This window comes from Apodemus sylvaticus, chromosome 5 (genome assembly GCF_947179515.1).
Source record: "Apodemus sylvaticus chromosome 5, mApoSyl1.1, whole genome shotgun sequence".
Taxonomy (NCBI): domain Eukaryota; kingdom Metazoa; phylum Chordata; class Mammalia; order Rodentia; family Muridae; genus Apodemus; species Apodemus sylvaticus.
In genome coordinates this window covers 25,893,430-26,037,608 of record NC_067476.1, presented here as the reverse complement: position 1 = coordinate 26,037,608, position 144,179 = coordinate 25,893,430, and positions in this window count along the sequence as shown.

The window sequence follows — 144,179 nt, the reverse complement described above, 5'->3', positions numbered from 1 at the left end:
GAACCTGAAACTAAGGTCTTTTCTTCTAAAACACAGAGAGCTCCTCCTTTACCCCAATTTTCGTTGGTTTTAAGCTGTTTTTTAAAATTGTGTATGTTGTACATAAGTAAAAAAATAAACAAGAAAGTTTAAAAATATTGATGTTTTTCCATAAACATTTTGACTTTTATGAGTGGTGCTTAATGCCAGTGTGGTACTGTGTTCACTCTTCAATTCCTTAGGTTGGGCAGATAAGTCATCAGTGTGTTGTTTAAGCCCAGATCAGATGTTTATTTCAGTTACTTTTTAAGTGTCTGTGGTTTGTCTTGTCAACTGGTTGCTGAATATGAGAGTCACACTGATGCCTAGCATATAACAATATTTGGCAAATGAAGATCTTTGAGAACATGTGCCATGTATGAATCCAGCTTAGGCAGGTTTTCAACTTGTCCATAATGTAGTCATTGGTTTGGAACTCTGCAGAGGTACCTGCCCCAGCATTAACATATAAATATAGAAAGAGATCAGATGTTCCAGGTTAGCTACATACCCCAAGCGGTCAGGACATCCTACAGACAACTGTTCTACCCCATTGGGTTTCTATACTGCCCATTGGTATCTTTCCTTATATTTCCAATAGGTAATCTTTAAATTACTTTTCAAAATTCCACAATTGATTTTAATTCTTTGAATAGAGGGCTAAGGAGTTGAGATATAATGAATGTTTTCAGCTTCAATTTCTGATTGGGTGTTTAATCCAGAGAGAACCCTTGCTGCAAAATCACACATTTGGTAGGTACTTTCTTGGCCTATGTTAAATTAAGTGTAAGGTTTATTTTCTTGAGCTATATATGTGGTGAAGTTTAAGAGAAAAGCTATTCCCAATGCAGGCAAAAATGTGTGTGGAGGAACAGCTAAGTAATGCAAAGAAACACCAAAGATGAAAATTTTTTATCACAGTATTAGCTTTCAAATCATTGGCAAAACTTCCTAATGGATTGCAGTCATTTTGAAGATCATTTCCATAATATAAATTATTAAAAATATAAATAAAGTATGACTAAAGTGGGAAAGACGTAATAAAATGTACTTAGGACATAGTAATATTGTTCATGAAATTTTATTTCAATTTGTTGTCTTGTGTTCATGTATGTCATAGGTTATGATATGAAGTTTATATTTCATTGTATTGTAGAAAAGAATTACAGAATTCCACACCAGAGTTATGGTAAACGCTTGCTTTTTAAGTGTCTGTGGTTTGTCTTGTCAACTGGTTGCTGAATGAGAGTCACACTGATGCCTAGCATATAACAATATTTGGCAAATGAAGATCTTTGAGAACATGTGCCATGTATGAATCCAGCTTAGGCAGGTTTTCAACTTGTCCATAATGTAGTCATTGGCTTGGAACTCTGCAGAGGTACCTGTCACTTGGTTCGGATGGATTTGTCTGACTTCTTGTCAAATAGATGTTTATTGACTAAATTCTATTTTGTTGTTTTGTCGCAGAAAGCTACATTGGCACGAGTCTCTGTGGATATTTGGCTAGTCAGTGGCAACCAGAGATGCCAGCTAGAGTTTTTACTGTTTTTATGGTGCCAGCTGCTTTCTTGGCTTGGGTTTCTTTTGTTCTGATTGTAAATGAGGGCAAGACACCCAAATCCACCCCAGTGTGCTCAGTGGGGAATGACAGGAGCCCAATAGCTTAAGGCTAAGCAGCAGGAGCTTTCATGAATGAGGGGTCAGATATAGTAGTGACTGTAATGGTGGAACTGTGCTAATGGCTGCTATGCCTAAAAGGTGTGTGTGTGTGTGTGTGTGTGTGTGTGTGTGTGTGTACGTGCGCATGCTTTTCTGCCTGCATGTGTGTGTGTGTTCCTGTGAGTGTGTGTCTCTGTGTGTGTCTGTGTGTAAAAGAGGCTAGTAGAAAAAATAATTATATTTTGAAGAAATCTTCTTATTGGCTTCTCTATGTCTTTAACTAAATAAAAAGACTGATTTTTCTTTAACCCACAAGAAAGTCCACTAAGCAAAAAAAGAAGAGGCTCAAAGTCGTGAAGGTGTGGTAGATGATTGAAAGCATTAGCACATTAGTTTTTGGATGATTTAACTTGTGATGACAGAGGAATGTTTCTAACTAGAGAAAGATATTTCTTTCTTGTGTGGAGTAAAGGGAAATATGTAAAGCCTGCTTGGTTTGGAATAAGGAGCAACTACCTGAAGAGGCCAAGGGTCACCTTCCCCTAGTGGGAGGCACTGGTAAGGGACCAGCTTAGAAGCATGTTTAAGACAAAAATATTACTTTTCAGTATAGCCCAATTGTGCTACCTTGGAGCCAGAGGTTATACAATGACAGCAAGTGAAAATGTTAAGTTCCTTCTTTTGGATTAATAGAATTGTGATTGAGAAATAAAATTCTTTTCCTTAGCAAAAAAAAAAAGTTTTCAATTTTACTATTTTAATAGTTAAAAAAATTCCTTCCAGTAATTCGAAAGAATTTACATACCCCTAAACAAATTGTTCTGCAATGATAAAATGTGAAAATCTAGTAATGAATGCTTTATGTCTTTAATATACCCTTCCAGTGGAGAACAAGAAAAAATATTCAGTCCTCTCCTAATTCCTAAGACCTGTTTGCTTTGTTGAAGTATAAGAAGAGTCTGGATATAAAAATAGGCATTTCCACATTGATTTTTTGTTCAAGATCCCACTTTGAGTTTTATTTATGCTGGCAACTTAGGTTATCTTTGTATCAGTTGCACTAAAGGCCAGTAAGGTATAGTGGTAGCCCCGAGAATTCACTGTGGTAAGTCATGTCTCAATGGATGAGTTGCTTCTTTCTTCCATTTTACTATCAACTTCCTCTATAACTCCATTTTCTAACACCTTCACCTCTAATTGTTCAGAAAAATCTCAAATATCCAGTTTGTCTTCTGATTCCATGATGGATTAAAAATGAAATGATGAATTCTATGAGTACTATGAAAATACAAGGGGGATAATTTGTGGGGTTCAGGGAAAAAAGAGGGGGACAAAGGTGGTAGGGGAAATGAAGATTAAAGTAAAATAGTATACATCTGTGAAAACATCATTATGCATCTCGTTATTCTGTATAATCAAATTAATTTTTCAATACTGATGACAGTAATGAGGATTACTGATAATCTTATCAATAAATGTTTTTTGTCTGTATTTAAAAATGAGATTCCTCTGAGAACATGAACTCCTCCAAAAACCAGAAGAAAAAGCAGAGACACACCAAGGGTTCCACCCATCCCTGAAATAAAATGAGAACTTCATATTTTTTTAAAAAAGAAATTCCATAATAATTGGCCTTCTGCTGTCTTGCGTGAAATCATGAGACATGAAACACTTGCCAAATACTTCTAAGCCTCTTAGTGTGATCAACCTCTTGTGAGTAATGAAAAGGGATTCAGACAGATTCCTTCACTGCTGAGATCACAAATATACAGATAACTATGAAATCAGCCTGATACCTTAAAGACAAGACAGGACGTGTAAAAATTTGGTAAAGTGACAGCATGCACCCTTCTCACTTAAATATTTAGGAAAATAAGATATTTGTATACCCACAGGAACTTATGTGAAATCCTGAATGAGATATTTAGACACTAATTAAGACAGGGAAACAAGTGACTTTCTTTTTTTTTTTCTACCAAATGTCCTATTTACCTTACATATGAATCAATGAAAACATTCATAAAAATACCTTAAGTAGATGTTTATGTGCTTGAAAGTTTCAGAAAAGAGAAAAGAAACCCATTAATCATATTATTAAATGTAGATCAAGACTATAGTTTTTAAAGGGTAATTTAGACATGACTGACATTCCAATTTATTTAAAGGCAAACATACAGTTTCTGTTTATATAAACACATGCTTTAAGACACTACAGTAATGGAAGAAGAAGCCCAAAGTATTATTGCCCTGGGATGCTCCCTATAACAACCTGACCAGTTTCCAATGAGAAGGCCGGGGATTCATGCCATCATGAAATCCAAACCTTTCAATCTGTGTCCTCAAGAATCCTGGTTATAGGCCATTTAACCTTGAGGTCCCATCATATTATCAGCTAGAGGGCAATCCTCTGAACTCAGTGAATATTTTGACAAGCAGGACAGCATGGTTGAGCTTTTAGCTGTCCCCAGGGACCATCTTAGGTTCATGTAAGACAAGAAATCTGCATAACCTTTCTGGGTCATTCAAATAAGGCAGACAACCTTGAGGGTCTCTGCTCTTAGGAATGTTCAACTTTCCAGCTCATTTATTTGAAAAAATGTTCTTTCAGCTAGATAAGGATCTCTGATACAACCTTTTCTTGGGAAACAGAGAGAAAAAAATCATGGTGATACGGAAAGAAACGATTGTTCCCACAAACATTCAAGCAAATAGTGGATTTTCCATGAAACTTGAAAACTCTGGTAAGATCGCAAATCAAAGCTTTAGCTATAACGATGCCAAGGGAAAAACCTGAGAGACTCATGGGCAGTTTGCCTTTTGTAAATGTGAAATTAATATTAATGGAGACTATGGAATTCAGTTCAAGAAATAGTGCCACTGAGTTTGTCTAAGAAGAAACAGAGCCACCAGGGTTACATAAATATACACACTTCCCAGTGATACAGCGTTTGTAAGAGGGAATTTCCTCCAGCAAAAGGACATGACTAATATGATAGAAAAAGATGACTAGACAAGCAATTCAGAATGTGTGAAAATACTTCCCTGAAAACTATGTTTAAGGCACTGACAACTTTATAGAGGAAGAAAATGTAAATTCAGCGGTAGGGCTGGTGTGTTTAATTTTTTTCTCTAATCATAAAACATTCGGGTCAGGTGTTGCTTTTGCTTCATGATGAAAAGGACTAAAATGCCACTCTCCCAGATTTCTGGCAGAATTCATATAAAGGCATGCCTAGATTGTAGGAATAAGGGATGTCTCTAACTTAAAATAATAAAGTTCTATTGTTATACAATTTCATTTAAACATTGTTTCTTCATCATAAAATATAAGCATTTTCTAGTTTTCTGAATCTAAAAATCTATTATTTTGCCACATGAAAGAGCTAGAACATGTTTTCTATTCCCCAGTCCTCTTTGAGCAGAGACTGAGTACATAATTGAACCTGGCCTGGAATCAACTATATGAGAGTTGAATAAATACCAAGTCCAACTGGGGAGGATTTTACCATATGAATGTTCTTTTCCTAAGACTAAAACACAGGTTAGATTTCCAAGTTTCAGAATGTTGCTCAATGAAAGAAATATATTGCCCATGAGGAAAGAGTAAATCAATCTGTGGTGTAATCTGTAATCAAAGGCTCTGAGTATGCAGAACAAAGGTTTACTCAGCTAGACAAGACAAAGGGCAAAGTATAATTCATACATAAACCATTTCAAGTAACTGGTCTTCTATGACTAAAACAAGAAAGAGTATTGTAATTTAGAATATTTTCTCTTAGTATTTTATTTATTGTAGTTGTTATTGCTGTGGTTTTTAAACCAGCTCTGAGATTGGCACAAATAGATTAACTCTTTCTATAAAGAAAGATTATAAAAAAAAAGAAACAAATGTTTTCCAAGACACTATTATTTTAACTTAACTCTAATTCCACAACATAAAATCCTTCTTCAAATTACTTCCTTTTACATTTATTTTTATTTAAGTCCATTGCAAATCTTTAAAGGAAAAGCAAAGGTTGGTCCCAATTTGGAATTTTTTGCTCAGAAATCATTTGAGAGTTATCATTACTTGTGAAGTAATACAACAATGATATTCTCCCAACCTAGACTCTTTTTTTCATGGCACAAAAAACGTAGGCATGGAAAAGGGCTGTGATGTTTATATTTTTATTTACAGGTATAGAAGATAAATAGCCTTGATCAGAGAGCAGATGGGTTTATTTCATCCAAGGCTAAAATCCTTTCTTGTCATTTAGCTTCAATACATTAGAAAAGAAGAAAGAGAAAAGTGAGGGATGATGAAATGAGGAGTAGAAAAGAAAAGGAGCTGGATGGTGGTGGTGCACGCCTGTAATCCCAGCACTCTGGGAGGCAGAGGCAGGCAGATTTCTGAGTTCAAGGCCAGCCTGGTCTACAGAGTGAGTTCCAGGACAGGCAGGGCTATACAGAGAAACCCTGTCTCAGAAAAAACAAATCCAAAAACCAAAAAAAGAAAGAAAGAAAGAAAGAGAGAGAGAGAGAGAGAGAGAGAGAGAGAGAGAGAGAGAGAGAGAGAGAAAGAAAGAAAGAAAGAAAGAAAGAAAGAAAGAAAGAAAGAAAGAAAGAAAGAAAGAAAGAAAGAAAGAAAGAAAGAAAGGAAAGAGACAAGAGAAGAGAGAAGAGAGAAGAGAGAAGAGTGGCAGAAAACACAGCACACTTGTTTTGGATCTAGTGGTGAAGAGGGAGGTGGGCAGAAGTGTGTGCTTTTAGCAACAAGGTAAAATGGGTCACATTGTATATCTAAGGTGGATCCTGAGAAGGTACAGATCAATGATTGAAATTTATATCACAATGACAAAATGCATATCATGTCACTCTCCAAACTAGGGAATTAATTTTCATAAAGAAAATAACACATCAATATTATAAGCAATTTAATTCTAAAATTAGCTGTATTATGCGTCAACTATAGCAACACATTTTTGTTTGGTGTATAACTTTTATTTACATATCCTACTTTGACAAATAAAATCTAAATTTCTAGAATAAAGGGGCTACTTTGTTATTTTACTTGATGTGTATTCTAAAATTAGCAAATAGAAATTCTCAGCAAATAGATCAGCATGGTACACTGGAATTTCCATATTTTTTAAAAGAATATTATATACTACCTCTTTAGATATGAGTCCATGTTGTCTACGTCTGTTACTAGCTATGATTGTAAGATTGTGTGTTCAGTGAAAACTTGACATCTTGAAATGTAGCAATAAAGTCAGATTTTGAAACAAGCCATGTGTATTCTACATCATGGAATCATGATCTTATAAATTTTCAACTTGATTAATATGTTTTTGTTCTTTTATTGTCAATATCATTTCCTTTAGGGTTCATATGGTGGGGTACAGATGTGATGGCACAGATACAACAGTAGGAGGAAGGAAGGTTGAACCTTGTGATTAAGAAAATTAACTCAGATTTGTAATAACTGAGAGGATATTTTGCTGTTTATAAACACAATTACCACAAAAAGTACTAATAGAAAATATGAGAAAAACTAAAATTTTAGAAAATATAGAATAAGGCATAAAATGTGTTTTTCTATTAATGTGGTCAAAATATGATTAAAAGAGAGAGGACTTATATAAATGTTTAATTTTGGTAAATTTAGTAGGTTTTTAAAATTTTAATATAAGTACAAATTCCAAGTGTGTACCCAGAGATCACTTTTCAGAGTATTGGACAGGCTTTTCTGAAGCCTGCTGAGCTTGGGCTAACTGAAATCAAAACAATATTCCATGCTATAAAATATTTCCTTAATTAATATTATAAGAAATAAGCAAAGTAGGTGGTATAATAGCAAAATCATGGTCTCTAGACAGAAAAAAACAAATATCAAATGTTGTAGAGTTAAAAATGACTTCATAGTTTTGGAAATTTTAATTTTGTAGTTTCAGTGTCTTTGAGTATGAAGAAAACTTTATGCTATTTAAGATCATATTTTCAAACCTGTTCTTTTCACATACTTCAGACTCTCTCATTAATAATTTTTTGCATTCTCATAATGACTTATAAATCCCTAAGAACATTAACTTGGCCATTGTTTCTCCTACAAGATTATGGGAAGATATGTGGTTGATAGGGATACAGGGACTGGTTCACACGTTTTGGCCCAGTGATTTCTAGGTATTAGAGAATTAATGTTCTGTGTTATAATTTTCTACAAATGATTCTTGGTCATTTTATGAGGGCTAAGATGGTACACACAGGCAGACAGCTAAGAAAAAAGAAATTCTCCCTATGGTTTATACAACAGTAGAAATACAAACCAATGAAACAGGTATCAGAATGTAGAGATAAGTGAAAGTCTTCATGTCCAAGACTGGTGGATTAAAGAGACATGATAAAGCAAAAAATCCAGCAGTTATCTCAAATAACAACAAAATGCCCAGCCAGATAAATAATGGATCCTTAGGAATTGAACATTGGCTGATTTGAACTGGCGTGAGCACATGTAGTCTTCTATGATTCCTTTAACATGTAAGTATTGATATAAATGTGAAAGTATTTTATACCAGTAATCTAAGGCAATAAGTGATTCTGGTAAATTGTATTTTACTACATGTTTCTCAGCTATTTTTTGCACCAGAATAAAGTCAAGTGAGAGATTACAAACATATTAAATAGATATGAATACACTAGAACATATACCTAATAGTACAATATGTTTTCTTTGGGATAGTCTCCATTTAAACAAATTTTATATCTTTATAATCATGATGACAAATATTACTGTGTGCATGTGTATATGTATTTCTACGTGTGCCATGTATATAGAAGAGGGCATGAGAGTAAATGCCAGGGCATATATGGGCAGGTTAGAGGAAAATGTTCTAAGATAGGTTTTCCTCTTCCAACTTTCTTTCAGGTATCAAACTCACATCATCAGGTGTCACACTACTGAGCCATACATCACTCTGGTGCTGCAATGATATCTTAGATCCTTGGGCCTATCATTTTTAAATGTCAATGTGCATACTCAAGAGATGGAAAAGTAATAAAGCCAAAGCTATCCTGATTTCCTGAGAATATGTGAACTTGATATTTTGGGAGAAGCCTAACCTTTAGGAAGAAAATATGTTATGTTATTGTTTCCTATTTGTAATTTTCATTCTCCAAATCAGAAGACTTTAGTCATAAAGTTCACAAATATTCCCTGTTATATCTTAATTTAGAGACATGAGATATAAAGTTGAAATAAAGAGATATTAATAACAAGAGAGAGGACAATGCTGTAGAGTTAACTGAATATCTTTACAGAGAAAGATTAAATGTGATATTTAAATATAAAGAAAAGCAAAAGTAATGTAAGAAGTCCTTAAAACAGAAATATTCCATAGACAAATACAGCGAAATAAGCCTACTCTTGACCTCTTTGACCTCAGGAAGAAACTCGTATGAAAATGGCTCAAGAGTCTTGAAGATCTGATTGCCGTGGATTATCCAATAACCCAAGTATGCTTTTCTGAATTTTCAGTTTTAAGTTCCGTCCTTTTGCTTTATTTATATCCTAAAATATATCCCTTAGATAAAAAGGAAGTTTATCTCTATTCAGAAACAACAGAAAGAATGCTTCAAGAATCCAGTTCAAGAGTGCTTATTTAAATTATCATCAGCCTCCTCTCAAATACCAGAAATGACTTCCCTGCTGTGTTCTTACAGATGAGTGACCCTCAAACACATGTCCTTCAGACCAGCAGAAACACAGTTAACTGGGCTACATGCAGATGCTGAGTGTTCAGATGTAAACTACTAGGAGAGATCTTGTGGTATTTACCCTGAGAACATATGATTTCATCAGTCATATAGACAATTCAATACAGATCTAAGTTTGGGATGTGTTATTGCCAGTGAATATCTCCAAATTTCGTGGATGGCCATCCCTTTGTAATAACATATTCCTTGCACTGAAGCAACTCCATGAAGCATCCACTGGTGAATAGAAGGCTGGGAAGAAATGACACTGGAAAACTCAACCATAAGGACAAAGCTTGTCAATAGGAAGATAACACAAGGAAGTGTAAAAGGTAAGAATTTTTCATATATTGACTGTAGAATGCCATGATTCACAATTGCTGGACCATTATTTTCTGTGGACTAGAGATTAGTTGAATATTTTACGGTAACAATGTGTAATGTGACAATGACTGAGCAATGGATTTTACGAAAGTAGCTAAAACAATAAAGAAGGGTCATATCTGAATTCTAATTAAAATACATTTTTGATACTGGAATTTGATTTTCATTTCAGAAATTATTATTAGTTAAACATTCTAAAATCACTTAAAATGTAAAAATCACATGTAATTCCAATGATTGTACCAAGGTAAATCGTGGGCAGGATTTAACACTGTAGTTTCCCAATCTCTATCCTAAATTTCCTCCTTCAAAAATTTAAATTTGCCTACAGAATACCATCAAAAGGCACATTCTGAAGCTCCCTAGATGTGCTTCTGGTACTGAAATGCAGGGAGAGATTCTTATGAGTCATCATTCCTCATGAATTCTAGATGGAGTTAGTGTGCACCAATACCAGATATTAATAAGCTTGTCCATTTCTGACACTGTTCATCTCTCGTCCTGTGTTGGAGAGAAAAAGGACAAAGGATATAAGAAAATTACATTTCCAAGGATATTGTGCAGAGCCTGGCTTAGACTTGTTTATCAGCAGCACATGGAGGATCCTTGACTCCAGAGACCTGGGAGGGGAAGAGAATAGCAAAGAAACAGGGTGGAGCCCCTTGTTATTACACTGCTCACAGGTCTCCCTGCTTCATGCTGACTTTAAAGCCATCACATTGAGGACCTGAACTTGTTCCATGTGAACCATCTTTTCAGAATTCCAAGTCACTATTGTTACGTTTATTTTTGAAGAATATGATGATTCTATGGTAAAGTAGCTATTTTGCGGTTCAAGCCAATGGAAAATCTTGATAAATGCCAGGACGTTACTTTTAAGACCTTTTCTTTGTGCTAGTGTGAAGGCAAGTTTCCTTCTGGGAGCTTGAGCCTATTCAGGAGATCATGGCTCGAAAGTCACATAGTAGAAATGTCTCCCATGCCCGCCCATGCCTCCATCTTTTACATCTTTGGGACCTATCTAAGTCCGGTATCTTATCTTCCATCCTCCCTCTCTGGTATCTCCAGTCTGCCACATTCATTCACTCCTGCATTTGTTTTCAAATATAGACAGTTGCAAAAATTATTTTCCCACACTTATTTTCCTCTTAGGTGTATACTTTTATACATTTCTGGAAAAGCCAGGTAAAGACTTACCAAATGTGTCATTATCAAATTGGCTAGATTTGAAAATATTTTTGAGACATTCCTATGGATAGGTCTGGACTATCTGTGATAATATTTGCCTAGAAATTTGACTGAAATAGAATATATCTCCTGAATTTCGAGTATTAATTTTATAGTTTTACTTTAAAAGTATTACATAATTTAGTTTCAATTAGATGTAGATGATATACATTAAGCAATGTTTCATGAGGGAAACTGACAGTCAAAAGCTACAACCAACACTGAGCTGTCAAATGCAAAAGACCAAAGATTGCTTCCCAGCCTCTATCTCCTTCAGTCCGTGCTACATACAGTGACTTTGCCAAATCATCACTGTCTTTCCTTATGTATCTCTTACACACAATTCCTGTTTTGAGTGTTCATTAGTGCAAAAGCTCTCAGACTGTTGCTTATTTTCTGTTAAAAGTCTTCCTTGTTTTACATAGCTTCAAATTTCTATCATCTCCTGTGATATTTTTACATTAATTGCTAAGAAACATCTCCATTGGTCACATTTCCTTCCATTCTCCAATAAAAGAAATGGAGGTGAAAGTCAAGAGGAAGAGTAATCTATCTTTGCTGGTGGTAGAGGTTTTCAAAAGGTCAGAACTATACAGATATGCAAAGAATTTTCTCTTTACTAGTGTGATATAATGCTCTTTTCTGCCCAATTTCAATCTCAGATGCCCATCAGTTCTACTTTCATCCTCATGGTTGATAGGGTTAATATCTGCTTCTGGCTCTATTTACTGTAGGACAATGCGGGGAGACTGTTGTTGTCGTTGTTGTTATCAGGATTGAAAGCTCTTAGAGAGTATAAAGATTAATCTAATGAATTAATTAGATTTTCAGAATCTGTTAATTATCTGGAGCTAATGGATGTTTGCATTTGATGACTAGAGAGAAATCAGAACCACAAAAGGACTAGTGACTAGATGATGTGAGGTGAGGATGATACAAACATAACATAAGCTAAGTCATCTACATTGGCTTCTATGCTTCACATATTTACCTTAACACATATTTCTGTCAGTGGTAGTATTTTACCTGGTTAAATGAATCTAAGTTGTTCTCATAACTTCTTTCTTTGATACTAAGTCCCATTCCTCTCATATTTTGACTAACCACCTTTATTCCATTGGAAAGCAAAGCCACTAATTATTGTTCAAAACAATTGACAATTGTTTTTCTGTCCTCTATATAAAGGGTCTTCAGACTAGTCCAGTCGTGCACATCATTATCAGAAAAGCCTTACCAGTGACTTCCATGCTCCAGTCAAGATATGTAAAGATAATAGCCTCATCTTCACACCATAATTCTTATCTCTTTGGCATAAATAAAACATCCTATATTTTTCTCATGGATCCAGAACATATCCAGAACTTTCAGTATAATATTCCTTTGAATAAATTAGGATTGATAATTTTATCTAAAGAGTTGGAAAAGTTATGATGCCCTAGGAGTAAAGGTTATAGAAACTGAAAGAAGGACTACTGAATCTTAGCAAAAAAAAAAAAAAAAAAAAAAAAATTACAGGAGACCTAGAGAGACAGCATCGTCTTCATTATAAAGGATTGCTTGTATTCTGGTATCATAGATGTGTAAAGTGAAGCTTGGAACACAGTCCTTGAAAATTAAAACAAAAGAAAGCATGGTTGGTGGTTGTGCTGCTTCAAAACATGAATTTCCAGAATATAGTAAGTTCTCCAAATTATTTTCTGAATAATCAGAGGTAGGCAGGTTAGTTGCTATTGATCTGTATACAGTCATCGTTTTCTTCAAGGTTCAAGTGTTCAAGGCCAACAGACTGTGTTACAACTTCCATTGGTTCTAGAGCTACATTATTTCCAATCTTCTTAAACTTTTATAATATCTGTCAGTAGCACACTGTCATGTAATGTTGTTTTCAGTTTTCACATGCATATATTTCATTCCTTTATATCTGAAGTTCATGATACAGTACATCTTGGAAATGTAAAAAATCTTTTATTAAAAAAATATACTTTTTTTTAACTGTCCAGTCATAGTCCCCTTCCTAGTCCTCCCTCCCACAGTTCCTCATCCCATTCATCCTTCTCTTCAAGAGGAAGCTACCCCGCCCCACCCTAGCAGGCCTCATCACTCCCTGGGGCCTCAAATCTCTCCAGGCTTAGGCACATCTTCTCACACTGAGGACAAACCAGGCAGTCCTCTACTATGTATGTTCGGGGGCCTCAGGCCAGCTCATGTATATTGCCTGGTTGGTAGATTAGTGTCTCAGAGATCTTATGGGTCTGGGTTAATTGATATGGCTCGTCTCCCTATGTGGTCGCCCTGCTCCTCAGGTTCTTCTACTCTTTCCCTAACTCAATTACATGGGTCTCTGACTTCAGTCCAGTAGTAGGGTAAAGCATCTGCATCTGTCTCAGCCAGCTGCTTGTTGGGCCTCTCAGAGGTCAGCCATACTAGACCCCTGTCTCTAAGCATACCATAGCATCAGATACAGTATCAGGCCTTGGAGCCTCCCCTTGAGATGGATCCCAAGTTGGACCAGTCACTGAACAGCCTTTCCCTCAGAGTCTTTTCCATTTTTATTCCTGAAGTTATTTTAAACAGGAACAATTCTGGATCAGAATTTTTGATTGTGGGATGGCAACTCCATCACACTGCTTGAAGTCCTGTCCTTTTGATAAAGGTAGATTTTACAAGTTGCCTCTCCACACTGTTGGACATTTCCTCTAGGTTTTCTCCCTTTGAGTCCTGAAAGTCTCTCACCTTCCAGGTATCTAGTACATTTTGGCGGGTACCCCTCTCTCCCACTCTTCGAGTTTGCATATTTCCATTCATTCTGCTTCTGTCCTGTCTCTATCCCCCACCATACCTGCTCATTTTCCTCTTTTAATTTTCTGTGCCTGTCTCCCACCCATAATCCTCACTTCTTCTGCCTCCAGTGATTATATTCTTTTCCCCACCAAGTGGTATCCTCACTTGGGCCCTTCAGCTTGTTAACTTTCTTGAATTCTGTGGAAAGTATCCTGGTGTACTGTACTTTTTTGGTTAATATCCAATTATTAGTGAGTACATGACAAATAAAGACAAAATATTTACTATAATTGGTGATAAAAAATATAGGTTAATCAAGGGAAATGTCCTAATTGAAGGTGAGAAACGTCTTAACATGATTAGGAAAAAGTAAAAGGAAGCCTGTGCTACTAAAATACAACCCATAACAGGTATAATGGGAAAGATAATCAGACACCCTGGAAACAGATTTCCATTCCTGATGCCTGGCTAGGAATGTCAGATCAAAATTCATGTGAAAACAGGTCATTACATGCCTAATGCCTGACTCAGAAAAATCAGTTGTACATGTGAAAACAGATCATTTGTACAGTAAAATATTTGAATCGAATCATTTTTTCTTCTTTATTTTACACTCTTCCCCATATGTTTTCTGTCCTGAAAGCTGTATTACTTAAGAATTTTAATTTTTAGTTTATATTTTGAGATTTGTTTTAGATATCTCATGTTTTCAAGAGAGGAAACAAGGGTAAGAAATGTATGAAAGAAGGGCAATCATAAGGGGGACAATGACATTCTGTAGAGTTCAAGCTGGATTACTTTACAAGTTAGTAGAGATATATATGTTTTGATATCAAATAGTGCTCCCTAATGTTTTAAGTTAGTCTAATTATAGCATTCAAGACAGGATAACAAAGTTCATTTCTCCTGAAGCCCCATGGGAAGAACAATGACTTCAGAGACCCAGACACCTCAAGACTCCCAGGGATTGAACCATCAACCAAGGGGTACACATGGTTCCAGCCAAAAATGTGGCAGAGGAAGGCCTTGTTGGGCATCAGTGGGAGGAGTGGTCTTTGGTCAGGTAAAGGCTCAATAGAGGCCCCAACAAAGGGAAACAGACAGGGGTGGAGTGGGAGGGAGGTGGGAGTGTGCCGGGTAGAGGGGCATATACATGGAGGTAGGGGGTGGGAGGAGAGGTAGGGAATCTTTGGGGAGGGGGGCTTTTGGTAGAGGGGAAATTGAGAAAGGTTTTACCATTGGCAACATAAATGAAGAAGGTACTCAATAAAAAAATTAAATTAAATTAAATTAAAAAAAGATAAATTAACTTTCAGAATCTTTTTTTCTTCCTTTTATTTCTTGATATATAGTCTAACATACTACCTATTTTCTTTAGATCTGTACTTCAGCAAATGCAAGTATGAATTTCATTTCTATTCAAATTAATTTTAGCTGGTAAAGATCTTTAAATGTACATATTTCTGAGATGTTTCCTGAGATATTTATTTAAGCTGCATTTCACAAAGTATTAATTAGGTTATATATAATGATTGTACTAGCTTTTTCTTTTCTTTTATATTTTCTTTACTTGCATTTCGAATGTTATCCCCTTTGCAGGTTCCCCTCTAGAAACACACTGTCCCACCACCCTCACCCTGTTTCTATGAAGGTGCTCCCATACCTTCCCACCTACTCCCACCTTGCCACCCTGGCATTCCCCTATACTAGGGCACCAAGCCTTCACAGGACCAAAGGCCTCTCCTCCCACTGATGCCCAACAAGACCATCCTCTGCTACATATATGGCTGGAGCCATGAGTTCTATACTCTTTGGTTGGTGGTCTAGTCCCTGGGAACTATGGTGTGTCTGGCATCATATAATAGGCAAAAACTAATTACTAAAAATAAAATCATATTTGAGAATTTCATATGTCTGTATAGTCAAATATGGTAAACATTCAGGGTTAGGGTTTGGTCTAGTGGTTAGGATTAGGGTTACAATTTGGGTTAGTACTAGGGTTAGGATTTGGGTTACAGTTAGGGTTAGGATTAGGGTTAAGAATAGTGTGAGGCTTTTTTTTTTTTTTTTTTTTCCTGCAGGACAACAGAGAGCTCTGGCAGGCAGAGCCGTAACAGGCATAGCCTGAGGCTAACAAAGCGGGGGTCTAGGCCCCAAAAGGCACAGGACTGACCCCAAGAACTGGGCGGCTTGGTGGGCCATCTGTGAGTCAACCCGCCCAGAGGTTGCTAGCACAGCAGACTCTCCCAGTGCTTTCAGGGAGCGCGGGCACGCACGCCCACCATCCTGGTCACCTGGCGGACCCAATTAACAGTCATAGCCCTAGGGGAACTTTGCTCGGACCTTGGCCTCCCAGGCTTTTGCCTGGACTCAGGGCCTGGGCGGCCAGGCTAACCTTGTGTGCGCCAGCCTGGTTGGGGGATCGGCTGCCCAGCGGAGTGAGCGGAACACAGGGGAGGTCCCAGCAGCATACACCATCGGCACTCCCTGGGAGTGCACACAGGCTCCATCTGGTCCACAGACACAATCTGGAGCAAGGCCTCAGGCGGGAGCAATCAGCTCAACTCTCTCCGCTTCCGGATCCAGATCAGCCTGGGCAGCCACACTACATCTCCAGGTCCTGCAAGAGGCTAGCAGGGCTTCCGGGCGGCCAGCTGGGAGAAGTCAGTGTGCTCCAGTGAATCCAGCAGGCCCCAGCGGGAGCCTTTAGGGGCCTGCTTCGGGATCTGAACAGCCTGGGCAGCAGCACCCTGTCAACAGGCAGTGCAGGGGGTAAGCTGTGCACCAGAGGCCACCTGGGAAGGGGCAGCTTGCACTGGTGAGTCCAGCACTGACAAGACCAAGTAACACCAGTGAGAACTAGATGGCAAAAGGCAAACGCAGGAACATCACTAACAGAAATCAAGGCAATATGGCAACATCTGAACCCAATTCTCCTCTAGCAGCATGTCCTGGATACCCCATCACACCAGTAAAACAAGATTTGGATTTAAAATCACTGGTCATACAGAAACTTTGTAATTTTATGAGGTCCCATTTGTCAATTCTTGCTCTTAGAGCATACGCTATTGGTGTTCTGTTCAGAAACTTTCTCCCTGTACCGATGTCCTCAAGGGTCTTCTCCAGTTTCTTTTCTATTAGCTTCAGAGTGTCTGGCTTTATGTGGAGGTCCTTGATCCATTTGGATTTGAGCTTAGTACAAGGAGACAAGGATGGATCAATTCGCATTCTTCTGCATGCTGACCTCCAGTTGAACCAGCACCATTTGTTGAAAAGGCTATCTTTTTTCCATTGGATGTTTTCAGCCTCTTTGTCAAGGATCAAGTGGCCATAGGTGTGTGGGTTCATTTCTGGATCTTCAATCCTGTTCCATTGATCCTCCTGCCTGTCACTGTACCAATACCATGCAGTTTTTAACACTATTGCTCTGTAGTATTGCTTGAGGTCAGGGATACTGATTCCCCCAGATTTTCTTTTGTTGCTGAGAATAGTTTTAGCTATCCTGGGTTTTTTGTTGTTCCAGATGAATTTGATAATTGCTCTTTCTAACTCTGTGAAGAATTGAGTTGGGATTTTGATGGGTATTGCATTGAATCTGTATAGTGCTTTAGGCAAAATGGCCATTTTAACTATATTGATTCTACCGATCCATGAGCATGGGAGGTTTTCCCATTTTTTGAGGTCTTCTTCCATTTCCTTCTTCAGAGTCTTGAAGTTCTTGTCATACAGATCTTTCACATGTTTGGTAAGAGTCACCCCAAGATACTTTATACTGTTTGTGGCTATTGTGAAGGGGGTCATTTCCCTAATTTCTTTCTCAGCCTGCTTATCCTTTGAGTATAGGAAGGCCACTGATTTGCTTGAGTTGATTTTATAACCTGCCACTTTGCTGAAGGTGTTTATCAGCTGTAGGAGCTCTCTAGAGGAGTTCTTTGGGTCACTTAGGTAGACGATCATGTCGTCTGCAAATAATGATAGTTTGACTTCTTCCTTTCCAATTTGTATCCCTTTGACCTCCTTATGTTGTCGAATTGCCCGAGATAGTACCTCAAGTACAATATTGAAAAGATAAGGAGAAAGGGGGCAGCCTTGTCTGGTCCCTGATTTCAGTGGGATTGCTTCAAGTTTCTCTCCATTTAGTTTGATGCTGGCTACCGGTTTGCTGTATATTGCTTTTACTATGTTTAGGTATGGGCCTTGAATTTCTGTTCTCTCCAAGACTTTAAGCATGAAGGGATGCTGAATTTTGTCAAATGCTTTTTCAGCATCCAATGAAAGGACACCATCAAGAGGACAAATCGGCAACCAACAAATTGGGAAAAGATCTTCACCAATCCTACATCAGATAGAGGGCTAATATCCAATACATATAAAGAACACAAGAAGTTAGACTCCAGAAAACCAAACAACCCTATTAAAAAATGGGGTACAGAGTTAAACAAAGAATTCTCACCTGAAGAACTTTGGATGGCGGAGAAGCATCTTAAAAAATGCTCAACTTCATTAGTCATTAGGGAAATGCAAATCAAAACAACCCTAAGATTTCATCTTACACCAGTCAGAATGGCTAAGATTAAAAATTCAGGAGACAGCAGGTGTTGGAGAGGGTGTGGAGAAAGAGGAACACTCCTCCACTGCTGGTGGGGTTGCAAATTGGTACAACCACTCTGGAAATCAGTCTGGCGGTTCCTCCGAAAACTGGGCACCTCACTTCCAGAAGATCCTGCTATACCACTCCTGGGCATATACCCAGAAGACTCCCCACCATGTAATAAGGATACATGTTCTACTATGTTCATAGCAGCCCTATTTATAATTGCCAGATGCTGGAAAGAACCCAGGTATCCCTCAACAGAAGAGTGGATGCAAAAAATGTGTTATATCTACACAATGGAGTACTATTCAGCCATTAGAAACAATGAAATCATGAAATTCTTAGGCAAATGGATGGAACTAGAGAATATCATACTAAGTGAGGTAACCCAGACTCAAAAGGTGAATCATGGTATGCACTCACTAATAAGTGGATATTAACCTAGAAAACTGGAATACCCAAAATATAATCCACACATCAAATGAGGTACAAGAAGAAAGGAGGAGTGGCCCCTGGTTCTGGAAAGACTCAGTGAAACAGTATTCAGCAAAACCAGAACGGGGAAGTGGGAAGGGGTGGGTGGGAGGACAGGGGAAGAGAAGGGGGCTTACGGGACTTTCGGGGAGTGGGGGGGCTAGAAAAGGGGAAATCATTTGAAATGTAAATAAATTATATCGAATAAAAAAAAATAAGTAAGTAGCCGGGTGGTGGTGGTGCACACCTGTAATCCCAGCACTTTAGGAGGCAGAGGCAGGTGGATTTCTGAGTTCGAGGCCAACCTGGTCTACAGAGTGAGTTCCAGGACAGCCAGGGCTATACAGAGAAACCCTGTCTCAAAAAAATTCAAATCCAAAAACCAAAAAAAAAAATAAAAAAATAAAAATTAAGTGCTAGTGGCAGTTCACTGGAAAAAAAAAATAAAATAAAATCACTGGTCATGATGCTGGTACAGGAACACATGAAGGACATACTTAAAGAAATTCAGGAGAAAATGGATCAAAAGTTCGATGCCCTTGCAAGGGAAACACAAAAATCATTGAAAGAAATCCAGGAGAATGCAAAAGCCAACAATGAGGTAACGCAAAAAGCACTTAAAGAAATACAGGAGAACTTTGGTCAACAGGCTGAGGTCATGAAAGAGGAAACACTAAAATCTCTTAAAGAATTACAGGAAAGCACAAACAAGCAAGTGAAGGAGCTAAGCAAAACCACCCAGGATCTAAAATCAGAAGTAGAAACAACTAAGAAAACTCAAAGGGAGACAACTTTGGAGATAGAAAGCCTTGGGAAGAAATCAGGGGACAGAGATGCAAATTTCAGCAACAGAATACAAGAGATAGAAGAAAGAATCTCAGATGCTGAAGATTCCATAGAAACCATGGACTCAACAGTTAAAGAAAATGCAAAATGCAAAAAGCTTGTAACCCAAAATATCCAGGAAATCCAGGACACAATGAGAAGACCAAACCTAAGGATTATAGGCATAGATGAGAGTGAAGATTTACAACTTAAAGGGCCAGCAAATATCTTCAATAAAATTATGGAAGAAAACTTCCCTAACCTAAAGAGAGAGATGCCCATGAATATACAAGAAGCCTACAGAACTCCAAACAGACTGGACCAGAACAGAAATACTTCCTGTCACATAATAATCAAAACACCAAATGTTCTAAACAAAGAAAGATTATTAAAGGCAGTAAGAGAAAAAGGCCAAGTAACATATAAAGGAAAACCTATCAGAATCACTGCAGACTTTTCACCTGAGACTATGAAGGCTAGAAGGTCCTGGGCAGATCTCATGCAGACTCTAAGAGAACACAAATGCCAACCAAAACTACTATATCCAGCAAAACTCTCAATCACCATAGATGGAGAAACTAAGATATTCCATGACAAAACCAAGTTTACCCAATATCTATCCACAAACCCGGCCCTAAAAAGGATAATAGGAGGACAACACCAATACAAGGAGGGAAACTTCACCCTGGAAAAAGCAAGATAGTAACCTTTCATCAAATCCAAAAGAAGTTAAGCAATCAAATTTAAAAAATAACGTCAAAAGTGATAGGAAGTAACAATCACTATTCCTTAATATCTCTTAACATCAATGGACTTAATGCCCCAATAAAAAGACACAGACTAACTGACTGGATATGTAAACAGGACCCTACATTTTGCTGCTTACAGGAACACACCTCAGGGTCAAAGACAAACACTACCTTAGAGTAAAAGGCTGGAAGACAATTTTACAAGCAAATGGTCTCAGGAAACAAGCTGGAGTAGCCATTTTAATATCAGATAAAATTGACTTTCAACCCAAAGTCATCAAAAGAGACTCTGAGGGACACTTCTTGCTGGTCAAAGGAAAAATACAACAAGAAGAACTCTCAATCCTGAACATCTATGCTCCAAATGCAAGGGCACCCTCTTTTGTAAATGAAACTTTATTAAAACTCAAAGCACACATTGCACCTAACACAATAATTGTGGGTGACTTCAACACTGCACTTTCCTCAATGGACCGATCAGGAAAACAGAAACTAAACAGGGACACAATGAAACTAATTGAAGCTTTGGACCAATTAGATTTAACAGATATATATAGAACATTCTATCCTAAAACAAAAGAATATACCTTTTTCTCAGCACCTCATGGTACTTTCTCCAAAATCGACCATATAATTGGTCACAAGACAGACCTCAACAAATATAAGAAGATCGAACTAATCCCATGCCTCCTATCTGATCACTATGGAGTAAAAGTAGTCTTCAATAGCAACAGAAACAACAGAAAACCCACATACACGTGGAAACTGAACAATACTCTACTCAATGATACCTTGGTCAAGGAAGAAATAAAGAAAGAAATTAAAGACTTTTTAGAACACAATGAAAATGAAAACACAACATACCCAAATCTATGGGACACAATGAAAGCAGTGCTAAGAGGAAAGCTCATAGCCCTGAGTGCCTCCAAAAAGAAAATGGAGAGAGCATACAAGAAGAAAGGAGGAGTGGCCCCTTGTTCTGGAAAGACTCAGTGAAACAGTATTGGGCAAAACCAGAACGGGGAAGTGGGAAGGGGTGGGTGGGAGGACAGGGGAAGAGAAGGGGGCTTAGGGGACTTTCGTGGAGTGGGGGGGCTAGAAAAGGGGAAATCATTTGAAATGTAAATAAATTATACCGAATTAAAAAAAAAACTTTAAGAAACTGAAAAAAAAAAATAGTGTGAGGGTTAGGGCCCAACCAGGCAATCTTCTGCTATTTATTGGGTCAGGGGCCTCGGGCCAGCTTGTGTATGCTGCCTGGTTGGTGGCTCAGCGTCTGAGAGAACTCAGCGGTCCAGGTTAGTTGAGACTTCTGGTCTGCCTGTGGCATTGCTCGTCTCCTGAGCTTCTTTGAACCTTTCCCAGATGTAACTACAGGTTTTCTGACTTTATTCCAATGGTTGGGTATAAGTTTCTTCCTTTGTCACAGTCATCTGCTTTTTGGGCTTCTCAGAGAACAGCCATGCTAGGCTCCTCTCTGTAAGCACCCTACCCATCCGTAGCATCAGTAATAGTGTCAAGCTTTGGAGCCACCCCTTAAGATGGGTCCCACATTAGTTGGGTCATTGGACTACCTTTTCCTCAGACTCTTCTCCATTTATATCCTTGTAGTTCATTTAGACAGGAACAAATCTGAGTCAGCATTTTTTGACTATGGGGTGATAACCTCATCTCTCCACTTTATGTGCTGTCTTTCTACTGGAGGTAGACTCTATGAGTTCTTTCTCCCTACTGTTGTGCAATTCATCTAAGGTCCCTACCATTCAGTCCTGAGAGTTTCTTACCTCCCGCATCTCAGGTACTTTCTAATGGGCCCCCCATCTCTCACTCCTTAAGGTTGCATATTTCCATTCATTCTGCTGGGCCCTCGGGACTTCTCTCCTGTCTCTCCCCCATACCCGAGTGTGTTCCACTTTCTCGGCTCCAACTCACGTCTTTCAACCAGGACCTTCCCTCCTTCTGCTTTCCATGATTATTTCCTTCTCCCTCCCAAGTGGGATGGAGGCATCCTAACTTGAGCTTTTCTGATTCGTAACCTTCTTGAGTTTTGTGAATTTCATCCTAGGTATTCTTTTTTTCTATATTCTTTGTTTACATTCTGAATGCTTTCCCCTTTCCTGGTTCCCCCCTCCTCATCGGTCTCATAAGCCCTCTTACCTCCACCCATTTCCCAATCATCCCCCTCCCATTTCCCTGTCCTGGTACTCCCCTACAATGCTGGATCAACTCTTTTCAGAACCAGGGTCCTCTCTTTCCCTCTTCGTGGGTATCATTTGTTATGCTAACTGTATCTTGAGAATTCAGAGCTTCTGGGCTAATTAATATCCACTTATCAGTGATTGCATTCCATGTGTATTCTTTTGTGATTGGGTTACCTCACTTAGGATGATATTTTCCAGTTCCACCCATTTGCCTAAGAATTTCATGAATTCATTTTTTTTTGTTTTTTTTTTTAACTTTTTTTTATTGTTATTTTTTTATTCGATATAATTTATTTACATTTCAAATGATTTCCCCTTTTCTAGCCCCCCCACTCCCCGAAAGTCCCGTAAGCCCCCTTCTCTTCCCCTGTCCTCCCTCCCACCCCTTCCCAGTTCCCCGTTCTGGTTTTGCCAAATACTGTTTCACTGAGTCTTTCCAGAACCAGGGACCACTCCTGCTTTCTTCTTGTATCTCATTTGATGTGTGGATTATGTTTTGGGTATTCCAGTTTTCTAGGTAAATAACCACTTATTAGTGAGTACATACCATGATTCACCGTTTGAGTCTGGGTTACCTCACTTAGTATGATGTTCTCTAGCTCCATCCATTTGCCTAAGAATTTCATGAATTCATTGTTTCTAATGGCTGAATAGTACTCCATTGTGTAGATATACCACATTTTTTGCATCCACTCTTCTGTTGAGGGATACCTGGGTTCTTTCCAGCATCTGGCAATTATAAATAGGGCTGCTATGAACATAGTAGAGCATGTATCCTTATTACATGGTGGGGAATCCTCTGGGTATATGCCCAGGAGTGGTATAGCAGGATCTTCTGGAAGTGAGGTGCCCAGTTTTCGGAGGAACCGCCAGACTGATTTCCAGAGTGGTTGTACCAATTTGCAACCCCACCAGCAGTGGAGGAGTGTTCCTCTTTCTCCACACCCTCTCCAACACCTGCTGTCTCCTGAATTTTTAATCTTAGCCATTCTGACTGGTGTAAGATGAAATCTTAGGGTTGTTTTGATTTGCATTTCCCTAATGACTAATGAAGTTGAGCATTTTTTAAGATGCTTCTTCGCCATCCGAAGTTCTTCAGGTGAGAATTCTTTGTTTAACTCTGTACCCCATTTTTTAATAGGGTTGTTCGGTTTTCTGGAGTCTAACTTCTTGAGTTCTTTATATATATTGGATATTAGCTCTCTATCTGATGTAGGATTGGTGAAGATCTTTTCCCAATTTGTTGGTTGCCGATCTGTCCTCTTGATGGTGTCCTTTGCCTTACAGAAACTCTGTAACCTTATGAGGTCCCATTTGTCAATTCTTGCTCTTAGAGCATACGCTATTGGTGTTCTGCTCAGAAACTTTCTCCCTGTACCGATGTCCTCAAGGGTCTTCCCCAGTTTCTTTTCTATTAGCTTCAGAGGGTCTGGCTTTATGTGGAGGTCCTTGATCCATTTGGATTTGAGCTTAGTACAAGGAGACAAGGATGGATCAATTCACATTCTTCTGCATGCTGACCTCCAGTTGAACCAGCACCATTTGTTGAAAAGAATTCATTGTTTTTAATTGCTGAGTAGTATTCCATTGTGTAAACATACCATATTTTTTCAGTTTTTATTTGAAATAGATTTTTTTTCTAAAACATATTTCGATGATGGTTTTCTACTTCATATCTCCTCTTGATCTTCCTAGCCACACATTCAACTCCAGGCTTTCTTTCATTCTCTTTTAGAAAACAAACACCCCCAAAAGACAATTTTAAAAAAGCACAAGAAATGCACACACACACACAGAATTCAAAAAAACACAAAATTTCAAACCATAATACAAGCCAAAATTACTAAGACAATGCATGCCAAAACAAATAAATTTAAGACAAAATACCATTGAGTTTGTTTTGTACTGATCATGCTACTGCTGGGCATAGAACCTACCCTCAAGTGTGGTTTATATACACAGTGAGATTCTATGGAAGAAAACTATTTCCTTCATATTTAGTTTTAAATTGAAGATAGTTCCTTGGTTAGGGATGAGAGATCATGTTTACAGCCTCCTCTTGGCAATGAGACCTTGTCTGGCTTGAAACTGGGTAGGATTTCTGCATGCTCCCATAGTTTCAGTGAGTTTATATGAGCATTATTCCTGCTCTCTTTGGAAGACAGTGTTTCCTTGGTAGTAGTTTTCCTTCCAACCTGGCTCTTACAGCCATTCTGACTCCTCTTCTGAGCCCTGAAGGGAAGAATGTGATGAGAACTCCCCATCTAAGATGGTATGTTTCATAGTTACTCACTCCTTGTACATTCTCCAGTAAGGTTCTCTGTGTTGGTTCTCATATATTCCAAATGAAAGCTGTTCTGAGGATAACTAAAGGAGGTATTGATCTATGGGTATAAGGGAAAGTCATTTGGAGTCATTTTATTGCTATCTTCCTTTAGCTGAACAAAAATCTTTTGTTTTTCCCTAGTCCTATAGCCAATCAGCCTTAGGTTCTTGGCCACTCAATGTTTCCAGTATAGATTGCATCTAGTGGACACTATTGCACCACTGTGTCATGTAGGCAGGTCTCCCTTGATTTAGGGTTCTCTGCTGAATTGGTGGTTACCTTCCTTTTCTGGTACCCAGCATTCCCTTCTTTCGTATCACATGTACTTTACTATCACCTCTGATTATTTACGACGTTGGAAAATTAGGGTAGTAGGTCTAGGTGAATTCTTCTCCCGGACTCCAGTTTTTCCCATCCTCCCTTACTCCTCACTGGCTAAGCCAGCCCACTCTGTATTCTACATTCTAGACTTGGTTTACCTACAATCCCCTAGCATCCTTCCTTCATCTGGTCTTGCTTACAACAACCCACTGATAGTTTTCTGACATTCTCTTATGCACCACATAAAATACATAAAACAAAAGATCTGTATATCACATAAAAAATAAAAAGGAATATACAAAACTTGTCTCTCTGGACATGGCTCACTCAGTGTAATTTTCTTTTCCAGATTCATCTACACACCTTCAAATTCCATTGATTTTTTGTTTTGTTTTGCTTTGTTTTGTCTTGTTTTTTGAGACAAGGTTTCTCTGTAAAGCACTGGCTATCCTGGAACTCACTCTGGTCAGACCACGCTGACCTCCAAGTCAGAAATCTTCCTGTTTCTGCCTCCCAAGTGCTGGGATTAAAGACGTACACCACCACTGTCCAGCTTCAAATTTCATTATTTTATTTTTCTTTCAAGCTCTCTCTGAGTAGTTTTTCTACAATATCATGCTAAAATTTTATAATTACAGCTTACAGTTAAAGCTTTAAGTGAAATGTTCCCATTAATCCTTAAGTCTGAACTGTCTCCTGAACCTATTCTTTAAAGCAATGTAACCAAGTTTAATAAAAGGAAAAAGACAAGAAAGCATGAACTATCGATTAAGCTCTCAGAATATAATTGTGTATGGGCAAATAATTGCAATAGTCTATAGTTAAGAAAATAAAATAATTTAACATAATTCCCAAGAAAAATAAAATCAAGAAAAATTCTGGGATTCTTGAACCTCCTTTCTTACCCATGATAGTTTAAAGTCTTATTTTTTAAATATTTTATGTTAAATATTAAGCGCTTATAAAAAGTTTTCTGAGCACATCTGTGAATAGGCCTCAGCTATAATGGCTTCAAAATAGTTAACTATCTATGGGAGCTCATGATTTCCTAATATCAATTTGGACGTTAATAAAAGATAATACTTTCATTTAAACTTAGTAAGTTGAGACTAGCTAATTGCACTGTAAAATTTTCATAATATACAGGACAAGAGAACTTTTACATATTGTAATTTCTTTTTTTTTTTTTGTCTTTTTTTTATTTGATATAATTTATTTACATTTCAAATGATTTCCCCTTTTCTAGCCCCCCCCACTCCCCGAAAGTCCCGTAAGCCCCCTTCTCTTCCCCTGTCCTCCCTCCCACCCCTTCCCAGTTCCCCGTTCTGGTTTTGCCAAATACTGTTTCACTGAGTCTTTCCAGAACCAGGGACCACTCCTGCTTTCTTCTTGTATCTCATTTGATGTGTGGATTATGTTTTGGGTATTCCAGTTTTCTAGGTTAATAACCACTTATTAGTGAGTGCATACCATGATTCACCTTTTGAGTCTGGGTTACCTCACTTAGTATGATGTTCTCTAGCTCCATCCATTTGCCTAAGAATTTCATGAATTCATTGTTTCTAATGGCTGAATAGTACTCCATTGTGTAGATATACCACATTTTTTGTATCCACTCTTCTGTTGAGGGATACCTGGGTTCTTTCCAGCATCTGGCAATTATAAATAGGGCTGCTATGAACATAGTAGAGCATGTATCCTTATTACATGGTGGGGAATCCTCTGGGTATATGCCCAGGAGTGGTATAGCAGGATCTTCTGGAAGTGAGGTGCCCAGTTTTCGGAGGAACCGCCAGACTGCTTTCCAGAGTGGTTGTACCAATTTGCAACCCCACCAGCAGTGGAGGAGTGTTCCTCTTTCTCCGCACCCTCTCCAACACCTGCTGTCTCCTGAATTTTTAATCTTAGCCATTCTGACTGGTGTAAGATGAAATCTTAGGGTTGTTTTGATTTGCATTTCCCTAATGACTAATGAAGTGGAGCATTTTTTAAGATGCTTCTCCGCCATCCGAAGTTCTTCAGGTGAGAATTCTCAGCAACAAAAGAAAATCTGGGGGAATCAGTATCCCTGACCTCAAGCAATACTACAGAGCAATAGTGTTAAAAACTGCATGGTATTGGTACAGTGACAGGCAGGAGGATCAATGGAACAGGATTGAAGATCCAGAAATGAACCCACACACCTATGGCCACTTGATCCTCGACAAAGAGGCTGAAAACATCCAATGGAAAAAAGATAGCCTTTTCAACAAATGGTGCTGGTTCAACTGGAGGTCAGCATGCAGAAGAATGCGAATTGATCCATCCTTGTCTCCTTGTACTAAGCTCAAATCCAAATGGATCAAGGACCTCCACATAAAGCCAGACACTCTGAAGCTAATAGAAAAGAAACTGGGGAAGACCCTTGAGGACATCGGTACAGGGAGAAAGTTTCTGAACAGAACACCAATAGCGTATGCTCTAAGAGCAAGAATTGACAAATGGGACCTCATAAGGTTACAGAGTTTCTGTAAGGCAAAGGACACCATCAAGAGGACAGATCGGCAACCAACAAATTGGGAAAAGATCTTCACCAATCCTACATCAGATAGAGGGCTAATATCCAATATATATAAAGAACTCAAGAAGTTAGACTCCAGAAAACCGAACAACCCTATTAAAAAATGGGGTACAGAGTCAAACAAAGAATTCTCATATTGTAATTTCTAAGCCACTAGGAACCTACCTCTATATGTTGTGATTTTCACACATTGTCTATGGGATTTGGTTCCTCAGAAAACTGGGCATGATACTAGTGGAGGACCGCATTATACCACTTCTGGGCATATATCCAGAGGTTTCCCCAGCATGTAATAAAGACACACACTCCACTATGTTCATAGCAGCCTTATTTATAGTAGCCAGAAGCTGGAAAGAATCCAGATGTCCCTCAACAGAGGAATGAATACAAAAATTGTGGTATATTTACACTATGGAATACTATTCAGCTATTAAAAACAATGAATTCATGAAATTCTTAGGCAAATGGGTGGAACTGGGAAATATCATCCTAAGTGAGGTAACCCAATCACAAAAGAACACACATGGTATGTACTCACTGATAAGTGGTTATTAGTCCAGAAGCTTGGAATGCCCAAGACACAATTCACATATCAAATGATGCCCAAGAAGAAGGAAGTAGAGGTCCCTGGTCCTGGAAAGGCTCAATGTTGCAGTATAGGGGAATACCTGGACAGAGAAGCAGGAGGGGGTTGATTGGGGAACACAGGTTGTGGAGAGGACTTATGAGACTTTTGGTGAGGGGAGAACCAGTAAAGGGGAAATCATTTGAAATGTAAATAAAGAATATATCTAATTTAAAAAAGAAATGGGATTTACATAAAAATGTTCCTTAGATGTTAAAGATCAATCTTGCAAAAATATTGAGATTTTCAGAGAGAATTCAGGGATTTCAAATTCTAAACTCAAAGAAGCCAGCAGTTCATATGACAAAAAAAAACATATGTAAAACAAATGTGTTTATGTTATGACTTCTTATATCCAACTTGTAGTGAACAGACCAAGAAAACAATATCACTTTGTTGAAAACAATTTGAGAATGCCTTAATGACTTCAGAATATTTTTGGTCCGTGTGGGAGATGTTCACCACACACACACACACACACACACACACACACACACACACTGTCAGCTTTAGAGTTTCTTTTGCTGAAACAAAAACCATGACCAAAAGTGAAGTAGTGTAGAAAAGAGGTTATTTTCATACACTTCCATAACATTGTTCATCATGGAAGGGAATCAGGACAGGAACTAAAGCAGGGCAGGAACCTCAGTGCAAGACCTGATGCAAAAGCCATGGAGGGATGTTGCCTGCAGGCTTGCTCCTCCTATTTGCTCAGCATGTTTTCTTATAGAATCAAACACTACCAGCCCAACGATGGAACCCCTCCATGGGGTGGACCCGTCTCCATCAATCATTAATTTAAATAACGCTGAACCAACCTACCTAAATCCTGTTCATGTGGATCTTTTGAAGACATTTTAAGAGAGGTTCTCTCCTCTCAGATGATTTTAGTTTGTGTCAGTTTGACATAAAATTATGCAGCACATACATTTTCAGTCTTCTTTTACTTAGGAAAAAGTCAGAAGAGAATTTTTGAAGTCTAAGGGACTTGGAAAGAAATCTATAATTTCAGTGTATTTGGTTATAGTAAAATTGATGGCTAAAGGAGTACAATTATAAAATGCAACTTTCATCAGTGGAAGCAATTGCTTTAATGTTTTATAGGTGTAGGAGAAGCAGAAGAAAAAAATAACACACTAGGGATTCAAAATGTTCCAATAGATCATGCCTATGAAAAGAACAGCTTTTTTTATGAAGCTTATGAGCCTTGCATGCATCTAGAACATCACACTGCATCCCACCTTTAGCACCCATGCATTCATAAGTAGGCTCTAGTTGGATAAACAGGGTCATTAGTCCTTATCATACACCCAGAACATGTGGGTATTGTCCTTTAAACACCAGGTTACACAGACAGACAATTTCTTAGCCCTGTGAAAGGCTCTTTAGTTACCAAATTGAGATTCTTTGCGTTAATGAACTAGTGTATTTGGGTGTCATAGGCAGGTTCTTTAGAAGTGAGTTCACAAGTTTATGAAATTGCTAATGTCATTTTCCACAATGTCCTGTTTTAGTTCTTGTTCTTAGGCTACTGGATTGAGAAAACGGTCATATTTGAATAAATCCAAGTTTCCACAGACTATGTTAGATAAGGATTAAGACCTCAAATCACCCATGGATCTTTCAATGTTAGCCAGACTAATGCAAAAAATAATTTGACTTGTTTTGCTTGTGATGGACAGCAGAGTGAACATTTAAATTTCTGTCCTTTTTCAAAGAAGACACCATGCTTTGGGATGAAACAGCATATGTTGGCAGAGACAATGGTTGATTTAAGTAAAATATGTAGGAACACATTTTTTTTTCCCTTAGGAAGGAGAGAATACTGGCAGAGATAGCTGGAACTAGGCGACATTTGGGAGGAAATGTGGAAACAATACAAGGGAAGTTACAAGAATGTTTAAGAATGACCATAGCTAAGACTCCTAGCAATGAAGGGTATAGAACCTAAACCAGCTGTCCCTAAATAGGCAGTGTTTCCAGCAGAGATACTAGTAGACCAACCCAGCCACAAACACCTTAGACCTATTGTTGTCTGCCTCTACTATAGGCTTGATTAATGGTAGTGCAGAACTTGTAGGAGTGGCCATATGACTAGTATAATTTGAGACCTAGGCCTGCCTGAATTACAAGGAACCAGAAGCTAGACAGCCCAAAATCCAAAAATAGAAAAACAAGTCTGGAGAAAAAAATCAATGATTACTAATGATATTTGGTGCTTCTCAATGATCAGTGCCTCACCCAATTGCCATCAGAGTGGTATCATCCTATAATTAATTGAAGTAGATGAACAGACCCACAGCAAAACCTTAGATATAGTCAGAAGAACCTTGCAGAATAATTAGGGAAGCACTGAAGGCTCAAGACAGTTTCAGGATAACATGTGAACACATGAATCCACAGTTGAGTCCACAGAATCAACTAAGCAGGGCTTATATGGGACCACAGAGACAGAAGTGAAAATCAAGGACCCTGTATGGGTTGAGCTAGATCTCCTGAATATATGTCATTGTCATGTAGCTTGGTGTTCTTGTGGGATCCCAAACAGTGAGAGTGAGGATGCCTTTAACTCTTTGGCCTATTCTTGAGATTCTTTTCCCCCTATCGGGTTACCTTGTCTAGCCATAATATGAGGGCGTGTGCTCAGACTTACTCTAATTTGTTTTTGTTTTCCATTATTGAAAAGTAATTATTATTAATCTTACATATCAATCGATGACCCCTGCTCTGCCCCTCCCACAGTTTCTTCCACATTTCCCCCTCCATTTCTCCTCTGAGAGGGTAGAGGTCTCTCCTGGGTATCCTCCTGACCCTGGAAATCAAGTCTTTGAAAGGCTGGGCCCATCCTCTCCCACTGAGGTCATACAAGGCAGCCTAAATAGAAGAACATATTCCACAGATAGGCAACAGCTTTAGGAATCGCCCTTGCTCCAGTTGTTGGGAACTCATATGAAGACCAACCTGCACATCAATGACATATGTAGGGAGGCGAGGCAAGGTCTATCCTATGCATGCTATTTAGTTGGTTGTAAGTGTCTGAGAGCCACAGGGATCTAGGTGAGTCAAAGCTATTGCTCTTCCTTTGGAGTTCCTATCCCATTTTGAGGACCGCAATCCTTACCACAAGCAACTCTTCCATAAAGATCCTCATGTTCCATCCACTGTTTAACTGTGGGGATCTGCATCCACATGAGTCAGCTGTTGAGTGGAGACAGTCAGATGATAGCCATGATACATTCCTGTCTGCAAGCATAACAATGTATCATTAATAATGTCAGGGAATAGTGTTTACCCATGGGATGCTTCTCTAATTAGACTTGTTATTTCTTGGCTATACCCACAGTCTCTGCTTCAGGATAGACAGGATAATTTTGGGTTGAAATTTTGTGGGTAGATTGGTGTTTCTCTTTCTTTTTTTTTTTTTTGTCTTTTTTTTATTCAATATATTTTTTATTTACATTTCAAATGATTTCCCCTTTTCTAGCCCCCCACTCCCCGAAAGTCCCATAAGCCCCCTTTTCTCCCCCTGTCCTCAAACCCACCCCTTCCCACTTCCCCGTTCTGGTTTTGCCCTATACTTCTCCGCTGAGTCTTTCTAGAACAAGGGGCCACTCCTCCTTTCTTCTTGTACCTCATTTGATGTATGGATTATGTTTGGGGTATTCCAGTTTTCTAGGTTAATATCCACTTATTAGTGAGTGCATACCATGAGTCACCTTTGAGTCTGGGTTACCTCACTTAGTATGATGTTTTCTAGCTCCATCCATTTGCCTAAGAATTTCATGAATTCATTGTTTCTAATGGCTGAATAGTACTCCATTGTGTAGATATACCACATTTTTTGCATCCACTCTTCTGTTGAGGGATACCTGGGTTCTTTCCAGCATCTGGCAATTATAAATATGGCTGCTATGAACATAGTAGAGCATGTATCCTTATTACATGGTGGGGAATCCTCTGGGTATATGCCCAGGAGTGGTATAGCAGGATCTTCTGGAAGTGAGGTGCCCAGTTTTCGGAGGAACTGCCAGACTGATTTCCAGAGTGGTTGTACCAATTTGCAACCCCACCAGCAGTGGAGGAGTGTTCCTCTTTCTCCACATCCTCTCCAACACCTGCTGTCTCCTGAATTTTTAATCTTAGCCATTCTGACTGGTGTAAGAGGAAATCTCAGGGTTGTTTTGATTTGCATTTCCCTAATGACTAATGAAGTTGAGCATTTTTTAAGATGCTTCTCCGCCATCTGAAGTTCTTCAGGTGAGAATTCCCTGTTTAACTCTGTACCCCATTTTTTAATAGGGTTGTTTGGTTTTCTGGAGTCTAACTTCTTGAGTTCTTTATATATATTGGATATTAGCCCTCTATCTGATGTAGGATTGGTGAAGATCTTTTCCCAATTTGTTGGTTGCCAATTTGTCCTTTTGATGGTGTCCTTTGCCGTACAGAAACTTTGTAATTTTATGAGGTCCCACTTGTCAATTCTTGATCTTAGAGCATACGCTATTGGTGTTCTGTTCAGAAATTTTCTCCCTGTACCAATGTCCTCAAGGGTCTTCCCCAGTTTCTTTTCTATTAGCTTCAGAGTGTCTGGCTTTATGTGGAGGTCCTTGATCCATTTGGATTTGAGCTTAGTACAAGGCGATAAAGAAGGATCAATTCGCATTCTTCTGCATGTTGACCTCCAGTTGAACCAGCACCATTTGTTGAAAAGGCTATCTTTTTTCCATTGGATGTTTTCAGCCCCTTTGTCAAGGATCAAGTGGCCATAGGTGTGTGGGTTCATTTCTGGATCTTCAATCCTGTTCCATTGATCTGCCTGCCTGTCACTGTACCAATACCATGCAGTTTTTAGCACTATTGCTCTGTAGTATTGCTTGAGGTCAGGGATACTGATTCCCCCAGAATTTCTTTTGTTGCTGAGAATCGCTTTAGCTATCCTGGATTTTTTGTTATTCCAGATGAATTTGTTAATTGCTTTTTCTAACTCTGTGAAGAATTGAGTTGGGATTTTGATGGGTATTGCATTGAATCTGTATATTGCTTTTGGCAAAATGGCCATTTTAACTATATTGATTCTGGCGATCCATGAGCATGGGAGGTTTTCCCATTTTTTGAGGTCTTCTTCCATTTCCTTCTTCAGAGTCTTGAAGTTCTTGTCATAAAGATCTTTCACATGTTTGATAAGAGTCACCCCAAGATACTTTATACTGTTTGTGGCTATTGTGAAGGGGGTCATTTCCCTAATTTCTTTCTCAGCCTGCTTATCCTTTGAGTATAGGAAGGCCACTGATTTGCTTGAGTTGATTTTATAACCTGCCACTTTGCTGAAGTTGTTTAGCAGCTGTAGGAGTTCTCTAGTGGAGTTTATTGGGTCACTTAGGTAGACGATCATGTCATCTGCAAATAATGATAGTTTGACTTCTTCCTTTCCAATTTGTATCCCTTTGACCTCCTTATGTTGTCGAATTGCCCGAGCTAGTACCTCAAGTACAATATTGAAAAGATAAGGAGAGAGGGGGCAGCCCTGTCTAGTCCCTGATTTTAGTGGGATTGCTTCAAGTTTCTCTCCATTTAGTTTGATGCTGGCTACCGGTTTGCTGTATATTGCTTTTACTATGTTTAGGTATGGGCCTTGAATTCCCATTCTTTCCAAGACTTTAAGCATGAAAGGATGCTGAATTTTGTCAAATGCTTTTTCAGCATCCCAGGAAATGACCATGTGGCTTTTTTCTTTGAGTTTGTTTATGTAGTGGATTGCATTGATGGATTTCCGTATATTAAACCAACCCTGCATTCCCGGGATAAAGCCTACTTGATCATGGTGGAGGATCGTTTTGATGTGTTCTTGGATTCGGTTGGCAAGAATTTTATTGAGTATTTTTGCATAGATGTTCATAAGGGAAATTGGTCTGAAGTTCTCTTTCTTTGTTGGATCTTTTTGTGGCTTTGGTATCAGCGTAATTGTGGCTTCGTAGAAGGAATTGGGTAGTGTTCCTTCTGTTTCTCTTTTGTGGAATAGTTTGAAGAGTATTGGTGTTAACTCTTCTTTGAAGGTCTGATAGAATTCTGCATTGAAACCATCTGGTCCTGTGCTTTTTTTGGTTGGAAGACTTTCTATGACTCCTTCTATTTCTTTAGGCGTTATGGGACTGTTTAGATGATCTATTTGGTCCTGATTTAATTTTGGTATTTGGTATCTGTCAAGGAAATTGTCCATTTCCTCCAGATTCTCCAGTTGTGTTGAGTACAGGCTCTTGTAATAAGATCTGATGATTTTTTGGATTTCCTCAGTTTCCGTTGTTATATCTCCCTTTTCATTTCTAAGTTTCTTAATTTGTATACTTTCTCTGTGCCCTTTGGTCAGTCTGGCTAAGGGTTTATCTATCTTGTTGATTTTCTCAAAGAACCAGCTCCTGGATTCCTTAATTCTTTGTACGGTTCGCTTTGTTTCCAATTGATTGATTTCAGCCCTGAGTTTGATGATTTCCTGCCTTCTACTCCTCCTGAGTGAATTGGCTTCTTTTTGTTCCAGGACTTTCAGGTGTGTCATTAAGCTGCTAGTGTATGCTCTCTCCCTTTTCTTTTTGGAGGCACTCAGGGCTATGAGTTTACCTCTTAGCACTGCTTTCATTGTGTCCCAAAGATTTGGGTATGTTGTGCCTTGATTTTCATTAAATTCTAAAAAGTCTCTGATTTCTTTCTTTATTTCTTCTTTGGTCAAGGTGTCATTGAGTAGAGTATTATTCAGCCTCCATGTGTATGTGGACTTTCTGTTGTTTTTGTTGCTATTGAAAATCACTCTTACACCATAGTGATCTGATAGGAGGCATGGGATTAGTTCCATCATCTTATATTTGTTGAGGTCTGCCTTGTGTCCAATTATATGGTTGATTTTGGAGAAGGTACCATGAGGTGCTGAGAAAAAGGTATATTCTTTTGCTTTAGGGTGAATTGTTCTGTGAATATCAGTCAAATCCAATTGGTCCAAAGCTTCAATTAGTTTTACTGTGTCTCTGTTTAGTTTCTGTTTTCCCGATCGGTCCATTGAGGAAAGTGGAGTGTTGAAGTCCCCCACAATTATTGAGTTAGGCGCAATGTGTGCTTTGAGCTTTAGTAAAGTTTCTTTTATGAATGAGGGTGCCTTTGCATTTGGCGCATAGATGTTCAGAATTGAAAGTTCTTCTTGGTGGATTTTTCCTTTGACCAGCAAGAAGTGTCCTTCTGTGTCTCTTTTGATGACTTTAGGTTGAAAGTCAATTTTATCTGATATTAGAATGGCTACTCCTGCTCGTTTCCTGTGACCATTGGTTTGTAAGATTGTCTTCCAGCCTTTTACTCTAAGGTAGCTTTTATCTTTGACACTGAGGTATGTCTCCTGTATACAGCAAATTGTAGGGTCCTGTTTCCTTATCCAGTCTGTTAGTCTATATCTTTTTATTGGGGAATTCAGACCATTGATGTTAAGAGATATTAGGGAATAGTGATTATTACTTCCTGTCATTTTTGATATTCTTTTTATATTTGAGTGGTTATCTTCTTTTGGGTTTGATGAAGGAAGGTATCTATCTTGCTTTTTCCAGGGTGTAGTTTCCCTCCTTGTATTGGAGTTTTCCTCCTATTATTCTTTGTAGAGCTGGGTTTGTGGAAAGATATTGTGTAAATTTGGTTTTCTCATGGAATATCTTGGTTTCTCCATCTATGGTGAATGAGAGTTTTGCTGGGTATAGTAGTCTTGGCTGACATTTGTGTTCTCTTAGAGTCTGCATGAGATCTGCCCAGGATCTTCTAGCTTTCATGGTCTCTGGTGAGAAGTCTGGTGTGATTCTGATAGGTCTTCCTTTATATGTTACTTGGCCTTTCTCTCTTACTGCCTTTAATATTCTTTCTTTTTTTAGTGCATTTGGGGTTTTGATTATTATGTGACGGGAGGTATTTCTGCTCAGGTCCAGTCTGTTTGGAGTTCTGTAGGCTTCTTGTATATTCATAGGCATCTCTCTCTTTAAGTTAGGAAAGTTTTCTTCCATAATTTTGTTGAAGATATTTGCTGGCCCTTTCTGTTGTAAATCTTCACTCTCATCTATACCTATAATCCTTAGGTTTGGTCTTCTCATTGTATCCTGGATTTCCTGGATGTTCTGGGATACAAGCTTTTTGCATTTTGTATTTTCTTTGACAGTTGAGTCAATGGTTTCTATGGTATCTTCGGCATCTGAGATTCTTTCTTCCATCTCTTGAATTCTGTTGTTTATATTTGCATCTATGGCCCCTGATTTCTTCTCAAGGTTTTCTATCTCCAAAGTTGTCTCCCTTTGTGATTTCTTAGTTGTTTTTACTTCTGTTTTTAGATCCAGAATGGTTTCGCTCAGTTCCATCATTTTTTTGTCTCTGTTTTCCTGTAATTCTTTAAGAGATTTTTGTGTTTCCTCTTTCATGACTTCTGCCTGTTGACTCAAGTTCTGCATTTCTTTCAGTTTTTTTTTTTTTTTTTTTTTTTTTTTTTTTTTTTTTTTTTTTTTTTTTGCCTTTCTTCTTTATTGGCTTTTATCTCTTGGGCCTTATTCTCCTGCATTTCTTTAAGTGTTTTTTGTGTTTCCATTATACGGGTTTCTAGCTTATTCATGTTCCTCTGCATTTCTTTAAGAGATTCATTCATGTCCTTTTTGTGTTCTTCTAGCAGCATCATGAACAGTGATTTTAAATCCAAATCTTGTTTCTCTGGTGTGTTGGCATAACCAGGACTTGCTGATGTTGGAGAGTTTGGTTCAGATGCTGCCATATTGCCTAGATTTCTGTTAGTAGCGTTTGCCCTTTGCCATCTTGTTCTCTGGAGCTAATTGGTTTTGTCTCTGGCTGGTGTTTCAGCCTCCTGAGAGGCTCTAGGGCTATTTCTGCACCACTGGAGGGCAGGGTTTCCCCTGTTGCAGATTGTTAATGTGCTTTCCTCCTCTTGGGTGCCCTTGCAGCCCTAGTGTTCTTTGCCCCAGATTGTGTCTGTGAGCCAAAAGGTGCCTGTTTGCTCCTTCAGGGAGTGCTGAGGCTGTATGCTGTAGGGACCTTTTCTGCGTGCTGATCTCTCTGCTGGGCAGTGGAACTCCCAACCGGGTTGGTGCACACAAGGCTAGCCTAGCTGCTCAGGCCCTGAGTCTAGGCAAAAGCCTGGCAGGCCAATGTCTGAGCAAAGTTCCCCTCAGCTGTGAGTGTTAATTGGGTCTGTCAGGTGGCTAGGATGGTGGCGTGTGCACGCTCCCTGAGAGTGCTGGGAGAGTCTGCTGGGCTAACAACCTCCTGGCCGGGTCAGCACACAGATGGCCCACCGAGCAGCCCAGGGCCTGGGGGCAGTCCAGGGCCTGACTGTCTGAGACCCCTGCTATGTCCGCCTCGGGCTATGCCTGTTAGCTGGTTTGGTTTTGCCTGCTAGGTCTCTCTGGCTTCCCGTAGGCAAAATGGCGGTGGTGCGCAAACCGTCCGGATAAACAACCTCCTGGCCGGGTCTGCACACAGGTGGCCCACCGAGTAGCCCAGTGCCTGGGGGCAGTCCAGGGCCTGACCGTCTGAGACCCCTGCTATGTCTGCCTCAGGCTATGCCTGTTAGCTGGTTTGGTTTTGTCTGCTGGGTCCCTCTGGCTTCCCATAGGCAAAATGGCTGCGGTGCATGCCGGCCCGGGCAAACAAGCTCCTGCATGGGTCGGCACACAGATGGCCCACCGAGCAACCCAGGACCTGGGGGCAGTCCAGGGCCTGACCGTCTGAGACCCCTGCTATGTCTGCCTCGGGCTATGCCTGTTAGCCGGTTTGGTTTTGCCTGCTAGGTCTCTCTGGCTTCCCTTAGGCAAAATGGCGGTGGTGCGCGTGTGCCGGCGGGGGGAGGGGGGAACCTCCTGGCTGGGTTTGCACCCTGGTGGCCCCCCCGATCAGCCCAGGGCCTGGGTGCAGGCCAACGCCCGTCGGGCTTAGACCCCTACGATGTTGGTCTCGGGTTATATTTGCGTACCTCAGTCTGATTTCTCTGGCTACCAAGAACCAATATGGAGGCCTCGTATCTGACTGGCAGGAGGCAGAGTTCTGGTGTGGCTTCTGTGTGGTGAAAGGCGCCGTAAATCCTCCGCTGCTCGCAGCCTGCCTGGCCAGCGATGGCCAGTGGTCGTGGGCGCAGAGTCTGCCTGGACCCTGTCCGCTTGGTTCTACTGATGATGGCCCTTCCTCTGGACCAGTCGCTGCTGCTGCTGCTGCTGCTGCCGCTGCCGCCGCTCTGTCTCCGGTGTTTCTCTTTCACTGAGGATCTTGCCTGGTTATAGGAGGTAGCTGTTTTAGGTTCCTTATCCCTACTGCTGTTGGTCTCAGCTAGGCTCACCCACATTGATTCTTGGGACCCTCCTATTCAATTCCTCTAGCATGTCTACAAGATGCCCTCTCTGTCCCATACCTGCCATTTTCAGATTTCCATTTATTCCTGTGGTCATCTGTCCATTTCTCTTGTCTCTCCCCATGCCTCATCTCAAATCCCCCCAGTTCCTTCCTTTCACATGCATTTTTAATTCCACCTTCTAGTCATATTTAAGCATCCTTTCTTGGGCCTTCCCTCTTAGTTAGCTTCTTTGGGTCTGGGGAGTATAGCATTGGTATCCTATATTTTATCTCTAATATTCACTTATGAGTATATACCATATATGTGCTTTTGGGTCTGAGTTATCTCACTCAGGATGATATTCTCAAGTTCATTCCATTTGTATGCAAAATTCATAATAACTTACTTTTTAAAAGCTGAATAGTATTCCTTTGTATATTTGCCACATTTTCTTTATCCATTCTTCAGCTGAGGAATATCTAGGTTGTTTCCAGTTTCTAGTTACTATGAATAAAAGCTGCTATGAGCATAGTTGAGTTGAGCAAGTATCCTTGTGGTATAGTGAGACATCATTTGGGTATACGTACAGAAATGGTAATCCTGGATCTTGGGGTAGAACTATTTCAAATATTTTGAGAAGCAACTGAAGTAGTTGCATAAGTTTTCACTCCCACTAGAAATGGAGGTTTGTGCCCTATTTCTCACATTTTTGATTGCATATGCTATCATTTGAGCTCTTGATCTTAGCCATTTTGACTGGAGTAAGTCATTTTAATTTGCATTTCTCTGATGAAAAGGGGTATTGAAGTTTTTTTTTATTTATTTTTTACTGGATATGTTCTTTATTTATATTTCAAATGTTATCCCCTTTTCCTGTCCCCCCACCCCAGAAAAACCTTATCATTTCCCCTCTGTCCCCTGCACACCTTAAGGGAACACAAATGCCAACCCAAACTGCTATACCCAGCAAATCTCTTGATTACCATAAATGGAAAAACCAAGGCTTTTCATGACAAAAATAAATTTACACAATATCTTTCCACAAATACAGCCCTTCAAAGGATAATGAATTGAAAACACCAACAAAGGGAGGGAAACTATACACAATAAAAAGCAAGAAAGTAATATCCTTTCAATATACCCAAAGGAAGATAGCCACACAAACACAAAAATTACATCAAAACAGCAGGAAGCAACAATCACTATTCCTTAATATCTCTTAACATCAATGGACTCAATTCCCCAATAAAAAGACATAGACTAACAAATTGGATTCGTAAACAAGACCCAATATTTTGCTGCATACAGGAAACGCATCTTAGTGTCAAAGACAAACACTACCTAAGAGTAAAAGGCTGGAAAACAGTCCTCCAAGTAAATGGTCCCAGAAAACAAGCCGGAGTAGCCATTTTAATATCAGATAAAATAGACTTTCAAACAAAAGTCTTCCAAAAAGATACAGAAGGCCACTTTATACTCATCAAAGGAAAAATCTACCAGGAAGAATTCTCAATTTTGAACATCTATGCCCCAAATACAAGGGCACCTGCATTCATAAAGTAAACCCAACTGAAGCTTAAAGCACACATTGCACCCCACACAATAATTGTGGGGGACTTAGACACCCCACTCTCTTTAATGGACAGATCAGGGAAACACAAACTAAACAGAGTCACAGTGAAACTAACAGAAGTTTTGAACCAAATGTATTTAATAGATATCTATAGAACTTTTCATTCTAAATCAAAAGATCATACCTTCTTCTCAGCACTTCATGGTACCTTCTCCAAAATTGACCATATAATTGGTCACAAAACACACCTCAACAGATATAAGACAATAGAACTAATTCCATGCCTATCAGATCACTATGGAATAAGGGTGGTCTTCAATAGCAACAAAACCAACAAAAAGCCGACATATACATGGGAGCTGAACAATTCTCTACTCACTGATATCTTGGTTAAGGAAGAAATAAGGAAAGAAACCAAAGACTTTTTAGAATTTAAGGAAAATGAAGGCACAACATAACCAAATTTATGGGACACAATAGAAACAGTGCTAAGAAGAAAACTCATAGCTCTGAGTGTCTCCAAAAAGAAGCTGGAGAGAGCATACACTGGCAGTTTAACAGAACACCTGAAAGCTTTAGAATATAAAGAAGCTAATACACCCAAGAGGAGTAGAAGGCAGGAAATTATGAAACTCAGGGCTGAAATCAACCAAGTTGAGACAAAAAGAACTATACAAAGAATCAACAAAAGCAGGAGTTGGTTCTTTGAGAAAATCAACAAGATAGATAAACCTTTGGCCAGACTAACCAGAGGGCACAGAGACAGTACCCAAATTAACAAAATCAGAAATGAAAAGGGTCATATAGCAACAGAAACTGAGGAAATCTAAAAAATTATCATATCCTGCTACAAAAGCCTATACTCAACAAAACTGGAAAATCTGGAGGAAATGGACAGATACCAATTACCAAAATTTAATCAGAATCAGATAGACCATCTAAAAGGACCTATAACCCCTAAAGAATTAGAAGTGGTCATTGACAGTCTCCCAACCAAAAAAAAGCACAGGGCAAGATGGTTCTATCAGACATTTATGACCTTCTTAAAGTCATCTTTCCTCATCATAGCAAGTTATTTAAAATCTGAACCTCACTTTTCTGGTGTAATTGGGTATCTAGGACTTGCTATGTTGGGAGAACTAGGATATGATGATACCAAGTAGTTTTGATTTTTGTTGCTTGTGTTCTTGTCCTTGCCCCTTGCCAGCTGGGTATCTCTACTGCTATCTGCCTTCCACATCTCTGACTGGGACCTATCCTGCCTGTGATTCTGGTTGTGTCAGAACTTCTCAGACTGCAGCTTTCTCTGTGGTCCTGTGATTCTGGGATCCTCTGATCCTGAGATCCTGAGATCCTGAGATCCTGAGATCCTGAGAGAGATCCTGAAATCCTAGGTGTGCCAGAGCTACTGGGAGTCAGGCCTTCTCTGGGACCCTGAAATCCTGGTGTGAACAAGCTCCTGAGATCCTATGATCCTGTTATAGCACCTGAGAGTCAAGCTTCTTCTGGGTGTTATGGGACTGGGTGTGGAGCTAGTGCCCAAGGTTTGCTCAGGGCACTGGCTCAGACTGGAAGACACTGAACATTTTGTTAAGTGTGTCTCAACCATTCTAGATTCATCTGGTAAGAATCCCATGTTTAGTTCTGTACCCTATTTTTAAATTAGGTTATTTTGGTTGTTGGTGTCTAATGTCTAAGTTTTTTTTTTTTTTATAAATTTTTGATATTAGCCCTCTGATAGATCTAGAATTGGTAAAGATCCTTTCCAAATCTCTGCAGATGTGACAGTGCTTTTTGTCTTATAGAAACTTTTTAGTTTCATGAGATCCCATTTATCTCTTGTTGGTCTTAGATCCTGAGCCATTGGTGATCTGTTCAGGATATTGTCTCCTGTACCAATGAGTTCAAGTCTATTCCAGACTTCCTCTTGAGATTTAGTGTATCTGGTATTAGGTTGAAGTCTTTGATCCACATGGGCTTCGGTTTTGTACAGGATGATAGATATGAATTGACTTGCATTCTTCTGCATGCATATATCCAATTAGACTAGCATCATTCATTGATGATGTTTTCCTTATACTTGATTTTTGACAAAGTATGCAATAGCACACAATGCCAAAAAGAAAGCTTCTTATTGTAAATTGTTATGCTGTGTTGTATTGATATCCCTGGGGGTCTATTTTTTTTTAAAAGAAACTCAAAATAGAACAGAACTTCGAGAGAAAGGAGATCTCTCTCTCTCTCTCTCTCTCTCTCTCTCTCTCTCTGTGTGTGTGTGTGTGTGTGTGTGTGAGAGAGAGAGAGAGAGAGAGAGAGAGAGAGAGAGAGAGAGAGAGGAAAGCTTTGGAGGGGGAACTGTGGTTCAGATGCAATATATAAGAAAGGAATTTAAAATACACATACTGTGTGTGTTTGCTTGGAAAACTCCATGCAGGGAAATATGTGGTCTTCACAAAGTAAGAAGAAAAGAAAAGCTCAGAGACAAAGAGAAGTGGTACAAACTAAATGGATAGTTCAATTTGATTTCGAGTTTGTGAATTAGAGAATAAACTAATTAAATCTTAATTAACTAGATCAAGGTTGTGTGTATATAAGTATATGACTATATTATATATTCCATTCTTTTGACAGTATAACACAGTTTACAAAGTTTTTTTTTCCATAAGAAGAGTCACCCATCTCTTTTATAAAGTTGCAGGTTACAGGTTTTTTTCCATAGTGTTAATGACAAATATCCAAAATAATTCCATTGGGTATTTTCTTATGAGAGAGGTACCTAAAATCAATTTAAATTTAAAGCTCCTCAGTTCTGCAAATGTAAATGTGGATATGTATAACAGGCCTTTCTTAAAGATTCAAAAGCTTCATTTTATAAGGACCATATGGAAAAGCAAAAGAATAAATGCCTAAAAAATAAAAACGTGTACATAATGAAAAACAGAGTTGCTTTCTTTTAACTATACTGTTATTAGCACATTCAAATGCAAAGGCTGACATTAAAATTCCCACATATACTCACAAGCTTAATGTTTTCATTCCACTGCTTTCTGTTCTATTCCTTTAATAGCAATGCTACAAAGAAAAACTTCAGATAACTCAGACCAGCAAGCCAGCATAACCCAGTGTTAAAACATAGTTAATTATCCTCAAACTCCTGTTTTGGGGTTACCTAGTAGAGTTAACTTTGCCAGATGTACTTTTGCTATTGGATAATCTGATTTGCTGACAACATACACAGTCTAAAAAAATAGGAAGTGCTTAGGTGACTAGTATCCAAATCACACATATTCTTTTCATTAAAATGAAATCTGAGTCTAAATTTAACTTTTAATACATTTCCTGTCGTATCTCCAACAAACAAATTTCTATAACATCTCCAGGAAAAGGAACAGAAAAAGTTCATATATTTTAGGTAACTGCTGTGGAAGAAGCAGAAACTAAACATCCTTTAGAACTTTTTTCTATTATTTGTATTAATCAATGCAGTCTCTCCATTTTCAGTGACTATCAGATGGGTAACACCTGTTTTACAAATTACACTGACCTCAGGATTCCAGATCTATATTGAACTATTTGTAGGAAAATTGAAATTATTATTGTTTGGATCAAGAAACTATTGCATCCATGGTGTTTGTACAACACATCAAGAACTTGGGATGGCTCAAAAGCATCTTAATTTCAGAGATGACAATATGTCTCAATCATGTAAAAAATTAAACTCATGTGCGATAAGGAAATCATTTTCTGTCAAAAAGAAAAGAAATATTTTGCTATAAAATACATTCAAACTAAGCATTGTTCCCCTCTGAAGACAAGTCTGTCATTTTCTTTCTTCACTTTGGCATTAGCTCTATAGAGACTACATTATTCAATCAGTATTGTTCTTTCAAATGAAAAACGTGTCCGCATTCTACCATGTGCTTAAACAAGCAAAACTAAGTATTAAATCTGAATGTGCTATATTTTAAAATATATTTTACAAGTAGACAGTTATTTAGCTTATATTGTTCATCCATTTTCTGGAGCTCATAAACTTGCATAATATATTGAATGTCAAATAGCTATAAAATATCTTTAACTATTGATATCTATTTGTAGATAGTAATATAAATCCTGTCATAAATTCAGGATAAGCAAATGACTCTAAACAGAGATTTGGAGCGTTTTTTCTATTGTTCTGGGAACATGTTTTTATAGTTACATTGTACAGAAGTAGGCAAGATTTATTATAATTATTAGAATAGGGTTATAAATGATGGCCACAGAAAGTCAGTCTTGTATATTTAAAAGAAAAATTTCTGTTGACCATAGAATGAACACATCCTTTGTATACTATGTGCACTTGTACTCTAGGCTTAGTTTATAATACGAGAAGAAGAAGAGGAGCAAGAGGAAGAAGAGGAAGAGGAGGAAGAAGAGGAAGAAGAAGAAGAAGAAGAAGAAGAAGAAGAAGAAGAAGAAGAAGAAGAAGAAGAAGAAGAAGAAGAAGAAGAAGAGGAGGAGGAGGAGGAGGAGGAGGAGGAGGAAGAGGAGGAGGAGGAGGAGGAGAGGAGGAGGAGGAGGAGGAGGAGGAGGAGGAAGAAGGAAGAAGGAGGAGGAGAGGAAGAAGAAGGAAGAAGAAGAAGAAGAAGAAGAAGAAGAAGAAGAAGAAGAAGAAGAAGAAGAAGAAGAAGAAGAAGAAGAAGAAGAAGAAGAAAGATGAAGAAACATGGAAACATGTCAAGTCATAGAGATTGGCTGAGACATAGTAATCTGCTCCTGTTAGCTGAGATACTGTTACTTGCCAAGCCATCCAAGAAAATAAACCTAAGTTAATTTTCTATTTATATAAAAAGTTCAGGTTCGGGAGGTGGATAACTCAGTAGTATTTGCTATTTAAGAATGCAGAAAATTATTTCAGTTCACCAGTATCATCATCATCAACAATAACAACAACAACAACAACAATAGGAAGACCCAGACACTGAAATTATAGAGAAAGGAAAATTCTGAAGATCACTCACTGTCCACTCTTTCTTTTTTCTTTTTTATTAGATATTTGCTTTATTTACATTTCAAATGCTATTCCCTTTCCTCCTTAATCCCCTCTGAAAATCCCCTCTCCCATCCCCACTCCTACTGCTCACCAACTCTACCCTCCACACTTTCGTGACAGACTTTCCCCTACTTCTAGAGCACTGGGCCTTCACAAGACCACTGGCCTTTACTCTCATTGAGGTGAAATGGCCATCTTCTGCTACACATGTAGCTGGAGCCATGGGTCCCTCCATGTACACCCTTTTTTTTCCCCAGTCACTTGCATATATATATATATATATATATATATATATATTATATATATATATATATATATTCGATATATTTTTTTAATTATATTTCAAATGATTTCCCCTTTTCTGTCTCCCCACTCCCCTGAAAGTCCCATAAGCTTTCTTCCCACTCCCTATTTTCCCCCATCTACCCCTTCCAACTTCCCTGTTTCTGGTTCCCCTAAACTGCTGCACTGAATCTTTCCAGAACCAGTGGCCACTCCTCCCATTCCTCTTGGACATCATTTAATATGTGGATTATGTCTTGGGTATTACATGTTTTCTAGGGTAATATCCACTTATCAATGAGTACATAATATGATTGATCTTTTGAGACTGTGTTGCCTGACTAAGTATGATGTTCTCCAGCCCAATCCATTTGTCTAAGAATTTCATGAATTCATTGTTTCTAAGGCTGAATAGTGCTCCATTGTGTAAATATATTCACATTTTTTGTATCCATTCCTCCATTGAGGGACAGTTCTTTCAAGCTTCTGGCTATTACAAACAGGGCTGCTATGAACATAGTGGAGCATGTGTCCTTATTGCATGCCAGGGAATCCTCTGGGTATATGCCCAGGAGTGGTATAGCAGGGTCCTCCAGAAGTGTCATGCCCAGATTTCTGAGGAACCACCAGACTGATTTCCTAAGTGGTTGTACCATCTTGCAATCCTACCAGCAGTGGAGGAGTGTTCCTCTTTCTCCACATCCTTGCCAACACCGGCTGTCTCCTGAGTTTTTAACCTTAACCATTCTGACTGGTGTGAGGTGAAATCTCAGGGTTGTTTTGATTTGCATTTCCCTAATGACTAATGATGTTTGCAGATGATATGATAGTATACTTAAGTGACCCAAAAACTCTACCAGAGAACTCCTACTGCTGATAAACAACTTCAGCAAACTGGCTGGTTACAAAATCAATTCAAGCAAATCAGTAGCTTTTCTATTCTCAAAGGATAAGCAGACTGAGAAAGAAATTAGGAAAATGACACCCTTCACAATAGCCACAAACAGCACAAAGTATCTTGGAGTGACTCTAACAAAACAAGTGAAAGACCTATATGATAAGAACTTCAGATCTTTGAAGAAGGAAATTGAAGAAGACCTCAGAAAATGGAAAAATCTTCCATGGTCGTGGATGGCAGGATTAATATACTTAAAATGGTCATCTTGCCAAAAGCAATCTACAGATTCAACGCAACCCAAACCAAAATCCCAACTTAGTTCTTTATAGAGTTAGAAAGATCAATTCTCAAATTCATCTGGAATAACAAAAAACCCAGGATAGCTAGAACTATTCTCAACAGTAAAAGAAATTCTGGGGGAATCAGTATCCCAGACCTCAAACATTACTGCAGAGCAATAATGATAAAAACTGCATGGTTTTGGTACAATGTCAGGCAAGCAGATCAATGGAATAGGACTGAAGACCCAGAAATGAACCCACACACCTATGGTCACTTGATCTTCAACAAAGGAGCTGAAAACATCCAGTGGAAAAAAGATAGCATTTTCAACAAATGGTGCTGGTTCAATTGGAGGTCAGCATGCAGGAGAATGCGAATTGATCCATTCTTATGTCCTTGTTCTAAGCTCAACTCCAAGTGGATCAAGGACCTCCACATAAAACCTGACATACTGAAACTAATAGAAAAGAAACTGGGGAAGACCCTTGAGGACATGGGCACAGGGGAAAAGTTCCTGACCAGAACACCAATAGCTTATGCTCTCAAGAATTGACAAATGGGACTTCATAAAATTACAAAGTTTCTGTAAGGCAAAGCACACTGTCAAAAGGACAAAATATCAACCAACAGATTGGGAAAGGATCTTCACCAACCCTAAATCCAACAGAGGGCTAATATCTAATATATACAAAGAACTCAAGAAGGTAGGCCCCAGAGAACCAAATAACCCTATTAAAAAGTGGGGTACAGAGCTAAACAAAGAATTTTCACATGAAGAACTTTGGATGGCTAAGAAGCACCTTAAGAAATGTCCATGTATACTCTTTGGTTGGTTGTCACTCTTTCTAACTAGAACAAGGAGCTCCAAGTTCAGTGAGACCCTACATCAAAAAATAATGTACAGCAAAAGAAGACATTTCACATCAAACTCTAGTGTCAACACATTAGGAGATGGAGAGACATATGTGTTTGCACAAGTGTATTTACATATGAACATGTATACACAGAGATATATACACATACCCATCTCACTAATGAGTGTTCCAATATGGGTGATTCTTTTTCTGCTTATCACAGTATGAAGTTCTGGCAGTCTTTTCTTAGTATTTGCTCATTTTGCAGTCATAACAATCATATATCAACTTAATTTGTTCTAATCTCCCTTTTCCACAAGGCAAAACTTTGGGCTCTTACCTTGCTATTTGATTCACAGCACACCATGAATCTTTTATGCTTTCCACACTCATTTTCTACCAATCTCTACATATGACTTTAATTATAATAAACTACAAATGCTGCTCTAATCACATGCTACATTTGGGTATCTACATGTTTGTGTTTACACATTTATTCTACATATTATCTGACTTAAGATTTCTATTGCTATATAACATGGTGAGGAAACCATTTATTTCAGCTCATATTTGTAGTCTAGGATGCAGGAACAAAAGTGAAGGAACTCAAGATAGGGTTTTGGATACAGGAAGTGCCTTCCTCTTCTAAAAAAAAGAAAGTGTGAAGGAACACTGCTTACTGACTTGTTCCTCAGGGATGGCTCAGGCTATTTTCTTATATAACTCCTGATGAACTGTGGAGGCATAGTACTGCCCACAGTGCACTAGACCCTCTCATATAAACGATCAATCAAGAAAATTCAACCCCAACCTTGACAATACACCAATCTTATAAAACCATTTTCTCAATTGCGATTCTTTCTTCTCAGATATGTTAAGTTGACAAGCAGCAATCATAGCAATGCTTTTCCTTTTTAGTTTCACAGAGAGAATTCTATTTATTCATAATGCTCGTTTCTTATGTAGTATGTGCTTATGCAAGTATATTACATGCAAACATGAATGTATATGTTATTGTATGTATGTGAGCATTCATGTGTGAGCAAGTAGAGATTAATGGTCAAGATCTGTGTCTTTCTTGATCATTATGTATGTTTTATTTTTTGAGAAAGAATCTCTTACTGATCCCGGAGCTTCCAAATTTGACTAAATTAGTTGTCTAACAACTCTCAGATATCTTCTTGTCTCTGTCTTCACAATGCTCTCTGATTGAAAGATCACCAAATGCCTGAGCTATATGTGGATGCTGGGGAACCAGAAATTACACAGCAGGTACTGAACCCACTGAACCATCTCTTGACCACCTAAAACTGAATTTTACAGAAATGAATTTGTCTTTTCCAGAAAGACTGGCATCATCATCATCTTTGTATGTGAATTAAAATTTTTTGACCTCTGGCACTTATCCATACCTGTAGCTAAACTCTGTTATTGAGAGATTCTAAGTTGATGTACGTTTTTTATCTAAACTATCTAGCATAAAATGAGGCATATTAGATTTATAAAATAAATAGATGCCAGACTTTACTTTGCATATGCTAAATTGTGTTTAATAAATGCATCCCCTTCGAAAATAAAAATTGAGTTTTTAAATTTTGTTTTCCATTTAAGTGGAAAACATACTATGAAATCCACATATAAATTCCATAGTTTGCTTGGACAATTTGGTTCAAATCACAGAAATTCTATCAGCCATTTCCTTATATTATGAAGAATTTCTCATATTTTTTTATCACACACTATTACTAAGACTTCTGCCATGTGCCTACTTCCTGTCAGAAACTTCCAAGTATACTTTCTCTATATAAAGTCTTTAATCATCATTCCCATTAGGGCTGTTCGTTTGAGTATGATCTACATTGTCCCCAGCTCTCAATAAGTTACTTAAATTTCATAAGCATCAGAAGGGGTTAAATTCCCCCTATCCTCTTACATATCATATTTTTTTCTCATAAGCTACTACAAATAATATTGAACTGAAATTCATATCAGTAAACAAAAATGAACCTGCTATCATAAGCACCTCATAGCAGATACCTTGAACAAAATCAGCATACAAATCAATTCCTATAGAGAAACTGAAGGTTATTATGTTCTGTTCAAAGCTGTCATGTGCCACATGACAAACCTTGCTATACTCCTATGTTAATAGTATTTACTACTTACAATAGAAATTTGTTAGATTATATTCTGTATCAGAATACTATTCATTATCATGATTTTCCTTTTTAAAGAGAACACAAACAGGTAAATTTCAGGCATTCAAAAAGAACCTGAACAAAAAAAATGTGCTGTAAATTAATTTGTTGGAATTAAGTGCAAAATGAAAAATATTTATTAAACAGTACTTCATATTTTAACCACAAATGCAACCATTGATACAAATGTTCAGTTTTCAATACTAAAAAATGACGGGGCTCCAAAGGAGTATAATTCAGAGACACTTGTAAATATTAAAACATACCTATTAGGTAATGATACACAAACAAGAAATTATCTTTTATCCATTGAAAATATAATCTATAAACTAGAGAAACAGCACAGTTGATAAAATACTACCACACAAAAATAAAAGAACCAGAGAATCAGCACTTTATTAAAAAAGGCCATTAATGGGGAGCCTGAGGTAGCCAGACCTTAGAGTCTTGCTGGCCAGCCTGTCTAGTTTAATTAGTGTAGTTCAGACTAATAAAAGACCTTATCTTACAACTGACATGGGAATTTCCCAAAATTTTAAAACTGAAGTTAACATCTGGTATCTTACAGCTGTTTACACCTGTACATGTATCTTCATGTATATGTACCTCATGACCCCAAACTACCTGACACACAAATCAATTGTGCTAAAGTTGAGAGGACTTGCCCTTAACTGTAGACTAACATGTAATTCAAAAGCATCAACTTTCTTAATTATTATTTTTAAGCCTATATTTAAATAACTTGCCTACATTCATATAAGTAATAAACTGCAAAACATAAGCTCTTTAAGTCCTTAGAGAACACACACCTCTTTTGTGGAATATTGGAAATAGAGATAGCAGGATAGCAATTTCAGGTCAGGCTAAGCTCAACAGTGAAACTCTGTCTTAAAAACCCAAAATAAGTCTATTGAAATTAAATTTAAAATCTAAAAATCTTAACATTTTAATAAACTCAGAAAGTGACCAATGTACTACTCAATTATATTTAACATGTGTCATACATACTGTTTCTGGAAATACCTTAAATTTAGTTTATCAAGTGGAAATAATATCAGCTAAGTCATCAGGGAGAATTTGAATGCTCTGTGCCATGTAAAATATATTACATGTTATACTCTAATCATTGTTTTTATTGTGTTTTACCTATAACCATAGCCAAGTTGTGAATTTTGTTTTTAAATATTTTATTTTTCCTCCTAAAATTTTCACTTTATAGACTAAATAAAATATGATATAATAGACTTTATAACTTGAAGGAAGTTACTGATTGATCTAACTATTCTCAATAAATTATCAACCTATCTACTTAATACTTTTAACATTTTTATAGCTATGAAGGAAACATGTTTAAGTGAATACCATTTTTGTTTTTCATGTCTATATTTCCTAGAAAAAATAAAACACAATGTGTCTGTTAAGTGAGCCTGAACATTGGTTGAGAACTTGAGGGGTATCCAGCATTTACATTTTGTCACATGGCCTCCTTTCCACTGCTGCTGACTAGTGCACATAATTTAACTTGTTACTGACTTTACAACAATATTCTTATAGACTGAAGCAAAAAAGGCTTCCATCTTTATTGGTTTATACGGTATTCTATTATTCTGCCTACCTGTATTTATATTATTTATTGTTTCTTTATTAATTATCACCTGAATCTCTAACTAGAGTTAAACTATTTCTCTACAGGACTTTCTCTTTTGTCTAAGATTGTGGCTCCTTAAACACATACTGTTTTTAGCATTTCTCAGTTTTATACCAGTATGTTTGTTGTAGGAACAGTAAGTAGAAATGGTTAAACGGATTTGGCAGGATAAAGAACCTGTATTTTTAAAAGTTAGTTGTGGTGGTATAAGTCATCTGACATAGGTTTTTGCTGTTTTGGTTAAACAGTAGAGGTTAGGACATGGCCTCATCTTTGCCTCCGGGAAGATAGAGTAAGATAATTGTGTGTATAATGAGACCATAGTAAAAGTATCAGTACTCACAAACCTTATTTAAACTATTAAAAGGCTTTACTTTAAATAGTTGAAACTGGTTACTTAGGAACTATCTTTGCCCTGAGTCAAGTCTGGAGTAGTACTTGGAGTAGATTTTTGTGGCTATATGGGCAGCTAAATTCCTCACAGATTCAGTAAATTAATAACTGCTTTTTCAGTGCCTCTGATGTACCAGATATTACAGTAAGGGTAAGGATTCAGCACAAAAATTAAAGTTTCCTATTTAAATGTGTTGTTGACATAATGATCTAATTTTAGATTCAAAATAAAACCATAAAGGCATGGTGGCACATACCTAAAATCTCAGTATTTTAGATGTGGCGATAGATCCAGAGGTGGAGGCTATACAGTAAATTCAAGGCAACCTTTGCTATATAGCCAGACCTTATGTATTAAAAAAAAAAAAAAGAAAAAGAAAAATCCGTAGGTGAATAATTTCTTTTTCTAAGATTTAGTATTCTACTTAGATATTGCATTCTTTTAAAAAACTTTGAAAATATCTGGGAATTGTCTGTGCTATCACAGTGCTGGGAAATGCTGTTGCAGTAATATTATACTGGAAGTATTAATACTTACAGCTCTGAGATGCTGAGCATTCAGATATTCATTTCCAAGAATGTTTGACAAGAACAGTGGGCAGGTAGCTTTTTTTTCTTTTTTGAGAGACAGTGGAAGAATTTTTGCTATTTGTCAAGTCATACTTAAGTCCGCATTAAGTACGGTATATATTTGATAGTAGAAATCAACTCTAGATAGTGCCTGCCTGGATTAAGAAGTTGCAACCACTCCCTCTAGCTTATGTTTAGATGTCCAGTTTATGGGCCATTCTCTGACTTGTGTTATAGGATCCAGTCTGTAGCTTGAATTCAACAGCACTTGCTACAAAACATCACATCTATGACTGCATTTAGAGGCATTACAACATTAAACAAAACAAAACAAACAAAATGTATCTAGAAGTTTGTGTGTCCATAATTTAGGCTTCATTGTGTAGATTTTTTTCTTCTTTATTGGCTCTCTTCCATACATTTGACTACTGACTCTGTTTCTAAGATGTGACAATTGTTTGGGCACTAGTTTTCTTCAATTTGCTTTTCATTAGTGAGGAGCTAGCCCTGGCTTGAGTCTTTCACCCTGATAGAAGCCCTGAAGACAGCTTGAAAGAGCACATTCTACTAACTCAACCAAGTTGAAAGTTAATCCACATTCAAAGGTGGGAACAACTTGATGATGGGGTATTCATTTAAAATTGATGTTCCACTGTTGAATATAGATGCTCATAATGCCATAACTACACAGAAGTCTGATTTATCTGTACTCATCACAATTACACATGAAACATAATCACGTTTCAGTATCACAGCTGCTTGGTGACCTCATCTCAACAGCTCTACTCATTCCTCATTCAGCATTGCACATAAATATTGACCAATCTTGACATGCCATTGCTTTGGGGATAGTAAACTCTGTTACTCACACTGCATCTGAGTGAAGCAAACCATCATAGAGCTCATGGATTATATCTTCGGGTTCCTCTTCTTGATTTTCTTCTTTAGACTTTTTCATGGAAACATTTATAGCCGAACTCGTTCAAGTTCTTGTCATCAATCCTGATGCCACGAAAAATGCAGAAAACCTTTTTTTAATGGATATATATTTTTTATTTTCTATATTCTTTGTTTATATTCCAAATGATTTCCCCTTTCCCAGTTCCCCCCTCCCCATATGTCCCATAAGCCTTCTTCTCTACACCCATTCTCCAATCACCTCCATCCTTTTTCTCTGTCCTGGTACTACCCTACAATGCTAGATCAAGCTTTTGCAGGATCAGGACCCTCTCCTTACTTCTTCATGGGAGTCATTCCTTATGCTAATTGTGCCTTGGGTATTCAGAGCTTCTGGGCTAATTAATATCCACTTATCAGAGATTGCATCCCATGTGTATTCTTTTGTGATTGGGTAAACTCACTTAGGATGATATTTTGCAGGTCCAACAATTTGCCTAAAAATTTAGTGAATTCATTGTTTTTAATTGCTGAGTAGTATTCCATTGTGTACCGCATTTTCTGTATCCATTCCTCCATTGAGGGACATCTGGATTCTTTCCAGCGTCTGGCTATTATAAATAAATTTGCTATGAACATAATGGAACTTGTGTCCTTATTGTATGCCAGGGAATCCTTTGGGTATATGCTCAGGAGAGGTATAGCAGGGTCCTCCGGAAGTGTCATATCCAGCTTTCTGAGGAACCACCAAACTGATGTCCATAGTGGTTGTACCATCTTGCAATACCACCAGCAGTGGAGGAGTGTTCCTCTTTCTCCATATCCTTGCCAACACCTGCTCTTTCCTGAGTTTTTAACCTTAGCCATTCTGACTGGTATGAGGTGTTATCTCAGTGTTGTTTTCATTTGTATTTCCCTAATGACTAATGATGATGAGTATTTCTTAAGGTTCTTCTCGGCCACCCTAATTTCTTCAGGTGAAAATTCTTTCTTTAGATCTGCACCCCATTTTTAATAGGGTTATTTGGTTCCCTGAGGTCCAACTTTTTGAGTTCTTTGTATATATTGGATACCTCTATCGGATGTATGGTTCGTGAAGATCTTTTCCCAATTTGTTGGTTGACATTCTGTCCTTTTGACAGTGTCCTTTGCCTTACAGAAATTTTGTAATTTTATGAGGTCCCATTTGTCAATTCTTGATCTTAGAGCATAAACTATTGGTGTTTTGTTCAGGAACTTTTCCCCTGTGCCCATGTACTCAAGGGTTTTCCCCAGTTTCTCTTCTATTAGTTTCAGTGTGTCTGGTTTTACATGGAGGCCCTTGATCCACTTGGAGTTGAGCTTAGTACAAGGGGATAAGAATGGATCAATTTGCATTCTTCTGCATGCTGACCTCCAGTTGAATCAGCACCATTTGTTGAAAAGGCTATCTTTTTTCCACTGTATGTTTTCTGCTCCTTTATTGAAGATCAAGTGACCATAGGTGTGTGGATTCATTTCTGGGTCTTCAATTCTATTCCATTGGTCCACTTGTCTGTCACTGTGACAATACCATGCAGTTTTTAACACTATTGCTCTGTAGTATTGCTTGACATCTGGGATACTGGTTCCCCCAGAAATTCTGTTACTGTTGACAATAGTTTTAGCTATTCTGGGTTTTTTGGAGAGAGAGGGCAGCCTTGTCTAGTCCCTGAATTTAGTGGGATTGCTTCAAGTTACTCTCCATTAAGTTTGATGTTGACTACCAGTTTGCTGTATATTGCTTTAACTATGTTTAGGTATGGGCCTTGAATTCTTGTTCTTTCCAAGACTTTTAGAATGAAAGGACGCTGAATTTTGTCAAACGCTTTTTCAGCATCTAATGAAATGATCATATGTTTTTTTCTTTGATTTTGTTTATATAGTGGATTGCATTCATGGATTTCTTTATATTGAACCATCCCTGCATCCCTGGGATGAAGCTTACTTGATCATGGTGGATGATCGTTTTGGTGTGTTCTTGGATTCGGTTGGCAAGAATTTTATTTAGTATTTTTGCATCAATATTCATAAGGGAAATTAGCCTGAAGTTCTCTTTCTTTGTTGGATCTTTGTGTGGTTTTGGTATCAGCATAATTGTGGCTTCTTATAATGAGTTGGGTAGTGTTCCTTCTTTTTCTATTTTGTGGAATAGTTTGAAGAGAATTGGTGTTAGGTCTTCTTTGAAAGTCTGATAGAATTCTGCACTGAAGCCATCTTGTCCTTACGTTTTTTGGTTGGGAGACTTTCTATGACCTGTTTTGTTTCTTTAGGTGTTATGTGACTGTTTAGATTATCTATTTGATCCTGATTTAATTTTGGTGTTTGATGTCTGTCTAGGAAACTGTCCATTTCCTCCAGATTCTCCAGTTGTATTGAGTATAGGCTTTTGTAGTAGGATCTGCTGATTTTTTGAATTTCCTCAGTTTCTGTTTTTATATTCCCCTTTTCATTTCTAATGATTTTTGTGTTTCCCTTGTAAGGGCTTCTAACATTTGAACCATTTTCTCCTGAATTTCTTTCTTTTTCTGAAATTATTATAATGTCTATTACTGAAAAAAGGTTTTCTATGAAAGCTATCTAAGGGAAAAGCAGAAAGATCTTAAGCAGGGAAAAGGAAAAATTCTTCTCATCTCTTTGTCCTCAGTAGTTATACATCTTTCAGAATACATGATCACATGTTCATCACAAGTTCACACATAAAATCAAATCATAAATTGAAATAGAAGTTTACAACAGAGAAGGCTTATATGCATATCCATTAGGAATAATTATCTGTAATTTATGAGGTCCCATTTGTCAATTATTGCCCGTAGAGCATAAGCTCTCGGTATTCTATTCAGTAAAATTTTCCCTGTGCCCATGTGCTCAAGGCTTTTCCTCAGTTTCTTTTCTTTTCTTATTTTTTATTTACATTTCAAATGATTTCCCCTTTTCTGGTGCCCTACTTCCCGAAAGTCACATAAGGCCCCTTCCCTCTGCCTGTTCTCCCAACCACCCCTTCCCAATTCCCTGTTCTTGTTTTGCCTTATACTGCTACAATGAGTCTTTCCAGAACCAGGGGCCACTCCTCCGTTCTTCTTGTACCTCATATGATATGTGGATTATGTTTTGGGTATTTCAGTTTTCTAGGTTAATATCCACTTATTAGTGAGTGTATACCATGATTCATCTTTTGAGACTGGGTTACCTCACTTAGTATGATGTTCTCCAGCTCCATCCATTTGCCTGAGAATTTCATGAATTCATTGTTTCTAATGGCTGAATAGTACTCCATTGTGTATATATACCACAATTTTTTGCATCCATTCTTTTGTTGAGGGATACCTGGGTTCTTTCCAGCTTCTGGTTATTATAAATAGGGCTGCTGTGACCATAGTGGAGCATATATCCTTATTACATGCTGGGGAGTCCTCTGGGTATATGCCCAGGAGTGGTATAGCAGGATCTTTTGTAAGTGAGGTGTACAGTTTTCTGAGGAACCACCAGACTGATTTCCAGAGTGGTTGTACCAATTTGCAACCCCACCAGCAGTGGAGGAGTGTTCCTCTTTCTCCACATCCTAGCCAACACCTGCTGTCTCCTGAGTTTTTAATCTTAACCATTCTGACTGGTGTAAGGTGAAATCTCAGGGTTGTTTTGATTTGCATTTCCCTGATGACTAATGAAGTTGAGCATTTTTTAAGATGTTTCTCCGCCATCCAAAGTTCTTCAGGTGAGAATTCTTTGTTTAACTCTGTACCCCATTTTTTACTAGGGTTATTTGGTTTTCTGGGGTCTATCTTCTTGAGTTCTTTGTATATATTGGATATTAGCCCTCTATCTGATGTAGGGTTGGTGAAGATCTTTTCCCAATTTGTTGGTTGCCGATTTGTCCTTTTGATGGTGTCCCTTGCTTTACAGAAACTTTGTAATTTGATGAGGTCCATTTGTCAATTCTTGATCTTAGAGCATATGCTATTTGTGTTCTGTTCAGGAACTTTCCACCTGTACCAATGTCCTCAAGGGTCTTCCCCGGTTTCTTTTCTATTAGCTTCAGAGTGTCTGGCTTTATGTGGAGGCCCTTGATCCATTTTCTCCTGAATTTATTTCAGAGATTTATTTATGTCCTTCATGTGTTCCTCTAACAGCATCATGACCAGTGATTTTTAAATCCAAATCTTGTTTCAGAAAAACAAGTGTTTTGGGGTATCCAGGACATGCTGTTAATAGAGAATTGGATTCAGATGCTGCCATATTGCCTTGATTTCTGTTAGTAATGTTCCTACATTTGCCTTTTGCCATCTAGCTCTCACTGGTGTTAGTTAGTCTTGTTGTCAATGCCAGACTCACCAGTGCAAGATGCCTCTTCCTAGCTGGCCTCCAGGTGTACAGCTGGCCTCCTGCACTGCCTGGAGATGGGGCGGGCGCCGTGGCCCAGGCTGTTCCCAATCCAGAGGCAGAGACAGGAAGACTCCCGCCAGAAACTTCAGGACTGAATCCTCAGCTCTGAAGGGCCAGACTCACCAGTGCACGCTCCCTTCTCCTAGCCAGCCTCTGGGTGCACAGCTGGCCTCTTGAACTGCCTGGAGACGGGGCTCTGTGGCCCAGGCTATTCCCAATCCAAAGCTGCAGAAAACCTTTAATTATAATTTCTGGACCCATAATTGTTAAGACTTGCAGGTATTTCTGTAAGAAGAGTTCAAATAATCGTAGTTTATCCAGGTGGAAGAATTTCAGCTAAAATTCAGATCAAATTTTCTTAGCTTATAGCATGTCAGTTATTGGGTGAAGCTAAACTTAAATTCCCAACTTTATGTTCTACTCTGCCTAATCTTCTCTGTTTACTTGGCAATCCAAGTTTCCTTTGCTTTTCCTCTGCTATTGTCCCAAATCCTTTCCCATATCCTTTCAGAACACTTCAGTGAACTCACCTAGAAAAATAAACGGAGAACTGAAGGAATGTCCTACTACAACCCACTGGTCCAATCTGAATGACCAAGCAAAGATGACTTCATTATTTTAAATAATCAAGAAAAAATACATGTGGAATTTCTATATTTCCTACCTCTGAGAACATATAGGTTATTGAAAGGCTAAAAAAACAAAACTCTATTTTTATTTTTGCTGTATTTTTATGAAAGGTTAGATAGAGAGATATAGAGCCAAATATTCCCACTGTCTATTCAGAATTATTAAAAAATATATACTTCCAGTTTTTGAACATTATTTTGAAGCAAATGAGTTATCAGACCATTCCATTGCTATTGTATTAGCAATAACAAATGTTATTTATTATAAGGGAGAAGTCTGTATGTCTGTGCCAGACCCAGGGGGCTTCCTTTTGCCAGTTAAACTTCAAGACTGAATTACTGCATTTTTTTGGTACCTGCAAAGCACTCTGAGCATAACATTCTGTCATCCTTTAAAACAGCAAATGGAAGTCATTTAAACCAGATGAGTAGCAGGCTGGAGATTTGACATACCTACAGCAGAGGGCACGTAGCACCATGTACCTATTTCAAGAAAATGAAGAGTGGGTGGCCGGAAGAAAGGCTTTCCTTATTTAACCTGTAATTTACCATCTGTGATGAATTATTCCCAGTATTGCCCTCATAATTGTTGTACCTACCATCAGTCTCCAGGGAGGAGAGACAACCTGAAGTAGATGAAAGCAAAAATTCAGAAGCATGAATTCTGTAAGACAATGGTACCCACATCACCGAGGTATGGATCATGGAAAGTGTTTAATTTCTCCTATACAAAATGGACATTCTAATTATTAACACCAGAAAATTTGAATTTAGTAAGGCATCATCTAATTTGAATACATTATGACAAGATCCATGTGGTTCTACATTTGTATGTAATGGAGAGTCTTTGGTGGATACATTTCGTACATAATTTTATAAGAGTGAAAAAGGATATTAGTGTGTGTGTATTTCTTTTAGATAGATTAAGAAAAGCATGTTATATCCAAATTGATAGAATGATCTATTCACATTCTCCAAGAGTCCAAACTGTCTACAAGAAGAAAATGCAACTGCTAACCACGAATTTACCAGGTAAGATAATCATCTTCTATTTTACATTCTTTTATTTCTATTTTATATCTCTTGATATATCAAGAGACTATTTAATAGCTAATTGGTGAACTGATTTTTAAGTAAAAATGATTCCTCACATTCAGATTTCTTATATTGATAAAAGGATTGTTTCTGCTTTATTAAAAACTACTCAACACATTTGTCATTCTTTCTAAAATTTTTAGTCTTTTTTCTTTCCAGCTTTTACCCTAGTCACTTTGTATTATACTTCTTGCACTTTTGCAAACCCAGAACACTACCAGTGCCTAGACAGCACACTTCCTCTAGGATTCCTCCCTTGAAATTCAAGCTACGTATTCAGTTTCTCTATTAAAGATACCTAAGAGTTATCTCATGAGACTACTCTCACAATCCTCTCCCAACAGTAAGATCATTCTTTCTGCAATCCTCCCAATATCTGGAAATGGTTTCCAAACACTGTACTGCTCAACCTCCATCTTACCATTGGAATCAAGTCTGACCGCTTCATTCAATCACAATATTCTGGCTTCTCTTCCATTGTAATACATAAAAATCTGATGCCTCTTTTTCAGTTGTGCAGCTTTGATCAAAGTCCCACCTTTATCTTTCTTCTATATTACCATACTAGCCTCCAAACAGATCTGCTTCCTTCTACCCTTCCATATTTTAGGTCTATCCTAAAGTAAACAGAAATATAGACCATTTAAAACAAAGTCAGATCATTTGATCTCTTCATTAAAAATGAGTTAACTTCACTAAATATAAAAGACAACGCAATTGTCTTCCAATTGCTTGACATATAGGAAGAAGGATTTGGTTTCCTTGCCTCTTTTCAATCTTTATTGCTGGGGCCATCTCTCTCCCCAACTCTGTTCTAATTCTAGAAAATACAGAGTCACATTCCTTGTATACAGTTATTTTATTATTTTTTCATGATTGATATCAATATAAATTTCTATTTCACTTTGACCCACATAAAATGTTACCTAGTTAGAGCAGAGAACTTCATTATCAACAACTCTGTCATCAGCCATCTCTGACTTTGCTTAAATTTTTATGGTAGAACTTACAACAAGACATTAACAGCTTACATTTATTTTCTATTTGCCATTTTAATTACATTTTAATTTATTTTGTGTATGGGGGGGGTTGGAGGGAGGTATGTATGGTATTGCCGAACATGTTTGAAAATGAGAGAAAAACTTGAAGGACTACATTCTCTCCTTCTACCATGTGAAGCCCAGGGATTAAGCTGAAGGGTCAAGGGTAACAGCAGGCATCTTTACCTGTCGGGCATCTTTACCTGCTGGGCTATGTCTTGAACTCTGAATCTGTTTAGCTCAGTTGCATGCAGGCTTTTATTTTGTAGATGCATGGCTGTAAAAGCTTGAAAAATATGTGGCTCAAAACAGAGTTAAAGACAGATCCTTATATGATTTTCTCTTATTTAACCTGCTCCCATTAGCTGTCCATTGCAATTTGGACTGCACTAACCACTACAGTGTAGAAAATGTTTAATAAATCAATAATAGAAGACAAGATCATGTAAATTCTGAATTGCAGATGAGCAGTCCTTTCCTTTCTATGTTATCTTTATTTTTCCCCCTGGCCGTAAGGATTGCTTTGGGGAGTTTAAAGTTGACAAAGCAATAGCACAGGTCATTTCTACTTTCTGCCATCATTTGTTTTTCTTAACATTTTATTGAGTGTTTGAATTTCAAATCATGTGCTGTAATCCCACTGATCTCCTGGCCCTTCCACAGCTACCCTCTGCCCCTGCAACCTCCCACACAAAACAAAACAAAACGAACATCACGTTGTGGACCCTGCAGGGTGTTATGGTGTGTCACACAGAATATCCAAGTTTTAGTTGCAATTGTTCATTGCAGTGAGTCATTGGCCTGGTTTGAGGCCTGAAGTGAGAATTTGGATTTCTTTTTCTTTTTTTTTTAATTTTTTTTATTCGATATAATTTATTTACATTTCAAATGATTTCCCTTTTTCTAGCCCCCCCACTCCCTGAAAGTCCCATAAGCCCCCTTCTCTTCCCCTGTCCTCCTACCCACCCCTTCCCACTTCCCCGTTCTGGTTTTGTCGAATACTGCTTCACTGAGTCTTTCCAGAACCAGGGGCCACTCCTCCTTTCTTCTTGTACCTCTTTTGATGTGTGGATTATGTTTTGGGTATTCCAGTTTTCTAGGTTAATATCCACTTATTAGTGAGTGCATACCATGATTCACCTTTTGAGTCTGGGTTACCTCACTTAGTATGATGTTCTCTAGCTCCATCCATTTGCCTAAGAATTTCATGAATTCATTGTTTCTAATGGCTGAATAGTACTCCATTGTGTAGATATACCACATTTTTTGCATCCACTCTTCTGTTGAGGGATACCTGGGTTCTTTCCAGCATCTGGCAATTATAAATAGGGCTGCTATGAACATAGTAGAGCATGTATCCTTATTACATGGTGGGGAATCCTCTGGGTATATGCCCAGGAGTGGTATAGCAGGATCTTCTGGAAGTGAGGTGCCCAGTTTTCAGAGGAACCGCCAGACTGATTTCCAGAGTGGTTGTACCAATTTGCAACCCCACCAGCAGTGGAGGAGTGTTCCTCTTTCTCCACACCCTCTCCAACACCTGCTGTCTCCTGAATTTTTAATCTTAGCCATTCTGACTGGTGTAAGAGGAAATCTCAGGGTTGTTTTGATTTGCATTTCCCTAATGACTAATGAAGTTGAGCATTTTTTAAGATGCTTCTCCGCCATCCAAAGTTCTTCAGGTGAGAATTCTTTGTTTAACTCTGTAACCCATTTTTTAATAGGTTTGTTTGGTTTTCTGGAGTCTAACTTCTTGAGTTCTTTATATATATTGGATATTAGCCCTCTATCTGATGTAGGATTGGTGAAGATCTTTTCCCAATTTGTTGGTTGCCGATTTGTCCTCTTGATGGTGTCCTTTGCCTTACAGAAACTTTGTAATTTTATGAGGTCCCATTTGTCAATTCTTGCTCTTAGAGCATACGCTATTGGTGTTCTGTTCAGAAACTTTCTCCCTGTACCAATGTCCTCAAGGGTCTTCCCCAGTTTCTTTTCTATTAGCTTCAGAGTGTCTGGCTTTATGTGGAGGTTCTTGATCCATTTGGATTTGAGCTTAGTACAAGGAGACAAGGATGGATCAATTCGCATTCTTCTGCATGCTGACCTCCAGTTGAACCAGCACCATTTGTTGAAAAGGCTATCTTTTTTCCATTGGATGTTTTCAGACTCTTTGTCGAGGATCAAGTGGCCATAGGTGTGTAGGTTCATTTATGGATCTTCAATCCTGTTCCATTGATCCTCCTGCCTGTCACTGTACCAATACCATGCAGTTTTTAACACTATTGCTCTGTAGTATTGCTTGAGGTCAGGGATACTGATTCCCCCAGATTTTCTTTTGTTGCTGAGAATAGTTTTAGCTATCCTGGGTTTTTTGTTGTTCCAGATGAATTTGATAATTGCTCTTTCTAACTCTGTGAAGAAGTGAGTTGGGATTTTGATGGGTATTGCATTGAATCTGTATATTGCTTTTGGCAAAATGGCCATTTTAACTATATTGATTCTACCGATCCATGAGCATGGGAGGTTTTCCCATTTTTTGAGGTCTTCTTCCATTTCCTTCTTCAGAGTCTTGAAGTTCTTGTCATACAGATCTTTCACATGTTTGGTAAGAGTCACCCCAAGATACTTTATACTGTGTGGCTATTGTGAAGGGGGTCATTTCCCTAATTTCTTTCTCAGCCTGCTTATCCTTTGAGTATAGGAAGGCCACTGATTTGTTTGTGTTGATTTTATAACCTGCCACTTTGCTGAAGTTGTTTATCAGCTGTAGGAGTTCTCTAGTGAAGTTTTTTGGGTCACTTAGGTAGACTATCATATCATCTGCAAATAATGATAGTTTGACTTCTTCCTTAAAAAAATAGTTTGACTTCTTTCTTAAAAAAACAAACAAACAAAAAAAAAAAACAACAGTTATGTTATATGAGTATGTTTTTGTTTCAATCCCAGGTGTGGGTTATGGGAGTACTTCAGAAGTCTACAGCAGCTAATTACGCTTTGTCTCGTGAATTGGCAGGGGTGCAATTCTGCCAGCTGAAGATAGTTTATATTTAGAATTCTTGGGACTATTGAAAGGGTATGAAAATGCCAGGGCCCTCAGAATCTATAGAGGTTGTTGCTCACTCTGCTGCTGCCTCTGATGCTCAGGTTCCAGATGCTGCTGAGTTCTGCTGCTGCTTTTGCTGTTTGCTGGATTGCTGGATTGCTGGATTGCTGGATTGCTGGATTGCTGGATTGCTGGATTGCTGGATTGCTGGTTAGCGGTTGCTAGTTGGTGGTTGCTGGTTGCTGGTTGCTGGTTGCTGGTTGCTGGTTGCTGGTTGCTGGTTGCTAGTTGTGATTGCTTTTGCTGGTTGCTAAATGATTGGTTGGAAAAATCCTAACAAGGAAGTATTGGACTTACCCTAATGAACTTGATGCCCCTTTACAGCAAGTAATGGACTAAAGAGATCTATACCCCTTTACACTTAATCTTTCTTTCCTACCTAGAGTTGGGGGTTGGAAAGGATTGGAGTAGAGAGGGTTGTAGATTTAGGAACCCAATAAAGTAGCCAAAAATGATAGTTACAGAGGACTCTGGCTTCTGCTACATTATTAATACTGGATCATCACCAGGATTCCTCTTCATTATCCTGCTGTTACCCTGTGTGATGGAAATCCTGCAGCTTTGGTTCTGCAGGCTTTTTATGTGCTACAGTAGTTCATAGATGGGGTAGATATTGGGGTGGACCAATTCAAAGCCCTGGATCTGGGATAGGTGGCTGAATTAGTCAGTCTACCAACTTTTCTGCACCTGTGTCACCAGGTTCAACTCTCCTGCTTTATTCAAGCAAGGGGAGGATTATCTCTCTTGCCTGCAGCAGCTGGCAAGGAACTGGGCCAACTCTTCAGAGTTAGGAATGTCCATAGGGCCGGCTTACAATCTCCCTGCCATGAAAGCCTGTTCTACTATGCTGCCCAGATGAGGTGTGGTTCTGCTCTCACAAGTATTCCGGCTCTCCCTGGTGCTACAGCTGGGGAGTTGTAGATCCTCTGATATTGCCATGGCGATAAACAGATAAGGGACATATGCATGGCCTTTGATGGTCTCATGGGCCATGGATATCAATGCAGACCCTTGATGTAGGGTCACAGACCAGATATGGCTCTTAACGACAGCATAGCCTTAGACATAAGCATAGCCTCAGGTCACAGTGGAGGCCACTCACATCAGTCTGATCCACTTCATCCTGGCTTCTCCAGTTCTGCCTCATGTCATAAACCTTGTTTCTTTTTCTCTCCAATCTCTCTATCACATACTTGCTCATTTTAGTGGTGACCACCCATAGTGGGCCTCTGAGATCTACCCACCATGTGCAGTGGGGTCGCAGCAAGCAGGCCTCTCTCATCCGTCATTGTTATGGAAAACATTTCATGAAGTACAATTTATTGTTCAAACAATTCTTTAAAATGTAATGAAATTTACAGATTAGTTTGTTGGAGGCATATTTAGGAGACGATTTAGTTTTATCACCTGCACCTCCATTGCTAATTCCAGACTGAAGATTCATTTCCCACGTTGTCCCAAGTTTGACAGATGATTAATTAAATCTGAGCCTCAAAATGCGAATCTCCCTTAGATCGTAAGGCTGTTGTATCCAAGTGTATGCCATACCCAATGGAGCTCACATCGAGTGACTGGCTGAGCAATGGGGCAGCCATCAAAATCAAAATGCTTCTTCTCTCACCTCTTCATCAACATCTCTCCTCCTCCTCTTCTTCATCCTTTCTTTTTCCTCCATTACCTCTTCCCTTTCCTTCTTCTCTATTGTTTTATTTATTTATTTATTTATTTATTTATTGCTCTTAGGACCTGATGCCCTTTGACTGTGAAATGTTCCTCACAGGTTTATGTATTTGAAAGGCCCTAACTGCTGCTAATGCTTTGAAAGTTTGGGGAGCCTGTAAGAGGTGAGACCCTGATTTTGGAAACATATCAAGTGTGATCAAGTTTACAGGTTATATCTTGGCCCTAACTGTCTATCCAGGGTCTTTCTCATTTCCTGAGGACTTTGAAAAATTGATCATCTTCAAATTCCCATTCCAAAGCCAGAGTTCCGTTCAGTATTCATTCTCCTGCTGTGAACTAAAACAAGTCCTTCTTCCTCTGTGTTGATTTTTGTCAACTATTTTCTCATAAAGGAAAAAATAATTAAAGTGTGATCATTATCTCCAAAATGTATTGCCAAGGTTGAAAACTCTCCCCAACCCCAAAGTAGGAATGAACATTTAGCTTAAAGATAATACAGATTCTTCTGCCCTGCACGATAATGCATTCTTATCAGTATCAGAATGTAACTCAGTTTTTTCTACACACTTTGAACATGCATAAATTTCTCAGGCATTACTAGAAAAGGGAGTCTCAGTTTATGTTGAAATCATGTGCACATCTTAAAGGAAGCATATAGACGACAGTGAGTGGTGTTCTCTTATAGAGGCAGCTCACCATGACTCTGTTAGATACTCTAGTAGTATGATGTGGGCAACATATTCCAAACGCCAAAAAATCTAGTTGGAGTAAATAATTTTATAATCGTTTTTTTTAAAAAAATAAAAAGAGAGAGAGAGAAGAAGAAGAAGAAAAAGAAAGTCTTCATTTCTTCCTTAGAGGGAAAGGCAACTTACAACTACAAATTATAGTTATCATGGCTTTGAAGTTTCCTTTTTTATAATTTATTTTTATTTTATGTGCATTTGTGTTTTGCCTGCATGTTTTTCTGTGTTTGTGTCAGAAAGCCTGGAACAAGAGACAAGTGTGAGCTTTCATGTCGGTGCTGGGAATTGTACCCAGGTCCTCTGGAAGAACATCCAGTTCTCTTAACCACTGAGCTACCTCTCCAGTTCCCACCTTCCCTTTTTTTTAATTTATCTATAAAGCACCAGACAGAATCAATTTAGGAACTTTAAAACCATGAGATGCATCTTCACAACACATAATGTTTGATATTTGTATCAAACCATTTTAGTAGGGTTAACTGTTCCATCACATACTGCTAAATCAGAAAACTGTATATATTTACAAATAATCAAATGATTTATCAAGATAAATATAAAAATCAGGTTAAAGATATAAATATCAGTTATGAAACTATACTCTAGTAAATATATATTCTAAACTAGACATAAACTTATTGTTGATTTGCAAACGCATCGTGGGTCTGAGAAGCATAAGGTAAAACCAGTGAATTCACTCAGCCCAGCATTTAGTCCATTTGAGCAATTTGTACACATTTCCTATATACCTCTTAGATTCTATCGGTTTACAGATCTTGTTTCTCAGAAAGAAAATGTTTCTACTAAAGGAGCACAGGAACACTCCCTTGAAATTTTACATTCACTTACAATTTTTGCATTGGGCTTTTGATTCTGGTGGACCCAGAAGACAGAAACATGTTAAAGTTATGCATACACAATAGATCAGAAAATAATGCAGTATAACACATTTCCCAAAAGGAAGCATACAATTTGATATATTGGTCAATAATCTCAGGCATTTTAAGAAAACACAGAGAAGACAACCTTGGTCTTACTGGTGCATAGTTTGGGGTATATCTCAAATATATCTCAAGTATATCTCAAATCTGGGTCTTCTCTCTACGTAAGCCATGAAATGCAACAGAGATCATGATTAGAATCTTTGAGAAGGGTGATGGTCTGAAAACTTGAAAGTCAGAATATTATGGAGGGCTCCATACCCAAATATCACAATCAGAGAGCTGGTCTCCCAGAAGTGTTGACACGCCTGTGAGCACAGGTTTAGACTACCACTTCTGCTCAAATTCCTGGCCCAAATAGGGACCCACCCAGAGCCATCAGGACACAAGAACCCATGAATAGCTGATGACAGGATCCTTCCAGTTTCTGGCTGCACCCTGTAGCTGACTCTGTGCCACAACTCTCTATACCCAAACTTTTCTCAAAGAGAACTCATCTCCCAGGAGTATTGACACACAGACTTGCAGGAGGGACAACACACAGTCAGAGACAGCAATACCAACTAACACCAGAGATATTCAGATGGCAAGAGACAAGGGCAAGAACATAAGCAACAGAAACCAAGGCTACTTGGCATCATCAGAACCCAGTTCTCCTACCACAGTGAGTCCACCCCAACACACCAGAAAGAAAGACTCTGATTTAAAATCACATCTCAGGATGATGATAAAGGACTTTAAGAAGGACATAAACAAGTCCCTTAAAGAAATACAGGTAAACAAGTAAAGCCCTTAAAGAGAAAACACAAAAATTCTTTAAGGAATTAAAGGAAAAAACAACCAAACAGGTGAAGGAATTGAACAAAATCATCCAGGATCTAATGGTGGAAATAGAAACAATAAAGAAATCACAAGGGGTGACAACCCTGGAGATAAAAATCCCAGGAAAGAGATCAGGAATCATAGATGAATCACCAACAGAATCATAGAGGAATCACCAACAGAATACAAGAGACAGAAGAGAGAATCTGAGGTTCAGAAGGTACCATAGAAAGCATTGACACAACAGTCCAAAAATTGCAAAAAAATTCATAAAATTATGGAGAAATGTTTTTCCTATGATTAGCCTTTTAGAAACTTTCAAAGCAAAGTGAACAGCCAGAATTCTGACAGTCTTAGGACCCAATGAAAAGAATTTACTACAAGAAAAAAGTGGATTTAAGAAAATGGGATTATGTGGTATAAAGCTAGCCTAACTCAAAAGCAATGAGTTTTCCTATTGTGAAAGTACTGATTTCTGACTATTCACAGCTTGATTTCTCTCTCTCTCTCTCTCTCTCTCAGGATTATTTTTATTTCAATAAGGCTATCTAAACACAAACTTTGTTGCAATAGCAAATATTTTGATATTTATTACTATGTAATCTTTGTCCTCCACTTCTTTTGAGGTACTTAGCAAGAGGTGCAGGTACACATACTTGTTTATCTAAAAATATATTTCTCTTCACCAATCCTACATCAGATAGAGGGCTAATATCCAATATATATAAAGAACTCAAGAAGTTAGACTCCAGAAAACCGAACAACCCTATTAAAAAATGGGGTACAGAGTTAAACAAAGAATTCTCACCTGAAGAACTTCGGATGGCGGAGAAGCATCTTAAAAAATGCTCAACTTCATTAGTCATTAGGGAAATGCAAATCAAAACAACCCTAAGATTTCATCTTACACCAGTAAGAATGGCTAAGATTAAAAATTCAGGAGACAGCAGGTGTTGGAGAGGGTGCGGAGAAAGAAGAGGAACACTCCTCCATTGCTGGTGGGGTTGCAAATTGGTACAACCACTCTGGAAAGCAGTCTGGCGGTTCCTCCGAAAACTGGGCACCTCACTTCCAGAAGATCCTGCTATACCACTCCTGGGCATATACCCAGAGGATTCCCCACCATGTAATAAGGATACATGCTCTACTATGTTCATAGCAGCCCTATTTATAATTGCCAGATGCTGGAAAGAACCCAGGTATCCCTCAACAGAAGAGTGGATACAAAAAAATGTGGTATATCTACACAATGGAGTACTATTCAGCCATTAGAAACAATGAATTCATGAAATTCTTAGGCAAATGGATGGAGCTAGAGAACATCATACTAAGTGAGGTAACCCAGACTCAAAAGGTGAATCATGGTATGCACTCACTAATAAGTGGTTATTAACCTAGAAAACTGGAATACCCAAAACATAATCCACACATCAAATGAGATACAAGAAGAAAGCAGGAGTGGTCCCTGGTTCTGGAAAGACTCAGTGAAACAGTATTTGGCAAAACCAGAACGGGGAAGTGGGAAGGGGTGGGAGGGAGGACAGGGGAAGAGAAGGGGGCTTACGGGACTTTCGGGAAGTGGGGGGGGGGGGTCTAGAAAAGGGGAAATCATTTGAAATGTAAATAAATTATATCGAATAAAAAAAAAGAAGGAAAAAAAAAGGTGAAAAAAAATATATTTCTCAAAAGTAGTTCTCCTAAGAGTCAAACTGAAATCAGTTTGGTCAGATATCAACTTTAGATGTTGATATTAATGTTAGTGCATAATAGAAAATGATAGTACATAAATATGCTGTGTAATTATATCTTTATAACTGATAAATATAAATATATTTAAATATTCTCATCTGCCTATCTTGTCTCTGTTGTTATGTCTCATTCTCTCTGCCGTGTGTGTGTGGTGTGTGTGTATGTGTGTGTGTATGTGTGTGTGTAATCATTGCCCAACCTGTTACTGGTTTCACTACTAAGAAGGGAATAAAAGTGCTCTTCATTATTTTAAAACTATCATCTTGTTCCGAGTCCTGATTGACCATATACAACACGACATTGTTTTTACCCTTAGTCACTTAAGTAGTTCATCCATAACACTGTTTGTGCAGAGGTCAAGGGACAATTTGCAGTAGTCCATTCGCTCCTTTCACCGTGTAGCTCTAAGAATGACACTTGGAATTTTAGGTTCTCACATTCTAAGCCATGCCAGGGGCCACCATATTATTTGTAATATACTATTACCTTTGTTTGAAATAATATTAGCTAATATATCTTGACTATTATATCGAGGAACCAGAGTTATCAATTACAATTGTGGCAGAGAAGAAAAGACAAATGTCTCTTATAATGAGAGCACTTGAGGTAAAACAAGTTTCTGATAACAGCATAGGAAACTTGAAAGAACCGGATTCATGCTAATACAACATAGATGGACCTTGGGTTCCCTTTTACACAGAATAGCTTTCTATGAAAACTAATTCAATTGTGATGTGATTGATTTAATATGTAATAAATGTTTGTGCTAAAGAAATAAAGAAAATACAAACTTTAAGCTTTATAGAACCACATGTGTTTATTTGTACATACACATATCACTAGGTATTAGGAACAGGAAACTTGTAAACTACAAATTAATTGACTAGGTGAAAAAGATTTTATTGTAAAGGTAAAATATTGTCAAGGAGATCTACACTCTGCTCCACAAACCTAGAAAAGAGAGTAGGGAAAAGGTCAAGGGTCACCAAAGACTTGGCCTGAAGAGCTTCCTCTTCTATGATTGTGGAACTGAGAGGAGGTTATGTTGCATAGGTGGTCTCTGGAACAACTTTTAATTAAATTGGGTAATAAAAATTCACTGCCCTTTATGGTGAGAAAGAACTCATAAAATTTTTGTGTGACTGCCAGGTAGTGTTTGTATTCATGTCCATGAGGGGTTTCGGCTTTGCTGTGTTTGCTCTACACAAGTTCTGACTAAGATCCTACTTTCCCTGATGTGGATTGTAAGTCAACAGTGTTCCATCTCAAAGTTATCTTTGTGATCTTATTGACCTGTCATGGAGTTTTTTTTCATAAGGATGATACATAATACAGGGTAACACACAAAACCTGATGCTACTTCTTCTCTGAAATGAAGGATGTGGTGTTTTATTGTTGATTGTGGAAATTTTGTTCCATGAATGCCAATTTAAAATATTTTTTCCAAATATTTTTCTAAGGAAAATGGATTGACCCCATAACATATGTGTATTTTATCTGTTCATTCAAATACTTCTGACCTTTACCAGTCAAATATAACCTACACTTGTCCAGTCAATTACAATTTCATATTTATGTATTTCTGGAAGTCTCACAATGATAGGCTCAACTTCATCCAGGCTTTGTGCCACTGATATTTCCCTACCCTCATGTTCATTTCATTTTCCAGTCATCTGAACGTATCTTCTGCTCTGCGTGCCTTTTATCAAGTCCCATTATTTGCATTCAACTTATCTTCTACAAAGAGTAGTCTTTTCTGTTGTGTATTTTCTGTTTAGTGTCTACTCCATAATGGAAAGATACAAGCTTAAATTTAGATAAATATAACTTTTAAGATCCTGTGTGCTAAAAATGTGAAGTAAAGGGAACAACGTAACGTATTGTAGATTGAACAACTTCATTGATAAAATGGGGGTAAAATTCACTTTACCAATTTGAGATGAATGACAAAATATTTACTGCATGAAGATACCCTATTACATCTTAAAGATACTATGTGCTCATAAAATATTTGGCTATTTTTTTCATTCACAAAATGGCAGATCTTACAGCTTTTCTCTCTATTGCTGCAAGTTTAGATATGATCATTAGTATTTCTAACTGTGCTTAGCACTGTATACAAATGTCTATAATGGGAGTTTTAGTATTATTTAATAATTATTATTCATTTAACCACTGTCACATTAATATTTTAAGTTAATCATAGTTAAAAATGATAAATAACATTTTTCTGTGATTCTCCTCTACATATAATTTAATACTACTAATAAAATCAACGGGATCATATATTTGTTTTTCCGTGTTTATTTTCTCAAGATGTTATGAAGTTGTGGGGACAATGTTATAGTAAAACTAGCAATTACAATGTGTACGTGAGTGTACATGTGTAGGGGTGGGGGCTGTAGAGCCCTAAAGTTAATGGTTAATGTCTTCCTCAAATGTTCTCAATCTTATATGTTTAAGCAAGATCATACTGGTACTGGAGCCTGCTCTTTCTGCTAGACTAGTTAGTCAGCTTGCCCAGCGATTCCCTGTCTCTGCTCCCACACAAAGAGAGGTTGCTAGGCAAAGCCTCCTCTTACCTGCGTTCTAGGAATGCAATCTCTGGTTTTCATAGATGAGTGTGAAGTTTTTAGCCACTTAAACATTTTCCCAACCCCATTCCAAGGTATTAAAGGTTAAAACTGCCCAAAACCCAGTGGTTACTTTGGGTTTATAATATACTCATTCACATTGGCCACTAAAAAGTAAGAGTTCCTGAATTACTAAAATTACACTTAGCTTACAAATATAAGAGTTATTATTTATTCATGTTTCTATTCCCAAAGCAAATATATACATATCAGGCAGTGGGTAATGATATGATGAGCAAATAAATGTGAAGATGAATTACTTGCTATTTTTTGTTGTTATTGAAGGGATGATGATTCAGTGTGATGGCCAAAAAGTCATGAATCCCAGTGTTCATCATTGCTACATGAAAAAATGATTCCCACCCCTCTCTCTCTCCCTCTCTCTCTCTCTCTCTCTCTCTCTCACACACACACACACACATAAACACACACACACACACACACACATACACACACAAATATACACACAGAGATTCATACTCATATATATATTTGAAGACAACAAAAGTTACTTAACTTTTAACCTAATTATGAAAAGTGAGATTGAAAATGAGTCAGAATGCTCTATTATTGATATGAAAGCAATAGTATTAACTTATGCTTTCTTAAAAGTGTGAATAAACTACAGAAATACCACAACAAATTCACTGACTATATTAAAAATATTGCATTTTTATAGAATGTGTTAGATAAAATTAGAATCAAAGACTGCATTCTTCCCTTGGTGTGTTGGAACACACCTGTAATACCAGCCTTCGGGATATAGAAGCAGAAGGATCAAAAATTCAAGGTCAGCTTGGATTTTTCCAGTGAAACTCTGTCTTTAAAGGAAAGGTATTATATGTCTTTAGTATATCCTAGACATTCTGACTCAGCATTAATCATGATTGCATTCATTATTTGTTTGGATACTTATTTAGTGCACATTTTCCCAATCACATTTTAAGTCATGTGGTGGCAAGGATAATGTCAACTTTACTTCTGTCTTCTCCACAATTAACCCAGCTCTGGATACCTATCAGACACCCAATATATATTTGTAAAGTGAATGAATAAATTATAAATATGATTCTATTTAATTAAATGGAGGAGACTGTTAGAAGAATAATTGTTATGAACTACATGAAATTTTTATTAAAGTCAAATATACTTTATTTGGCATGTTACCAAGCAGCTACAAAATGGAAACATGGAAATAGCCTCCAAACTGAGAATAAAATTTCCATATTGAAACAAATAAGAAACATAATTGTCATCCTAAACAAAATAGTACACACACTTGTACACACACACACACACACACACACACACACACCATGGATGTTAAGCAAGTTCTATACTACTGAGAATTCCAGCCAGGTACCTGCATATTTCCAATTTGAAAGTGTATAATACTTTGTGAGATGCAAATACAATCACACCTGTCTGATTACACAAAGACTAAAATTAGCTGTTGCTGAGATAAGCACCAGACAGTTTGAAGCCTCATTACAAATATAGTGGTCACATTTAAGTTTGCTGGGTAACTTCAGACTGCCAAACCAACAGAAGACACCTGAAGGACTTTGAAAGTCTGAGTCACTAAAGAGCGCTAGCAAAGAATGCCCTTTTTAATCAACTTGGGTCAATTCATGAGGCTGGAACTCTATCAAACATCTAGCTATCCCCTGAGCTTAATTCAGGTACATATAGTTCCAAATTCATAAAATATTGGTGTCATAGACTCATAAGAGAAAAAGAAAGTGCTGCCGCAAACCAGAGCATAGTGGGTCAGCCGTGTACCTCCATTCCAAGGGACTTTCTGGGTACCCAGAACGGGGAAAGAAACAATTCTCAGATATATAGCCCACCTAGGTAAAGCACTTTCAAATGTACTTCATTTATTTATTTTAGGCAATTTCTGGCTCAAAGTCATACAAAATTACTGTCTCCAGTTTCACTCTGCTCTTTTGAAAGAGTCCAGATTTTGTGCTAAGAGTTTAAAGCCACAGCAAAGAGCTAAGCCAAGAGGGAAACCTTTTGAAGAGTTCTCACAGCTGTGAAAACACAGGCCTCAGGCTGTGTGTAGAGTTACTTCAAACAGCTGCTTCAGGTGACTAAACACCTTGAGTCTCATTCATCAAGTGTTGTTTATACTGGCTGACACACCAGACTTGGAGAATTAACTCAAGAGAAAAAAGATGTACTACATACCAAGTATGGGAAAGGAAGCTAGCTCCTTAGATGTGTAGCAGGAAAAAGAAGGGACTTGACTAATTTTAAAAGAAAACAGGATTAATTTTATTTTATGTTAACATTTCTTTTGAGACATGTGGCATCTTTTTAATCAAATTTGAAATAACACTGATGTCTTATCATGCATGGAAACCCCTCAAACATATGGTCATAAGACATTAAGTTAATTAATAGTATGGGTGCACAACTTAAGTCATAGGTATACCCAATACATCGCGTCACATTTTCTTTGTAAGGAAAATAAGGTTTACTTCTTGCCTACGGCACTGTACACATTTGTCTGCTGAAGGCTGATAGACGAGGCTCATCACTCAGCATTAAAATTTCTTTCATGTACTCTGCTCACCAAGGTGATATGATAAAACGTTTTAAGCCATGTAACTATTTGCATGGATCAAAAGAATGAAATATACTAGCATGGGTCAGTGCCAGGCAAAGTATTCCCAGTTAAAGAAGCTTTAAATATTGAAAGACAGTTTTAATATTTCCTTTTAATCAAGAAATAAGTCACTTGATATTTTTTTCCGCTGTAACCTCAAGATGGTTGCTAAAAAACATTTCCCAGTTTCAGCTCCTCAATAAGCAAAAAAAAAAAAAAAAAAAAAAAAAAAAATCTGCACTGCTCCCCTCTCCTGTGTCAGAGCAAATGCCATTTGTCAATTCCATTGGCAATTAGCATCATTTTGCATTATGGGTAAGTTTCAAAAGTAAAATAACTTTTTTAGCCCCTCTAACATTCTCTTATCAACTCACGGATGATAGTTAAAGACTCTATTTTGTGATCGTTGCCCACGGTTCCCATCACATTCAGACCTTCTAAGCAAAGACTCGCTAGCACCGCTCAAACTGCATATTGGGATCTGGATTCCATTTAGATACCTGAGATTTAGCATTTCTAACAATCTTCCTATATGGACAGATGTTAATGGAGGCAGAATCTGCCCTTGAATAATCAAGATTTGTATTTCAATTCTGAAGGATATTGGTGAAAACTATTTTTCTAATTGTCTTTAATGTTAAAGGCAACTTTAAAAAACAAAATACAAACGTTTGAAAATAGAAACATATTTCCCCAAGAAATGAAACAGTCATCAAAAACTAGGTTAGAGTCAATATAATATCTTATTCTTAAAATATGGAAACAAATACTAGAACCATATGAATCATTAATATATAGAAGGTCTTTATTCAAAAGGCACCAGGGATGAGCAACCAACAAAAAGAGAAATGATATTGTACAATATCATTGTATATTTATCAAATAAAATGAAATTTTCATGATCAAAACTAAAAAAACAATGAAGTCAGAAAGGTAGAAAAATAGGCAAAAATAACATATGGGTGTTTTACATATATGTGTTCATGTGTGCATATGTATTTGTGGAGGGTAGATACATAGGCCACAAGTCTTTAGGAACTATTTATGTTTGTTTTTGTAAGGTTCTCTCATTGATCTTGAGTTTATAGATTATGTTGGTGAATTCCAGGGACCCTCCTGCTCCAGCCGCTGTAGCACTGGATTACAGGTGAGTTTTATTCCAGACCTTGGAGATCAAATCCAGACCCTGATGACTGATTTCTAAGCACCACAGTGAGAATGCTCCTCATCCACAGAGGAACACATCTTCAAAATCTACTGTTTTACAGTCTAGAATTATCAGAGGTTTAAACTGAACCTCTTTTAAAAGCAAAGCAAAAACAATCACCAAAGTTTAATGTATTTATATTAATATCAGTTTATAGACAGTAGAAACGTGAAAATAATTTCTCTCACCACAATCTTTGTTTGTCAAGTATAATTCTGATCTCTTAAGTAAATGAAAAGTTAAACCATTAGCTAGTCACAACTATGTTTGGAAAAAAAAGGAAAAGCCAAGTGGTTTAAGGGTTAGTTCATTGGAGAAGTAAGTACAGGGGGAGGAAATGGTGACCATGCAGAAAGAAAGGTAGAGTGTGCAGTAAGGATGCTAGCAACTGAGATGAACATGCAACATTTATTCCTGGTTTCCATCCCATCTCATCTGTATTATTTAGTAAGCCAGACTAGGTAAGCCCTGTAATACTAACTAGTGTGGAATCTGAGGCTAGAGGATGACAAGTTCTAAGACTTGCAAAGGCTCTAGGGTGAGTTTAAGGCTAGTCTGAGCAACCTGAGTCAAAATTAACACACTCACTCACACACACACACACACACACACACACACACACACATACACTGAGTGGAGACATAGCTCTTTAATCTTGTACTTGCTTGGCATGTATGAAGCTCTAGGTTCAGTCTTCCGAGTCCAAAATGAATAAATAAACTAATTAATAAAGAAGGACTGAAAGAAATGGAGAGAAAGAATTCCATTTAAGTTCTGAAGTTATTACTGCTTATGGATTAGTATGCCATGGACTGAGTTAATAAATCACTATAAAGTACATCTTATACTGAAAGATGTTTTGAAAGGTTAGCAAAGTGAATCTAGTGACATTAGAGGACTCTTACAAAGGTGACATTATAAAACTGTTCTCTTAGTCTTTTTAAGATGAAGGAACTCATCTGACTACAAATACATTGATATTTTTCTCACCCCGCAACTGCAACCTGTGAGAAGACCCACTTTCCATGCTACACAGACACAATTAAATGTGAACAGAGTAACAATATTTCTGGAAAGGGAGCCCTTTGGTCTTATGGAGGTTCTATGGTCTGGGTAGGGGAATGTTAGCTTAGAGGTAGGAATGGGTGGGCAGGTGCAAAAGCATCCTCATAGAGGCATGGGAGGGGAAAGGGGACAGGGGGTTTGTGAAGGGCAAACTGGGAAGGGGGATAACATTTGAAATGACAGTAAATAAAATAACAAATAAAAATGAAAAAAGAAAAAAGGGTCACCTGTGAGGAGTTATGGCTCCAGGGCCATCACATTGGCTCTAAGGCATGATGATAACCAGTCAGCCAGTGAGGACAATGCCACCTGATTAGGAAAATGGAGGGGGGCAAATGCAGTGGTCACAAAGCACATACATTAGGAGTCATTACAGACTGTCGATTAATATAGATAGATCCCAATGCTTAAGGAAAGGCCTAGTGCAGGGAGCAGTTCTGGTGTGTATTGACCTCTCCCATCCTGGTTCTCTAAAATGCTGTGTTGGCAATATTAATGGTACCCTGCTTATGTGACTACTTTAGCCAGATAGCAGAAAAGGAAAATTAAGCTGGAAATGTACTATAATGGAAATTATATTTCTAAACATTTGGTTGACACAATCTTTATAGATTTATTTTTGTCAAAGTACAAATATAAATTGAAAGAAAACAGAATTTGAAAAACACTTTAAGGGAGGTATCCATGAACAGCCTGTATGAAGCAGTAACCCACATTATCTTGTTTCATCTCAACCAACATTTTCTTTCTGTTCTCCCACTCTGTGTATGTTGTAACAAGGCAATGAAGCCCAATGCCTCCCTACTTTCCTACTTAAATTCTTACATCATTTGCTTGAAGAACTACTACTCAGAAAGAGTGCTGGTCTTCTGGGGTACTGTCCAGTATACTAAAGACTGGAATTTTCAGTTTCATTAGTATTTATCAAATTATAGAAAAATCCAAGAACAGATATCTACAGGAGCAAGACAGGACTCTTCCACCAAAAGGAAAAACTGACTGGAACCTATAAAGAATCTGAGTAGGGTGGGTGTAGACCCTAACTTAGATTGTGGTGTTCCTCCATTTCTCTGACTTTCTTTCCATATTGTTCTTCTACCTGTGACCTTAAGAATACCCCAAAAAAGTCACCGTGTAAAACATAAACCTTGCAGTCACTGGCTTGCAAGCATATTGGCAGCCAGTAGCCTGCATGTGCTTCTGATTATGTTAATGAATTAGAGGTCAAGGCCTTTGACTCTTCAGTTAAAGCAATCTGAATCCATTTAAAGGTAAAATTAAACTAAAAGGAGTTTTGGTTACCTCATAATCTTGCCAAAAATAGCTCATTTAATATGTAGTGAAGTCTGGCATAAATGAAGGTTTCTTCTTTGATCTCTGTACAACAAAGCTAGAAAACATAATTTTCCCAGTTCTAAGAGTGATAATAAAAAATATATATTTTACTCGCCGAAGCAAATGCAGTTACTCATATTTTCCACTTAACGTATGGGATAAATTCCATCACAACTTCACAAGGTGAAAATGGTCAAATGTGGGTAAGCTTGGCTGCGACTTTCAATCTGCTCCTTTGAAAGCTCAGAGAGACAGCTGCCTGGCTTTCTAGCCACATCTTGTTAACACGTATCAATAAAGTGTGGGGCGGAGCGCTGGTCTCCAGTGTGTGATTCAGACAGGCTCTCCTCAGCTATCAAGAAATCAACACTGTGGGGCTTGTGTGGGTTCCTGACTGGGGGGGGGGGGACTGTCTGTATGTCATTATGGCTTATTTAACATAACTGACAAAATGATTCTTTGAAAGGATGCAATCGTTCTGATCTTCAAGCAGCAAGTGACATACTATCTAAACTCAGCTCATAGTTCCAAACTGGTAAAATCAAGGAAGAAAAGAAAAAAAAAAACAAAAACAAAAATAAAACCATCCCAATTGTTGTCCAGGTCATGAGGGTTTAGACACGTGAGTAGGATCAGATTGTTTAGAACTGGTCTGGAAAAGTATTCTTCCACAGGGAAAGTCATAAAGTGTAATACTGAAATAATTTCCTATCTTTTAAGGATATTGCTATCTTAAAGCATAAGGCTGATTCATTTTCACAATCACGAGAATTTTGTTGAAATGCTATATGACTAAATATTTTTCAAGTGAATTTCTAGGGTAATTATATTAGTCAAAGTTTATTAAACACTATAGCTATGTAAGTACTTCACATACCTGAAACGCTCATTGCCTGCACCTGATGGGACAATTATGGTTATTACCCGCCGCCCCCCCCCCCATTTTATAATGAGAACACTGACATGGAGTGGTTAGGTAAATTATTCTACAGCATGTAAAAGGAAGGGTGTAGACAATTTAAACCAAACCTATCCCCGAGACTCAGCATTTCTAACTGTGGAGAAGATTTGGGAGCCAAATATGAGTATCCCAAAGAATTCTCTCACCATTTCACTTATAGTTCTTACTGCTAAAACAAGGAGAAGAGGATGATGTTATGAAGTTACATGGGGTCTTGCCTGACACCGTTCACTTTGCCCAGAACACAGGTCTCAAACAAGAAGCAGGTCACTGAGGTTAGCCACATCATGGCTTTGAGCAGGATATCTGCTGCCTGGAGAATAAGGGCAGTTACAGACAGGTGAGTAGGCGGGCCTTATTTAGAATGCATTTAGCCATGTGGAACTTATAAAAATCATTTGGGGATGCTTTGTAGTGGATCAGCTCAGCTATAGCTTTGTTTCCCAGAATTTTTTTTCTATAACAAATACCTGGCATCAGAGTTAGCTATGGGGGTGGTGGGGAAGCCATTTGAAAGGCCCAAGAGAAAAAGTCAGCAGTGTGAAGTCTAAGTCATTGGATGAAAATCCCACTTACCATTAATGTTAATTGCTGATTCTGACATTGATCTTGTTGGTGTAGACAGTAACCACATGTAGTGGATCTCTCCCTCAAAGGCTGGGGACCTGGCCAGTCTGCAGAAGACTTTAAGTTAAATCTATCACGTAAGCTGAGGGAAGCAAGGGGAAATGTCGCTCATTTTTCTCACAAGATCCTATCAGTCTATGGTTTCCCTTGTTATATATTTATATGAAGTTATGTCCCTGCTGATTTTAGTTCCATCACTGGATGCAGATATGGCAGGACTACCAAGACAGCTTATGGAGAGTTATGTCATCTCTACTTACTTGAACAGTTTTCTTGTTCTCTCTCATTCCCAGTGAATAGGTTCGCTTGACGCTGTTCATACACCTTTTTGTTGTATGGATTGCTTGGTGTTGTCTGGATTACTTGAGGAAAACTTTCAGAATTTGGGGCTATAGGTGTTATAAAGGGCAAAGGTGAGATAAAATTGATCAAGCACAGAGGGATAGGGTAATTGAGATATAAATAATTCAATAAAATCTAGTGCAGGAAAATTATAAAGGGATGTAAGTGTACATTTCCATCATGGCAACATGGAATTTCTAAGATGGAACTTGTTTCACTAACAAAAAGTAAAGATTAATATAAATAACATTATTCAGTGCTTTGAATAAGGCTGGTAAACTTCGTTAACCTCTATGTGGGTGTTCCCACACTTTAAATAATAGCAACAAGGAATTGAATTTGATGGCTTACCACTAGCTAAATCCCATCTGCAGAGACCCTCAGGACAAATTAATTTTTATCTAAAACCACCTACCCACAAGCAATGAATAGAGTGTGCCTACAGCAGTTGTGTACATCCTAGCTGCCAGAATCTGACTATATTTGATGACGGATTACGTATGAAGAAGGAAAAAAAACTTCAAAGTGCCAAGACACTTATTATAGTTAGCGTCTCTAACTCTGAAATGAAACAGAAACCTTAAACATGGCTAGCTTATCCATGTACGTTGATTCATATTTGTGCTCGGCAGAAAGAGAGGGAAGAATTTATAAGCCATAAAGGGATGGAAAGATGAACAGAATAATCAACTGAAAGCAAAAGAGAAGCCAAGCAGAGAGAGAGAGAGGAGAGGAGAGGAGAGGAGAGCAGAGGAGAGGAGAGCAGAGGAGAGGAGAGCAGAGGAGAGGAGAGGAGAGGAGAGGAGAGGAGAGGAGAGGAGAGGAGAGGAGAGCAGAGGAGAGGAGAGGAGAGGAGAGAAGAGATTTAGAGATGAGACACAGATGAACAGAGGTTATTCTATAATATAACAACGTGCAGACACAGAGCCAAGACAGCTTACTACACCATCCTATGTGAAAAGCATCTACAAACAGTAATTGATTTAAAGCACTGGAGTTGGTGTCTCCTATCATCTCTGCATGACAAATGAACTTTTCTCTTTCAGTTATTAGGTGAATGAACTGGGAATAGATGAGGAAACCAAACACATGCACAGTATATAAAAATAGTTTTCTATAATGTTATATAATATACTATATATCATAGAATGTATGTCATTAGTGCTTAATAGGAAAGGCATATGCAAAAACATAGTAAGTGGGAGGCATGCTTGGAAACAGAATTCTTTGAGTCTTTGTTCCCAGGGCAGACTAGAATGATATACTAACTAGTTTCCTCAGCTCATTTTGTAGTAATGTTTCTCAGACCTTAGATCTCCCCTCCCTTTTCTACTACAAACTGAGCATATGGCACCACAGGCTCACACAAAGAAAAGAAAACACAGTAGTAAATTATCTTAAATACACCTGAACTCAGGAGATCCCAAGTCAAATTTTTCCCTAGCTCCCCCAACCCCCGCCACACAGGCACATAATTCTAGATTTATTTTGCCACTTAAAAGTTTACTTTGGCTATGGTTGAAATTTAATTTGTTCTTCAAAGAAAGACAACAATGGAAGAACAAAGGCGCTGCTTCTGCCTGCTCCCTGGGAGTTCTGAAAGTAATAATTATAAAATGATAGGATTCTTAATGAAAATGTCACTTGGAAAGGTTGAGGTTGACAGCCGCACCACTGATGTGTCGTGAAATAAGTCACAGTGTAGTCACAACCATAAATACAACTAGATGAGGCGATTTAAAATCTACTGAGACTTAGTGTCTAAATGTGTCTCAAGTTTAGAATTAAAATCTGAACAATAGGCATGCATTGAAATTCCTGGATAAACAAGCTGCTTTCAAAAATAGCCTTTAGACATAATATTATTAAAAATAGATTTAATGGCAAACTTGCTAAATAATATAGCCTAAGAAAATTGACGTACACATGCATTGACTCAGATGTACACAGTAATTATTCACAGTATCTTTGTGCCTTTATAATCTATCATGAGATCCGCACAAAAACACTGATTTGATCTCAGTTACTTTTCTAAGGTTACATATGATCCTTGGAAAAACACACAATAAGCCATATACCCAAATTGTATGCAAAGACTTCTGCCACAAATACAGGGAAAAATAGAATGTCTTCTATGTTATTTCAAGATTAATTACAGATTAGTAGCAATATTTTGCCAAAGAGTATGGTCTAAGAATCTTTCTCTACTTGCAGTTTCTGAAATATCTCCTGTGTAACAAATTCAAGAAGAGTTCAGAAAAACACAGCCTGTCGCAGCATCCTTCAGTGTCATCTTTTTAGAATGACCAATCATACCTAGCTTGATTCTTGTTTGTTGAAGAACTTATCTATTTTCTCCATTTTTTTTCTATTTGTTTTTCTTGTGCCAGGAACCCAGTGCAAGGCCTCATTCATGGTACTGACCTATATCCCCCACCATGAACGACTTTCAATAATGTTAAGTTGCAAGTAGTTAAGCCCTTATTCAATTTCAGTTAATATCATCACTTGCCATATATCCACTTTTATCACAAAAGGGGTGTTTGATCTAATTTTATTAAATCTAATTTCTTCTTTAGGAAGTTATCCTTTCTTGGACAGTTTTTGTATCTTAGCTCTAAGGTGGTTTCAGAAGACTTCTTAAGTCCAAGACCAAGAAGACAAATCCAGGCTTGTAAGCATGAATTCTTGATCCTGATACCTAATGATGGCACAAGCAAACCTCACTGTCCCACATAGTGTTATCGTAAGCCCATCCCCTATACCATTTTCAGAAAAACTATGGCATTTCTATATATCACAATAAATTTCTCATTGTGTGAAATCCAGCTGTCTGTAAATTAATTTATATCCAGCAGATGCTATCACCTAGGGGGTGTTCCTCACAAACTGCTGAATCTCAATCACATTATGCATTGATTGTACCCATAGCAGAAAACCCAAAAGAAGAGAAGAAACTTCCTAAAGAGAAGTTTAAAATGTAAAGCCAGTTCATTTCATACTGGTTTTTAGTTTCAATAAGGTTTCTAATTTCTATTAGCTGAAAATCCAAGGAAATAGAATGGCTTGTGGAGTTAAGAGCAGGGCTTATGAACTAGTAAATGAAGACCGAGGTTATATAGCCTTGTTTCTACTATGTAAATCTTCATACACACACACAAATGAGTTAAATCCTAGTCTGCAGTGGAGAAGATCTGTAAGCCTAACTTGGGTTACAGATACTGGACTAGAACTTCTTTCATTGATATCACTCAAGTAAATGAAGCTATCATGCTTGCAAAATTACAAGTCCTTTTGAAATTATTTTCTGGACTCTTGAATTTTCTCTTGAAATAACATGCTGACAGAAGAAATGCTTTAGTTCTCACCAAATGACTGGAGTACAGTTACTGACCGAAAGATTCTAAGAAAGACATCCTGCTGTGAATTATGTAGGATAGAGGGTGAGACCCACAGACTTGGCACAGTGATGGCAACAAGAGCCATATATTGCTGACCATGCTTGCCTGGGGGATGTCTGCATCTGTGTGTGTGTGTGTGTGTGTGTGTGTGTGTGTGTGTGTGTCTGTCTGTCTGTCCGTCTGTCTATCCATATGTCTGTTTGTCTGTCTGTCTGTCTGTCTGTCTTTACTACTGGCAGAGTTCCCACTATGGTCACCTCTAGAACCTGTCCTCATGAAATTGCTGTTCCCCCACCCAAACTAAATCTCCTATTGTTTAGTTCTTCAGTTCCTTTACATTCTTTTCTTTACATTTGCAAAGTATCAGAACAAAGCAAAGTATCTCAGGGTATATTTCACATTTTCAAAGTATCCTTATTTATAATTTATTTTAAGTAAGGCTTTATTTTCTTGACAGAACCTTATTTCATGTTTAGGGATGGGATTCAACTTTTTGAATTAGTTCAGATTTGCTTCATTATTATATACAACACTAATTTAAAAATTATATGTTTGCATGTTTCTCCTGAATGTTTGAAGGCAAAGACTTACAGTTACAGACCTTGCCTATTACACATTAGGCATTTAGTTCATATGTATGTATGAAGTACAGTTTACAGATATATCTGAAGTTCACTCTTGTGATATTTTCATGTACTTCTTGAATCACTAAAATACTATTACTGGAAAAAGTACTGAACTTTGTCACATTGTTACCTTTTTTAAGAGCATAATTATAGCATTTCTACTGTCCATTTCTTCATTCCTCATCCTTCCATATACTCATCCTTGCTCTCTATCTAATTCATGATCGACTTTATTAATTATTGCTATATGTATTGCTAAACACTCATGCAATTTAGCTCCTCAGAGTCCAAAAATGGAATATGCTTATTGCTTTGTTGTTTCACTTTTCTTTAAATTTCAAAATCTGTTACTAAATATTTTGATATAAGTATAACTCATCATTCTTATATCAAAATATCTTATATATATTAAAATATGCTTTCTCACAAAAGTATATATATATATATATATATATATATATATATATATATTTCAAGTTGGAGAGCATTTGATTTGCTTTCCCTGCTGTAAAGAAAATTACATTATCAATAACACTTCCGGAGGACCCTACTATACCACTCCTGGGCATATATCCAGAGGATTCCCCGGCATGCAATAAGGACACATGCTCCACTATGTTCATAGCAGCCTTATTTGTAATAGCCGGAAGCTGGAAAGAACCCAAGTGTACCTCAGTGGAGGAATGGATACAATGAAATGTGCTATATTTACACAATGGAGTATTATTCAGCCATTAGAAACAACAAATTCATGAAATTCTTAGACAAATGGATGGAGCTGGAGAACATCATACTAAGTGAGGTAACCCAGTCTCAAAAGATCAATCGTGGTATGAACTCACTGATAAGTGGATATTAGCCTAGAAACTTGGAATACTCAAGACATAATCCACATATTAAATGATGTCCAAGAAGAATGGAGGAGTGGCTCCTGGTTCTGGAAAGACTCAGTGCAGCAGTGTAGGAGAGTACCAGAACAGGGAAGTGGGAAGGGGTGGATGGGGGAACGGGGGAGGGAAGAGGGCTTATGGGACTTTCAGGGAGTGGGGAGCCAAAAATGGGGAAATTATTTGAAATGTAAATAAAAATATATTGAATAAATAAAAAAGAAATATGTATTGATTTCTGATCATATAAGTTGCTTCTCTGTAGAGTCCAGCTCATACATTCTAACAGCGGGTTCTCTGGAAGCAGAGATAGGTATAGGAACGGGGCAAGAGAAAACACATGGCTTCTGGTTCAAGTCTCCATCTTTAATGCCTCTCTTTCCCAAGAAACAATGGCAGACCAAGCCCCTCCCCTGAAGGCTGGAAACCAGTTCTTCTTGTTCTTCAATGAGGCAGGTGGATCAGGTTACTGGATGCTATTCTTTTAGAACAGAGGGCAGGAGGAGGTCACAATTCCTCCCTTTTTATTAATTTTAAGAAAAAACAATGGATAAATATATTCATCAAAAGAAGATGGGCATTGACCAATGAGGGAAAGCATTAGCCTCGACCCCCTTAAATACTAATTGACATCCTTTTCAGGGAAGGGGAAATAGACTGACTTATATTTTAAAGGACAGTCTCTCAACGTCGACCCCTATGCAGCCAGGCTTAGTTTCAGGGAAACTCAGAAGCAGGACATTTCCTTTTTCCCTTGCAGTGCCTTGCCTCACACCTCATAACTGGTGCCCATGTTTGTTTAATTAACAAACATGCATAGATCTGAGTTCTATGCAGCTCCATTTTTGGAGATCCACTGGTAAAGTAAATGTCTTGTGAATATGAGCTGGCTGGATTTCATAGCAGCCCACCTTCAAGTCCTGGATGCCCACCTTCGAGTGCTATATCTGAAAGATACTTGCTTGAAACACAAAATAAGAGATTAAAAGGAAAAACTGCTTGTGCTGTTTCTCTGGAGGGTGCATGGTATTTAATTTGGTTGTAAATTAGTAGCTCAGGAATAAAACCTGGCTTGCAAATTAATGGCTAGAGGAAAAGCAGCCTACCTTCCCAATATGGGAGAAGCAGCTTTAAGAACATTATTGAATTAGTCATACTTACCAGCTGATTCAGGGTCTCTATTTACCTATCATATCAATCTTTCTGGCAGTCATCGGGCTCCATCTTCTTTTTGAGAGAAAATATAAATAGAATATCTTCTCCATATTAAAACAGGGTCTGGAGTGTTCCATGTATTAGTTAAAGTGTCCCACCATTTAACCATGGCATAAGAATTAGAAGTGGAAAGTTGCCAATGACGATCTGCTATAGACTGATCTTTAGCATCAGTTTGTAAGAAATTCAAAACAAACAGAACAAAAGCAAGGCGTGCTTTGGGTGTTCTAGAAGGGTATAGTTTCCACCTTCTTTGTTTTAAAAAGTCAATTTTTAAGAGTGTGATATGCACACTCAACAGTTCCTTGACCCATTGGATTATAAGGAATTCCAGTTTTATGTTTAAAACCAAATTCTTTACAAAATGCCAGTGTAGACTGGCCCCATTGTCTGTCTTAATGACTTTGGGTAATCCCATGGTAAAAAAAAAAAAAAGCTTGTGAACAATGATTGATTACATTTAGAGGCTTCTCCCAAATGTAGAGAAGTGAAAAGAAATCTTGAACAAGTTTCAAGGCAAACATGAATAAATTTTAATTTTCCAATTTTGCATAGTGAGTTACATCCATTTGTCAAAAATGATTGGGCATAAGGCCACATGGATCAACTCCTAAATGAGGAGCTGAAGATAAGGACAGGCAGTTAGGGCATTATTTTATAATCATTTTTGCTTGCTCCTCTGTGATTCCATATCAGAGTCTTAATGTATGGCTAGAAAGGTGGAACCCATTATGATCATGTCTAGCCAATTTAACAGGTTCTAACATTAAAGCTTCTCTTTTTAGAGCTCTGTCAATGCAATGATTGCCTTTAACTAATGCTCCAGGAAGACTGGAGTGAGCTCTTATTCAGCCAATATGGAAGGGATTTCTTCTAGCAAAAATGATGTTTTGCAATAGTGAAAAGCAAAGATCCTGATAGTATATTAAAATTAAATGTGCCACAGGCTTCTAATAAAAGGACAGATTCTTGTCCTGCGCTATCGTCTCACCAGCAAGAAAGCACGTGGACACCAGGATCCTTCTGCAGCAAAGCTTTATTGCAATCTTGAAGAGGAAGACCCCGAGCCCAAAATGGGCACTGCTTATATACCCTTTGGCGAGGCGTGTACACACCTGATTGGCTGTTCACTCATCACCTCACACCTAATTGGCTGTTCACTCATCACCTCATTTTAATGCCCCGGGATGGGCAGAGATTTGGCGCGAAGATACTCTTGCACATGCGCAGATAACTTGTTTAATAAGAAAGCGGAGCTGGCACAGTGGAAGCCGGCACCATCTTGTAATGGCGAATACTGCCGCGGCTTTCCACAGATTCTGCAGCATACAAGCTAATTATAAAAGGATTAAAAGTATTATTTATAGGTTGAAAAACATTTAATACCATTGTCAGCTCTGCTAACTGAGCTGAGCCCAGGTGTTTCTATAACCACCTGTTGATTATAAATAAGATATCTACCTCTTTCTTTATGAAAATCAAAAGAGCATTATGCAGCAGCTGTAAAGATCATATTAGGAAATACAACGTCATGCATATCTAAAAAACATTATTAATCTACCTTGAGGACAACGGTCATGCCAATAAGTGAATTTTTCCATCTCATCTAGGCATCACCATGCCTAGTGATAGGAAGCCATATATATTTAGCAAGGATTTCCTTGGCATCTAAATTTTAAAATTTTCTTTAAAATATATATGCATAATTCAAATGATATGCATGGGGATATTGTTTCCCCTCTTGTTTTCTTTTTTAAGAAGATATTGTCTTGTTTTTTAAAAAATGTTTTATATTACTTCATGTTTGAGGTTAATAAAGAATCAAATTGTCAAAGATATCTCAAATGAATAACCTTTATTTATTAAATGGCCAGTTCCAATGTTTGTTCCAATCCAAGTTGGAATACCAAGCATATACCATAACATAGGCAATAACTATGAAATTAGAGAAAATAAACATAGCATTCTCAGTTGGTTTTTGCTAGAGCAGTTGCGACTAGAATGCCCAAAAATGGATCATAGTTTTATGCACATATTTTGATTTTCTAAATTAGAAATATGAGTATCATTTATCTGTAAAAATTAATTAAGTCCTCTAGAATCAACACCATTATGTGATAGAAGTAAAAATTGAGGACATCAAGAACAAATCTTTATAACTTGATGTGCATAAAAATACAAAATTATTTTTAAGCCATTATCTTTTTGATGATATAAATAATAAATATGTTTGTACATCCGAATGTTTTTATATAGCCTGTTTGGGATACAAACTTTATGTGCCTTGCCTTAAGGGATCTTGCCCAGGCACCTTTTAAAAGATTAATTATAATATATATATATATATATATGTATGTATATTGCAGCTGTCTTCAGACACACCAGAAGAGGGCATCAGATCTCATCACAGGCAGTTGTGAGCCACCATGTGGTTGCTGGGATATGAACTCCCATGCTCCATGAATGCGGGCCTAGCCTTTAATGGGCTTGGCCTTTAGTGGCTGAGCCATCTCTCCAGGCTCACAACTATAAAATATAAGGGTTTGGCTCCCAGCACCTATGGCTGTCTCTCTAGCCTTTGGATTAGCTTTCAAATATCTGAAGGACAGTCATTTAGAGAACATATCTTTTGAAATTTGAATTGTATTTGTATAAACAATGGTAAAAATTAAAAATTAGCAGTATTAAAAATGGAACAATTTTAAGCAACAGTAAACCATGATATATATTATTAAAAGCTTGCTTTTTAATATCTTTTTAAGTAAATCTTTTTTTTATTCGATATATTTTTTATTTACATTTCAAATGATTTCCCCTTTTCTAGTCCCCCACTCCCCGAAAGTCCCATAAGCCCCCTTCTCTTCCCCTGTCCTCCCACCCACCCCTTCCCACTTCCCCATTCTGGTTTTGCCCTATACTTCTTCACTGAGTCTTTCTAGAACAAGGGGCCACTCCTCCTTTCTTCTTGTACCTCATTTGATGTATGGATTATGTTTGGGGTATTCCAGTTTTCTAGGTTAATATCCACGTATTAGTGAGTGCATACCATTAGTCACCTTTTGAGTCTGGGTTACCTCACTTAGTATGATGTTTTCTAGCTCCATCCATTTGCCTAAGAATTTCATGAATTTATTGTTTCTAATGGCTGAATAGTACTCCATTGTGTAGATATACCACATTTTTTGCATCCACTCTTCTGTTGAGGGATACCTGGGTTCTTTCCAGCATCTGGCAATTATAAATAGGGCTGCTATGAACATAGTAGAGCACGTATCCTTATTACATGGTGGGGAATCCTCTGGGTATATGCCCAGGAGTGGTATAGCAGGATCTTCTGGAAGTGAGGTGCCCAGTTTTCGGAGGAACCACCAGACTGCTTTCCAGAGTGGTTGTACCAATTTGCAACCCCACCAGCAGTGGAGGAGTGTTCCTCTTTCTCCACATCCTCACCAACACCTGCTGTCTCCTGAATTTTTAATCTTAGCCATTCTGACTGGTGTAAGGTGAAATCTTAAAAATAGCTGCTATAGCACCCAAGTGATGAATCAGGGAAAACTTAAAGGAATAGACCTGTGATCTAATTAGATAAACTTTACTCCCATAGTTGATATAATCTTCATGAGATGTATGTATAGAAATATAAAGCAAATTGCAACAACTTATTTTTTGGATAACAATTATTAATTTTGCCTAAAAAGGCATGCCATGTAATAGATCAACCATTAATAATAATTAATTGGATTGCATTTGAAGCAAGGAGCAAACATTTTATTAGGCTCTTAAAACATTTCTTTAAAATATCTCTATAACATTTTAACAACACATTAATATCTTTATTGAAGGATGCAAAAAACTTTATTTTGAGAGCAAAAAAATGTGATTTTATATTAATGTTACTTTTGCCAAGGAATGGCCATGAACATATATCATAAACAGCTGATTATAACAGTGTTTATCTGTAAAATTATCTATCCTTTGCCAGTTGATTTATATCAGCCTTGAAAACAGGTTTAAGTCCTTCTGTGGCAAGCTTAAAGAGATATCTTACTATATTAACTTATTTTAATAACCTTTGAAAATTATTTATTTAAAAAAATTTTAAAAACCCATAAGCAAAGGCCTGTTTCTTTATAAACAAAACATTTTTATAAACAAATATTTTACTAAACAAAAGAAATTTCTATAAATAAAATATATTTAAAAAATCTAAGATCTCAGCTTCCTGTACTGAAGCAGAGACAAAACACTCCTTCTCACATAAGGCAAGGCTATATTTGAATTGTATTATTAGAAAATAGATTCTAGAAAAGGCATTCTTTAAAAGCACATATATGACAATAAGGCATGTACATTCGTCTTAAAATAAGCCTTCAACATTCTCCCACACTTTTCTCACCATTATCTCCATCTGTAATAATAAAACATATCTTCTGATTGTAGCTATTTCTGTTATCTCAAATCTGAATCTAATTTACTTGCTACTCAAACTTACTTTTCCTCTAATATAGGATTTGTTTTTCATGTAATATAATCCAAAGTTTTGATTTAAATGATACAAACCTTTTTATTTTCTTTAACGACATGACATTTAAAATTGAGAAGACAAATTCAAAATAGTCTGTCAGTGTTTTACAATAAAACATCAAACAAACTAATTTTTATAATCCAACAATTTTTATTTAGCTGTGTTTTGGATTACATGAATACATTGGGGAAACAGCAATACATATTCTTCCTATACAAATGAATATATTATTATTATTATTATTATTATTTCTTTACATCCTGATTTTTCCCCTCTCCTTGTTTCCGCCACAGTCCTTCCCCCATAATCCTTCCCTTCTTCTCTTCGAGAGTGGAGGTCTCCCCCTTGATTATCCCCTACCTTTGAACATCAAGTCTCTGCTGGGCTAGGTACTTCTTCTTCCACTGAGGCCAGACAATACAACTGAAGTAATTAGACTAACAATTTCTGCAGACAGGCAGCAACTTTAGGGACAATCCTTGCTCTAGTTATTTGGCATCTGCATGAAGACTAAGATATAAATCAGCTACATTATGTAGGGAGAGGCCTATATGCAGTCCATGTATGTTCTTTCGTTGGTGCTTCAGTCTCTGAGATTCCCCAAGTGTCCAGGTTAGTTAACTCTTTTGCTTTTCCTGTGTAGTTCCTATCTCCTTCAGGGCCCTCAATCCTTCCCCCAACTCTTCCATTACAGTCCCCAAGCTACATCCACTAGCTGTGTACATTTATCTGAGTCAGCTGCTGGGTAGAGCCTCTCAGAAGACAGTCATGCTAGGCTTCTGTCTACAAACAAAACAGTATCATTAATAGCCTCAGGATTTGGTGCTTCCCAAGGAGATGGGTCTGTAGTTAGACTGGTTTTTGCTTCACCATTCCCTGAGACTCTGCTCCATTCCCTGTTCCTGCATTTCTTATAAACGGGATACATTTGGGGTTGAAAGTTTTATCGGTGAGTTCGTGTTCCTATTGTTCTACTGTAATAACTGCCTAGCTAGAGGATGTGACCTCTTAAAAATATTTTTTATAACAATTATGAAATACTTATTCTCAAGTATTTCACAGAACGGTTGTGATAGTCTAAGACATCACTCTATCAAGATACATAACACAAGGTTCTTTCCCTGACACTGGAATTAAAATTTTAAAAATTTAATTTAGAAAGCACAAAAACATCAGGTAGGTTTTATGAAAGCGTGTTTCATTGTGCAGTCAGCTATTGCTTCGCCTCTGAGAGGAAACTTAAGTTTAATTTGCTGTATCACAGAACATGCTAATTCTACATACATGCTGGTAGTTCACTCAATTTCCTTGTGATATATGCCACTCAGCAGGCAATTTCTCAACTCTTACTTCTTTCCCCAATAGCCTTATTGCTCTGTCTCTGCTTACCATGCAAGTTGAACTGATACCAAAATCCTCTGATGCAATGAGGACTCTATAGCAGCAGCCTGTGCTCTGAAACTTGAACACTGTGGCTGTTAGAATACAGCCTTTAAAGGATTTTAAAGAAAACTGATAAAATTGATTCTAAAGCTATTAGTAGGTAGCATTTAGAAGTGGAAGTCATCATTCTAATCTATAAACCTAGACTTGACTGCCCATGGCAGATGTGGGATGTGTCCTTGTTAGTTTTCATGAAAATGGTTTATGGGGTCAATCAGTTATCCAAGTAGGTAATTATATTTATTGAACATTAAAAAGTACTTGGTATAGATTTTCTCTGATTTTTAAAAACTTTAATAATCATAAACAAGGCAATATTAAAGTCTGATATAAAAATAAAAAAAAAACTGAACTTTGGGGACTTACTCATTTGGTTTAACCTGACCATTTTTACTCTTTTAGAATATTTTAAAGACCTTGTTATAGTTATTTGGCATTCTGAAGTTGGAGGAGTACAACTGAAATACATTTAATTGTACTAATCAATTGTCAAATCACATTAAGAAATCAAGTCTAAAATATTAGTATAAAAAAATCTTTCCTTTTGAGTCACCAATTAGTCAACCTCAAATCTGTTCTTTTAAGAAAGTTGGGCTGAATTTTAGCCTAGTTGTTCTAAAACCCTAAGCACACTCACTGAAAATAACTCTCAATCATCAGAATAGTCAAAGGCATAGAACATTATTTATGTACTTAATAATTAATCTCATTTAGCAAAAGAAAAGCAAATCAAAATGCAACCAAGACAAAGATAAAGTGTAGACTCAGGTGTAGACATTTATATTACATCCCTACCAGGATGTCTTTCTCAGGCACTGCATCATCTCAGAAATCAACCACAGTTCAGGTCATGTTCCTGCTTTGCTCTCACCTTGTTTACTGGTGTGTGTGTGTGTGTGTGTGTGTGTGTGTGTGTGTGTGTAGTGGTGTCTTTAGTAGTCTTTCTTATTTATTATAATACTTTATACTGTATCAAGTATCTATGTTTAGATATTATCAGAGAATATTAAATGAAAAATACCAGAAGTAATATTTTCTAAATTTGAAATCCTTTCTGAATACAACATATTCATTCTGCATCAGCTGAAGAAATCTTTTACTGTTCTCTACTCTCCTAGAGTTGTGAGTCACTCCTTTTTCTGTTATAGTTCTGGTGCACATATATTACCTGTCACTAATTAGCATTCTTGGTTATCAACTTGACTCTTGAAGTATCACAATGCTTGTGTGTAAATATCCTTGTACTTTGTAGGCTAATGTTTATTGGTGACTAAAGCACTCACCTGACTTAAAGTCTATATATCCATGGAAGTAATTAATCATCTCATACCATGAAAAGACAAGCAAAGTGCAGTAAAATAAGTAGGAAAAGAGAAAAAACTCGTCTTTTTTAGTAATGTTATAAGTTTTCTATTTTATTATTAATTGCTGACTTTTTCCGTGACAATTTTTGTAAAATAAAATGTATGTAATGAAAATATAAAACATACGGCTGAAGAGAGAGTTCAGTGATTAAGAATACTTCTTGCTCTTCCATTGGACCAGTGTTTGGTTCCCAGTGTCATGTCCAGTGGCTTATAATTGCTGTCAGCTCCTCTCCAGGTGATTCAGTGGCTTTTTCTGACCTTTGTGGTATTTGTACACATTTAATACATATTCATACAAGCATATGCACAAAAAAGAATGAAAAACCTTTTTGAAAAGAAAAAAATCATACATGCATGTTCTTTACTGTCTTTAGCTTCATATATCCAGTGGAATGTTGGTGCCCATTCCTAGTGGACAAGAAGACAGATCCACCCATCCATCTCTACGTCTCTTTATAATCAGCTCTAAAACTAATCTAAATACATATATCATTGTGTTAGAAATTATTAAATAATATAGAGTTGTTAACCAGATAATTGAAAGGTCAAAAAAGGAGGAAAAAGAGTTATGACAAGAAAAGGAAACGTCAGTTTCACTTGCCAGTTCCCAAAGCAGAGCTAGAGAGAACTCAACTGCCAAAGCATCGATAACATCCAATATAGTTTGGAAACTACAATCGATGAGTTAAAGTAACTCAAATTCCTGAATATAAGTGTTATTGTGGTGATGGAATGCGGAGCAAGCAAACCAACAGAGATATCAGATACCAATGGACTGGAGCAAGATAAAACAAACAAACAAAAACAAGAAAACAAAAGTGATCACTGAAAAAAAATGTCATGCCTTTAGGAACAGAAAAAATAATTTCCTGAATAGGCAACATTTGTAGTAAGTGAGGAGAGAAGTGTACTGTGTGGAGTATTTTAGAGAGGTTCACATTGCTAAGGCAGTACTCTGATAAGGAAAATGCCACACATTCAGTAACAGACTTTTGCATCTGTAGCAACAGAGACACAGATGAGGTTAGATAGGTGAGAAAGAAGCAGCCTCTGTAGGAATATTTAAGGACATGTTGATTATAAAAATAAGGCTGCAATAGAGGTGATGGGGTCAATTATGGAATGCCTATCAGTCAGTTTACATGGTGCATCTGAGTATTGAATAGCTCAGATGATACTGTTGAAAGGACCACTAGACAATGAAGATGGTGGGGTTATTTTTCTGTTACTTGTTTTTCTCATGTGTAATTACCATGGAGAGTCTACTTAAAGTGTTCAATGGATAAAAACTCTTTCATTAAATGCCATCTGTTTGGACGTACAGGTCACTTAATCTGTTTTAATTTTTTTCTAAGAATCCTTAATTAGAAATAGTATGGAAGTCTTATTAACTATTTTAGCTCCTTTGCTTAACAAAGACAAAAAGGAAAATCAATCTATCAATATTTTGGGATAAAACATTTATCACTACACTAAGCCCTGAGAGGCAGAGTTTATCTTGGGATAGTTAGAAGATGTTACTTCTGACCAAATAAGTACAATCAACATGAAACAATTTTTTCCTTCCATGGTAAAATGGTATTCCTATGAATGTTAAATTTATATTTATGGGAAAATTAACTTTAATTTTAGGCAGTAAAAGGGAACTTTTAATATAGTTGCATAGATGGTAAAAAAATTTTCCTTAAATGGAAAATTAAATAAATAAAGTTCACATAGCAAAAAAAAGAAACTTTAAAACTTATTTTTAGTTTTTAAAATTCATGTGTCATATAAAAGTATGTGTAAGAAAGAGACAGAGAGATGAGAGAGAGAGAGAGATGAGAGAGAGACAGAGAGATGAGAGAGAGAGAGAGAGAGAGAGAGAGAGAGAGAGAGAGAGAGAGAGCTCCATGTGCTAGAGTTGCAAGTAGTTATGAGTCACTAGATATGAGTGCTTGGAGGTCCTCAAGAAGAACATTAAACCCTCTTAACTACTAAGGTTCCAGTCCCTGAAGAGGTTTTGAAAATAAAAACAGAGATTTTTGTTGTGTTAAAATATAATTTAAAAAATATACTAGTTATTTAAATGTTGTAAAATATATCATTGCCAATAAGGAAATCAGGTTTGTGAGCATACACAGGCTGGACAGAGGTCTGGGCTTAGATGTAGTAAACTCTAGTTCATTCTATAGGGTGTTCCCCGAACAACTGGAGAGAGGGTTAGGGGGCTGGGGGGACTGTCCCTAAAGCTGTAGCCTGACTTCCCCAACAATGCAGCTTTATCTGACCACAGTGGTCCTGAGGAGTCTTGCTGCACTAAGATGGTGGAATACCAGTGGCTTGGAGTTGGGAGGAGTCCCTCTCACAGAAGGGCAGAAAGGATAGGGGGGACTCTGTGAGGGAAGACCAGAAATGGGGTAAGTACTTGGGATATAAATAAATAATTTTAGAAAAGGATAGCAAGTTTGATTGATTTCATTTCCATTTTTAGTTCTATGTCCTAATAAATACCATTCCTTACAGAATGTATTTTTCTATATTAAATATTTGTACAGAGAAGGTCTGTGACTGGACAGGGAAAGAGGGCAGAACTAAGAGATGTAGAGAGAGGGAACATCCCAGAATGGAGGAGAAGAACCATGCCAGCAGGCATGAACCTGAGTGGCAATTTCCAGCAACAAATAGCTATGATTTCACAAGGCCACACACCTATGGCCACTTGATCCTCGACAAAGAGGCTGAAAACATCCAATGGAAAAAAGATAGCCTTTTCAACAAATGGTGCTGGTTCAACTGGAGGTCAGCATGCAGAAGAATGCGAATTGATCCATCCTTGTCTCCTTGTACTAAGCTCAAATCCAAATGGATCAAGGACCTCCACATAAAGCCAGACACTCTGAAGCTAATAGAAAAGAAATTGGGGAAGACCCTTGAGGACATCGGTACAGGGAGAAAGTTTCTGAACAGAACACCAATAGCGTATGCTCTAAGAGCAAGAATTGACAAATGGGAGCTCATAAAATTACAAAGTTTCTGTAAGGCAAAGGACACCATCAAGAGGACAAATCGGCAACCAACAAATTGGGAAAAGATCTTCACCAATCCTACATCAGATAGAGAGCTAATATCCAATATATATAAAGAACTCAAGAAGTTAGACTCCAGAAAACCGAACAACCCTATTAAAAATGGGGTACAGAGTTAAACAAAGAATTCTCACCTGAAGAACTTTGGATGGCGGAGAAGCATCTTAAAAAATGCTCAACTTCATTAGTCATTAGGGAAATGCAAATCAAAACAACCCTGAGATTTCCTCTTACACCAGTCAGAATGGCTAAGATTAAAAATTCAGGAGACAGCAGGTGTTGGAGAGGGTGTGGAGAAAGAGGAACACTCCTCCACTGCTGGTGGGGTTGCAAATTGGTACAACCACTCTGGAAATCAGTCTGGCGGTTCCTCAGAAAACTGGGCACCTCACTTCCAGAAGATCCTGCTATACCACTCCTGGGCATATACCCAGAGGATTCCCCACCATGTAATAAGGATACATGCTCTACTATGTTCATAGCAGCCCTGTTTATAATTGCCAGATGCTGGAAAGAACCCAGGTATCCCTCAACAGAAGAGTGGATGCAAAAAATGTGGTATATCTACACAATAGAGTACTATTCAGCCATTAGAAACAATGAATTCATGAAATTCTTAGGCAAATGGATGGAGCTAGAGAACATCATACTAAGTGAGGTAACCCAGACTCAAAAGGTGAATCATGGTATGCACTCACTAATAAGTGGATATTAACCTAGAAAACTGGAATACCCAAAACATAATCCACACATCAAATGAGGTACAAGAAGAAAGGAGGAGTGGCCCCTGGTTCTGGAAAGACTCAGTGAAGCAGTATTCGGCAAAACCAGAACGGGGAAGTGGGAAGGGGTGGGCAGGAGGACAGGGGAAGAGAAGGGGGCTTATGGGACTTTCAGGGAGTGGGGGGCTAGAAAAGGGGAAATCATTTGAAATGTAAATAAATTATATCGAATAAAAAAAATTTAAAAAAATATTGAGAAAATCTTTTGTCATTATCAGTTGGCTCTGACATTATGGTATTGGCATCTTGTACATTGTAATTTTATTGATACATAAATCTGATTGGTCAAAAAATAAAATAAATAAATATCTGTTCCATATGGAACAGAATGGTTAATATACAAATATTTTATGAATACAGACAAGCACACAATGTTACTAATTTATTAATCTCACTTTCATTTGAATAGACTAAAGATGAAAGAAGCAAAGCAAGGTAGCAAGAAACTAGTTGCTAAAGACAGAACACACACTCACTGGTTTTCTCTTTTTCTGTTCTAGAACACAAAATATAAAATTCTGTCTTGTTCACTTGGAAACCAGGGTTTGATGACTTTGTTTCTTATAGCTTAAAGCTTAGTTGTTATTTATAGTTCAAAATCCTGGCACTTAGAAAGTCAATAAAACCTCTTTAGCGCTCCCAGGGAATAAACCATCTTCCACAGAGTACACATGGAGGGACCCACGGTTCCAGACATATAAGCAGCAGAGGATGGCCTTCTTAGACATCAAAAGGAGGAGAGGCCTTTGGTCCTGGAAAGGCTGGATGCTGCTGTATAGGGGAATACCAGGGCAAGAAAGGGGGAGCAGGTTGATTAGGGAACATGGGGTATGGGTTAAGATATTTTAGGGGGGAAGGAGCCAGGAAAGGGGACAACATTTGAAATGTAAATAAAGAATATATCTAATAAAAAAGTAAAATTCAAATTCTATGTTAAAAAAGTTGAAAGTCAAGAAAGGTCTTGATTACACCAGAACTGTCATGTCGCGGGGATTTAGACGTCTATTTGAGAGGAAGGCAACGCTCCTTCCCTCTAGCCACTCCACCGGACTTCTGCAGAAATGCTCTCCATGTCAATCAAACTGAGTTCTAGTGGGATGAAGTTTTAGCCTAACTTACCCAACTGAAATATTGTGGAAGCCACAAATGATAAGTGAGAATCATTTGGAATTTTCTGGTGGTGATTATAAAAAACATAGAAATAGCTAAATTTAATTTTAACAACTAATTTTATTTATATAAAACATTCTTCAATATAAAATTCTACCTCTAGTTTATATAACAGTATACAATAGGATATTTGCAACTAGGTGGCATGCAATCTTCTAAATAAGAGTGTGTTAAACACAGGAAGGGAAACTTTAATTCTTTCATTATCTATGGATAGTATCTTCAGTTATTTTCACTACAATGATTACACATGCTGAGGTATCTTAATTTGTAATCAAAACTTTTCATTTTGTGACTGGAGGACTTTACCTTCACTTGCATATTTAATATAATTCAGAGGCTAGGTAGTAGAGGATCAAAAGATTCAAGGCTATTATACCCGTCATCTCTCTGCAAAAGTCCCTTACACTTTCCTATTTGATTCACTGTATATTTATAAATATAGCTGTTGCTATACATTTAATGTTGCCTAATAAAACAAGTACTTATGGCTTTATATTCAGAGTCATGCTAATGTAACATGTACTTTAACTTGGAAAGTGGAAAGAACTTCCAAATGGCACAAAGCTTTAAAACAGCACATTCCCAAATGAAAATAAACCCCAATTCTAGCTCTAGCCCTAGATTTAAAATATTATGTTTTTGCACATACTCCATGCTGCTCTCCATCTGCATGTTGTAGAGGCAGTGATGACAAACACTGACCTCCGGACATTTCCTTTTCTTAATGAAGAGCATGTGTGACCACCTCTGTTTGTGGCCACACATGATTATTAAAGATAAAGGCAAACACTACTTCCAGCAACGCTTCTTATTTTTTATGTATATGATCATGGAGAGTTCCTGAAGGTATAAATACCTCCAACAAAGTAACACTTGGACCTTAAAGTCTTTCAAAACCATTTGTACATCCCATTTCCCAATGTTCCCACGAAGCAACTGGTTCACAGCTCCTGCATCTAGTAAGCATTAAATCTTTTTCATTTAGTATAACTCCATTTACCAATTAAAAACAACTATAACCCAGGAGTCAAAGAGGAATAACTTATATTATTAATTATTTGAACAGAATTTTACAAAACTTCCCATCATATATAAATAAATAAAATTTTTTCCGTGGAGGGTTAAGTCCTAATTCACTCCAGCTTTTAACTATTACCAAGCTTGCTTGCCTCTCTCTCTCTCTCTCTCTCTCTCTCTCTCTCTCTCTCTCTCTCTTCCCCATCCTTCCTTCTTTCCTTAAGTCTCTAACCTTCCCTATATCTAAATTTAGTGTCATGTTTTCTGTCCAATGTCTTTATTGTGTTCAACTTTTTATTTCTTTTGGTCTTTCTCTTAAGGTGTTATCTGCATAAATTTACTGTCATTTTTAAATAAGAGAGAGAGTATGTGTGTGTGTGTGTGTGTGTATGTGTGTGTGTGTGTGTGATGTTTTCTCCCATGTATATTTTGCACATGTGGAGACTAGTACAGCTTCTGAGCTTTCCATATTATAACCTTAAGTGAAGAAAGGGTTTCTTGAGTTTCGTGAAGGTATTGTTTTTAATAGATGAGAAGTACTCCATTGTGTAAATGTACCACATTTTCTGTATCCATTCCTCTGTTGAGGGACATCTGGGTTGTTACCAGCCTCTGGATATTATAAATAAGGCTGCTATGAACATAGTGGAGCATGTGTCCTTGTTATATGTTGGAGCATCTTTTGGGTATATAAGGAGTGGTATAGCTGGGTTCTCAGATAGTACCATGTTCAATTATCTGAGGAAATGCCAGACTGATTTCCAGAATGGTTGTACCAGCTTGCAATTCCACCAAAAATTAAGGAGTGTTCCTCTTTAACATCAGCATCTGGGGCCACCTGAGCTATTTTTTCTTTATTAGATATATTCTTTATTTACATTTCAAATGTTGTACCCTTTCCTGTTTCCCCCCCCAAAATTCCCTAACCCACTCCCCTCTCCGTGCTCACCAATCCACCCACTCCCACTTCCCTGTCCCAGCATTCCCCTATACTGGGGCACCTAGCCTTCTCCGGACCAAGGGCCTCTCCTCTGTTTGATGTCCAACAAGGCCATACTCTGCTGTATATGCTTCTGGAGCCATGAGTCCCTCCATGTGTACTCTTTGGTTGGTGGTTTAGTCTCTAGGAACTCTAGGGCTACTGGGTGGTTCATATTGTTGTTTCTCCTATGGCACTGCAAAACCCTTCCGCTCCTTGGGTCCTTTCTCTAGCTCTTCCATTGGGAAGCCACCTGAATTCTTGATCTTAGCAAAGGATAAAAGCTTGGAATACCCATGATACAATACAACTCACAGACCATATGAAGCTCAAAAGAAGGAAGACCAATGTGTAGATGTTTTAGTCCTACTTAGAAGGAGGAACAAAATAATCACAGGAGGTTGACGGTGGGTGGGAAACGGGGTAGCCACAGAATGTCCCAGAGGCCAGGAAAGCAAGAGCTTCCAAGGCCAATGTGGATGACATTAGCTTAAATACCCAACAAAGGGGAGAGAGACTGTAGAGACCATATCCACAGGTTAGGCACCTACTTTTGTTGAGGTATGGGGCCACCCACCCATCTCAAAAATGTTAACCCAGAATTTGGTTCTTGTCTACAGAAAATGCAGGGACAAAGAGTGTAGCAGTGGCTGAAGGAAAGGCCACCCAGAGACTGCCCCATCTAGGGATTCATCCCATCTGCAGACACCAATGCCAAGACGTACTTTCTGACAGGAGCCTGGTAAGAGGCTCTGCCAGAGCCTTTCCAATAGAAATGTGGATGCTCACGGCTGAGGACCACAATGGAGAAGTTTGGGGAAGGACCGAAGGAGCTGAAGGGGCCTACAACCTCAAAGGAAAAATAACAATAATAACCAACCAACCAAACCGCCCAGAGCTTCTAAGAGCTAAACCACTAAGCAAAAGTACACGTGGAGGAACCCATGGCTCCAGCTCCTTATGTTGCTCAGGATAGCCTTATCTGACATCAGTGGGAGGGGAAGCCCTGTGTCCTGTGGAGACTCCATGCCCCCATGTAGGGTAATGCTAGAATGGAGTGGCAGGAGTGGGTGGGAGGGTGGAGGAGCTCACTCACAGAAGCAGGAGATTTCGGGGATGGCATAGAGGGTTTGCAGAAGGGAAACCAGGAAGGGGGAATGACATTTAAGATGTAAATAAATAAAATAACCAATAAAAGAAGCAATTTTAAAAAAGGAAAGGGTTTCTCACTGAGCTGGAAGCCAGTGACGCTTGCTTCACTGGAAGCAGTGGTTGCTTGTGTGTTTGTCTAAGTAGGCTGGCTAGACAGTGAGCTCTAGGGGTCACTTATCTCCAATCACATTTCAGGATTAGAGACATCTGTAACAACACCCGGCTTTTTACATGGATGCTGGTGATTATGACTCTGTTTCCCATGTTTGCAGTGTAATGGCTGTTATACCCTAAGCCATCCTTCAGATCTTAAAATTGGCTTTCATTCTTCCATTTTCTCCTTTTCTTTCAGATGAAAAGACCTGTATTTTAATCACTAGTATTATATACAATGCTTGCATATGCTTCCAATTTCCCATCTAACATATTCCAAAGCTCACCAAGATTAGAAGCCATGAACAATAGAGGCTTCAATATATGTAATTCCTGGTAATATGAGGGTTAATTTTCAATAATCCAGATAGTAAGGAGCAATATGTATTGAATGTCTATTATAACAAAACTTTTACTGTATCATATTTCAAAACACTGTGAGTGGAATTTCAGAATCCTTATCTTACAAATTGGAAGTGTGTTTATAGATCTAAATATTCAATGTTTTCTATTCTACTATAACATAATAATATCTCAGGAGGATATAGTCAGAGACAAGCAGAAGGCAACTCATCAAACCAGTCAGTGGTGAAAATGTCAAGTGTATATATATATATATATATATATATATATATATATATATATATATATATATATATATAACTATTAATTGAGCTCTAATGACTTCTTGTTATTTTACTTCTGCATCTAAGTCTTTAAAATCTTTGTTTTTGGCTCACTACAGTTGCCATGTACACCCCCAGATTTGAGATGACTTCAATCATTCAAGATGACACCTGCATTAATTCTTCCACCTAGAGCAGTCCTGTCAACAGTCAACATATGCTTCTGGCTCACCTACCAGATTACTTGTTCTTGCCTTAGAAATACAGATTCTTGACAGCAGGCCTCAGCTAAACGTATACTTAGAAAATAGATAGGATGTCAAAAATGTATTCCGTTAAAAATTACTATGTTCTCCTGGGGCCCAATTACAGAATATTTTAATGCTTACAAATTTCTTCAGTGGCACAGTGTTTGTTTCCAAGGAAACAAATATATTTATACTGGCCTGCATGCATTCTTAATCACTAAATTCCATAATCTCTCTATGAAGAGACAATCTTTACAAACTGATTGTGCTTATAGGAATTACCAGCTACAGTATTCCTGAAGGTAGAGTTCTAGAAGTGCAATCACTGAAAGATTATTTCAATCTAAAGTAAACTCTAAGATACAGGTTTGTGAAGCAACCTTAATTTAAAATAATATATTCCTTAATGAGGTCAACTGTATATATAAATATAAAGTGAATTTGAGACAGGCACCCATTTGCTGCTGTTGTTATTCTGCATTTTTTTCTTTTTTTTATACTTAAAATATAGATTACTTATTATTCCACTGAAGGAAAAGAACTTTGGTTTTGGACATCTTTCTTTCTTAACTGAATCTAAACTGAAATCTAATTGAAGCCCCGAGAAAGGACAATGCAGCTTTAAAGTAGCATTTTAGCATTCAAACCATTCATCATCTTCAGCGCGAATATAATTTTTATCTAAATGATTTCCGAAGAAAATGGATTCATTTGACTGTAGTGCTTCTAAGACCAGTGGGAAGCTCATCATCTTAATACTGAATCTGTAAATCCTTCCCACTAAAGATGATTAACAGCTTGGTCAAGTGTTTATTTTACTTTAAGAAGAATATGTAATTTCCTGGAATAACACATATAGATTTCAGTCCATTTCCCCATTCACAACTCACATTTATGCCATGTACTCAGAAGATGTAGGTTACTTCTATATTAGACTTTTTTCTGCACAGTAAGAAGATTCTGTGCCTAACAAGTTTTTGTAGTTTAATGAGCACTTATCAGTCTGCTCCATGACTCATTTATACCGGATACAAAAACCCATCCCCAGCCATGATGATACGATGCAATAACCGTCGATTACTTCCAGACGGCACATTTTCTCACCGCATGTATGAGCTAAAATACTACTTGGATAAACATTTCTATTAATGCAGTGATGGTCTGGTCACTTTGAATCGTGTGTTTAAAGCCTTGTTCACATCTCCTTGAGATAGCTCCAACCATTAGACAAGCTGATTAGGTAATGAATAGCTTGTCCATTTACACGTTTAGTTGACATTTGTACTCACTAATCAACCTGTAAGCTACAAGAAAAGAGAGAACCCACACAACTTAATGTCATAATCTAATGTAGATCGCCTACTTATGGCATACAAATATTTAAAGGTCCGCAATATTTATTGTTTGAGAAGGTCATAGAAAACTTCCTGTATTTATTGTTTCTTCCTAAATGCTGAAGCAAGCCACATTTATTTTTCATTTATAAAATTAATTGAAGATCCAACAGAAATGATGCCTTTAGCTATAATACAGTAAATTTGGTGTATTAGTGTTACTATTTTTCATAAAACTATGAATAAATTGCAAACAAAAGGAATCTTCCAATAAATAATAGACCTGCAGAATATATATGTGCATTCTGGAGGGAAAAGAAAAATATAAGAAAATGCAAATAGGTTTTGGAGTTTGCTTATGAAACAACTTTTCAAGAACAGCTTAGGGTTCTACATTGTAGCACAATATTTTCATCAGGCTTTTATGAAATTATAATTCAGGTTCAAGAACATGCTACTAAAATATTTTCTGAAACAATAGTCAGCAATGATTGCTTAAATTTGAAATAAGGAATTATAAAAATGGAAAGATTTCTTTCAGTATGATTCTTTATTGTGTATATCACAAATTTGCCACATATATAAACAGTACAATTCAAAATTTATAAACTCTAATTATTGACACTTTTCTTCACATCTCAAAATTTAGGCCAAATAAGAAAATTTTAAAAAATTCAGATTAAATTTTGTTCCTTGTAACAAATTATATAAATGGACACCAAAACAGTCATCATTTAGTTTAGTTACTTTCTATCTAAATGATCCTATTTAAAGAAAGTACTTGGTAAAACTTTTTGTTTGTGTCTAACATTACTCAGTTTCAAAGTCTAAAATCCGTTACAGAAATCTCAGTGTAGGATTGTCATAGGTCTTAGAAATGGCAAACGTTTTTCAAATGTCATTTAATTAGTAACAAATAATGACATAACCTTATACTTTATGTATAAATAATATAAATATTAATTTCTCAATAATTCAAGGAGCATTTATCTATTCCGCTATTCAAAGCATAACGAGTATTTTCATAATCAGATGTCTTACTTCTTTTTCATATCTTGGCCAATGACTAAAATAAAAATTGCAAATTAGAAAATCCTTGGAGAATAGAGTTCTCAGTAAAGGAAATGTTTCAAGGTAAGTTTACTTTAATCTCATTCGTTTTAATTTGCCTTTGTAATAAGCCTTGCATGCAAATACTGGCTTGAAGAGTTACCTTCCTGTATAAATGCCCACAGGGTCACAAACAAACATCAGTAACTCCAGTTCTAGATGACCTAACGTAAAATTAAAATTAAAGAAGCCATCCACCAAAACTCAGAACCTGTAACATTCTCTTTAAATTATTAGGTTGTGCTAACAAAGGCATACCCTCATAGCTGATGGAGATAATTTTTTTAAAAAATGGATTCAAATTTAAATATCAACTTAAGTAAACATTTGAAGTGGGGTAGATACATTCCCATTGATAAAGTATTTCAATTTAAGTTAAAACGATTGATGCTAGCCAGGCAGTGGTGGCGCATGCCTGTAATCCCAGCACTCTGGGAGGCAGAGGCAGGTGGATTTCTGAGTTCAAGGCCACCCTGGTCTACAGAGTGAGTTCCAGGACAGCCAGGGCTATATACAGAGAAACCCTGTCTCGACAAAACCAATTCAAAAAAAAGAAAGATTGATGCTGTGTTTCAATATATGATATTGCATATAGGTTTCAAAAAGTTTATTTTTAATTCATGTGATGTTTTAGGAAATCATTCACATACAGAAGAACATGGTAGAAACACCTCACTTATTAAAGCAACACTAGATGAGTTACTTTAGTCCCTAACAATCCTGAAGGCATTAAGCAACTGGGGATTTAAGAGACTGATTTTTCTTAGTGCCATGTAACCTTGAACTGACTGCACATCACTACTAATTGTTCTTGGTGTGAAAAGAGCCTCTTATTATTTAAAAATGTTGGTCTCTGGGATAATGTCTGCAGCTGGAGAGCTTCATTTAAATTCATGTGCTTCAAGGCTCATCTTCCATTGAGGCTATTCCTGCTGTCCTTTAGCCCTGGGAAACCTTTCTTTGTGTCCAAAACTCAGTTATTGATCTTCAGGTCTGATAGGCAATCATGTCCATTTATATAAACTGAGACTCATTAACATGTGGCATTATGTTTGGTAGAGAAATACATACTTCACACTTCTGTCTGATTACTTCATCCCTTTCAGGTTTTTTGTTTTTTGTTTTTTGTTTTTTTTTTTTTTTTTTTTTGAGGTACTGCAGCAACAAGTGTTCATTACACTTACCTGGACTTGGGTAATATCAGAGTCTTCTGTGTGATAAAATCAGAGGCCTATACCTGTGACCAAGTTCTAGAAAACTTTCTTAGAAAGGAAAAAATTCATTTTGTATTACTCTACTATTTTATTCCAAGGAAAGAAGGAAGCAACCCAAACACTTACTATAAATGAAAAAAATCACACAAGTGAAATGTAATACATGAATAATGTTATACCATTTTAATTTAAGATTAGCAATACAAATCAATTGCATTTTCATATTTATAACCTTTCTTCTTTGCAGAATGGTCTGGAAAAAAAACCCAAAACAACACACACACACACACACAAACACACACACACACACAAACCACCTCAATGTGTAAGATTAATTCAACCAGTCTTTGGCACTTATTTTTATTTTTTTCAAATCATGAAATAATTTCAGTTTTATTTTTATAAATTACAATAAAATATAGTTTTGTATCTACTAGTTTTGTGTGTCAAACTGACACAAGCTAGACTTATCAGAGAGGAAGGAACCTCAGGTGATGAAATGTCTCCATGAGATCAAGCTTTAGAATGTGTTCCTAATTAGTGATCAATGGGGTATGATAGGTGGCTATTGTGGGTGGTGCCATGCCCAGGCTGATAGGCCTGAGTTCTGTAAGAAAGTAGGACAAGCAAGCTGTGAAAAACAGCAGGCGGAATTTTACATACTCAGAGATCTGCTTGACTTGTCTCCTGGAATTAAAGACATGTCTGTATTTCAGCCAGAACACATAGACCTAGAAGGTCTTTGGATGTGATTCTTTGAGAGAGCAGCCATGTTGCTAGATTAAAATTCCTCAACAATATCCAAACCCAATCTTCCCCTAAATTCCTGTGTCCCCTAACTCCCTCTCACATGCAGAACCTTTCTTTTTATATTATTATTGTTATGTATATGCATGTAATATTATGAGCTGTCACTATACATGTCTTATTTGGTGACACTATTGTTGAAATATCTTGAGTTCAGCTTCCATGTTATTTGATTTTGATGGCTTTTATCTGCTTGGCTGAGGGAGTGGTGCTATTTATTTGTTGGAGTAGGTGTGTCACTGTGAGTATGAGCTTTAATAACCTAGCCCTACCTGCCTGGACATCAGTCCTCCATTAACAGCCTTCAGATGAAGATATAGAACTCTCAGCTCCTCCTGCACCATACCTGCCTGGATGTTGCCATATTCCCACCTTGATGATAATAGACTGACCCTCTGAATCTGTAAGCCAGCCCCAATTAAATGTTGTCCTTTATAAGACTTGTTTTGGTCATGGTATCTGTTCACAGCATTAAAACCCTAGCTACAACAATAATAGAAGATAACAGCTCTTGGTAGATGTCCTGGCTCTTACAATCTTTCTACCCACTCCCTCAGCCACAAATTCTCCTGAGTTTTACATGGAAGCACTTATGTTTATGCATTTAGCCAGTTAGAGATTTCTATGAGAACTTCATTCTACAAAAATACAAAAAAGCTTTTTTCATGAGGTGTAACAGCTACATTAATATGTAGGTATCAGTTTAGATAAGTAATTATGTTGTGCCTATTCAAAAAGTGTTTGTAAACCCCCAAAAAGACCACCAAGGAACAGACCTCTGATAAAATCACACTAGGGTCTTTACGGACACTTGAGCTTGGTCTCACAGCCCCTTCTGACACAACAGTACTAGAAGTGTGGTTAAGGCCCCAGCTTTCAGTAGGATCAGGTTTTATAGGAAACAGCAAGCAAGTGAGGGGTTTCTAGCCTGGCATGTATCTGATTGGGGACCATTATAGAATTTTGTTGTCCTTTAACATAATTAGCTGGTGCTGGGAACCTAACCATAAATTTAACTTCTGCTTTCCTCCACATTTGTGGTTGTTAGGAAGTAAAGTGGTAAGGGCAGATTTGTTAGACAGAGTGACCTAGAAACTGGTATTGTTTGGAATTAACCTGGAAACTGGTGCTAGGTGGGAGCTTGTTAGTTAATTTGAGTTTAACTATAGGTTCGGTTCTCTAAGATAGAGTCTGAACTGAAGATCTAGTCTATCAGTTAGAATGCAGTTAGAAATTATTTTGGTTTAGGAAAATGGCAGTAGTAGACTCTCCTCTAAGACCTATGACCTCACTAGAAACAGGTCATTTGCTAGGTTTACATTAACAGGCATGAATTTACTCTTGCTTTCTTCCAGTCCAATCAGAGAGTGTTAGTTACTTACCAAGATATACATGTAACCATGATACCCTTGGGTATTCTTTGTAATGCTGTTCATTGCTGAAGTTCATAGTCTTGACAGCTAGGTAGGACTATTGCCCTCTTTACTCTCTCACCAGCTTTCAGATCAAAGTATTTAAAGTCTACCCATGGTCCAGCTTTATTCTTCCAATTCCTGGGTTGTGAATGTGACCTATCTTCACCACAAGAATATTACCTTCAAGTTCTTTAAGGCAACCAAAGGCAATGGCAATAACATATATTATTTGGGAATTCTCTTGGGCTCCCCTTGGCAAGAACTTGAAGGGATATTTTCTGTCTGATGTGAGTTTTTGTTAGATAGTTTGTATGGATAGTTTGTTAGGTAGTGGTTTTGAGAAAAGCACTATCACCTCAAGTGATAAAATTTAATTTAAACTATACACATATAATAAAAATATTGTATAAATATATATGACACAGAGGACATATGTAGCTACATTAATATAGTTATAAATATTTTTATTTTCCAAATGTTTATTTATGATATTTTGTATATATGAGGATTTGTGTGTGTATGCGTGTGTGTGTGTGTGTATGTGTGTGTGTGTGTTTGTGTGTACTGCATGTGTGCCTGAAGAGGCAAGAGGAGGGAATTGGATCCCGTAGAACTGTAGTTCTAGAATGTTTCAAACTGCCATGCGAGTGCTAAAGTGGATCCAGGTCTTCTGGAAGACCTGAAGATGCTGATGAGCCATCTCTCCTGCCCCATTTTATATAAGTTTTATGAGTAAACAAAATGCTATATTTCCCTACAGTTTCTTGAGACATCCTTTCTTGATATTTTTTCCTACTTCCTCTTTGTCCCTCTCTGTTAACCTCACTCCTATTTTCCAAGTCAATTTCCGATGCTCTGGCTTCACCCCTTTCCCCCTGTCCACATCACCTGTATCTTTTTATTCTCCTCCAGATTGTACTTACATCTAAATATTTGGGCCCACAATCCACAGATGAGATCATATGCTGTTTGTCTTTCTGGGCTTGGGTTACCTCTTCTAATGTACCATTTTTTTAGTCCATCCACTTACCTGTGATATAAATTATTTCGTTTTTCTTTACTTGTGTTATGAATATGCAATTTTCATCATCCATGCATCAGTTGAATTTAGGTAGTTACTGCTCTAGCACTTGTAAATAGAGTAGTAGTGACAAGGGTTCATGGAGTACAATCTCCAGTCCTTTTGTCATATGCCAAGGAGTGGCATGCTGAGTCATATGGTAGATCTCCTTTTATCTTTTTCAGAATTTTCTACACATATTTCCATAGCAACTGAAGCCGTTTTAGTCCCACCAAAAGTAAGTGGTTTCTAATTTCTCCACATTCTAACCAGCTTTTATTATCAAATTGCTGACATTAGCAATTATGGTGAAATCTCAGAGTAGTTTAAGTTAGCATTTATCTAATTGCCTAGAACCTTGAATGCATTTTCAGTCATTCCTTTGCCTTTTTATTTCATATGTTGTGAACTCTCTATTCATCCACACAAGACTTTTCAATTGAATCATTTGTTCTATTCACTCTTTGGTGTGTGTGTGTGTGTGTGTGTGTGTGTGTGTGTGTGTGTGTGTAGACTGTATATTGTGTGTATCGTTTCTCTATCAAAGAAATATATTAAAAAATGAAAAAAAATGTTTTTCCACTCTGTGGGCTTTCTAGGATAATTGTTCCTTTTGCCATGCAGAAGGTCTTTAATTTTATGAGGTACTATTTGTAATTGCTGGTCTTAGTTTTTAGAAACTGGAGTCCTAGTTGAAAGCCACATCTACACCTGTATTTGGATGATAGTGCCTATATTTTCTTCCGGCATACTAAGTGATTCAGGTTTCACATTGAGATCTCTGATCACTTTTGAGTCAGCTTCTGTGTAGGGTGATATATGAGTCAAATTTCATTCTTCCACATGTGACCATCACCTTTAAAGGCATCATTTGTTGATAACAGTATCATTTATCTAATTTATATTTGGCATCTTTGTCAAATATTAAGAATTATTGTAGTTATGTGTACTCATGTTTGGATCATCTTTGTTATTTCATTGATATACATTGCTGTTTTTATTCCAGCACCATGTTGTTATATTACCACAATATATCTTGTGGTAGATTTCTCCATTTTCCATTGGTACTTTGGACCAGATTTCTTTGGCTACCTTTGGTCTTTTATGGATCAATATGAATTTTAGAGTTTTTTATTCTTATGTGAAGAATATCTTAAAGATTTTTTTGTAATTGCATTGCATATAAAAATTAAAAGTCTTTAAGCGTATGATGAAAAACTTAAAATCCCTGTGAACATCCTAGTCTCCAAATTTTTGATTTTCATTTTGACCATTTTGTTCTATGCTGCCACTTACAATATTGTTTCTTTGATAACACAGATGCTAATATATAACTAATTTTTGATTTTTAGTACCTTTTGAAAATATAATTAATTTTCCTTCATTTTCCTCCCTCTGAAATATTCCATATATCCATTTTTGCTCTCTTTCAAATTCAGACCCTTTTCCCTCATAAATTTTTGTTACATATGGAAGACTATTTCTCCCATCTCAGCATTCGTAGTTGCCTGCAGTTCTTGGTGGAGGGAGGTTTAGGCTTCATATTCTTTCCCCTATCTACTTTTCTTCTCATAGTTATAAGAATTTTCCCCTTCTGGAGTTTCCATTTGATTTTTTTAAATTTTTTGAGACTAAAATATATTTATAGCACTTTTCCCATTCCTTTCTTTTTCCAAACCCCCTCACATACCCTTCCTCTCTTCTCTTTTAAATTCATGGCCTCTTTATTAGCTAACTGTTACTGAATGTGTGTGTGTGTGTGTGTGTGTGTGTGTGTGTGTGTGTGTGTGTGTGTATGCGTGTGCGTGTGCGTGTGCGTGTGTGTGTGTGTGTGTGTGTGTATACATTTGTATTCCTTAAAATATCCTTCTCAGTCCATACACTGTTACTTGCATGTGCATTCTCAGCACCATTTGGCATTGGAGAAACAACTGGTGTGCTCCTCCCTGCAGAAGTTCCCCTCTCCAGCTCTCAGCTTTCCTCCTTTTTCTATAGGTCTTTGTGTAGCATTGAGTTCTGCTGAGATTATCTCTGCCTACTTCATCACGTCCATTGGTGTTGTCCTTGTTCAGCTCTTGTTTGGACTTAGACTGCTGAGACTTTATAGTTGTAGCTTCTGATATTACAAGGAGACTTGTCAGAGCAAACTCCCTGATCCTCTAGATCTCGTAATCTTTCTGAAGGCTCTTCCCCAATGCGTCATGAACTTTAGGCATTAAAGAGTTTTGTTGATGGAGTTATAGGGACTGGCCACCACAATTCTACATTCTCATGGGTTGTACTTTAGTATATTTGTAGTCCCTGTTTAATTCTTGGGTTTTTTTTAATTTGCTTTTTTGTTTTTTGTATATGTATTTGGTTGGATATTTTATAAATTTCTTTTAATTTGGAGACCCATTTTCTCCTCTGAATAAAGTGGAACTCTAAGCAATAAAAAATTGTTTGATTCAGAGTTTCTCTGGTTGCTGGTTTTCAAGGCAATCATTATGCTTTGAAGAATCAAGTGGAAACAGCAAAAGGTAAGGCAGCAGAAGCATAGTTGTGAGTGTTTGAGATTCAGCCATATTTTAAATAAATAAAACATAGGTTCCTGTACATATTTTCTTCAGTTCCCAAAGATCTTGATTGATGAAATTTACATTTTTATGTAGAAGCAGATTATAGAAATCTTCTTGCATTTCAAAATGTCCTACAGAAAAAAAATATTTTAAATTAACTAAACATTACTGTCAAGGTTTACATAATTTAAAATATAGTGAAACTTTTCAATAAATTTTGAAAAAGTATTTAACATTATCTCACTCAATATTGTTCTCTGCAATTCTCTCTTTTATAATATTTGTTCTTTATTTAATTAGGATTTTTTATTTTAATATTTAATTTATTATTTTATGATTAAAATTTTCATGTGAATTTCATGAAATACGATCATATTAATGCCTCATTTTTCATTCCAATTCCCACTCCATTTCCCTCAACACATTCCCTTCTCGATGACTTTCTTTTTCACAACACAAAAAGTTCAATATTGCTTCCTATATCTGCATGGGTGTGGGGTAATTCCTTGAAGCAATTGGAATTCGATCAGTATTCATGGCCTCAATAAATGTATAATTCTTCCTCCCTGAGTCACTATCCACTGCCAAGTGCTCTGCAGTAATGTTTGGAGCCTGGAAACCTACATCATCTAGGCTAGAAGTTAGACTTGTTTGATCTTGTGCAGAAATCCCCAGCTGCTGTGATTTCATAAGTATGTGATTTCATGGTAGCCATGCCAGGTCCAGAAGACTACATTAGCAGCATGTTTTCCTGTCCTTTGACTTTATCCTTCTTCTTTCGCTTCCATGATATTCCCTGAGTCCTGGTGTGAGGCACATTACTGTAGATGTTCTGCTTGAGGTTTAACCCTCAGTCTCGTCTGGTCTACACTTTGACCATTTATGCAGCTCTCCATTTTATTTCTAATGTGAAGAAAATATGGACACAAGAGCCCACTTCTTTGACCAAGGTTGAGAACAGCACTAGTTCATGGGTATAAACATAAATCTTTAGCAAACATTTTGGCAGTATTAACATTCAGAAAATTATCAACAGCAGGTTCTACCCTAGATCTCATACCTTCCCAGCCATAGGCTTTTCAGTACGGCAAAGTAGACTGTGTGTGGGAAGCAAGCATAAAAGAATAGGAAATCTACAGATTGAGGGAAAAATATCTGTCAGCTCTTCATATGACAGAGGATTAATGTCCAGAATATACCATGAAATTTATATAAGAAAACTGATTTTATATAAAGTACTTATAAGCATCTAATAATGCATTTTGTCTTTTCCTTCCCCTTCCTTCCTTTTTTCTTTCCCCATCCCCCACTCTCTATTTCTCTCACATCCATACAATGCTGTATCTATAGAGCATACATTATATGTCCCAGCAGCAAACTGTATGAGTTTTAAAATTCACTCCATTTCAGTCTGCCTTACTGTCACATATGTTCATTCATCAAAGCATCCACCATTTGTTCTGTCTCATGGTAGAATCATTGGTCTGAACAGAGTAGCAAATGTCCTAGGACATACTGCCAGAGAAATCACATAACCTAATATAGAATCTCTCCTCACTGAACATCTACATATATTTCCTACCGTACTATATATTAAATCACAGTCTAGATGGCACTTGCATTGGAATTATATAATATGTTACTTATAATTATATTGGTTGTGGCCCAGGGAGCTACATATCCTCAATGGAGGAACATTGAACATTCCTCTCTTACACATAGGATCAGTATAAGGCGCCATACGATGCCATAATCAGCTCTTTTGAGGTGACAATGATAATTAATTAGTATGGATAAAAAATTTTAATAATATATTTAAAAGCAATACATAAAACAAAAGGGGTAAAACTAAACATTCTAAATAATAATTTCTCTGGATCTAGACATATTACTTCAGAGGAAAATTAGGGTGCCTTTTAATGAACACGGGCACTAAAACCTGCTTGCTATTTCACAAACCATGCAGGTTTTTGAATAACATAAAGTGCTAGTGTTAGCTTAAATACTACTTACTACTCCATTTGTTGCAGTGTCTGTTAGACTGCAAAGATAACTCCTATGTGTGGTCTTAGGTGATCCTATGTCTTTTACTGTGCGTTTTCTAATAACTTAGTCAAGCTTTTAAATATGGTACCTTGATCGTGCAAAAATATTTTAGGAGAAATTAGTTAGAACATGACAACACAAATAAAAATTTGGTATATTGTGAGTTTCATATGTGTTTCAGATGTCGATATGTGACTATTGTAGATATTTACATATTTTTCTCTCTTCCATGGAAACTTACAAATGTATGTATATTTATATATGGGTGTGTTTCTGTGGTTGTGCTCTATAGTTTTAATTTTGATATATTTTTAAAATTTTTAACTTTTTATATCTAAAATTTTAAAGAAAATATATTATAGTCATCATTTACATATATAAGCTGCCATGAAGAATTGTGTACTCTTAACTGATCAATCAAAATAAATTGTTTAGATTTCAAAATAAAATGTTGCTATAATTATAAAACAATAGGAAATTCTTCCCTTTTCCTAAGAAAAACTAGCATCTAAAAATTAAATATGACCTGGTAAAATCATATTAGAATGTCTTACTTAAAATGTCTTTTGCTTTTTTGAGATATTATTACCTTAAATTCTAAAATAGTCAAAATATTATAAAATTGGTATTGCAACTGAAAGTGCTATTAAGCATATTTATTTATTAATTCTTTCTGTTGTATTTAAGATGTGGAATTAGTAAATCACTTCTTTAAAAATCACTACCAAGATTTTGTTTCTTTTTCAAAGTGTGTTTTGTGTATAGCTAAACAATTCTGATACTCTTCAGTGTACTGGTTTAGTATTTACAAGTTTTACCACCTAAAATTTTATATTGAAAATCTATGAATATATGCAAAAGTCAACTACAGCTGCAGAAGTATGTGTGTCTGATGTTTATGTGCATGGATCTAAGGGTTATGTCACTTTGCAATGAATGTAGTTAGTGCTTCGAAGGCAATAAGCACAGGTTAATAAACACAGGAGCAAGAATTACATCCTAAGAGAAGCCCAAGTGCTGAACTTGGTTCATAGGAGCCATGGCTGACACAGCAAGATGAAATTAAAGAGGGAAAAACTTTTAAGGAACCACACTTCACAATGCTGGTCACTGTGGATGGCCATGATTATCTCCAGACAAGATGACTGTGTGAAAAAGGCTTATATACACTTAAATTAAACACAGCAGGGTTGTAGTAATCTCTGTTTGCATTTTACTTTCTGTTAAGAAGGAAATTGCTTGGACTTGGAACATTTCATTTAATGGCATTTTTAGTTACCTTTTGTACGTCTAATGCCAGAGTCGGAATTCACTCCAAATTACCCAGTAAGACATAGAAAACTTTGGTCGTTTATTTATTTATTTTTTTAATTGCAGTTGCTTCCTTACCAATTTTACTAAATTAAATGTGTTTTAAAGCATCTCAGTTCTTGAAACTTAATTACCCAAATCTCTGGGTGAAGGATAACAAACAATGCAAACCCCATTTATGTAATTTATTTTGCAGAAGAATATAATGGAATGCAGTTGTGCTAATGACATACACGTTTCTGTATTTTTCTCCCTTTTCGACAACAACTTAGCAAAGCCCTGTCATTTTGAAACAAAAGCTTTAAGGGCATTTTGAGACTTGAATTTGCCCATTCTCTACTTTCAAAGAGGTAAAGTGCATAATTGGGTACGCCTTTTGCAATCTCGAAAGATGTTGATTCCTTGAGTTTATCCTCCTATCAGTGAGTATTATTGACAGTTACACATATTAAGCTGTGAATAAAGATCATGGCTTCTAATTGTAATGTGTAAAGAAGAGGAAAATGTTTTGATACTTCCATAGCTGAGGCATCATCAGCTGCATGTCAGGAGAAAAACATCCGTCAGACCACTTAGGGTAGAGACAACTTTGGTTTAAACTCCAGAGTAGTAAAAACACCTTTCATTTCCTTGGTATTTTCTAGAATAAAAACAAAATTAAAGTCTTTAGACTTTAATAATGTATAACTTCACATTTGTGCTTTTAAACATTACCATTAATTAATTTAACATTAATCATATGAGTTTTCTGAATTTTACCTGCTCCAACAGTTACATTGAAGCATGTTTCTTCTCTTCATCATGCTCTTGGACAATGGGTGCTGAAATATGATTCCTCAGATAATAAATTCATACTTAGCTATAAGTGACAGCGGATGCAGACATGCAAAAAATGTAAATCTCAAGCCCAAACTCAGGAAACCTCCTGCATTTGCTAAACAAATGTAAAAAGTAGGTGCTAAATAACAATATAGCAACTAAAGTAGTTAGCATATAGGAGCAAACACAGAAAAGTATGTCTCTTTCATCTGTATGCATATTTACCATGTCTGCAAATATCTTCGTAATATTAAATACATACACACTTAGGTATTGATTAGATGGACTGGCACGAAATTGTTTGGGAAGTTTTGTTTCCCACACTAAAACTAAACTAAAACTAAAAAGGCAGAGAGAGCTTTGAATTCAGATTAAGTATCAGGCAAAAACAAGCTGAATGTCTACTTCCAGAAGGAATGGAATGTGAGGGAAGGGTCTGGTTTTTTATTGCAAGATCCCCAAGGGTTCCAGGGCGTTTCTAAGTTTCAGGGATCCTCAAGATCTTCCCCTGTGACTCTAAATCTCCTTCTTCATAGCCCTACAGGCTGCCCTGACCCTAAATTTAATAAAGAAGCCTTGCAACTTGGCAATATGGAAGGATCTTAGTCAGAGAGCTATGAATATGACCTCAGTATTAAATAACATATGGTGATACATTGTTCTAAAAATTAGGGTGTCATACTTTCATTACGTGTGTGTGTGTGTGTGTGTGTGTGTGTGTGTGTGTGTGTGTAAAACACAGCATGTGAAGGGGGGAAACCACAGAACCTCTTATTTGAGTCAGTTTTCTGGTTTCATAAAAGGAGATCTGAGGATTGAACTCAGCCTATCAGGCTTAGAGACAATTTTACATTCAAGCCACTTCCTTGGGCACAGGACATTATATTGCTGATCATTCCTGCTTTTTACTGCCTACCACGTACAGCTGATTTACTTTTGGTTATTGAAAGTTAATAGTCAAATTGCAATAATATTTCTGTGAAAACATTCTTGCTTTCCTGACACATCTGTACTTTTCTTAATCCTAATTAACTGATAAATGATTTTGGAAGTTATCACCCATTACTTTTTTAAAAAAACAAGGAAATGCAGACAATTAATTACTGTAATTGTGAAGAATATTTTTGGTTCTTTGCGGTTGATTTCTAAGAATAGGAGACATCCTGGTGAAATAAAGATCAATGCCTCCTACCCCCTGTATCCTTCCCCATGTGTGTGTGTGTGTGTGTGTGTGTGTGTGTGTGTGTGTGTGTTTGAACATGTCCTTGTGATGGATGGCATGTGTATGTGATATGCATGTCTATATTATATGTGCCCACATGTTCTGTGCTCATGCTTTCAGAGGGCAGAGAAAGACATAAGGTATTTTTCCTGTCTCCTTACCTTATTAGAGTTTGATAAAGTGTCTTTTACTGAACTGAAAGCTCATGACTTCAGTCAGCTAGGTTGTCTGGTTAGGAAACATCAGGATCCTCTTATCACCACTTCCCAATGCTAGAGTTATAGGCACAGGTAGCTCTTGCTGGCTTTTTATGAGAGATTTGAATTCATGTCCTGTGCTTTTGTAGCAAAAACATTTACTATGTATCCATCTCCTCACTATTTTGAGCCTGACCATTGTAGACAATACATTTTAGACAATAGATATAATCAGCCTATTCTTAAAATATTATCTTCTGTGATTATAGCCATATATCATATGATGTATAACTTATGTTTATATATAATATATCCAATCATATCTAGAGAGAAAATAGATGTGTATATATAAATTTATTTATGATCTTTCTTGGGCATTTTCAAAGAAGGAAATTTAGTGACAAGTTCTTAAAACTTTCTCAATGCATCTTTCTGAGAAATAGACACTGGATCCCTGAGGCATCTGACATCTTAGGAAAGCTGTCATGAAATTTAACAAACACTGTTGTCACACTGCAGAACTTCATTTAACATTTCACTTTGACCTAGATTCATAACTAAAATAAGCATTAAACAATAACATTTAAAATATTCATTTTTAATGGAGCTGAACAAAGCTTGAAATATATGAATATGGGTATTGAAATATTTTCATGCCCACGTCATATAAAAAGTAGTAATATATATGATTATTAATGCATCTATCACTTATGCATAGTCACTACATATCCATCACACAATTACAGATTATACCTAGTATAATTAATTAAATTTAGTGTTCCCATTACCAGCACATGCTTATTTATGCGAATCTCAGAATATCTGAATTTCGACTTTTCCTCTCAGGTTTCCAGACATTTAAGTATGTTATTAGGAACTGTGATTATTCGGCACCCCAACACTCAGGTATCACCCAACTTCATTACTACCTGATTAATTAACCTGTTTAAAGTGTGAAAGTTGGCACCTTGTCATTAGAATCCATGGGAATAACTAATGAGAAACTATGAAATAATTTGTTCCTCAATTAAAAAAACCGAACAAGGAGGTTTTGTCTCATTATTCTTGCTTCCTGTTATCACCTATACAAAGCCAAGAAGATTTCGCAAAACTTACTGTCTGGAGACAACAGGCTATATAACATCTCAGGGAACATTTCACAGATCTTTAATAAAATGTGGTGTTATCTAACAGCAATAGGTAAGGCAACCAGATTCCCTGCATAACATTCATTACAGAACATCAGTGTAGAAACTAGGGACTTTGATCTCATCCTTGACTCAGGCTTAGATGAGATTTCTATGCAAGAAAAAAGGGAAAAGGAAAAAAAAAGACATAATCTAGTTCAATTTAGGATTGTGTAAAGGCTTTGGGAAAAAAATATCACAAGAGGTAATTAGTATTAGAGTACTATTAAATTATGACATTTCCATATATTAAGAAATGCAGCCCCAAGGCCAGATTCCTTTCAATAGAACTGATTTTATTCAGTGGTCACATCATAGTGGTATTCAAATAAAGAAAATAGTGAATTAATTTCAATTGTATTGTTTCCCCGTGTCCACAGTTAGAAGGTCATACATGACATAAAACACTGCTGAGGAGGCAAAGGAACTGAAGTAGAGTTTTTTCCCTGTAACATATGTAGGTTTACTTCCTGAACTGTTAGTTATTCATAGAGTTTACACGATACAAATGTCTATTAGTTAACATTTAAAAAGCCACTGGTTTTTCTTGGAGCTAGGGATATTTTTGTATCTCCCCCTTCTAGTACAACTTCCATGCCCTAAGCCATGGCCAGACAATATCTATACAACCCATTCAACATAAAATGAGGAATTAGTGAATCCAGGTGTTTATTAATCAGATAACTATATTAAAATTTCTTGAAAAGCATTCTGGAAACTCCATTCTGGAATTTGTCTTATGCTCTCTTGTCTAGCTCTTTAAGCAAGGCCAACCTAGGGAAAGTCAAACTAGTTTTTTTCTCTATGTAATATTTTTATTTATTCTTTAGGAATTTCAAACTCTGCACCCCAATCACACTCACCTCCCAGATGTTCCATGTCAGGACCCCTACCTTTGTGACCTCCCTCTCAACAAAATAAAAAAGTAATAACTTCAATTTGTGTTGCTTATCTGCTCATTGGAGCATTTTCAGACTCCCAGTGGCCAGTCCCGTAAACAAAACTGATTTCTTTCCCAGCAGCTCCCTTGCAAGAATCTGTCAATGGTGAAGAGCTACATCTCAACACCTGTCTAACAATTTTAAGAGTTCTCTTTGATAGTTCCTTTTTAGGCTTTTATGTTTTAGAGAGTTGGAGGGTTACAATAGGGGTAGAGGTGGTCCCAGAAGCCTTCAGTGTCCCTCTTTCTCAACTCTGAGTCTGTAATCATCAATAGCACTGACGAAGCAGGCAGCTTCCTTGCTCTTTATAGTCAGTGCAGCCATGGAGATCAAAGGCTTCCGCATGGTTTCCTGTGACAGCACAGGCCAAGAACATATCTCCCAGCTGCAATAGGACCAAGGACTAAAACAAGTCCCTTGAAGGCAGCTGCAATCACAGATGTCAACATTGATTCAGGTGGCACTGCAGGACACTCTTAGCAATATGGCCCCAGATGGTACTATACAGTCCCATACATCAACATGGCTTCAGGCTATGCTGTAGCGCACAAGCATCTCCCTGGCATTAATTGGTCACACCTGATACCACAGTAGTGTCTACAGTTCTACCTCTCTCCACAATGCAAGCACTGCTTTGGTCTTCCATGTTTCTTACCTCTCCATCATATATTCAATTATTAGCCCACTGCTTGCCCATCCATGAGATAAGGTGGGGCTTGCCCAGGTCAGCTTCCTGCAGTTTGGCCAGCGAGATAGGCAGCATTGGGTTGACGCAATAGTCAAACTCTTAAAAATACATATTTTCCAATTTAAGAGTTTGTAAAGATGACATTTAAAATGGCAAAATTTAATCAATCTACGTTAGGAAGAATGTTTCATACCTGTTCTTCACTTTAAGCATTGCAGTTTTCTTAATTTAAAAAATAGTGTTGAAATAAATGAACAAGTTTTTATTGACATTTTAAAACCTGTTTGATTTTAATAATTTTTTTAAATTTTGCTTTAACTTATCATTCTCTAATAAAATATATTCTAAAAAACAGTTCCCCCTCTCTCTACTCTTTTCAACTTCCCCACCCCCAATCGCTTCTCTCCTAGATCCCCTCTTCCACTTTCCTTCAGGAAAGAGCAGGCTTCCTATAAATATCAGCATAACTAGATACAATAAGACTAAACCCTCATATAAGGTCTAGAAAAAGCAACCCATTTGGAGGAAAAAGGTTCTAGGAGGGGGCAAAAGTGTCAGAGACAGACCTCTCTACTCCCACTATTAGAAGTCCCATCAGAGCACCAAACTAAACAAACATAACATATATACAGAGGCCTAGTGTAGATCATACAGGCACTATGAACTCATAGGAGCTCTGCTTACTTGGTGCTGTGGGCTCTGTTTTCCTGACGTTTTTGGCCGCTTTGTATGTTACAATCCATCCCCCTCTTCTGTGGGTCCTGCAAGTTCTGGATATTTGGCTCTGAGTCTTTGCATTTGCCCTCATCTGCTGCCAGAAGTCTGTCTGATGGCAAGTAGGCTACATGCTGATCGGTGAGTGTAGCAGAATGCCATCAGGAATCATTTTTTTTTCTAGTTTTATCATTTATTGAATCATAGTTTTTTTTTGTAAATGGAATCATTTGTTATATATTTTTTTATTCAATATAATTTATTTACATTTCAAATGATTTCCCCTTTTCTAGCCCCCCCACTCCCCGATAGTCCCGTAAGCCCCCTTCTCTTCCCCTGTCCTCCCTCCCACCCCTTCCCACTTCCCTGTTCTGGTTTTGCCGAATACTGTTTCACTGAGTCTTTCCAGAACCAGGGGCCACTCCTCCTTTCTTCTTGTATCTCATTTGATGTGTGGATTATGTTTTGGGTATTCCAGTTTTCTAGGTTAATAACCACTTATTAGTGAGTGCATACCATGATTCACCTTTTGAGTCTGGTTTACCTCACTTAGTATGATGTTCTCTAGCTCCGTCCATTTGCCTAAGAATTTCATGAATTCATTGTTTCTAATGGCTGAATAGTACTCCATTGTGTAGATATACCACATTTTTTGCATCCACTCTTCTGTTGAGGGATACCTGGGTTCTTTCCAGCATCTGGCAATTATAAATAGGGCTGCTATGAACATAGTAGAGCATGTATTCTTATTACATGGTGGGGAATCCTCTGGATATATGCCCAGGAGTGGTATAGCAGGATCTTCTGGAAGTGAGGTGCCCAGTTTTCGGAGGAACCGCCAGACTGATTTCCAGAGTGGTTGTACCAATTTGCAACCCCACCAGCAGTGGAGGAGTGTTCCTCTTTCTCCACACCCTCTCCAACACCTGCTGTCTCCTGAATTTTTGATCTTAGCCATTCTGACTGGTGTAAGATGAAATCTTAGGGTTGTTTTGATTTGCATTTCCCTAATGACTAATGAAGTTGAGCATTTTTTAAGATGCTTCTCTGCCATCCGAAGTTCTTCAGGTGAGAATTCTTTGTTTAACTCTGTACCCCATTTTTAATAGGGTTGTTCGGTTTTCTGGAGTCTAACTTCTTGAGTTCTTCTCCAGCAAATCAGTGGCCTTCCTATACTCAAAGGATAAGCAGGCTGAGAAAGAAATTAGGGAAATGACCCCCTTCACAATAGCCACAAACAGTATAAAGTATCTTGGGGTAACTCTTACCAAACATGTGAAAGATCTGTATGACAAGAACTTCAAGATTCTGAAGAAGGAAATGGAAGAAGACCTCAAAAAATGGGAAAACCTCCCATGCTCATGGATCGGTAGAATCAATATAGTTAAAATGGCCATTTTGCCTAAAGCACTATACAGATTCAATGCAATACCCATCAAAATCCCAACTCAATTCTTCACAGAGTTAGAAAGAGCAATTATCAAATTCATCTGGAACAACAAAAAACCCAGGATAGCTAAAACTATTCTCAGCAACAAAAGAAAATCTGGGGGAATCAGTATCCCTGACCTCAAGCAATACTACAGAGCAATAGTGTTAAAAACTGCATGGTATTGGTACAGTGACAGGCAGGAGGATCAATGGAACAGGATTGAAGATCCAGAAATGAACCCACACACCTATGGCCACTTGATCCTCGACAAAGAGGCTGAAAACATCCAATGGAAAAAAGATAGCCTTTTCAACAAATGGTGCTGGTTCAACTGGAGGGCAGCATGCAGAAGAATGCGAATTGATCCATCCTTGTCTCCTTGTACTAAGCTCAAATCCAAATGGATCAAGGACCTCCACATAAAGCCAGACACTCTGAAGCTAATAGAAAAGAAACTGGGGAAGACCCTTGAGGACATCGGTACAGGGAGAAAGTTTCTGAACAGAACACCAATAGCGTATGCTCTAAGAGCAAGAATTGACAAATGGGACCTCATAAGGTTACAGAGTTTCTGTAAGGCAAAGGACACCATCAAGAGGACAGATCGGCAACCAACAAATTGGGAAAAGATCTTCACCAATCCTACATCAGATAGAGGGCTAATATCCAATATACATCAGGAATCATTTAATGACTCTTTTCCAGTCATGTTTAGTTCTAGCCTTGGATTCTGGACTATCCAGCATCCAGTCTTTGGCCATCCAGGTAGTGTCAAGGATGGCCTTCCTCTCCTAGTGTGGGCTTTCAGTTGCATCAATCATTGGTTGCCCACTCCAGAAGGTTATGGCCACCATTGCCCCAGGACATCTTGTAGTCAGGACAGATTGTAGTTTGAAGCTTTTCCAACCCAAGGGGAGACTTAACTACACCCATGAAAATATAGGAAATAAATAATCCCACACAAGAAAAGTAGCAAAAGAAGGGAAGTACGTGCACACACACACACACACACACACACACACACAAACACACACACACACACACACACACACACACACACTCATACCACCATCACCACCACCAACAAAAATAACAAGAATATTATCATTGTTCACTGGCATTTCTCAACATCAATGGACTCAACACCCAATGAAGTCACAGGTTAACAGAATAAACAGATAAAGAGAATTCAGCCTGCTGCTACATACAGCAAAAAAACAAATAACACCTTAATGTCTAAGATAGACATTATTGCAAAGAAAAAAAACTGAAAAAAAGTCCAAGCAAATATACCTAAGAGACAAACTGACGTAGCCACTTTAATATCTAACAAAACAGATCTTAAATCAAAATCAGAAGAGCTGAGGATGGACACATCTTTGTTTTATTTTCTGAAAATGTACTGATAAGTAAAATATAAATGACCAAGATATTAATAATTAAAATATGTTTAGTGTCAATATTATATCAAACTCTATGTACATTAGACATTTTATATGCAAGCAAGCCTCATCTATTTTGAAGAATTACAGAATTATGATAATTTATAGAATAAAAAGTTAAAGATTGGTTGTGATCAGTTTGTTAGCTAACTTTATACTTAAACTAAAACTTACATATGCATTTTAAATGCACTATATTGTTTCTAATCAGCAAGTGATATCACATGAAAATATTTATAATGAAAGATTTCATTTATAAATACTTAACTTGCTTTTAATATGGGATTAAATAATTGAATATTATGAAATTTAACAAAATTTAAGAGTAAAAATAGGTAAACAAAATTTTAAGATGAGATAGTAAATCTAAATTTAAAAAGAAAAATCTTAATTAGATCTTAATTAGATCTTTGTTTTATGGGGGCATGAACATTTAAGCTTATAAATGTAAAATGAATTTTGAAAGCAAATGTGTAAGAATAAATACTTACACTAAACAAAGACATTTTAAAAAGTGGTTGAATTAGATCTGATCTTTAAGTCTAATTTTCTGCCATTAGAAAAGAGTAAGGAACAAGAATAAAATTGTGTGGTTTCGGAAATGATTCACAGATACTTTGTTTTAAAGAGGGCGGGGAAGGCTCAATGATGAAAAGCCCTTGCGTACAACTGTGTGCTTCTGTCTCAAAGCCGTGCACACCTTTCATAATACTATTCATACCTTCATGAACTGGAGATGTTATGTACAAATTTAAAATTACTTGTACCATTTCTATTAGTTCATCAGTGTATTCATCACAAAATGGTAGTTACATGCATATTACACATATTAACATTGACAAGCATCTTTTTGATAGAAAAAAAGAATTAAGTTGAATACCCTATTTTCTAGTTATTGTCAGTAGTGACATTTGAATATACCTAACACTCATTCTGCAGTTAATAGTTCCAAACAAAATTGGAAAGCCTCTAGATACTGAGGAAAAGGGCATCAAACCTAGAAGTTGATGGGGAAGTTCTAATGATGTCATTCTTGTCAATATTTTTACATTTATTTTTATGTCAGTAGTGAAAAGAATTACTATTGTCTAATTTTATCTCTTTTACATAACTAAATTGAGTGCATTCTTTGACTTCCTTCCTCTAAATACTGACGTCTTTTAGAAGCTTTTAGAAGCTGAGGTCAGTTTCTAGTCTTTTCAAAACAGACTGAAAAGGAACACAAACAAGAGTAAATCAACCTAAAAATAGCTATTACCAATTCTCTTAGTCCTGATTCTACCAGGCTTCTTCCAACTCACTTCAAACAAGTGCTGTCTGGGATCTGAGTGACCTTGTGGGAAACCTAGTCTTTGGGTTTCTGACTTTATCACTCTCACTCACCAAACAGAAATGTTGATTTATGAAATTCAAATTAATAGCTATGAAGTATAAACAATGATAACATGAAACATAATGACTGAGTCACATAATGAACCCTAGAATTGTCCAGATGGGAAAGAAGACAACACCTGCTATGAAAGATATTATTAAGTAATCATACTAGATACTAGAAAAACAAAACCTAAAATTAATCACGACTCTATGCTTTTAAAATCAAGGATAATTTACTGCATGCAAAAAATATGTGAATATACTAAGACTTCTGTTCATGTTGTTCACAAACAATCACAGGTACTATGATTTTATCAGTATTGGTCCTGCTGTGCCCAGAGGATATAGTTTCACCCAGGTTTTCCCTGACTTCTTGACCTTATAACTTTTCTGCTCTCTTCAATGATGGTCCCCAAGTCTGATGAAGGGAAGGTGATGTCGATGAGCAACACCTTGTGTTGAGCAAACCACTACTTGTTGTCTACAATTGGATGACTTGTGATTTTCTGTGCTTATCATTCCACTGCACACACTCCCATGTGGTCTGAGAGCTATACTAATTAACCAATGTCTACAAAGATACAAATTTAGAGGGAAATTTTATTTATTTATTTATTTATTTATTTATTTATTTTTACACTCCAGAATTTATCCCCCCTTCGTCTACCCTCCAACTCTTTCACATCCCATACCTGCTCCCCAACCCCTGTCTCCACGAGAATGTCCATACCAACCAGACTTCTAAATTCCCTGGAGCCTCCAGTCTCTCAAAGGTTAGATGCCTCTTCTCTGACTAAACCCAGACCCACAGTCCTCTGCTTTACATGTGTTGGGCTCCTCATATCAGCTCCTGTGTGCTACCTGTTTGGTGGGCCACTGTTTGAGAGATCTCAGGGTTTGAAATTAAGTGAGACTACTGGTCTTCCTACAGGGTCACCCTCCTTCTCAGCTTCTTCCAGCCTTTTCCCTAATTCAACTACAAGGGTCAGAAGCTTCTGTCTATTGCTTGGGTACAAATATCTGCATCTGACTTTTTCAGCTGCTTGTTAGGTCTTTTGGAGGGCAGTCATGATAAGTCCCTTTCTGTGAGCACTCCATAGCCTGCACAATAGTGTCAGGCCTTGGGACCACCCCTTGAGCTAGATTCCACTTTGGGCCTGTTGCTGGACCTTCTTTTCTTCAGGTTCCTCTCCATTTCCATCCCTGCAGTTCTTTCAGATAAGAACAATTATGGAAAGTTTTTAAATTCTCAAATTCCCCTACAATGGGGGATCAAAACTTCACAGAAACAATGGGCTTCTTCTTCCAATGATGCCTATCAAAGCCATCCTCTGCTATATATGCAGCTGAAGTCATGGGTCCCTCCATGTATACTCCTTGGTTGGTGGTTTAGTCCCTGAAAGCTCTGGGAGTCTGGTTGATTTATATTATTCTTCTTCTTATGGGGTTGCAAACACCTTCAGCTCCTTCAAGTCTTTAACTCCTCCACTGGGGACCCCATTGGGGACCCCCTGCTCAGTCGAATGGTTGGCTGCAAGCATCTGTCGCTGTATTTGTCAGGCTCTGGCAGAGCCTCTCAGGAAACAGTTATATCAGGCTCCTTCTTGGCATCCACAATAGTGTCTGGGTTTGGTGACTGTATATGGGATAGATTTCCAAGAGGGACAGTCTTTGGATGACTTTCAGTCTCTGCTCTACAGTTTGCCTCGATATTTGCTCCTGTGAGTCTTTTGTTTCCCTTTATAAAAAGGACTGAAGCAACCACACTTGTGTCTTCCTTCTTGAGCTTCGTGTGATCTGTGAATTGTGTCTTGTATATTCAAAACTTCTGGGCTAATATCCACTTATGGATATGGAGTGCATACCATGTGTGTTCTTTTGTTATTAGCTTACCTCACTCAGGATATTTTCTAATTCCATCCATTTGCTTAAGAATTTCATGAGTTCATTGCTGAGTGGTACTCTGTTGTGTAAATGTACTACCTTCTCCTTTTCCATTCTTCTGTTGAAGGACATCTGGGTTCTTTTCAGCTTATGACTACTATAAAAAAGGCTTCTATGAACATAGCAGAGCATATGTATTTGTTATATGTTGGAGAGTCTTTTGGGTATATTTCCAGGTGTGATATATCTGGGTCCTCAGTTAATACTATGGCCAATTTTCTGAGGAACTGCCAAACTGATTTCCAGAGTGGTTGTACCAACTTGCAATCCCACTAAAAATGGAGAAATGTTCCCTTTTCGCTACATCTTCTCCACCATCTGCTGTCCCCTGAGTTTTAGATCCTAGCCATTCTCACTGATGTAAGGTAAAATCTCAGGGTTGTTTTGATTTGGATTTCCCTGATGACTAAGGATGTTGAACATTTCTTTAGGTCTTTCTCAGTCATTCATTATTCCTCAGTTGACAATTCTTTGTTTAGCTTTGTATCCCAATTTTCCTAGGGTTATTTCATTATCTGGAGTGTAAATTCTTGAGTTCTTTGTATATGTTAAATATTAGCCCTTTATCGGATGTAGGATTAGAAATGATCTTTTTTCAATCTGTTGGCTGCCATTTTGTCCTATTGACAGTGTTTTTTGCCTTACAGAAGCTTTGCAATTTTATGAGGTCTTGTTTGTTGATTCTTTTTCTCAAAGCATAAACCATTTGTGTTCTGTTCAGGAATTTTCCCCCTGTGCACATGTGTTTGAGGCTGTTCCCCACTTCCTCCTCTATTAGTTTCAGCATATCTGATTTTATTTGGAGGTCCTTAATCCACGTGGACTTGAGCTTTGTACAAGGAGATAAGTCAAATTTGCATTCTTCTACATGCTGACCTCCAGTTGAACCAGCAACATTTGTTGAAAATGCTGTTTTTCCCCCACTGGATGGTTTTAACCTCTTTGTCAAAGATCAAGCGTCCATAGGCGTGTGAGTTCATTTCTGGGTCTTCAGTTCTATTCCATTAATCTACATGTCTGTCTCTGTAGCAATACCATGCAGTTTATATCACTATTGGTCTGTAATACAAAGAAAGAGAACTACAGACCAGTTTCCCATATCATCATCAATGCAAGATTACTCAATAAAATTCTAGTAAACCATATCTAAGAACACAGAACACATCAAAACTGTCATTCAACATGATCAAATAGGTTTCATCCCAGGGATGCAGGCATGGTTCAGCATATGGAAATCCATAAACATAATCTACTGCATAAACAAACTCAAAGGAAAAATAAACACATGATCATTTCATTAGATGGCGAAAAGGCATTTGACAAAATTCAACACCCCTTCATGTTAAAAGTCTTGGAAAGATCAGGAATTCAATGCCCTCAACATAGTAAAAGTAATAAGTGGAACATTCAGAGAGTGGATCAGGAGGGGAATAAAATCTGGAGTAAGAAAGAAAGAAAGAAAGAAAGAAAGAAAGAAAGAAAGAAAGAAAGAAAGAAAGAAAGAAAGAAAGAAAGGAAGGAAGGAAGGAAGGAAGGAAGGAAGGAAGGAAGGAAGGAAGGAAGGAAGGAAGGAAAGAAAGAAGGAAAGAAAGAAGGAAAGAAACAAAGAAAGAAACAAAGAAAGAAACAAAGAAAGAAACAAAGAAACAAAGAAAGAAACAGATTTTTAAAAAATAGTTATGATATGATAAAATGACTACAGCATAAAAAAATCTCAAAAACAATGTAAAATTAAATTTGATTTGCAATGACTGCTAAAGCTGTTGAACATTTCTCTAAGTGTTTCTCAGCCATTTGCTCTTTGTCTTTTGAGAAATTACTGTGTAGCTCTAAAGCTCGTTTTTATTTTGTCATTTATTTTCTTGATGTTCACTTGTTTATTCTAATTAAAGACTCTTTCATAATTACAAACACGTATGGACAGCTGATTTTTGACAAAAAAAAAAAAAAACCTCAAAAACATTCACTGGCAAAAGGACAACATCGTCAAAAAATGGTGTTGTTCAGACTTAGTAGCTGCTGTATATAAATGAAAACAGATCCATTTCTGGGACCCTGCATAAAACTAAACTCCAAATGGATCAAGGACCTCAACATAAAATAAGATGTCCTAAGTTTGAAGGAATAGAAGGTGTAAGTTAGGCTTAAACTCATTGACAAAGGAAGACTTCCAGAATATGATAACAGTAGTACAGGTATTAAGGACAACAACTAGTAAATTTAACCTCATGAATATAAAAGGATTCTTTACAGATAAGGGCACCAACATTTCAGCAAAGTAGTCACTCATGGAATATGGAGAAAAGCTACTTACCAATTACATTTCAGATAGAGTGCAGCTATATTTCTTTGCCATGTTAATTCTTTTTCAGAGAACTCTCGGTCCAATTTCATAGACCACATTTTAATGTAATTATTTTTATAGATCTTTAACTTTCATAGTTTCTTGTATATTCTAGATATTAATGCACTTGTCAGTATAGAGCAACTAAGATTTTTTTTCTATACTAGGTTTCCTGCTTTCTTTGTTTTCTCACAGTTCTGACTGCAGTACAGAAGTTTTCAATTTAATGAAGTTCCACTTATTGAGTGTTCTTATTTATTGGGTGCTGGGTACTATTTAGGCACCAGTTCACTGATCTTTCTTCAGGCACTTTCTCTTCTAGAAATTTCAGATTTTTAGGTCTAATATTAAGATCTTTGATCCATTTAGAATTTACTTATGTGTGGGTGATATAAATGCATCATGTTTAATTCCTCTACATGCAGAGATCTAGTTTCCCAGCACCTTTTCTTACGCATGGTGTCTTTTTTCTGATGTATGTTCTGACATATTTGTAAAACCCAGCTGGCTGTGTGACTATATCATAGCCAAAGCACTTTAAATCATAAAAAATTACATTACTCAGTTACATGGTTGAAAATTGACATTGAAGGGGACAGCTTGTACCTCAGGAACACAAGGTTCTCTGTTCTACATATACTTGTTTGACATAATAGATGTTGTTTTCCCTGTCCTAGTACATAAACACTATGATAACTGTCTTAGTCAGGGTTTCTATTCCTGCACAAATATCATGACCAAGAAGCAAGTTGGGGAGGAAAGTGTTTATTGAGCTTACACTTCCAAGTTGCAGGTAATTACTAAAGGAAGTCAGGACTGGAACTCAAGCAGGTCAGGAAGCAGGAGCTGATGCAGAGGCCATGGAGGGATGTTCCTTACTGGCTTGCTCCACCTTGCTTGCTCAGCCTGCTCTCTTATAGAACCCAAGAGCACCAGCCCAGGGATGGTACCACCCACAAGGGGCCCTCCCCCCTTGATCCCTAATTGAGAAAATGCCCCACAGTTGGATCTCATGGAGGCACTTCCCCAACTGAAGCTCCTTTCTCTATGATAACTCCAGCCTGGGTCAAGTTGACACACAAAACCAGCCAGTACAATTGACCCCTTGTCAACTTGACACACAAACACATCACTATTAAGCCTCAACCTTTACTTTCTTATTCCTCCCCAAGATCTAAATTACTTTAAAAGTCCCACAGTCTTTACATATTAAAAGTTCAATCACTTTAAAATATCCAATATCTTTAAAATTCAAAGTCTTTTAAAAATTCAAAGTCTCTAACTGTGGGCTCCACTAAAATACTTTCTTCCTTCAAGAGGGAAACATATCAGGGCACAGTCACAACCAAAAGCAAAACTCAAAACTCCAATGGTTCAATGTCTGGGATCCAACTCACAATCTTCAGGGCTCCTCCAAGGCCCTGAGTCACTTCTTCAGTCCTGCCCTTTGTAGCACACAGCTTGTCTTCTAGGCTCCAGCTGTCTGTACTCCACTGCTGCTGCTGTTCTTCATGGTCCATCGCATGGTACTGGCATCTCCAAAATGCAGCTATTTTCCACTCTAATTAGGCTTTACCAATAGCCTCTCATAGGCTCTCTTCATGGTGACAAGCCTCTGCTCCTATGCATGACCCATTCAAGTCCTGGGCCATCAATTGCAACTAAGGCTGCACCTTCACCAATGGCCTTCCGTGGCTTCTCAGCTGCTCTTCATGACCCCTTCATGCCTTCAAAACCAGTACCATCTGGGTGACTCTTACACAGTACTAAGTCCAGCCACAGCACAAAATACAACTGTGGCTATCTCTGGAACACACTCTCTGTGCTCTCAGAAAACACTTCCAAGAAGATTTCATCTCAGTGATGCTGGTCTCTTCTTAATCACCTCTAATTTCTTAGCTCCAGCTAACCAGCATCAATAGTCCCAGTAACACAAAGGTTTGCTTTAGTGGTTCTGGTATCTTGTTACTTACAGCTGATTCTTCAGCCCCAGCTAACCAAAACCACAGAATCGTCGCAATCAAAACATGGCCACTTTAAGAGTCTTTAATCTTCCCTCTGAAATTTCACAAGCCAGGCCTCCATCTTTTGCACTGTTCGTAACATTGTTTTTCAAGCTCCTACAGAACTTTCCACAGCTTTTTTAGTTCAAAGTTCCAAAGTCCTTCCACAATCCTCCCCAAAACATGGTCAGGTTGTCACAGGAATACCCCATTATGCTGGTACCAATTTGTATTAGTCAGGGTTTCTATTCCTGCACAAATATCATGACCAAGAAGCAAGTTGGGGAGGAAAGGGTTTATTGGGCTTACACTTCCAAGTTGCAGTTCATTACTAAAGGAAGTCAGGACTGGAACTCAAGCAGGTCAGGAAGCAGGAGTTGATGTGGAGGCCATGGAGGGATGTTCCTTACTGGCTTGCTTCCCCTGGCTTGCTCAGCCTGCTCTCTTATAAAACCAAAGAATACCAGCCTAGGGATGGTACCACCCACAAGGGGCACTCCCCACTTGATCACTAATAGAGAAAATGCCCCACAGTTGGATCTCATGGAGGCACTTCCCCAACTGAAGCTCCTTTCTCTGTGATAACTCCAGCCTGTGTCAAGTTGACAGACAAAACCAGCCAGTACAATACCTTCACCGAAGACAATCTTTATATCAGGCACATTAAGTGTGAATGGATGGATGTAATTTGTGTGAGTCCAGGTGCTCTGTGTCCCCTAGTGATTCTTCAGATGTCGAGCAGGAACACAGAGGTCTGACAATGCAATTAACTACTCCAAAATCTTACTACCCACCGTGATGCCGACATTTAAGATTTTTGTCAAGTTATTACTTTCCTACTCTGCTGTAGAAATGCTCTTTTCTAAAGGAACATAATCATGAGGTCTAATTCATAATCTGTTTATTAAACAATAATGGGCATATCAACCAGGATATCAACTTGAACTTGCAAAGAATTAAGATATTTAACATTTGATTCAGTGTTGTAATCAATGAACAAAATGCAAAACACATTCCATAAGAAACTGCTTTCAATGTTTCAGAAGTGCTTTTATGTATTGAATAAGTAGGTATACCATTTAACTCTCCAATGCTTAGGTTATTTTTATACCAAACCACAGATCAGTGTGTCTTTTTAAAATTATCACTTGCATTTTCCTTTTCTGGTGTGGAATACCTTCATTCTAATTAGTGAAATTTCAAAATAAATTGAAAAATCAAATCAATCTCCAATAGAAGAAAGGAAGGAAGTGCAGCGAAGCTAGAAATATCTTTCTTAAAGGTGCTAGGTATTTGCGTTGCTTAGTTACCCATGACCACTCACACTGACAGTATTATGAACTTCCAGGCTGAGCTGGGTATAATTATGAACCACATTTCCATTTCATTAAGTTTTACTTACAGATCTTAGAAATTTTGAAAAGTGCATACTTCAAAGATTTTACCACTGTAAATTAGGACAGAATTTACCTATTTAAATATATAGCATTCTGTGTTGTCCTTGTGAGTGACTAACCTGATACCTACAAAGGTTGAAGGGAAAGATTTTTGGCAGAAAAATTATATTGCTAGAGAAATAATTATCTTTGAAGAATAAAGAGCCACAGATTTTCTTTTCCTGTTTTATTTTAATCATTAACTTGATTTTCATTTTTCTTCCAATGCAAGTAAATCAATAATGCAAAATTTAGTGCTATTTTATCTTTCTAAAGTCTTCAGAACATTGAATTTTCATTGCCACAAGAAGTAATCTTTTCACACTTCGGTCCCTACCCTAGTGCTTAAATGGAAGGTAATTACTCAAACATCTTAGATGCTTTAGCAAAATCCTGTCCCGAGATTATAGTACTTCAATTCAATAGAGAGCAAAGCCCATTTGTAGATATTTCCAATAATCTATTCAAAGGCAAGGATGAAGAAAATAAAAAGACTCACACCTCTTCATAATTAGCAGACAAAGCTTTGAGTGCAGATTACAGTAGGATTATGAAAAATTAAAGAAATATATTTGATGCTCATTTAATAGATTTCTTATTACTTCATATAGTTATCTGTAATATCTCTGCATTTGTTTATTACCATAAGCTTGAAATTGAAACACATAGCTGAAATCTATTCATAAGTTCCTAGAGCATAACATTAGGTTACAAGCATATTGTATCCATTTATAATCCAATAAACTGGACATTTTACTTTTCCATTTCCTCTATTCTAGCATTGAAAGAAAACACCAGCCTCTGGTATTGACTGAATTTGTGGCACTTAAAAGTTAAACATTTAGGAGAACAATTCAGGCATAAGATAATGCAGTTTATAGCATGCACATATCCTCAGATAAAGTTCATCCTCTGTGCATTCCTTTCATCTCCTCTGTTACTCAGCTTTGATAGCTATGGCCTTCTTTTGTAATATTTTTATTTTCTATATTCTTTGTTTACATTCCAAATGATTTCCCCTTTCCCAGATCCTCCCTCCCCATATGTCCCATAAACCTTCTTCTCTCCATCCATTCTCCAATCACCTCCCTCCTTTTTCTCTGTCCTTATATTCCCCTCCAATGCTAGATCAATCCTTTCCAGGATCAGGACCCTCTCCATACTTCTTCATGGGAGTCATTTGTTACGTGATTTGTGCCTTGGGTATTCAGGACTTCTGTGCTAATTAATATCCACATATCAGTGATTGCATTCCATGTGTATTTTTTTGTGATTGGGTTACCTCACTTAGGATGATATTTTCCAGATCAAACCATTTGCCTAAAAATTTTGTGAATTCATTGTTTCTAATAGCTGAGTAGTATTCCATTGTGTAAATATACCACATTTTCTGTATCCATTCCTCCTTTGAGGGAAATCTGGGTTCTTTTCAGCTTCTGGCTATTATAAATAAGGCTGCTATGAACATAATGGAGCATGTGTCTTTATTGCATGCCGGGGAATCCTTTGGGTATATGCCCAGGAGAGGTAGCTATGGCCTTCGTAATGAGACGAAATTCACACAACATGAAATAAAGCAGATAATTTAATGAGATTTAGTGTTCTTCTAGCACTATGAAGACAGCACCTAGCCATTCCAAGAAAATCAGTGCCTTTTAAAAGAGTCTCACACTGGCTGAGAAGTTGTCCTTTGTTCCTCTTTGCCCTAGATCTTTAGCACCCAAGAGTTGAAGTCTGTCTCTTTAAATAGAATCAAGATGGATATTGAATACTGAGTCTGCCTCCTTTAATTTAAAATGATGCTGTAGTTAGGACTTTAATTCATTCTGAAAAGAGTCCATAATTTTTGACAACAGATCTTGATTCCATAAAATAGTGTTCAACACCATGATAAAACTGACTATTCTGTATTTACATTTTTTATTTGCATCTTGATTGAATTAGAATTTATAAAGCTTTCCCCATTGATTATCATTACAATTCAAATAACATATTTCAGAACATATTTTTGTCTCTTTCAAGAGTACATATAACTCTTATATTAAGCATAAGAGGGACTTGAGTTATATTGTATCTCAACATCTTTCAAGCGCATGAACACTTTCTACCTTCAAGATTCATCCAGTTTTCTTCCTTCTTGCAAGAAAATATGCACCAGGTTAATTTTTGATATTTATTTGTTAACCAAAATGGATCCTAAACTGCAAATATAAATTTCAATACTATTTTTTAATCCTCCAACTTAAATTGTTCCTGGATCGATACTAAAATGATAAATATTTCTTAAATAACAGTGATTAACATAATTTCCCAATATTATATTGAATAATATATTAAACTTATTTTTATATGTATATATCATTTTCTCAAGCCAATTTAATATAAATGATTTGTGAGAATAAAATATATTGTCCTCAATTCAAAGTCTCCCTCATGACAATTTATAATTAACTTATATTGATATCATCATTTTCATATATATATATATATAAAATTTGTATATTCTTTGAAGTTCCTACTTGTTTATATTAGATCACCAACTTTTTCCAACATTCATGAGGATTCCCCATTTCTTTACACTTCCTTTTCTTCAACAATCGTTACCTAATGGCTGTAGTGTCCCTTCTGTCTGCATACCTGCTTTCTCATCAGTAATTGATGTATATGACATGGCCCTTCATAGACAAATACAGTTTTCTTCATCGTTTTGTTTGTTCTATCCTTAAAATATTTATTCAAATATTCGTATTCTTTTTTTTAAAAAAATTGGTTATTTAGTTTATTTACATTTCAAATTTGGTACCCTTTCTAGGTTTCCCCACACCAAATGCCCCCCATCCCACCCCTCATCCCTTTTTCCTCTATGAGAATGCTCCCCCACCTACCCACTCATTCCCACCTCACCACTCTAGCATCCCTAAGCTAGGGTATCAAGCCTCCACAAGACCCAGGACCTCCTATCCCATTGCTGCCAGATAAGGCAATCCTCTGCTACATATGCAGCTGGAACCGTGGATCCCTCCATGTGAACTCTTTGGTTTGTAGTTTAGTTCCTGGGAGCACTGGGAGGTCTGGTTAGTTGATTTTCTTCTTCCTATGGGGCTTCAATCTCCTTAAGCTCCTTCAGTCCTTCCCCTAACTTTTCCATTGTGATATCAGTGCTCCGTTGGATGGTTGGCTTTAAGCGTCTGCATCTGTATTGGTCAGGCTCTGGCAAGAGTATCATAGGGGACAGTTATACCAGGCTTCTGTCAGCAAGCACTTTTTGGAATCAGCAATAGTGTTTGGGTTTGGTGACTGCAGATGAGTTGGATCTCTAGGTGGGGCAGTCTCTGGACGGCCTTTCCTTCAGTCTCTGCTCCACTCTGTCATGTATTTCCTTTAGACAGGAACAATTTTGGGTTAAAATTTTTTAGATGAGTGGGTGGCCTGATCCTTCAACTGGGGACCATGCCTATCCCCTGGATATGGTCTCAACCAGATCTATCTCCCCTTTGTTGGATATTTCAACTAATGCCATCCGAATTATTTCCTGGGAACCTCTTGCTTCCCTGGCATCTGGGATGTTCTAGTGGCTACCCCAGTTCCCCAATACACCACTGCAACATATTTCTATCAAATCTCCTGATACTTCGTACATCCCCCTGTCTTCTCCCATATCTAATCCAGCTCCTTTTTTCCTTCCCCCTTTTCACTTCCTCTGAGGTTCCTCTCTCCCTCTAACTCCTGTGATTATTTTGTTCCCTCCTTCTAAGTAGGACTGAAGCATTCATACTTTCGTCTTCCTTCTTCTTTAGATTCATATGGTCTGTGAGTTGCATCATGAGTATTCTGAGTTTTGGGGATAATATCTGCTTATCAGTGAGTACATACCATGTCTGTTCTCTTATGACTAGGTTACCTCACTCAGGATGATATTTTCAAGTTCCATCCATTTGCCTGTGAATTTAATAGTATTCCATTGTGTAAATATACCACATTTTCTATATCTATTCCTCTGTAGAGGGGCATCTGGGTTCTTTCCAGCTTCTGGCTATTATAAATAAGGCTGCTATGACCATAGTGGAGAATGTGTTCTTGTTATATGTTGGAGCATCTTTTGGGTATATGCACAGGAGGGTATATCTGGGTCTTCAGGTAGAACTATTCCTAATTTTCAAAGGAACCACCTGATTGATTTCCCAACTGGTTTTACCACCTTGCAAGCCTTAAATGAACAATAACCAGAGAAAATATCTATGGCCTTGCATGTTGAACATAACTTGCTTTTATTTTATTGATGACAATTTATCTAGGTATAATAGTTTGTAAACTTTGCAAGTTTTTCATAGAGTACCAGACAATATTGCTGAAAAATATTAGTCTGTAAGATTTCATTTCTTTAGTTGCAGTCTTTATTTTCTAATAGATGACAAAAACATCCTTTTGCTTTTTTAAGTAAAAATTTATGGTTTTATGTTCATTTGTAAAGTTATACTCTTGTGAGTATCATAATCAGGGAGACTTTCATAACTCCCAATCTTTACATGTCTCATATTTCTATTCCATATTTACTTTTGTTGAACAGTTTGGATGTGAGTTCAGTCGATTATATTCAATGATTTCAGTATTTTTGCCCTTGATTATTGTCTATATTATTTACTATAAATAATTATAGACACCTTCAAATTGTCTGTTTCCTTTTTCTCCATGCATAGTAAGAATTTTTGTAACGCCACAGTTATTATTTTTCTTGATGAATTGTAATTCCAAACAGAGAATCTTCGTATGTTTACTTCAATGTATTAGTGAGTGTATCTGTTGTGATAATTCTTAATGAAGTGACCCTCCTCTCTTTTGGATAGCACTAATTTGCAGGCTTTGGAGCTGCAACTCAATGGACATGGTAAAATGACTGGCTTTACTCTGAATCATCTGATTACTCCAGAGAATTTAGGACTGTCTTTACTACTTCTCTGTTTTTACAGTTTCTTTTGCCTGATGTCCTCATATGTATTGTACCATGTGGATACTAGGCATTGCATTATCCTGAGGCCCAGAATGTCTTAGATTTTATTCAGAAGAGTTTTCTCAGTGTCAGTTATAATGCCCTAGATACCATATTTAAAATTGCAATATTTAGTCATACCTAATACCCTTTGTTATTTTAAATTTTATGTTTTAGTTTCTATATTTTATAAGTGAAGGACATATTTTTCACATAGTTGAATTGATATAAATTTTAATGGGCTCAAGAAGAAATGCTTAGCTATCAATTTTGATACTAGAAAATTTTTAATGAAAAGCATCAGTTCATTAACCCATGATTTAGTACATCAAGAAAACATGTTCAGACTTAAGCAAAGTAACACTTTACAAGCAGAGGAAGAGAAGATCACCTTGAAGTTTAGCTCTGAAGGAAATGCAGCTCTTGTTTGTATTCCTTGCACATTTCTTGTCTTCCTGTTGGTTCATGACTCTGCCATAATGACTTTTTTAATTGAACTCTTCTGGTTAATATTTCCTTTGGATTCTAATTTTTTATTTAATGGATTACTGCAGTGTATCCCCTAAAAAGAAATATCTGGAGTGAATTAGCTCAGAAGTAAAAAATTTATATCACGAGGAATTGGATAATATTCCAGTGGGATTACACTGAAAATCCCAAAGTATTAATATTTTTCAATGCAACAAGAAAGAAATCTCAGTGTGTCAGCTAACTGGGAAAGAGAGGCTAGGTTCTACACATTTCTATACCCCTGTGGGAAGAATGAGTTAATTACAATCCCTCACTTAGAGGCAAAGAAATTGAATTTGTGTTAAAATATTGGAAGATGTTAACAAAATGTGCAAAGCTACCCATTATTTGCAAAAGTTGGTTCCTTTTCAGGAACTCCACTAGGTATTCAGTAAAGAAAAGAGTTCAGTTTGAATAGGTACATTTTGGTGGGTTTTAATAAAAAATAATTTGTGTCTATGGATACATTGGAGAAAAATACCAATCTATGAAAGCTTTAACCTAAGGAATAAGAAGTTATATTATATATATATAAGAAGTTTTTATATGTACACATATATACTTTCAGAACATGATTTACTTCAAAACAATATCTATTTGTACCTATGTAATTATATGCATTTCCCACATATAATACTTGATGTTTTATATTTAAAAGCACTTATAAATGCCAAGCTCTGTATATCAGTTTGTCATTTGTTTCCAAGAATACTTAGCAATAACAAATAGGTAAGTAAATTTAGCTTAATTTCTATAACACAATAGGTTTATATCTGAGGGTTTTGTACAAAATTAATTGTTGAAAATGTACGATGTATGTCTCAATGAACTACATTTGACATTAGATCACTTTGTTTTGAATATATACATATATATGTATATATATGAATATATGTATGAATACGTTTGAATATATATATATTACTAAGAAGAAAGAAGAAACAATAAAGAATAATTTTACCATAAAATTAAAATAATCTGTGATTTCTCATTTCCCAAAATGAGAAATTAGGATAAGGAATAATAAATAATGCTAATTATGATAATATCTAAAGACAGATTAATAAAAGTTAACATGTACTAAAAATGCTTAGAAAATAATAAGAGAAGACAATTCATTTCTCAAGAGAACTATAAAATATAAGAAAGATTCAGTTAAGCAATTACTAGCTCTTTATTTTTATCATGGGTTCCTCTTACAAGGACAAACTCCAAGCTTGTAAAATTTTTTAGTCGACCCATTTGTGGAGGAAAACATAATGTTTGTATGCTAGAAGTATAAATATTTTTCAAATATATTCACTTTTAATATGGTCACAGTCATGTTAATACATAGACAAGACTTCAACTATGGTGTCAGAGTGACAGCCCAGCCTTGGGACTGTAAAAACAAAGAACCTGTTGCCATATAGGCTGAAGTAAGCCTGGGCTGCCCAACAATCATGTTACATGTGGCCTGCATCATGGATAATACATAAGTTCTCACCAAAACTGATCTGTTCCTAATTTATAATAGCTGAAATCGTAATTTTAAAATGAACACAGGTTTTTAAAAATTAAATTCAAAATTCCTCCAGAAAATTGGAGCGAATTCTTCTGCTGTGTTTCTTCTTCTTCTTCTTTCAATGTTTATTATTTTGCTTGTTCTATAATAGGTCCATGGGATCAGAATGGGTATTTGCACAATAAATCTATTTGTAATGCGTACATTACAAATAGATGTACGCATATCCTAAAGGAAATCTAAAATCATAGGTGATGAATGAATTACAGACATTTTGTAGTTGTGCTGTAAGAAAGCTGCCCAATATATTATTTTCTAAAACTATGTATTTGCGTAAGTGTAGGAATAGGCTTGATCTCCCAGGTGCATGTGTTTAGGTTCCATGGAAAGGTCAGTAATGCACTTCTCTGATGGGAGTGGTGCATGATGGGAATAGGGTGTGATGGGAGTGGGACATGAGTTTGATCAATGAACTCAATTATGGCCCCATTCCAAGGATTTCTAGGCTTTGTTTACAATGATGCATAGCTGCCTGCAAACTGGACACTGCTTTCCAAATCCTTCCAATAAATAAAAACGATACTTGGGTGTTGATTCATATTCGCATGCCCCCTCTCTCTTTTCCTCACTCCCTCCCCCTCTCCCTCCTTTCCCAGCTCTCTCTTCCTTTTATAGCTCTTCTGGGTCTCCAGCTGATTTCTTCACAAGGTTAGCTGCTAATACATTCCTAGCACCCATGCATTATTAATGCTCACTGCTCTCCAAGGTGGCAGAGACAAATAGAAAGCAAAATCCACTGGCTAGTGGGGAATGTACTTTTTAGTCATGCTTGAATTTTTCAATCCATTCTACTTCTTCAAGATTGTTCAGCAGGTTCTATGTTTGAATGTGACTTTAATTCCTCTCTGTGTGCTTTCTTACCATTTTAGGTTTTTCAGATCTGAGTCATCAAAGAGAAGAATGATTATCAGAGAATGAATGTACAATATAGAAAAAATACTTTAAAATATGTATGTTTTAAAATATTTCTGAGGCTTCTTAAATCAGGAAGTTCAGAATTCCCGACGTATGGAATAAATGGCAGTTTTAGTCTAAAATTACTGTGCATATCCTTATGTAAATTATACTACTTTAGCAAGGTTGTGTCAGGAGTAATAAGCATGTATCATGAGAAACATTGATATTTAATAGGAAGGTTTGTTTCTCCATAGAGAAAATCCTACTTATGTTTTAATATAAAGGAAGAATCTGTGAAGTCTCCTTCCAGGGTCCTTGTTTGTTGACTCCCACTGGCATCTCTCCTCCACTGCTTTTAAAATCACTTCATTTGAAGTTTTGTGGTTTCACACATATATTTCAATGTCTGTTTAATTGATACAAACAAAAAATGAGAATTTCCTCAGCCATGGGAGGTAAGCATGATTCTTTTCACTTTATTCCTTAGTTCAAGGTAGGAAACAATAATTATGAATATCAATTGTTACAATATCCAAATCATAAATTTTAATAATTAACCAAAAAAATTAATAACAATAAATGAAAAGTTAAAATAGGTTAAAAGGCAAATTTTGGCAATTTTCCTTTCTAGCTTTTGAATGAAATATCTCAGGGAAGGGTAATCCCCATTTAAAAACAAAATGAAGTCTATTGAAGTCTTATAAAAGAAAAGCAAGGAAAGAGCAGTTTGGGAAAGATAAACTAATTGTTTAATATAATGTAATTTGAGGTTACTTTTTTTTAAGGGCTGTAGTAGAGGTGGCATCTTTAAGTTTGGCTGAAGAAATTGCAACCGTCTATCTTTAGAAAACAAGTTGTCTGTTTTCCTCTTTGTGTCCTTGAAAGTTCTAGGTTTTTATGTGGTACTAAACCTGAGTCACCCCAGTTTAGTTTGATCTGGGCTACTAGGTCCTAGTAGATGAGAAGGACACTCTAAAGCACTGGCCTCCTGTCATTTAAACATGACCTGAGAAGGACTACTTTCACTATATGTCCTACAAGTACTTTCAATTATTTGTTAAGAAAAAAGAAAGGTCTAAAACTATTTTGGAATTCCTGTTTTCTATGTATTATTTTATTAAGCACTTTGAATATTTATTTCATCTAGGTATGAGAATTATTCAATGAGTCAGGTCTTACTATACCTGCTTTATGAATAAAATAAACACTGCTAGTTTTTTGTTTTGATTTGCAGCATGCAAATTCATAGCACAATTAAACAAAATAAAATGTGTTGATGATAATATCCTTCTTTTCTTCCGTATACAATGTTGCTTTCTTTTGTCTTAATTTTCTGGGGTACATGGGGCTGGAAAAATAGACCAAGCATTTAAGAGCATTATTTGCTCTTGCAAAAGACCTAGATTCAATTCCTAGCACCCGAGGCAACTCAGAAATGTAGTAACCCCAGTCCTAAGGTTTCAAATGCTCGGTTCTGTTTGCTGTAGATACTAAATACACATGCTGCACACACATACGTGCAGTCAAACACAAAACATAAAAACAAATAAAATTCTCCTTTAAGTATGATAACACTAATGCATGACTGACTAAACTATGAAATTTCCACATGCATAAACGAATGATTCATAAGCTCTTAAGGTGATTTAAACCCAGTATATATACAGTTTATGTATAGCATATCAGAAACAGGAAGAAAACCAATTCTACTTATATGTAGGTGCAGGGATTACACAAATTGATGTAATACCTGGTGGCACTCTCAAAAAACACTTGAACAAACTTCTCAAAGTTACATAAGATAGAGGAAACTACTCAGATGTCAGATAATTTGAAGCCTTTTTAAAAGATATAATTGGGTTGCCCTCATTTTCATCTTTGTGCATCTAGGCCAGCAGCACCCAGCTGAGAGCTCCACAGTTTTGGACATTCTGTATCTTCAAGATAAATGAGAAGTACACCATGAAAGAGAAAGAAGGAAGCTACCTGAGATGAATGATTTGGCTATCCAAGCTTGCCTAGCGTTTGGATCTCAAAGAGCAGCTGCAGGCAGATGAGGTCATTTCACCTTTAGCCACCAAGACACCTAGACGCCAGGCTTCAAACCTTCCTGGACAGGAAAACTGTTCCTGCCACTATTGTTGATGAACTGCAGACATATTCAGCAAAAGATTGTTTCATACTGGCATCCCAAAGCCCTAAAGAACATAGGACTATAATGCCTGCAACCTCTCAGGCAGGCACTGCTAACCCTGCTGAAGACTTAGAGCATATTTATCTTGCTACGAAGAGAGAGTATATTTATTCATCAAAGATAAAATCCCAATGGGGAAGTTAGGGCAAGGACTGTAGGAGCAAAAGGGATTTGCAACCTCATAGGAGGAACAACAATATCAACCAACCATACCCCCCAAATCTCTTAGGGACTAAACTACCAATAAAAGAATACACAGTGGGTACCCATGGTTTCTGCTGGATATGTAGCAGAGGATGGCATTATTTGGCATCACTGGGAGGG